The sequence below is a fragment of the Akebia trifoliata genome, chromosome 4 (assembly GCF_017979445.1).
Source record: "Akebia trifoliata isolate Shusen 1 chromosome 4, ASM1797944v1, whole genome shotgun sequence".
In the NCBI taxonomy this organism is placed as follows: Eukaryota; Viridiplantae; Streptophyta; class Magnoliopsida; order Ranunculales; family Lardizabalaceae; genus Akebia; species Akebia trifoliata.
The window spans coordinates 16,702,730-16,846,908 of NC_141378.1; the positions used below are offsets into that span (position 1 = coordinate 16,702,730).

Genomic DNA, 144,179 nt, shown 5'->3' on the forward strand with positions numbered 1-144,179 from the left:
TCCCAAGTGTAATTGGGGATTTCCTGCCAGTAATATGGGTGTTTTTATCACTAAAGTGGAAACTATATATCAAATTCAAGAGATAGAACTAGTAGCTGGCAAATCAAAATAAAAACACTCAATTAAATACTAGGAACCCTTCGCACACAATTTTTTTTTTATTTGAATCACCAACCCAAGTTTTGATGAATAATTGAGAAACCCTTTGTGTTTATTACACGCTGATGACATTTCCAAGACCTCGGTCTTCTCGGGGAGACTAATAGAAAATTAAACACATAAGTGCCTTCTTCTTTAACCAAAAAAAATCCAAAGATTTATCGCAATTGGGTGGAGAGGAGGGTATTTTAGGGTTTTTTCTATTTGTCTCCCAAAGCAGACTGTGTTCAAGGGGTATGCCACTGGTTTCAAAACAAAGACTATCTGAAATAGTCACCCAAACAAAGAGGATATTTCTAAAGAGTAGGGACCGGTAGACTCATGAAAAGTGAACTCATATGTTCACACATAATCCCAACCATTTACATGTGAGATCTAACGATTGGAATAAAAGATGTATCTCGAGAATACATTATGAATCTTTAAGATATATCCCAACCGCTTGATCTCACAAATACATGTTCAAGATTATGTGTGAACATATGAATTCACTTTCATGAGTTTACGGATCCCAGCCCATTTGAAAATCACTTTTTATATTATATATATCATAATTCTTATCATAGTTACAACCGTTCGGTAACTAACTCACCCAATAAGTTTCTCATTCTTCAACAGATTTGGGTTTGTACAATTATACCATTGTATTTACATCAACTTGATGCATCTCCCTCCATGTAGAATGAGGAAAGGAAAGCCTTTTTTTCATTTAGACTATTATATAGTAAGTCAAAAACCACGAACTTTAAGGGATCAGGATCTTCGGATTTTGGAAAATTGATTCAATCAAATCTTTGTTGAATCTTTCTATTACCTTGATTTTCATTAGGTTTGATTTATTTATCTTCCTTGGCATACTCTAATAACAGTGATTCGAATACCAATTGATAGGTTATGAAACTATCATAATAATATTAAGAATGGTAAGATAATATGACGTCCCCCTTTGACGCATTCTCCTTACGTTACCATCACAAAACCATAGATCATTTGCCTTGGGATACACAGAAAAAAGATTTATAATTATGTGTATTCTCAAGCAAATGGTCTACAATTCTGTGATGAGGGCGTCAGAAAATCATTACACTTACGTTTAACTAGGGAAAAGGAGTCCTCCGTGATGCTTATTTATTCTCATATAAATAAATAAGCATCCAATAAAATATGAAACTAATTTGTAGGGATAAAGCCTTATTGGGACTACTAAGTATAAAATTAAATTAAATTTTAAAAAAAAAAAAGTTATGAGCTCGCAGCTTTGCGAAAGTTGTGGAATCCAACTAAAATATTAATTAAAGCATAATCACAAAATTCCCCTAATTTTCCCAAAAACTAATAATTCGTCAAATTAGGGGATGGCCACGAATTAATCGTCAAACATGATAATATTTTTACTCCTCACCTCTAAAATTTTAGTTTTTTCAATATTCAAACATCAAGAAGAATATAACATTTCAAGAGAGGTTGAGGATAATAGGTTTTTGGTAAGAAACCCAAAAAATATTTTATATAATATCTTAATTTTTTTTTACTTTTTTTTCCCAAAACATTCCCAAATTAACCAAAGCGAGCACTCACCCAATTATTACCAAATTCAAACTTTGCTAATATGAATTAAAGTGTACTTTTTTTTATCCAAGTGACTGCTGCAAGCTCACTTTAAACAGTTGAGTGAGGGTTTTTTTTTTTTTAAATTAACATCTTAACTTCTTGTGATCATGATTTAGAGCTAATTTAAAAAAAATTCAAAAAACAAGTTTTTTTTATACATATTCCTGTCTTTAAAAATGAACGGCTACTGAACTCCCCAAATTTTAAGTGTGAGATTTAATTTTGATCTTTGATGTGGTGCTCTCTCAACCCTTTAAAGTGTGCTATATATAGGAACCATGTGCTCAGAGGATCCGCTTCCCTGTTGCAGAGGAGAGAGCATGCCGTATATGATCATAGCAAAATAATAGTCTATTGGATCAAACATCATGTCTAAATCTTCAACTTTTTTAGTATATAATTTTCTGTTCATCTAAAGTTAAATCTAAATCTTCTTCATTCATCATTCTACATCGTAAATTAACTGAATAAGTCATAATCATCCCAAATTTGGAGGTATCTAGAAAGAAAACCTTTATTAGGGTCATTAAGTATTTCCCCTTAAGGAATCAGGGTTAACCCTAAACCTTACAATGGGTTTTACAATCCAATCTTGGCTGCTTTTACCACACCAACTTTTATTAGTAGAAACTAATCAAGATGTGGTTTAATTCTAAAGTGATTCATGTGCTAAACATAGCGAAATTCTGAGTTTGGTGCATTGTTCATTTTAAGTCTCAAAACATGCATTCATCATTTTAATAACCTACAAACTCGATAGTTCGTCACTTTTAATATCTAGAAATTCGTAGATATATCAGCGAGTTCATTTATTATAAAAATGATGAATTCACTCGAAATACATGTTTTGGGAATTAGAATGAATATTGTACCGTAATCGAAATTTGGACATAAGTTGCACACATTTTTTGAGGAAATTTCCTTAATTATAAGGTGATTTGGGGTGTTGTTAGAAATAGTTTGTGTGCCGATATAATCTCTCCAATAATATAATAGTAATAGCAAACCTTTCCGGTAAGAATTCAAATTTCTGAAGTGGAGAAGAATAAAGAGAATAATGGACATGTGTCCCCATTTCAAAGTAAAAGAATTAATACTGCTCATGAATAGGAAATGCGTGATATACCTAAGGCCCCGTTTGATACAGTTGCCAAAATTTGTTGTAAGAAGTCGTTGTCAGAAACAGCTATAAAAATCTGAAACATTGAAAAACTTGTTTAATAGAGTTTTGTAAAAGTGTTGTGCTTTTACCAAAATCTGGTAATTATTGTTTGATACAGTTGTTGGATTCTGCTATTAGGATAAATGACTAGAATACCCTTATAAATATATAATTATACTAAATATATATAAATATAATAAAAATTATTTTTATTTAAAAAAAATTATAATTCTATAAAAAATAAAAAATAAAAAATAAAAGTTATAATTTTATAGAAATTTCGACAACATCTCATCTTAAAAATGGACATATGAAATTTTCCTACTAAACAAAATACTTGCATAATTAATATTGATAAGGCACCTAGATTTCACAAAAAATAATCAGAATACCCTTATAAATATATAATTACACTAAATATATATAAATATAATAAATTTGTATTAAAAAAAAATTTTAAATAATTATTTTAAAAACTCGAGGGCACCAAGACAATTTGTGTCTCTCTTGTACATGAGATCCATCTAGGGAGTTTTGTGTTTCAAGTTTTAGTGCTATGTGAGCTAAGAACAAATGAAGTATCCATCTCAATAAGGCTTTTGAAGACGAAAAATAATTTGCCTCATCACAGTATTACGAAGGTTGCCAAATCACAATATCACGACCACACACACACATGGCGAAGGATTCCAACCCTAGGGCCAAAATCAACATGATCACATATCTCGACATCAACGTTTCTCAATTCTTATGGCTAGAAGCTACATATCCAAAAGAAATATACTAATCAATTGGGTTTATAGCTGATAATCAATCTTATTTAAAAATTACTAGAACCATTCATTATCCTTAAAGAGACGAGGGGCATCAACATTATAACCAATAAAACCAGCATCAATTTATCGAAAAGCACTACTCAGTCATAAAACTTGCAGATCTGAACAAGGAACAATAACCAGAAGAAAGAAAAATAAAATAAGTAACTTTGAATTTGTAGTTTGGATTAGGAATGAAGAAGAAAATAACTTGAGAATTTAAATGATTAAAGGAAAGAAATGTTAAAAGCTTTAAAATAATGTGAAACTGGAAATCTGAGCACATAAAAAGAACTCGAGGGCATCAACACATTCCATAGCAGCAGATCTGCCCACAATGTCACGCCAACTGAGAAAGATTTCAATTCCCTCCATCAAAATCTATATTCTTACATTAAACCAACACAATTACCACAATTCCAAGAAAAGATCAACATTCACCAAAATATAAAATCATTAAAAATCCAAACATCAACATTTCTAACAATAAAATCAATAGAAATTAAACCAAGAAATTAGAAAGAAAGAAAATTTCCATCTTTCTGTTAATCCAACCTTCAAATTACACATTACGTTTGAAGTTGCAATAAATTCAAGAATCTCATTAAGAGAAATGGAGATCGATGAGAGAGAGAGAAAGAGCTCACAGAGATGCTGTAAGAAGCGGTTGTGGGAAGATACAGAGAGATCTAAAGGCGTCAATCGGAAAAGGGGTCAAGTGGATGGATTTAGTTCGATCGGACTTCGCGTCGTCGTCGTCAATGGCATCGATTGCAAACAGGGTCGTTAATGGAGTCGATCGTGGTCGCCGTCTTGATCAGGTTTAGGTTGAACGAAAACAGCGTCGTCGTCGTCGTCAATGGGTTCGATCGGAAAAACGCTTGTCTTCGTCGTCAATGGGGTTGCCGTTGCTGTCGAAACAGAATGAGAACGATGGAGAACGAGATAGGTTTTTACTTGCTGACTGTCATTGGAAATAATAAAAATAAATAAGGGCATTTAGGTCATTTTACTTCAATGCTTTTTAAACACAGTTGTGAGAAGCTCCTTTCATCTGCTTTTAAAAACTGCGGTAAAAAAAAAAAACCGCTTTAAAAACCCACATTTTGAAGCGCTATCAAACACCCACTAGAAAATTCTTACCCTTTATGCTTCTCCCCAGCACCGAAAGCAAAAGTTTTGATCTCTCTAGAAGTGGACACGGGTCTTCAAACGATTTTTAAAAATTTTAAAATTCCTACGATTGTTTTTTTATTATTTTTAAGCACAAATCACTACCTTTCATAAACAGAGGCCTGAGAGAGAGAGAGAGAGAGAGAGAATGGGTTGCATTGAAAGCATGTCACAGAGGAGTAACAAAACACAGGCAGAAGCGGCACGTGTTGGAGCACTGAACCCTCTTCCACTAAAGAAGATTGTTAAGTTTTTCCTTGATGCCCCCACCACCTAAGAGGGCTAGTGTGAAAAAGATGAAATTTTCTACTATATGTAGAAGATGATATATATGTATATATAGGATCAGGATATGTGTACACATATATCTATTCATATATCTACAAATGTGTGTTTTGTCCTCACTAAAAATCAGCTTAATTCAAAACTTTTAACCTCATTAAAAGTGGATTTATAATAAATTGATGGTTAAGAATTCTTCAACTCGTAAACATGGGATTAGAAGTTTTAGAATTAACTAATTTTTTGGTGAGGATGATCTCCTCGGTATAGAGATCATCCTCACAAAAAATTAGCTTAATCCGAAACTTTTAGCTCACATAGGACAAAACACATTATAGACATATGAGTAAATATATGTGTACATGGATCCAGACCCATATATATACATATGAGAAATGTTCGGCACCCAACCATTTACCCAACAATTTGCCCAACATGTTTTGTCCTACATGGGTTAAAATATTTGGAATGGACTGATTTTTGGTGAAGATGATCTCTACGGTTAGAAGATCATTCTCACCCAAAATCTACCCATTCCAAAACTTCTAACCCCATGTTTATAAGTTGAAAAATCGTGGACCGTCCAATTTTTGTAAACCATTTGTAATGGGGTTAGAAGTTTTGGAATGGGCTGATTTTTGGTGAGGATGATCTCCTCAAAAGTGATTTACAAATTAGTGATAAAAATTGGTAAAAAATCGACGGTCCACATTCTAAATCACTTTTAATGAGGTTAGAAGTTTCAGATTGGGCTGATTTTTTTTTTTTTTGGATGATCTTCCCATCATAGAGATCATCCTCACAAAAAATCAGCTCAATCCAAAATTTCTAACCCATATTTTAAAATTTTATTAAAAACGAAAGTTTTTACATATGTTTTCTCATATGGCCCTTGAACTTGACCCTATATATATATATAGGGAGCGGTTCGACAATCCTAAAGTTTGCCAAGTTTGGTGCCAAACACTTTTTGTAAATCACTTTTGATGGGGTTAGAAGTTTTGGAATAGGCTGATATTTTGTGAGGATGATCTCTACAGTGAAGAGATCATCCTCACAAAGAATCAGCTCATTTTGAAAGTTCTAATCCTAGTTTACAAGTTGAAAAATCGTGGACTGTCCAATTTTTGTAAATCACTTTTGATGGGGTTAGAAGTTTTGTAATATACTGATTTTTAGTGAGGATGATCTCCTCATCATAGAGATCATCCTCACAAACAATCAACTCATTCCAAAGCTTCTAACCCATATTTTGAAAAATGTTTGGCACTAAACTTGGCAAACTTTATATATATGGGGATAGTTCAGCAGCCCTAAAGTTTGCCAAGTTTAGTGCCAAACATTTTTCAAAATATGGGTTAGAAGCTTTGGAATGAGCTGATTTTTTGTGAGGATGATCTCTATGATGAGGAGATACATATGAGGATGATTCAATAACCCTAAAGTTTGCCAAGTTTGGTGCCAAACATTTTTCAAAATATGGGTTAGAAGCTTTGGAATGAGCTGATTTTTTGTGAGGATGATCTCTATGATGAGGAGATCATTCTCACCAAAAATCAGCCTATTACAAAACTTCTAACCCCATCAAAAGTGATTTACAAAAATTGGACGGTCCACGATTCTTCAACTTGTAAACTAGGGTTAGAAGTTTCAAAATGAGCTGATTCTTTGTGAGGATGATCTCGTCACCGTAGAAATCATCCTCACAAAATATCAACCTATTCCAAAACTTCTAACCCCATCAAAAGTGATTTACAAAAAAGTTTGGCACCAAACTTGGCAAACTTTAGGGTTGGCGAACTGCTCCCTATATATATATATATATATATATATATATATATATATATATATATATATATATATATATATATATATATATATGTGTGTGTGTGTGTGTGTGTGTGTGTGTGTGTGTGTGTGTGTGTGTGTGTGTGTGTGTGTGTGGAAAATGGGTCGCGTACCATGTACACATAAGGCAACTCATAAAGCAACAAATCAACATAGTCATCGGATTAAAAGATGATCCAACGGCTCATATTATAAAGTAGAAAAACTAAAGCACGTGGTTCTAATAAAAACACTTACAATTTTAGCTACTTATAATTACCTCCCCACACCCATTTCATCATTTTCATTGTGAGTGTTTCATTGAAGAGAGAGAAGAAAGAGAAAACAATGGATCATCGTTTATCCTTTCTCTCTAAAATATATTTTTTCTTCTTCTTCCTATATTTCCTTCTCTCATTAACCTGACGGCAACTTGATTTTAGCGCTAAAGAATCCATATTGGTAAAGATTGGAAGAGATGCAACCAGACCTTGAAATGGTTAACGGTAACGATATCGATGAAGTAACTAGATCCTTTAACGTACAAAATAAACGGTCTTCACTGGCATTTTCAAATCGTTGCCATATGTTAACGAAGCATTAGTATTTTTCTATTACTAGTGGTTATAAACCATCATCAATGTCTAATATAAATGGCATTTATTGGAAACCGCCACTGAAATCTGTATTAACGGCGTTTACATGAACCACGAGTAATGTATCCTTTTAACGTCATTTATTATAAACTGTCGTTAAATAACGAATTAGAGGCACTTATTTTACCTGCTGGTAATAGTATATATATATATATATATATAATTAATATTATTACCAGTGGTTTCGAAAGCGCCTCTAATACATTATTTTACGGTGGTTTCCAGTAAATGTCGTTAATATGATATATTACCGGCAGGTGAAATAAGTGTCATTATTAGTATTAATTATATACTATTAATATAGTATTAGAGGCCCACAATATCCCACATAAATAGAAAATCCCCTAAAATCCCTATTTTGCTTACACCAATGTAGACCTCCTACTAGAAAAGAGTTCAATCAAAGACCTTAAAGTGGACCAAGACAAATGAAAAATAGAAAGAAAATGGAACCACATTGAATTTACATAAGCACAATGAATGAACAATTGGTCCACCAACTCCCTGTTAGTCTTACATAAGGAGCAATAATTAATAACAAACAAACATGTCTCTAATTTTAAGAATATCCAAGATAGGTGAGAAACAATGCATCTTTAAAAAGTCCATAAAATGCTAAACCATGTAGCGCAAAGCAATTCTGATTAATTGAAGGAAAAAAATTGATAAACACTTAAAGAAGAAATAGTCTCATTAGCTCAACTGTGAACAGTCACAGCTGAAACTATATCACATGGGATGGGCGTCCCTGCTACACCAAGACCTTATGAGAAACCTTACATTTTTCCAACTTATTAGAGTAGTACCCCACTTAATCATGCAGCTCATAGTAAACCGTGCCACTAAATGTGTGTTCTCTAAATTGTTAATGTAGCTCAATGTTTCTAAATGTCGACATACATATCATACTTGGATTAATCTAAGCATTTTAGAATGTCATGCATACGATCGTCCATGTTCTAATTTCTTAGATATATTAATACAATATCTATAAATACTTAGAAGAAGAAAAAAAAAAAAATTAATGTTGTAATTAATAGTTGGTTATTTAACCAACTGTTATAATGTAAATGCCTGAGTAGTTAATGCAATCACATAAATTAATTAAGAACTCATTCATACTTGTAGGAAAAAAGGGATGGATATCCGATAATGGAGGAAAAAAGTAAACCTGGTACAGATACGCTTGAGACACAAGATTGTTGCAAACTATAGTCATAGTCGAGACAAGTTCCTGTAAAACTGACACAATAACCTTGTCAATAATTGAGTATAAAATAATATACTAGATTCATATCTAACAATTTTGAGTTGTCTCATGTTAGCACATCATGAAAAAATAACTTTTGAACCTTTGACAAACACAGGCAGGATTATCAATAACCAGTCTCTAATTATAGATTTCACCAACACATTCCTCTGCTTCAGAAAAACAGAGCAGCGGAGATCTTCGATTTGTTCCTTTATTTCTTTTTGGGGGGTTACCTTGCATGCAAGCTTGCATGTGTGTGTGTGTGTGTGTGTGTGTTTTGCCTTTTTTGGACCCTTATAATGGCGGTCAAACACAGCCACTAATTGGTTTTATTACCGTAGCTAAAGATACAAGTAAGGCTTATAGTGGTAGTAGTGGCCGCCACTAATTAGAGAGTGAGAAATCATTCACTTACAAGTTACAATTGTGGTTTAATTTCTAGATAAAAGAATAGAGGGAGCCAAGCACAAGGCAAAAAATAGAAACTAGAGGCTTTTTGGAGTGCATAGAGTCCGAAAACGTGATTGTGTCAACTTTTTTTAGATTATTAATCAAAGATATAAAAGTGTCAACAAAGAGGATGTGCTCTAACCATCCAATAGGACCTACTCATGGGCAAAGTGTAAATCCTAAAACACTTCTAATCAAGACATCACCTCGATAATGCTTGCAAATTTACAATGAGAAGGTACCAAAGAAAGGGGCTTGCTACCATTTCGAACGGATTGTTAATATTTGAAGAAAATTCAAGCAAATGCAATTGGTGAGAAATTGATTTGGATCCTATCCAAAGCAAACGTGATATGAGATGACAAGTATTGTAGGTAGATATAGTTGATAGCAGATGTGTGCGGTAATTGTGCCATGTTCTTTTCCTATAAAAAGATTGATCATGATTTAAGTTTTTATATGGAAAAAACTTAACAATGACTACAGTAATCAAAAGTGAGTTTTGAGAGGATTGTTAGCGTAGATAAATGCATAAATTCAAACATATATTCACACATAAAGCTTGATCTGATGGGACTGCACAAACAGATGGGTGAGATTTATGACGACCAAATGCATTATAACATAAATGTAAGGAAACCAATTGGTACCACATAAGGCCACCCAAATCACTATCTTCTTTTACGATCCACACAAATGGTTTTATGAGATTCTTGGCAAATGGAAGGGAATTAGGTAGCAAAGCAAATGAGACAATTTGACTGATTAGTAATTTCTATGACATGGTTAACCACAAGAATGATTCCACCATCAAGCTAGGCTTTTATTGAGTTTGGGAAACCATTGAAATGTTCAAACATTGACTTGATTTAGACAATCGATGCCAATCTCCCCCCCTCTATCCCAAGTATAAGGTATTTCAAAAATTCCTAAGAGCCTTGTACAAGCAACATAATTCAACCATTCAATCCTAGGACCCTCTATCCTCATAGCTTACCTCATGCGCATGGATCACATTCTTCATACTTTTGCATCTAACCTTGTGAACTAATTGTCAACTAGTAGATGTCATAAAAATCATTAGTTGGTGATTGCTACAATACACTACTGTAGAACAGTGGTGCAAGTTCTACAAGTTCAGATAATTGATAACTTCAATCAAGTTCTACAAATTAAACAAAGAAAATTGCATATGCTTTGATCCTAATGACCAAAATCTTACCAAATTACCCTGCTTTAAATCAGGTAAGTATATTCTTCACTTTTCTTTTCTTTGGGAAGAGGTAGTGATAAATTGCCCGTGCTTAGATTTCATGTCTTAGCACTTTTTCTTTAATTAGAAAAACACTTTGCTTATTGACTTAAAATCTTACTAAGCACTGTTGAGCTCAAAAGGATTACCACATTCGCAATCCAACACCACAGCCCATTAGAATTCAACATTTTTTTTCAAGCCAAGCCAAACTCAAGTCAAGTATGGCTGGTCTATGACTTAGTTAGCTTAAGGCCGATGGGAGTATAGGGTTGGTTTAAGGTAGAACTCACCTCTTTATGGCCCAGTTAGGGCTCAACCAAAGTAGACCTGAACCCGTCCATTGGACAGTCCTATCTATAAGAGATAGCAAATTACTTCATGAATCTGACGGAAGGCTTTCTTTCTAGATGCCCTATAATTTTTGGGTGGTATGTTGATAATCCAACTAGTGAACCTTTTCTTTCTTAAGATCCTCAACGCCCTTTCCAATCATTGAGATTGATCATTTAAATGGTTGAGACCTATAATTTAAATCATTGAGATCAACCCTTGGTTCCAATAATTGAGATTGACATTTTGCAACCATCAAGATTAATTACTTTAAACAGTTAATCTTGATGTTTGACAATTTGAAAGGTTGTTCCTGAAAATTTAGATATTGATCAAGTCCAACTAGCCTTACTAAGGCAGTAAGGATTTCACCCTCACTAAGGGTTCTTGGGTTCCACTTGTGGCATCCAAAAACATGATCCAATGCTTTACAGTTATAGAGGATAAAATTTTATAAATTCTGGAAAACAAATCCCAAAAAAAATTCATTTTCATTATAGAATTTTAATTTTAAATTTGGGAGTAAAGTGGAAGTTTGGTAATCCATTGGAGAAACCTAGAGAGTTGTGGTGTTGGCTTGTTGAGGTGGTAATCCATTTGAGCAAAACGATCTCAGTAAGGCTCAAATCTTTACTAAGTTAATTAGGAAAATGTTTCTCTAATGATCTTTAGATGATTTGAGTGCGATGTTCTATCATGACATTAAGAAAGAAAGTTTTTTTTTACTAATCGTGTTATATATGATAGAGTATAATGATTTTCTGACTCCCCACGTGGCATATTCAAAGCACTCTCCTGATGTGGCATGTGCTAGAACCATAGATCTATACTCTTTAGACTACACAATTGTACATATTTATGGGGATATGCAGATGTGTAACCTAAGGTATAAACTATATGGTTCTAGTACATGCCATATTAGGAAAGTATTTTGAGTATGCCCTGTGGGGGAGTCAGATTATCATGACTCTATATAATATGGAGACCGTAGAGGAGTAGAGTCATGCGGGAGTGACATTGGGATTTATTGCGATTTTCACATTTCTGATGTGGGGTGCGCACATAATTGTAGATTGTTTCCTCGATATACGATTAAAAAGCATACATGGTTACGTGTGCACCTCCACGTTAGAAGTGTGAGGATCGTAATAAATCCAATGTCACCCCAGCATTGAAGGAGTAAGAGCACCAAGCTGTCTATTGTCATCCCATTAGGGGTGCACATTGCACCAAGGGATGTATGTTCCACTTCTACGTATGGCTACGTTAATGGGGTATTTGGAAGCGGGAGTTAATCGGAGTTGGAATCGGTAGAGTTAGTTATAACTCTTCAAATAAACTAATGTTTGGTTTATCTAGGAATTCAGCCTACGAATTGTAAAAAAACTTCAACCCTTGTGTTTTGTTAAGATCAACTATGACTCAATTGAATCAATTTGGTTTTATGTATTTTTTTTTTTAATTCAAATTATTAATTTAAATATTTATTATATTAAATAAATGTGATTTTACGATTAAATAATTTCTTATCACTTTATTTCATTATAAATTATAATTATTTAAATATAAAATTCATTTAATAAGTAATGAAAGTGAGTTAAATGATAAATATATATAATGAATGAGCGAGGAAATTTGATTTTCTGGATAAAATGGTATGTTAAGATTTAGAGTAAGTCTAGCCTTGTTTAGATCACTTTATAGCATCCAAAACATGATCTGATGTGACATAGATGTAGAGGACGAAATTCTATAAATTTTGAAGAAAACAAAACTTATACAAAGTTATTTCCTACCATTAAATGTTAATTTTAAATTTAAAAATTCAGTAGCTGTCGTGTTTCAAAATAATATATCATTCGGATCTAGGCAGATATAAGGATGGATCTGTATCTGATACTTATCTAACTCGGGTTAAGCGATATCAACCCATATTCGATCCATATTTTTCTTTGGATCTACTCCAAAGGTCCAAACTCGTTAAATCTGGATCATTCGAATTTTGAATAACATCCAACCCATTTCTTTACCTATTCTAATCACCTTATTTTATTAAGAAATAATAATTATTTAAATAGTAATCTAAATTATAACTAATGCAAAGTGAGTTAAATGATTTATATTAGAACTATCAATGGGCCAGATTTTGACCCTCGATACAGTGGATCGGATTTAAATTTAGTTGTTACGTTTAGCTATCAAGTAAGGCTAGTCTAAGTATAAGCGTTGGTAGTTGAGAGAATCGGATGAATTCAGGCATCGGACGGCTTGTACCCAAACCCAATAAATAGCAAATTGAGTCGTGAGGTGGGGGGGGGAGTAGATTATCTGTTGGAACTACTGCTCTCTGTATCTATGCTCTACAGTGCATAAATCATCAGATTTAATAAAAATAAAAATTCAGTCCTCTTCTACTCTTGTTTTAGATCAGATTTGATAAAGGAAATCGAAAAAACTCGTCTTTTTTTGCTCTAATCAAGTGTTTGAAAATGGACGGTCAATAAACTCCTAAATTTAAGCGGGTTAGATTTAATGTCTAGATGATGTCGGACACTTCAACCTTCGACAATTCCTACAGAGGATTTCCTCGCCAGTGAGTCCTTGACCAACGTAGAGTTAGTTGTTACGAATATTTGCTCATAAGAGGAGAAGGAAGCATAGATGGAGATGGAGATGGAGAAAAACGCGTCTGAATCAATTATAAGCGAAGGGATGAAGAGAAAGAAACAGAGCTCTGTTCTGAATCCTCCTGTTAGAGGAGGAATCAAACGTAAGATCTTCTCTCTTCTTGGGAAAAGGTTGAAGAACGTTATCCATAATAGCCTCGGCGGCCTTTGCAATTCTGAAGAGGATCCATAACCATACTTATCTTCTTCTTCTTCTTCTTCTTCTTCTGTTGTTGTAGGACGTTGTTGTTGTTGTTGTTTTTTCATCATCTTTGTAGTATGTGTGAGAGTCTGAGAGATGCTTCTTTAATAAAATATTATATACTTTGATTATTCAAATTTTTGTTTGAGATTGAAGTTCTAATGCATATTTTCTTCTTTCTTTCTTTCTGTTTGCGACAACGAGACGAATCGGACGAGTCGTCTAAGTCTTGGAAGAGACCAAATGAGAGTTATAGAAAGCCCAAACTCTTACGAGAATGAGATGAACGAGACGACTCTAACGATGGCCGATTCGAATGGTCTTGATGTTTCTCCGTTAACAAAGAATTGTTTAAATGTCAATAATCTGTGTATTGGAGTGTCATGGTTTCAAAACTCAGTTCGACGTCTCGTCTCGTACAAGATCTGGGAAGAATCGCCCCTATTTTTCAAAAATCTTGGCCTATTCCAATGGTTTTAATCAATCATAAAACCTATATGGGGTTTGTGAAAAGGGTTTTTTTTGGCTCAATAGGACATTGTTATTTAAATTTGCTATGTAAGTCTTCTAAAGTGGTTGTTGTGCGAGGTGGTGCAAGGGCTATCAATGGGCCGGGCTGGCTTTTAAATGTGTCGGGCTTTTAAAGGTTGAAAAATCAAGTTAGAACCTCATTCATCTAATGATTGGGCCAGGCCGAATTGGCATATATATAAGTCATAAAATTGCTAGGTCCAATGCCGGCCCATAAAAAAATTAAGTTGGAAAATATTTGAACTTGATGCCTTTTACATCCAGTACTCTGCTTGAACCATACAAGGATTCATTCTTATAGTACTTAAATTTATAAATAGGGTTTCTAGTGCCCTCATGAAGAATGGTCATATGAGAGAACACGTGATCCTGACCGTGTAAACACAAGATCCAAAATGGTCGAGATTTGTATGTATCTCAATGACACACTTCTCAGATATATGAGTTTGAGATTGAAGACAAGGACAAAGGTTGAGGTCTGTTTTTTCACTAAAAAAAGAATGAAACGTTTTTTGCAATTGGCTGGGGAGGAGGGCATTTAAGTTATTTTCTGAGTCTCCCAAAGCAGACTGTGGTCAAGGGGCATGTCATTGATTTCAAAATACAGACCATGTCAAACATTCACTAAATTTATGAGGGTCATTCTAAATCAATCTTTATATCCGAGAGCTAACCTTGATACCCCAACTTTTACTTATTACACCCCAATTTCATAAATTATTTATCACACCCCAATTAAAGATTAAAACACATCATTCACACAATACAAAATTTTAGTTCAATTTATTATTTCAAGATTACAAAGGGCTATGATTTATAAAACATTAAAACAACTCCAACAGCTTTTTTTTTTTTTTTTTGGAAGATAAGCTGGGGGTTAGGTAGACCCCCAACTAGCTATATTAAATTAACAAAATAACATTACATTCTCAAGAAAAGTTGCCCAGAGGCGTCCCTCTCAATGATTTTACTCAAATCCCTAGACAGAAGGAGGGACCATTGAATTAGATCAGAAGACAACATAAATGAAGCTAGGTGATCAGCAGCTTGGTTGGTCTCTCTGTAGGTGTGTTCGTAATTATGCCATTGGAACTTGATCACTATGGTTTTCATAGTATGCACTATGTCTTTGACCCTCCAATAGTTGTTTTCAATTAGGATTAGACCCATAGTAAATCATAAATCTAAAAGATAGAAGTCTAAAAAAATATACAGAGAGACAATTTCTAATGGCACCCCAAATTTTATATTTTTCGAAGGGTTTTTGAAACTAGAGAGTAATGAGGATATTTTCTAATTTTGAAAATTGAGTAGAATGTGATATTGTCAAGTCAGCACAGTGTTGAACGCAGTCAATTCAATATTTTTTAAGTTTAAATATATGGAAAAAAAAAAATTACTGAGGTGAATACTGTGAGACACTAATTGTACGTGGAAGTGTGTTTGGAATCGAAGTGTTGTTTTATTGTTATTTCTTTCTGCTTAACTTTTAATCCTAAACTTTGGAATCCAATAAAAGTGTCAATGGATCAATTTATGATCTTATATTGAATGACCTGGAAAATTATATATATCATGATGGTATTTTCATAAAGAGTCATGATAATATGACTCGTTAGGTGGCATACTCAATCGACTCCTTGACATAGACAAATTTGAGAATCGTAGATCTGTACGTCTCGGGATACATGATTGCACTTTCCCATATAAAAAAAAAATGTATCATGAGGGAATCGTGTATCTTGAGGTGTACAGATCTACGATTCCTGAACTTTTTTCACGTTAGGGAGTCGATTGAATATGCCACCTGACGATTCATATTATCACAACTTTTTCATAAATTATAGATTCACATATATGTTAATGTAGCAAGCAATTAGTATGTTTATAATTTGAATATTTCATTCATTTGATCAGGTTGAATAAGTAATAAATAAAAAAAATTCCATTATAAAATCAACGAAGAAATGAAATGATTTTGGGAAGTGGAGGATGCCAGGTAAATTATTTTTTGTGCAAAACATTTGCATTACAAACTATATGTACCAGGTAAGGCCTAAATGATTCTCTTATTAAAGGAAATGTAGAACTTAAAGACTTCATTGAACACTGTTATGACATCGCAGTATGTACTGAACCATAAATACTTTTTCTCAAGATTCGAGTGAAAAAAAAAATCAATGGTCTGATGCACACTGTCACATCAGAGCAGTGTTAAACACAGTGTCCAAATAAGTCATTGTAGAAAGTACTCACGGCTACAACTTGTCCCGATCCACCTGGCCAATTTACAACCTAATCTTTTAATTTTTGAATAATGAATTTTATTTTTATTTTTATTTTTTCAAAAGGAGTGAGTTTCTAATGATCCGTGTCATAATCTAGTTAATAACAGCTCATAAACAGCACATCCATGATGCCACTAAAGCATTATATAATTATTTACGACATCGTGGTGGACATTGCTGTCCACAGAACCATAGATGCTTTCATCGAGATCTCATTCATATTTTGATGAAAAGCATCTATGGTTCTAATATACATCCACGTCGGTGATGACCCCACTCCAGCACGACTTTTTATTTACTTAAGGACTAAGAAAATCTTGAACTTCACGCTTGTCTCTAGCATCCATCACACCATAATCCTCCCATAATCTGACACGTATACATAAAAAAGTATTATTTTGACCAGTAAATATTCCACCCTGGCCTTTTTAAGCTTTGGACCCCATGAGAACAACCACCATTGTAGCCTTTCACAGAGAGAGAGAGAGAGAATGAACGGCGGAGATCAAAAGAAAGAGCAGATGGATCCGCCACGTGGAGAGGAATCAGAGGATCGATGTCGGCCTCCCTCTTTGACGAAGGTTGTGAGCTTTCCGACGATGTTGCCGCCACCACCAAAGAGGGGCAAAGTGATGAAGAAAATATTGTCTGATATATTTCGAATTGTGTCTTCTACATCTTAACCCCTATTGCATCGATCTTCTCTTGTATATATTTAAGCTTTTCTATGTAAATATTATGATTGTAAATTTTGACTAAACATTTCATTTACTCCGCTGGTTGATATGGTGCAATTTAACTCCGTATATGATTGTGGTTTCAAATCTTCCTTCGAGGTCAGTGTTCTATAGATATTTGATTTTTTTTTTTTTTAATTTCCTGTGCAACTTTCAACTCTATATCAACCGTTCGATTGTAATCTATGGATATTGAATATTTAGGGAAAATTAAGTGGCCAATGAACGGCTGAGATGGGAATTTATCTCTTAGGGATTTCGTAGCTTTCATCTCCATCTCAACCGTTCGTTGATTATTTAGGGGAAAATTTTAAGTAACCAATGAACGGCTGAGATGTGAAGGTATTTCTTAGGGATTTCGTAGTTCGAATCTCAGCCGTTCGTTGAAACCTACGGTCTGTAAATTCATGTCTTACAAAAGAATCTTGATCATGTACTGCACGAAGTTCAGTTTCTACATAACATAAGCTTTCTATTCGCTCAACATGTTGCGTATTCTTCAGGCCTGATTATACCGACTAACTGATGGACCCACGCATCGAAAATCAGCATAATTGCTACTGTTAGATATTCCAACATTTCCTGCTTCTTGCGATTTGGGAAGTTAGGGGAACTCATTAATTTGCTGCTTTCTGTATACAACCAATTTAATGTCCTTGTGACTTTAGTTTTTTTTTGGAGATTATATTGCCACACCAACTTTTGTTAATGACACCAAGTCACCAACGAATTAGCACACATGTTGGGGTGGCGTTAATAAAAACGGTGTGTCAATAGAAGCTATCTTTGCATCCTTCCTTTCTTTCTATGTGCATAGTTCGCGTGAAACTCGTGCGTATTCTACTAATAAGGGATGGGCCATGTGTGGGTGAGTAGGTCCACGAAATACAGTTGGACTCAACTTGGAGAATTACAGAATCAATATTCAAATCATAAAAGAAATAAGTGCCGGTGCTTGATATTTTTTTATAATCGTAGCCCACCACCATCAGTCTTTAACTCTACAAGTAAAAGGTTGGGCCCACTAATTTTATTCTTCCTTATCCCCTTAAGATGTGAATATCTATCTACTATATCTAAAAGTTCATCCTATGCACATGGTTCACTAATTGGATGATTACATTGATAGGTTAATTACATTATGTAATTTATTAAAAATAAAATTATGGTTATATTAACTTTTCTATTAAATTATAAAAATTTATTGGATAAATTTGTGAAAGATATTTTGACTTATTATTGTTATTTTATCATTTTATAAGTTCCATCAATATCGAAATTCAATCTATTTGAATTGTATAATGAAATAGTTGGTTTAAGTTTTTGACGGAACTTATATATATATATATATATATTCAAATTGACCCGAGCGAATTATGTTGATGAATTGCCAACTTAACTTGACTAGTCAATTCTTTTGAGTTTTTGGGCTAAATCTCCTTGAATTCTAATCAAGTAGATATTATCAGTCTAAATTTAGAGTCACAAGTTGTTAAATTTGATATTTTATTCACACCAACACACCACTCCTTTTGATAATAACATGTTGTTTAGTTACGGATTGGCGTGTCATAAGTCAAAGTTGGTGTGTTATAAGTAACTCTCTAAAATTATTACTTAATTAGATCATCCCCCATTAACTTGATAATTTATTATTTAATTGTGATTTTAACATACACTTAGATTTTACCTTGGGATATACAATTATACATTGTCATAATTATGTACAATTATGTATCCCAAAAAAAAAATTCATAATTGTAACACAAATCACATCAGTGGTGGGTGTATGTCAAAAGGGGAGGAGTGTCAGACAGTCATTATTCTTCATTATTTATATATATCAACCATTGGGAATGATTCTAACATGAACCTAAATGTTTTCATTTTTAAAATAGAATCTAAATTAAAATTTTAAAGACTAGGCATGGTAGGCTTTTATTTAGAAAAATTAAAAAGTCCAAAAAAAGAAAAAATTTAGGTGAAAATAGTAAATAAATATCACGAACATTGTAACTGCTTCAGTCAAGATCTAGTCCGTTAGATTGTTATCAAGCATTCTCTGATTGATATTTTAACATTCTTGAAGGTTCAAGAAGATGGGTAGGTGACAATCTGGAAATTCGATATTTCAGTATCTGTTTACTGTTTCGGTGCCGACAAGAAAAATTAGAGGAATGAATTGTGGTTAATTGACTCGATAACTTTCACTCGGTCTGTTTACTTGCTACGTCGTCCCAATGAGAAAATTATTAGTGAAAAGAATCCGTCAAGCTCGTGGAAACGAGGATCACCACTTTAAGAACTTTTATTTTCTTATTTAAGAGATTTACTGGGCAAACCTATATGTTACAATTTTATTACAAAAACTCTCCCATTTTATTAAATTTGTTATCTGCATAAACCTTACTGTATGAATCATACTACCGTGACTAATTTAGTAAGATTCCAAATCTTATTAAGGATCATTGGGCCCACATAGACAATCAAATTAGCAATCCAACAATACAGATTTCTAGATTTCATGTAAAAACTCAGATTCCACAGAAAAAAATATATTTTTGATCTTGATAGTAGATGTTGAAAAGAGATGGATATCAAACTCTCAAATTTAAAATTAAAATTCAACGGTAAAAATTTTAAAAAAATATTCAATTTTTTTTAAAGTTCTTAAAATTTTATCATTTATAATCTTGTACGTCATATAATGTTTTTGAATGCCACACATTTATGTGGTTGGAATTCACTTCAATGTATCTTAAATAACAAATTAACTGCAAAAAATTAAAATTTTATAACATGGATCCCACTCTAGGGTTTGCTGGGTAACAAACTTGACAAAGTGAGGTTTGGTGGGTAATGAACTTCATAAAATAAGATTTTCTTGGAGTTGTCAGAATTTCAAGTTGTAATAAAAGTGCAACAGTTAGATCCGTCGGATAAATCTCTCTTCTTATTTTACCAACATTTGACTAAGAAGATTTTTTTATTTAGTTGGGGAAAAAAATTCCACTAAAACTACATTTTCATTTTTATGATTTGTTCGGGTGGGGGGGGGGGGGGGGAATATATCATAACCTTAAATCCTTAGCCATGCTTCATAACACATCTTATTGTTAATGATATTGAGCCACATATATATATATATATATATATATATATATATATATATATATATATATATATATATATGGATAGGGGTGGATCATGGGACATATGTAAAAACAATGGTTCTTCAAAATAGGGATTAAAGGTTTTGGATTGAGCTAATTTTTTGTGGGGATGGTCTCTATGATGAAAAGATCATCCTCACAAAATATCAGTTCAATTTGTAATTTCTAAGTCCATCAAAAGTGACTCACAAATTATTAGTAAAAACTTGACGATCCACATTCTAAATCACTTTTGATGGGGTTAAAAGTTTCAGATTTTACTGATTGTTTTAAGATGATCTTCTCTTCATAGAGATCATCCTCATAAAAAATCAACTCAATCCAAAACCACTAACCCATATTTTGAAATTTTACGTTATTTTTACATATGTCCCATGATCATGCCTCATATATATAGATATATTGTAGAGTTATATTTTGTAACTACCTCAAGATCTCACTTTTCGTGATACGATGCACTGCACTTCCAAAAATTGTCGATGTTCCATATTCCATAGAACCTTCGATGCTTAAGTTAGATTTTATAAGATTCTTAGGAAAGATTTAATGTATATAATTTGTGTACCTTTGCTATGGGAATTCATCCCTATTTATAGAATAATGATTCTTTTATGGGATTAGAGTTGTTTAGGATCTTCTCTCCAAGAGTCCCTTTTTTAATCTGTGGTTCGAATCCCGAAATCTCAGGGATTAGATCATTTTTATTCACAGAGTTCTGTTCTCCCGAATCATATATGCTTATATTCTTATAGAAATATTGATCGAATGCTTAGGTAAAGTTGGAGTAAAAAGAATAGTGAATTTCACTATTTCTGAATGACACGTGATGTTACTTCATAAGTCGAAGAATTTATCCCTCCACGTATATATATATTAATGATGAGATATTGGATCGACTTCTTCTTTTCTATTTTTTTTGCTTTAGCTGGTCGTATATACCACCACTCTATATTGTACAACATTTAGATATAACCACATAATGTAAGGGCATATAAAAACTCGAAGTTGAGATTTGGAGAGCATATCCAATCCGTCCTTACCATCTCATTATTAAGAAAATGAAGTTGAACATTACTTTTTATTCATTATATTCTTCATTAATTATTTAAAAAAAATAAATTAAGAATTCTAGTCAAACTAAAATACCAAATAAATAATCTTATTTTCATACCTTTCTCTCTCTCGTAATTTTCAAACCTAATAAAAGACAAACTAAAATAACTAAATTTCCCTAAAATATTATAATATGATCATGGGTCAATAAACACATGAAAATAAATCTTAAAAATATAAAATTAAAGTCTAAAATAGAAAAATAAATAAATAACTAATCTCAAATGATAAATTTATGCCTAAATAAGTGAAAATCTAAATAATTATAAATTTTTTATTGAAATTCTTAATCGTTGACTTGATTGTTATATAACATACTTTGAACGAGCAAATATTAAATGTTCGGGTCCCTCTACAAATTATTTCGTGATTAGGCATGAGTGGATGTGATAGTTTGAATCCAATTGCACATATGGATGACTTGACGTGACTTGATTTCTAATTGAATTGATATTGTGTATGAAGAGTTGTGTCCATCAAGCCAACTAAATCAAATCTTTAATTAGCGACGAATTGAAACCTATAAAGATAGGTCTCATATGGTGAAAAAAAAAAAAAGATATAATTAGACAATCAAATTAAAGAGAAAAGATGTGTCAAGGGATTTTATAAGAAAGAGGATGAAATCCATTATGTAGTCTCTCAAACTTTTTCTTCTATTTAATTATCTATGTATTCTTCCTACTTATTAGTATGTTACGACACTAAAGAGATATTCTTTCTATTTTATCCAAATACAATTATTCCCATCTTCATCTCAATGATGGCTTAGTTGACGAGCCAATCAATCGATGAAGCTATGTGAGAGGTGGTCGTTAGACCTTTTGAATGATGACTAGCTAAAGAGAACTTTGACCTTTCTTCCCGGTTTCAGTTTTGGAGGCGGATCAAATTATCCCACTAAGGTCCAATTAGAGCAATATATTATAATCATTTACGTGATACATAAAAATACCTTAACTTGGTAATCATCACCATCGAAACGAACAAAATAAAATAAAATTAAGGGAACTAATTTTTCTTTACTATATAACAAGAGACGATGGAGTAGAAGTGGTTTGACGCCAAATTTTGGATCCCACAAATGCCCCCATTGGAGTGAAACTTGATTCGATTTGGTTCAAGGTCAAATCAAAATGGAAACAAACTAGGTCGATTCCATTAAACAAAAGCCAAAACAAATTTAAGGTTGGTTTGGTTCAAGTTGGTTCTATGATTACCAATTCTATAAACCTATTTGAAAGCAATATATATTTAATGGAAAAAAGAAAACCTATAAATAATAATTATGAAACATTTCATCATATAATTAGTGATTAATCTAAGTCCTAACTCCAAAGAAATAAGCACAATAAAAAATAAAAAAATAAAAAAATCAATAATTCTCCACCTCCCTTCATAATTCAATCCATGATGAATTAATATTTGTAATATTAAGATTATAATTTGAGTCAAATCTTGTAATGCTCGAAGAATGTGTTTTAATCTTTACTTGGATTGTGATAAATAATTTAAGAAATTGGATGTAATAAGTAAAAGTTGGAGTGTCAATTGTAGCTCTCTAAATTTAATATAATCATAGTTATTTGAGTCAAAAAAAACCAAAAAAATTGGAGTGCGTTATTCTAGAATAATTTTCACAAAAATCACAAAAATATTTAAATCTATATTTTAAATTTTAGATAAGCTCTTTTTATAAAATGTGCATTTGCAAGTCACATTATAGTCATATTAACGAGAGAGGGATATCCAAGAAAATATTTGATGAAAAAGATGACTTTATGACTGCGCTTGTGGCCCCCAAGATGGTCCGTTAGATTGTCTTGGCGATTGCGTCGTGATTGCCTTGGATCATCACACTTAGATGGCATGACATAAGCCCTAAAACGTCACAGCTGTGACATCCATTTACGCCATCACCAAAAAAAAAACCCTAACATACATTGAATCAAGTCATAAAGGGTGGGTGGTTTTTTATATCAGTTCCTCCTCAATACAACGTCGTTGAACGCTTTGTATCCATGTTACTGGCTAACAGCGACATGTGGAACAGAAAACTTTCCTTTTAAAGTTGAAGTAGACTGGATCATGTCCATATCAAACACTTATTTTTAATAAAAAAATAATTTTCGAAATATAAATATTAAAATAATTCAGTGAGCTACGTGGACATTCCTGAGCTCAACCGTTTTGCTTCGTTTCCAGAACTTTCTAGAAGCTTTCACTTGAGAGAAAAGTTGTTGTATTTTAAAGAAAAATGTTAAAGTGACTTACTACGACATTGAGTCTAACACTGAGCTAACATATATTCTGTGTTCAGAATCGCTGATGCGTTTCACTCGTATCTCGAACGCATTGTCCTGCTCAGTCACTCTGCTTTGTTTTGAAAAATCGTCGAGTCGGCACGGGAGTGTTAGAGTCGACTCAACTCGACTGAGATTAGTTTTGAGTTTCAAATCATGGTTATAGTGGACGAAGAAAAAGAGGTGAATTTTCAAAAAAGTATAGTTGTCCGATCAAAAAAGACCAAAATAGATAGCTTAAATTTTAGGCGCTTTTTAAGTTAAGTGGGTGGAAATTGGGATCAGACTCAGATCTTGATTTGTTAAAATATGGTTCGAATCAGTTCTAAATTAAATTAACCATTATACCCTTATCCCGGTAATATGTGAGAAATTATATTATATATCTCGTTTTAAAACTTCATGTGTTTAGTATGCAATATGTGGATTTGTATCATTAAAAAATAGAGTTGAACTATTTTAAAAATCCATAATTGTAATACTATTTAATTAATTAAACTATAAAGAAATACATAGATATGATACAAGAACAATTTAGAATAGATAAGAACATTAATTAATATGAATTTGCATCAATAGTACTCATCTTTTTCTTTATTTTATTAGAATTTTGAAATTTTATAATCAATAAACTCTTAAATTGAAAGTCCAAAATTACTATTGTAGGAAATTCTTGAAATTTTGTGTTCTAAATCTATATGATACCCAGTTATGTTTTTTTGGATACAACATTGATGTAAGATTCATATGGATAGTTGATCCTTGTATTTACTCCCACTTATGGGAGTTTATGAATGTACATTAAGTTAGAGTGGATGTCTTATCTACAAGGAGTTTTGAGTTATTGTGAGGGTCGATAAAATAAATCCACTACCATTTATCCTTAGAAAAAAAAAATTCAATGGCTTGATCCTTGCATTGAGTCAATACATTTCATTCGAAAATCACTATACAAATGTGTTAAATTTAGAGAGCTGCTATTGCTACACAAATCGTGTGCAATTCTTTGGTGATTTATAATGAAATTAGTGTGGCATTAGTAAAAGTTGGAGTGGCAATAGTGACTCTAAAATTTAATAGTGTGTAAGAAATTATTTATTTATTTATTTAATTTTTTTTTTTTTTTTTAAAAGGACAGTCCTCAAGACAGCGGAATGATGGAATTATTGTGGAATGAGTCATCAACATGGGCCCATAGGTTGGTGTACAAATGGGGGAGTATGGTATCAGATAGGGATCCATTCCAACCTGATTCTCATTGGGTTGGTTCACACCCGGACCCAATCCAAGTGTACAACCAAGGCATGGATAAAGATAAGAATATAAGTAATAAATAAATAGATTGTTTTTAATTACTCAAGACCTTTATTATTATTTAAATGAGTGGGGTGTGGGGATACAAATCCAGAATCCAGAATCAAATCTCCTGCCTTTGAGAAGAGCAGGAGCATTTAGGGTTAGAATGGACGATGGTGGAGGGAATGAACAGAGGGGACAAGGAGTGGGCGGTGGGGCTACAAATCAATCTCCACCCAATAATAATAGTGGAGGGGGATCTTACAGTAATCTCCCACGCAAGAGAGATGGGTCTATGACGAAGAAGATTGTTTCTGAGATGGCTACAAATGTGCGTGGTGCGTTAGCATCATGGTGTTCTAGTCGTCCATAACTGACTCGTCTTGGGTTTCACCCAATTAGGCTTCGAATCTATATATGTATTACTGTAGAGAGAGAGAGAGAGAGAGGGTTTGTCTGATTGTATGTGTAGAGAGAGAGAGGCAGAGGATAGGTTTGTGTGTGTATAGAGAGAGAGAGAGAGAGAGAGAGAGAGAGAATTTACATGATGGGGTTCCTCTGTTAGTACTGGTTTATGTTCTCAATTGAAATCTATGTCTATTAAATCCTCTCTGTTTGTCTTTGTTTTGGGTGAAATCTTGCATTGATCTTATACGTGAATAATTGAAATTCACAGTATGGAAATTGATTTAATTATCAATTATATGATGATCAGAGAAGACTGATTTAACAGTTTTTTTTATTTTTAAAGCATAATTCTTGTGAACTAGTCTTGCCATACTAACTTTTAATTGTGAATTTGTGATAAATAAATAAATGATATTAATATAGAACACGCCATATAAGAATCAATGTACCCCCTAAATATCTCATCTCTTAATCTTCTTCTGTTGTTGTTAGGGTTTCTTTGATCAAAGGAGAGGAAGAAAGAAAATGGTGTAAAGTTGTTTTTTCCATACCCAAAAGAAGATTTTGAGAGAGAGAGAGAGAGAGAGAGAGGTGGAGGTGGGTTTCATCAGTGTGGGTCCTTGGGAATTAGGCTTTGTAGAAAGGGGCAGTTTCGTCAAATGGACTCTCTCTCTCTCTCTCTCTTTATTCTCTCTCGTTCTTTCCCCCCAATGCCTCTCTCCCCTGTTCTGATTTGTTGAGGGTTTGAAACAGAACAAGTAGGGGTCTATACATCTAGGAATTAGATGATGGGTGTGCGCTTAAGAAGAAATTGGGGTGACAATATAATTCTTTAATTTTTTGTAACTGACCAATTGTATGAAAAAGGGGGATAAAATCTATAACATCTTGTGATTGGTTATGAAATCCAAAATTTATTCTTCTTTGTGCGACAAAATTTCGAGGCTGAAGTGGTCTCTCAGATTTTTCTTTTATTATTATTTCCAAATTCAAGTTAAGAAATAAATATAAATAAATAAAAATTATTTTGAGCAACTAGCCCACTTCTAAATTTCAGAGAACCCTTCCACTTCCTCTCAATGAATATTTGAGATATCCAATGTTCACAAATTAATTGATTACATGCCCCTTGACCTCCCTCAGTATTCGAATTCTCATTCAGAATAATAAAAAATCATTTAGAATAATAAAAAATGATTCGAATACCATTGATTTTTCTTTCTAAAATCAATCATCTACAACCTCTTTTGGATAAGATTATTTTGGGTGTCATTGGGACATGTCTTTAATTTAATAACATAAAAGGCCTTGTCTTATGTTCTTCCAAAAAATTTCCTTACAAACTTGTTTCCTCAAAGTGATGGTAGGATCTGGGATCAACCAATCCCACTAGTAAATGTGTATTGAAGTATCTTCAAATTTACAAAATTACCCTTACCCTTGTTATGCTGTTTGTGTCATGAAGTATCTACCCAAACCCTTTTGATAACACCGCTTCAGGAACAAAAATTATTGTTTTTTCTTATTGGACGCCTAAAACATCTATTATTATTATAATAAAAGTATCAGAACCAGCTTACGCCCACCAGACTACTCCTACGCCGGCCACCTAATCCTTACCCCACTGAGAGAGAAAAAAAAAAAAAGTAGACTCCCTCACGTTAAGTCAGTATCATCCAGCCACCCCCTTGATGTTTACAACATCTATTATCGAAAATCGTGAACTAATACAACCTAACCAAAAAAAAAAAGCATGAAATAATAATGGGGGGACCCACACATGTTATTTTCACAACTGTCTGACATCCAAGAAAATATCTGATGAAAAGGATAAGCATGCGAATGTAAAGTAGTGCAACAGAGATTCCCCTCTCTCCACCACCCCACACAAAATGCACCATTAAATTGTCTCCGAGATTGCATGGGATAGTCTCGAGGATCATTGTAATTCGGCAAAAATTCTTCAAAGAAGACGTAAAATGTTATTAGTTATGTCATGTATCCTACTCCAGCAGCTTTTGAGTTTGACATATTTCAAAATATCCAAGATATATATATATATTATGGTCGTAAAATTTATAACAATCAAATATTGTGATTAAATCTACAAATGTATGAGTATATCGTTTGACATTCATCGTTCATTGTCACAAATCATTCTTCATAAATCACCATCACAAATTGTCAAAATGGATCGCAATTAACATTGAAAACTTACATAGTTAAAAGTGGTGAGAAAATGATATTTTGATACTTTAAATTTATTTGGAAATTTAGAAAGAATGATTTTTATAGATTAATTTAGTTACCACCAAAAGTTTAGGGGTATTTAGAAAAGAAAGTCATTGTCTAAGGTCCATTGAATAGTTTTCTGTTATTTTAAATATATATAATAAAAAAAAAAATTGCTTTGAACATACCTCTCCGTGTTTTGATCAATGTTTACAAATTGATGACATGCTCCCTTGACCAAGGTTTTGCGGGAGAGACTAACATAAATGAACTGAAGCGGTTAATTTCTAAGATAAACTATTTTCAATATATTCAATCTCATTTCAATCCATCATAGGTTAATGTCTTGTAGAAATCTTTGATTTTTTTATCCAAAATTCCATCATTAAAATTATATCAAAATTATAGCGAAGAGATCAGTCTCTCTAAAAATGAGTTCATTCTGAAACTTATAACCCTAATTTACAAGTTGAACAAACGTGAATCATCTAATTTTTGTAAATCTTTTTTTATGGGATTAAAAATTAGAATATAGAGATCATCCTCACAAAAAATCAGTCCAATCCGAAACTCCTAACCTTTTTACATTGAAAAAATATTTGACACAATATTTGACTCTTTTTAAGGCCTTCGAAAGGCACTCCTCTTAAATTTGTATAATTCTATATACATGTAGCACCAGATCATGTTTTAGGGTGCCAAATTGGCGTGTCGGTCCATAAATATACATACATAGGTGGTCCTTTGGTCCCCTCCCTGCCTCATTATCATGTTTAAAATGCTATCCACGTGTACCACAATTGATGGGTTACAAATGGTTTTGTGACAAAGATTAACACGAAATAACCTAAATGCCCTTGTCTTCAAACTCTAGTAGGAAGTCATCTTCAACATTTGGTTAAAGGTGTATTTTCTTCCTAAAAAAATTAACACCTTGAATGAGTTTTTCTATAATATATTGAAGAAAAATATATTTGTGCACAGGGATGGATTTGAGTTGGGGCTGTGGGGAAATTTGCCCCCACAAGAATTTTCAAAGTCCATGAATTAGTGGGCTATTGCGATAGATTTTAGTGATCGATAAAAAAAAATGGGCCACTATTGCCCCCACGATTATTATTTTTTTCCAGTCTTAATTACTCTCGTAACTTCTTTTTTTTTTTTTTTTTCACTCTTAGTTATCCCCACAAAAAAATTTCTACTCTTGGTTACCCCCACATGGGCAAAATCCTAGCTCCGCTCCTTTTTGTACAGAGAAGTTAATTTGGTGGTTTCCTTGAAGTTCAGATTAATCAATAGCAGTATGTTATGTGTATTGAGGGTTTTCTAATGTGAGTATTTTTGTAAATTGGGAATGCCCTCGACACGCCATGTTTCGTGATTGGTCAATATGAATTTTATGAAATCCGGATAGACTTTTTTGTGAGTAAAAAAACAACTTCATGTTGAAGACAAAGACCGAATGAATTCTTTAAGATAGATTGTCCTTCAACCTCAAGAAGATGATAGGATTTTTAGAGAAGAATGAATTTTCTACAACATTGCAGATGAGATTTACCGTATTAAAAAATACTTTAACCTAGAGATTAATAGTCGACAAAGAATGATTTGGAGGAGAAAATCAAAGAGGTTTTACTAGAGGATAAACACAAGGGCATTTAAGTCATTTTTTAAAGATTCTATTACAAAACTTAGGTCAGGGGAGGCATATCATTAATTTGAAAATACAAGGGGTGTATCTTTAATATCGATAAAAATGTGGAGGGGTATGTCTAAACCTCCTTTTGTCGAACTTAACCGCTGTAACATCACCCAAATGGTTCAGGCAACAAAATCCTGCCTCAACTTATAGAAGAGAAGAACAGAAAGCGAAAGAGAGAGAGACATTTGTGGCGAAAGAGAGAGAGACATTTGATATATATATATATATATATATATATATATATATATATATATATATATATGGGAAATGTTCAGCAACAAACATTTTGGCAAAAACATTTTTCAAAATATGGGTTAGAGGTTTTGGAATGGGCTGATTTTTGGTGAGGATGATCTCCACGGTGAGGAGATCATCATAACCAAAAATCAGCCCATTTCAAAATTTCTAACGCCATCAAAAATGATTTACAAGAAATGGACGGTCCACGATTTTTCAACTTGTAAACTGGGACTAGAAGTTTTGGAATGGGCTGATTTTTGGTGATGATGATCTCCTCACCGTAGAGATCATTCTCACCAAAAATCAGTCCATTCCAAAATCTCTAACCCATGTTTTGAAAAATGTTTTGCCAAAATGTTTGTTGCTGAACGGGACCATATATATATATATATATATATATATATATATATATATATATATATATATATATATATATATATGGGTCCGTTCAACACCCTAAGCTTTACCACACACTTTAACAAACGTGTTTTGTCTTACATGGGTTAGAAGTTTTGGAATGGACTGATTTTTGGTGAGGATGATCTCTATGGTGAGGAGATCATCCTGACCAAAAATCAGCTCATTCCGAAACTTCTAACCCCATCAAAAATGATTTACAAAAAATGGACGGTCCACGATTTTTCAACGTGTAAACATGGGGCTAAACATTTCAGAATGGGCTGATTTTTGATGAGGATGATCTCTATGAATGGGCTGATTTTTGGGGAGGATGATCTTCTAATCATAGAGATCATCCTCACCAAAAATCAGCCCATTCCAAAACTTCTTACCCATGTAGGACAAAAAACGTTTGGTAAAGTGTGTGGTAAAACTTAGGGTGCTAAACATTTCCCATACATATGGGAAATGTTTAGCACCCTAAGTTTTACCACACACTTTACCAAACGTTTTTTGTCCTACATGGGTAAGAAGTTTTGGAATGGGCTGATTTTTGGTGAGGATGATCTCTATGATTAGAAGATCATCCTCCCCAAAAATCAGCCCATTCTGAAATGTTTAGCCCCATGTTTACACGTTGAAAAATCGTGGACCGTCCATTTTTTGTAAATCATTTTTGATGGGGTTAGAAGTTTCGGAATGAGCTGATTTTTGGTGAGAATGATCTCCTCACCATAGAGATCATCCTCACCAAAAATCAGTCCATTCCAAAACTTCTAACCCATGTAAGACAAAACACGTTTGTTAAAGTGTGTGGTAAAGCTTAGGGTGCTGAACGGGACCCTATATAAGACAAAACACGTTTGTTAAAGTGTGTGGTAAAACTTAGGGTGCCGAACGGGACCCATATATATATATATATATATAGGGTCCCGTTCAGCACCCTAAGCTTTACCACACACTTTAACAAACGTGTTTTGTCTTAACAAATGGACGGTCCACGATTTTTCAACTTGTAAACATGGGGCTAAACATTTCGGAATGGGCTGATTTTTGGGGAGGATGATCTTCTAATCATAGAGATCATCCTCACCAAAAATCAGCTCATTCCAAAACTTCTAACCCATGTAGGACAAAAACGTTTGTTAAAGTGTGTGGTAAAACTTAGGGTGCTGAACATTTCCCTATATATATATATAGGGTCAGGTTCAAGGGCCATATGAGAAAACTTTCGACGGTAAGTAAAATTTTAAAATATGGGTTAGAAATTTTGGATTGAGCTGATTTTTTGTGAGGATGATCTCTATGATGGGAAGATCATCCAAAAAAAAAAGAAAATCAGCCCAATCTGAAACTTCTAACCCCATTAAAAGTGATTTAGAATGTGGACCGTCGATTTTTTACCAATTTTTATCACTAATTTGTAAATCACTTTTTATGGATTTAGAAGTTTCTGATTGAGCTGATTTTTTGTGAGGATGATCTTCTCATCATAGTGACCATCCTTGCAAAAAATCAGCTCAATCCAAAACCTCTAACCCTTATTTTGAAAAACGAAAGTTTTCTCATATGTTTTCTCATATGGCCCTTGAACCTGACCCTTATATATATATATAGGTCGGGTTCCTAAGACACACATTGCGACACACATATAGATAACGTGTTTGTCTTATATGGGCAAAAATGTTTGGAATGGGCTGATTTTTTGTAAGGATGATCTCTGTGATGAGGGGATCATCCTGGCAAAAAATCATCCTATTCCAAAACTTGCAACCCCATCAAAATTGATTTACAAAAATTGGACGGTCTAGAAGTTTCATAATGAGCTGATTTTTGGCAAGGATGATCTCCTCACCACAGAGATCATCCTCACAAAAAATCAGCCCATTCCAAACATTTTTTCCCATATAAGACAAAACACGTTGTCTATATGTGTGTTGAAATGGTTGTCGTTTGAACCTGACCCTATATATATATATATATATGGAAATGTTCAACAACAAACATTTTGACAAAACATTTTTCAAAACATGGGTTAGAGGTTTTGGAATGGGCTGATTTTTGGTGAGGATGATCTCTACGATGAGGAGATCATCATCACCAAAAATCAGCCTATTCCAAAACTTCTAACCCCATCAAAATTGATTTACAAAAAATGGACGATCCATGATTTTTCAACTTGTAAACTGGGGCTAGAAGTTTTGGAATTAGCTGATTTTTGGTGAGGATGATCTCCTCACCGTAAAGATCATCCTCACCAAAAATCAGCCCATTCCAAAAACTCTAACCCATGTTTTGCCAAAATGTTTGTTGCTGAACGGGACCCATATACATATATATATATAGGTCCCGTTCGGCACCCTAAGTTTTACCACACATTTTAACAAACGCGTTTTGTCTTACATGGGTTAGAAGTTTCGGAATGAGCTGATTTTTGGTGAGGATGATCTCTATGGTGAGGAGATCATCCTCACCAAAAATCAGCTCATTCCAAAACTTCTAACCCCATCAAAATTGATTTACAAAAAATGGACGGTCCACAATTTTTCAACGTGTAAACATGGGGCTAAACATTTCGGAATGGGCTGATTTTGGGTCATCCTCACCAAATATCAGCTCATTCCAAAACTTCTAACCCATGTAGGACAAAAAACGTTTGTTAAAGTGTGTGGTAAAACTTAGGGTGCTGAACATTTCCCATATATATATATATGGGAAATGTTCAGCACCCTAAGTTTTACCACACTTTAACAAACGTTTTTTGTCCTACATGGGTTAGAAGTTTTGGAATGAGCTGATTTTTGGTGAGGATGATCTCTATGATTAGAAGATCATCCTCCCCCAAAATCAGCCCATTCCGAAATGTTTAGCCCCATGTTTACACGTTGAAAAATCGTGGACCGTCCATTTTTTGTAAATCAATTTTGATGGGGTTAGAAGTTTTGGAATGAGCTGATTTTTGGTGAGGATGATCTCCTCACCATAGAGATCATCCTCACCAAAAATCAGCTCATTCCGAAACTTCTAACCCATGTAAGACAAAACGCGTTTGTTAAAGTGTGTGGTAAAACTAAGGGTGGCGAACGGGACCCTATATATATATATGGGAAATGTTCAGCACCCTAAGTTTTACCACACACTTTAACAAACGTTTTTTGTCCTACATGGGTTAGAAGTTTTGGAATGGGCTGATATTTGGTGAGGATGATCTCTATGATTAGAAGATCATCCTCCCCAAAAATCAGCCCATTCCGAAATGTTTAGCCCCATGTTTACACGTTGAAAAATCGTGGACCGTCCATTTTTTGTAAATCAATTTTGATGGGGTTAGAAGTTTTGGAATGAGCTGATTTTTGGTGAGGATGATCTCCTCACCATAGAGATCATCCTCACCAAAAATCAGCTCATTCCGAAACTTCTAACCCATGTAAGACAAAACGCATTTGTTAAAGTGTGTGGTAAAACTTAGGGTGCCGAACGGGACCCTATATATATATATATATGGATCAAGATCCGTATACACATAAAGCTATAACATGTTTTGTCTTATATGGGTAAAAAGGTTCGGAATAGGCTGATTTTTTGTGAGGATGATCTCTATGGTGAAGAGATCATCCTTGCCAAAAATCAGCCCATTTTGAAAATTTTAACCCCATGTTTACAAGTTGAAATTTTAACCTTTCATTTTTTGTAAATCACTTTTAATGGAGTTAGAAGTTTTGGAATGGGCTGATTTTTACAAAGATGATTCCCTCACCATAGAGATCATCCTCATAAAACATTAGCCCATTCCAAACCTTTTTGCCCAATATAAGACAAAAACGTTGTAATTTTATGAGTAACTTTATACAGGGAGTGAGAGAGAGAGACTGTGTGAGTGTTTGTGGGTAGGTAGGTGGTGAGGGGAAAGAGATCAGAGTGGTAGTTAAAAAAAATTAACCATAATATTGATCAAAAAGCAACTCTGGCAATTAACGAATGTATATAATATTGCTCAATTAAATAATTAATTCGGGAAATTCAAACAAATTAAAATTGATAGATTTAAATTCAAGATCCATAGTCCACTTTACATGTAAAATTAGTGTTGGGTCAGATCCTATCCTATGAACAAAAGAACAGATTCTAGCCTTCCTATGCCTTCACCTAGTCAGATTTACTCATATTCAACCTCTAAACACAATTCCTTGTTAGTATAAGTAAGATCATTCATTATCGATCACAATTGAATCGTTGTTGGCTTGTATTCTTCTCCGTTTGTAGATGTACTCGTATGCATCTTTACTTCCATTGCAACTCTTTATCATGTTCATTTCCCCGATACTCTTTTTACCTCTGTTGCGCTTGTAAATCAAGCCACAAAACCTACGTTCGGAATTAGCCACCTGCATGTCCTGGAGCGGAGAAAAGTAAAATCAAATCAACATGTACATTATGCTAATCTGGGGTTTCAATCTACATGGAGCATCATTTCAATACATATAAAGAAAAATACCTGAGAAATTTCAGAAACCATCTCTTCTGGTTTATCGGTTATTCCTGACCAAAGTAAAATAGAGCAAGAGGGTGTTATGACCACAAAAGATGAGATCTTAACTTTCGACACCATTATCACTGATGTGCTTTGGGTTATTGGTTAGGTTCATGTCAAATGCTATCAATAGAGAAACACGTCTCGGGTATGTGTCTCGGAAGTCGCAACATTGGGGATAAAAAAGATGGGTTACCACAACAAAACAAAAAAACAATAAAGTGGACCACGTTGGACGTCAACAGAAGGGGTGGCCCAGGGAAAGGGTCATATTGGCCTCAAGTAAAAATACAAGGGTGCCAAGAGTGAAAGTCAGAATAGAGTGAGCCACCGCAGATGTCAGCAATAGATTCTGGTGGGGTGTTATGATCCCAAGAGATACAGGCTTAACTTTCCACATCATCATCATCAAGGTGATATTGGTGTCTTTGTTGGATGGGAAATGCTTTCCTCAACCCGTGGATTGACACTCTCCATCAACATGACTGTTGGGATGTAGGGATTCCCAAGAAAAATGTATCCCTAGGAAAAATATATTAATTCCTAAAAAATTGGAACTAATTCTTTGAGGAAATTTGTGTTTTTCCTCAAATCCTAACGGTCATGTTGGTAGAGATCCTCAACCGTGGGTTGTGGCTAGAAAAGTCCTTGTTGGATTTATATTGAGTGGGAGAGAGATCGATATCAGCCCCATCAATAGCATTAAAGATTGCTAGTAGTTAAGTTCACACATACCCCTTGATTTCGCTCTTGTTGATTTTGCAAGAAATTTATGGAACATAATAGTGCCTTGAAAGCCCAAAAAGGGATACCCCAGGAGTTGTAATCTTTCCTGAAGTGGCATCTCTGAGAACTCAAAAGACATCTTCCATGTTTCCTTTAGCATAGGAATGGCCGGCAACACAAATCTTTCTATACCCATTTGAGATAGCATCTGAATTTGAGTAAGAAATATAATTAGATTAGATTGGCCTCAAATAGTGTAATATTGAACACATTACATGACTGAAGAATGAATGAATAAAGAAAACTTACCTTCTCTAACTCATTCACAAGAAGTCGGCACATACCCTGTCGGCGGTATTTGAAACAGGTAGCAACTAGAGGCATCTCCACGACCCTTTGTCCAAGAATCCTGAGAATTGAATATAAAATCGTACGAAGGATGATCACAAATATAAAAGAAAATTCATATAGAAATTAGTAATGAGGAAGTGATAGAGTGAATCTGACATAGTTACCTCACTGCCGCCACAGATATATATTCATCTCCCTTTCGTAAAACCACGGTATAGAATCCATGGAAATCCAACCGTTTCAATTTGGACCTGCAGAAGATGGAAGAAAGAGTTCAGCGAAAGCTGAGGAAACTTTTATACATATTATTTACATGTAGTACTATGGATCCAAAGTATAGTTCTTTCAATTATAATCAAGATCTGCAAACTAAGAACATGAAGGGTATACTTGTGAACGACTAGTGATAAGCACAACTCTGGAAATTTTACATTTGGCATTTCTGGCAACATATATTTAATGACATTCACTTTGAAAAAAAGAAAATCAATTCCATGTTTCAATTTGGCTAGATATTGAATAAATAAACATTTCCTGTTTCCAGCAGAAGTAGAAAGTAATCTTTTCTTTCAAGTGATTCTAAATCATTTGCTTCATTTGATTTATAAGTTACAACATGGTGATGTTTGGGGAACACATCACCTACAGTATCTCATGTGTTCATGTTTGATTGTTTTATTATTGATGGTTTCTCACCAACATAAGATATTGAGTTTCGATTTCAATCAACCTGGAAATTGAAATATTTCAAGCACCGTGGAAATTAATACAATTTCATGAAAATGGGGAAATTTTAAGGAAATTTTCATTGAAATTTAAGGAAATGATACAAACATGAAAACACACACATAAAGTCAAAAAACTACCATAAACAGCCATAAGCGTGGAAATAAATTTCAGTGGTGTTATGCTACATGTAGGCATAGGTATCTAAGAACCTGGAAGCCAAAAATAAATAAATAACTATTCTCTAAATGGACATGAGAATAATAATGTCATATTAACTATATGCACCATAATATAAAAATACTTGATTAAATGAACAAAGGATTAAGTACTACATTCACAATTATAGTTTATTTAATTTTTTAATGAATAAAATTTTAATCTATCCAACAAATTAGACAAAGAACAATTCTATGTCTGCTTATATGAACATTCTAACACAATTTGAGTACATCACAATAATGTAATATATAGATAATTAACCAATCATAACTCATTCTACTAATGATGAATTTTAAGGTAATTGACAGATCCTTCCTGCAAGCGATATAAGAACTTTTGAAACTTGCAGTATTGCTGATTGTTTATCCCAACGTAAAAAAGGTAACTGAGGATCCTTCCTAAATTAAATCACCATATCCATTTTCAAGCCCAAATGAGAAGGAACCATCATCCAAGCTTTTGCCACATAACAAAACAACTCATGGCTTCTGAAACTCTTTTTTTTTCTTTTACACAAATCAAGATTATACCATCCTAGAAACTCAATACATAGTGCACTAATATATTCGATTATGTCAAAGGACCACTAAAATAGGCACCTGAATTATGATATTGTTCTTAGTATCAAATAAAAAGTCACGACTATGTTCAACATATAAAAAAATGCAACTAACAAATCAATATGATGATTATAAAAAGAAATGAGATATTAAACCAATTAAAAAAAATATTTCTGTTAATAAATACCAGACGCAGATATGGACCAAAAAAATCATGTTTTTTCTAAATAAAAACTGCTACATATCACCATGTTAAGAAAGACAGATAGGGACATGCTTACATAATGCAAAAAAAGTCAATTTCATTACAAGATAAAATCGACAATAAAAATATTATTTTTATTTATTTATTTATTTATTTTTGGTTTCTTGGTGTAAGATTTTAGAGAAGTTTGAGGGTGTCTACTTTGAAGATTTTCCTTTCAGATGGAATGTAATTTGTAATTCAGAAGTTAACTTTGGAACATCAATTGTCACCACGGCCATCTTTATTTATAATACATTTATATCTTTCAAAGAAAAAACAACAGAAAATGAATATATAAATAATGCCAAAAACGAAGAGTCTTACATTCTATTGAAAAGAACATCTAAAACAAGATCTCTTTTCGTATGAGGCTCAATGACAGGTTCGAAACACTCGTGCATGATTTTGAGGGCATGAGATAACTCATTATATCTGTCAGGCTTTGTCATATCGTGAAGTTGACAATAATTCCTCCGCGATCTCATGATAGTCCAAGATAAGCCCTCAACACATGTTGGATTTGATTTCCCAAGAAGTTGGTGAAGCCGTTGAAATATCTGGAGAGCATTATCTATTTTGTCAACAACACTATTGAAACGAAACCTAGGCTTAAAACAAGTACATAGTATTGCTCCCATAAGACCAAAAAAAACATCGAGTTGAATCCAAAGAGAGAATTGGAAGTTAGCTATAGAAAATGTCTCTAACAACGCACAAATACAGTGTTTTAAATGATTAATTAAAGTATTCAGCACAGATACAACACCCATTTTGAATTAAATTAGTAATATAAAATGCTAGAATTATATCCAACAAATTTATGGTATGAGCAATCAAACATGGTGTACATAGCTCTTAGAATGTTAGGAAGAACAAGATAGTGGTAACAATAGTTAGTTTAGTTTGGTATAATTATTTTATTTTAGTCTATGTCTATTTTAGTCTTTTCATGTTTATTTTCTTTTTCTCTCTTTTCCTATTTATTTATGTAAGTATATAAACAATACACAAGGAGAAATAATCAATCTGATTTTTTCAAGAATTTCTTCTCTTCTCCTTCTCTCTATCTTTTCTAAAACCCTAGATCAATTTCTACATAGTATCAGAGCATTGGTGACGACCAAGAAAATCGAAGAGAGCCCCAAATACTCCCTAGGTGCAGCCGAGCCACAACAGTCATCACAGGTGCTGCCACAAGTCCCCACAGCCACCTAGGGGCTGCCGCAAGTTCTTAGAGTTACCTTTGGTGTTGTCTCCAGTTTCCTAAGGTTGCCTCCAGCCATCTAGGCCCCTTCTTTCATCTGGAATGCGACAATAGGTCCTCTATTAGGTTCTAAGTACTTTGGTAGTGTTTCCGAGTAATTTTTACTATGATCTGGACTCTCCGAAGTCATGTCAGAAGTAACTTCATGACAGTCTACCAATAACAGGTTTAGATCCTCGCAAGTTAGAGATGCAAATCCAAACCTCCAGATCACCACAGTCAAACTCGATGGCACGAATTACCTGGAGTAGGCTCTGTTTGTGAAACTAGCCATCCATGGAAGACGGAAGGCATGCTATTTGAATGGGAAGGAGAAACAACCTAATATCTCAGATCCTAAGCACGACCAATGAGAAGCTAAGAATGCCTTGGTTATGTCATGGTTGTTGTACTCAACGCAATCCCATATTAGTTGAGGATATCTCTTCTTGAAGACCGCACACAAATTTGGGATTCGATGACTCAAACTTACTCTCAAGCTCAAAATAGTGCGAGAATCTTTCAATTTGAACAAAATATATCACGCCTCAAACAAAGGGAGAAGACATTGTCAAGCTACTTTTCTGGATTGCACAACATGTGGGAAGAGCTTAATTACTACTTACCCTTCAATTGGGAAAGCTCTAAAAATTGTGCTTAGTTCAACAACGTGTTGAGACCCGTCGTACCTTCCAGTTCCTCGCCGATCTGAATCTCAAGTTTGAGATGGTTAAAGTTTAGATTTTGAACAGGGATCTCCTACCTCCTTTGAACATCTTGTACTCTAATGTTTAAAGTGAGGAGAGTCAATGTGTGGCTATGGGACATCTGGATATTTCTATGAGTGATAGATCAGTCATGGCAACTAGTAGACGGGGAGACGAACAAGCTTCAAGAGTGAAGAAGTTTGATAAACTCACTCGGACACCCAATAGCAGAAAGAGGCCGAAGTGTGATCACTATGGCAAATTTGAACATATTTGAGCGAAGTGTTGGGACTTGATAGGTTGTCCTGAGTCATTTCAGCCTAAGGGCTGATCTTCTTCTGCTCATCATGCTTCTAATGCTGGCATGCAAGATGATACTCCAAGTTCTAAGACACCCTCTCCAACAGTACATGCATCATTCTCTACGGAGGATATTACTCGCTTGAGGGCTTTTTTGATGGTTCCACTACCACCTCTTCCTTTACTCACACAAATACTCTTACTATTGCTCATCATGTTTCCTCATCTCACCCCAACTCCTAGATTCTTGATTCAAGAGCTTCAAATAACATGACAAGTATGTTGTCTTTCTTTCAATCATATAACCCATATTCAGGCAAGAATAAGGTCCACATAGCAGATGGTTCCTTATCATCCATAGCCGGTAAAGGAATCATCACAGTCTCTCACAGCTTTCCTTTGTCTAATATTTTATATGTTCCTAATCTCGTAACTAATCTTGTATCTATTAATAGTATTACAAAAAATCTGAATTGCAGTGTTATCTTTTTTCTTCTCATTGTGTCTTTCAGGATTTGGCAATGAAGAGGGTGGTTGGCAGTGGTCGTGAAGCAAATGACTTGTACCTTCTCAATGTCTCAACACATTCCATATGCTCCTACTTCTCAGAGTAGTAGTAATAGGGTAGTCAATAAAGCTCGAATAATGCGGTGGCATATTCGTTTGAGTCATGCTTCTTTTCAGTATTTACAGCATCTATTTCCTTCTTTGTTTCAGTTTATGTCGTCAAAATTACAGTGTAAAGTTTGTCAATTGTCCAAACATTGTCGTTCTTCTTATGCAACAAGTTTAAATAAAATGAGTTCTTCATTTTCTCTTGTGCATTCTAATATTTGGAGTCCATCCCCCGTTCCTTCTTTATTGGGTTTCGTTATTTTGTTACATTTGTCGATGACTATAGTAGATGTATGTGGGTGTACTTAATGAAAAAAAAAAAGATGATGTCTATTCCATATTCCAAGATTTTTATGCTATGGTTCTAATGCAATTAGCAGTAAATATCAAAATCCTTCATTCAAATAAGGGAGGACAGTATACCTATGGAGGGTTAAAAAAAATTGTGCTACTCAAGGTATAGAACAACAAACTTCTTATGCTTCTACACCCCAACAAAATGGTATTGCCGAAAGGAAAAATCGTCATTTGTTGGAGTTAAGAAGAGCTTTGTTGATTGGGATGAGTGTTGATACATATTTCTGGTCTCAAGCAGTTCTTACTGCATGTTACATTATCAATTGTACTCCCTCCAACATCTTGAACTTCCAACCTCCTCTATTATCCCATCTTGATATTGCCCTACGCATCCTTTGATACTTGAAAGGGTGTCCGGGGAAAGACTTACTATTTCACTCCCATGGTCACATGCGTGTTGAAGCATGGATCGATGCTGATTGGGCAGGCTCTATTACTAATCATCGTTTGACTTATAGGTATTGTACGATGGTGAGTAGAAATTTAGCAACTTGGCACAGTAAGAAATAGTCAGTAGTCACCCGCCCCAGTGTTGAAACTGAGTTCAGAGCCATGGCTCTTAGCATATGTGAGTTACTTTGTTTGCGGCTATTATTACATAAACTTGGTTGTTAACCTTCTATTCCCTTTCAGTTGTACTGCGATAACAAGGCAACCATTAACATCGCTTCTAATCCAGTTCAACATGATCGCACCAAGCACATTGAGGTCGACCATCATTACATCCAGGAGAAAGTCACTTCTGGTGACATCTACACCATCTTCGTTCCTACCACACAACAGTTAGCGGACGTCCTAACTAAAGCCTTGAGTCACGAAAATTTTGATAGTCTTATGGGCAAGCTCGGCATGTGTGATATCTTTGCCCCAACTTGAGGGGGAGTGTTAACAGTAGTTAATTTAGTTTAGTTTAATTATTTATTTCAGTCTATGTCTATTTTAGTCTTTTCATGTTTATGTATTTTTCTGTCTTTTACTATTTATTTGTGTAAGTATATAAACAATACACAAGGAGTAATAATCAATTTGATTTTTTCCAGAATTTCTTCTCTACTCTTGCTCTCTATCTTCTCTAAAACCCTAGATCAGTTGCTACAGATAGCACATATAAAAGCAATGGTATTTCGATATTAATAAGACAAACTACACATTTCAGATGAATTATATATATAACCATTATCTTAAAAGAGAAACAATGCAAGAGGGTTGGAAATCTCCACAGCAACATTTTTGCTAAAAGTCACCGCAACACTTCTTTATTCATCAAACAGCCACATCCAATGGAAAGAAAAATTATGTTGCTTAAATAAGTGGTTGTTTGATCTGAGCTTTGAGTTAGTGATGCTTTAAAGCTTTCATCATTAGATTGTGCAGCCCTTACTAGTCAAACATGGGATATGGGTGCAACTAATGAAACTTCCCAAACTTAATTTGAAACTGTTAAAATCTTCGATTAGTTCATACTTAATTTGTTCAATCTCAACAGTAGTTCAACCTTGTAGTCTCTGTCCACACTAAGGGAGTGTAACTACATACTCGACAACATGATATTTAGGAGTTTCATTAAAACCATCAAACGTTTGAGAAAAGAAAATTTCTACCAACCACTTATTATTTGAAGATTTGAAAACCCCAATAAGATTTTCTTGGATCTATCCATAAAGTTGGGCCAACTCTAATCAATGAACAAACTAGCAAGATTTAAGTCTGCTTGGTATGGTCGTACTGAAATGGATTGTGCACAATGTCGATTGTTGCCACCTTGTTATCAGCAACCAAACTCATAGGTCCTGTGATCTCAAATCCCAAATGAGATAACAAGGATTTAAGCTACAGTAACTCACAATGAGTAGGGTAAAAAGTGACTACTATTCAAAAAATTTAGTAACACAACTACTGGATAATAAATTTGTAGTGAGATTTGGGACATGGAAAACAGAGGAAAGAGATAATAGGGGGCGACAAGGGAGATCTCATTTTCGAACAATGGAAGAGAGAGAGAGTTGCAAGTGCAACTTTAATATTTTATCAACCTGAATAAATTGGTATAGTTTGAAAAAGAGGACGTACCCGTCATGTGGTTGGTAGCAGCAGAATTGATAATCCATGACGAAGAAGTAGGAGAGTGAAAGGCAAATGTATTGTAATGACCCTGATAGATCATCACAAATCCTGATGAATTAATATGGTATTATTCACACTGTAAATACTTAAATTTTTATAAAAATGATTTTGAGGAAATCCGCCATCGCCAGTAGTCCCAGAATAACCAGAAAAAATTATAGCTTAGACTATAAGCACACTTGAATTGGAGCTAAAATGGAAATGTTAAAAATCCTCGAAATACATGTTATAGTGTTGGAAAAGATATTTTCTCAAAAAATTATTTCCGAAAAACTCTATCTATCAAGCCGAGTACATAGATCTTGAAAAATTATCAATGGTCGACTATCTAAACACCAAAATCAGAAGTCTGAAGATCAAAAACTGAAAGTTTGCAAGTAATGTGGGTTATGTTTGATTCGAAAACTGAGTCAACTCAGCCAAAACAGCTGAGTTAAATAACTCATAACTTAGTTAAATGAGCCAACTTGTCGAAAAAGTTGAGTTAAATGACTCATAACTTAGTATGTCTACTTTATGTGAATGAATAATCCATTAAATTCAAGTTAGCTATAATCTACTAACATCAATAGTTGATGTTCATATGCATAACCTAAAAGAAAAATTATGAGTTTATAACAATTTTTTCTTTTAAGAAAATTTCAGCAACTTTTCTCTTGATTTAACAGCCAGCAAGAAATTTGAAAATACGGTTGTGTTCTACATTTTTTTGGGGGATACCACATCTATCATACATACAGGCTCATATGGATCATGAAATCCAAGTCCTCCCATATAAGTCTTAAGAGAAGCAACGAAACTCGAGAGGAGCTTCTCTCCCTGGCAATGGTGAGCATGTTGGAAATTATTGTCCGAAATTCCAATTTCAGCAATAAGCAAGAATGAAAAAAGAAAAACAAATATATAAGTTTTGATTTACCTTGTCTTTCTTCTACAGCAGAATCTAATTCTCCTTGAATAGATGATACCTGGAAAAAAACGAAGAGAGAGACAGAGAGAATAGTTCAAAGGCTGCAACTATTTGTTGATCGAGGCTCGAGCTATGCTCGTTTTCCCGAAGATGTTTATCGCTTCACCTATCATAGAGATAACAGTGAATGGTTCTCCGCAATCAACCCCCAAGATCCAACGATCAGACCTTCTATTTCAATATTCTAATAGAAGACCCTTTCGAACTCGTTATAATTCACACTCCAAAAGGAAAAATTGCAAAACCAAAGAGAGGAGGGGGGAAAGATTGTTCAGCGAAAATATGATGTTCTCTCTACCTAGGGTTTAGATAACTTATAAAGAAGAGAATTAATTATTTCTTTAAAGAGAGATTAGAAATGTGAGAGACACGTTGATAAAACGCCTCCACCAATGGATTAAAAATGACCCTAAAACAAGGAGCTAATTGACAATATTATTATGGGATTGATTAGTTGCACATCACTTAGCATTGATTGCACTCCAGTATTAAAAAATACTTAATTTTTAAATTTCCATCGTATCCCTACTTGTTACACCCCAAAAAGAATTTAGCACCAATATTGAAGATAAAGAACTCATCATTGGCACAAGTTCTTGCAAAATTTATACCAGACTTATCATTAACTGGAGCTCCTGCATATTTTTACTTTACTTGTAAATCATGAAGATTTGAAAGTTGAATCTAGAGTTTATGAAGCTTTGTTGCTAGGCTTCCTCCCTAATTTTCAAAAGAATACAAAGAGCCTTACAGCTTTTTGTTTTTAAAGTGCAATCATAACAATGGAGTGTGGGCAATTTTTCTATGGAGTGCAACAGGTACTAGGTGATGTGCAAACCGCATCGCTACACCCTTCATTATTAAGCATCATCATCTTGAACTACCCATGAACCCTAACCCATCGTATAAAGTCTCAAGCTCAAGGCACACCTTCGTCAATTGAAAAACCAAAAGTTTTAGACCAAGATGATAAGAAACAAACCTAGACAATATTATCAAGGGAAATTGAAAAATGTTGAGGCAAACTGATACAAATCCCCAATGTCTTGTTTTAGACATCCTTGAAACCAAGAAGACTTGGCCAAGAGATTCCAAGACAAAACAAAACTTTGAATCATGCCCTTGTTAGAACCCAATAATCATGTGGCCCAATTGACCTACATGTTTTTAGTATTTAATTTGCACAAGAATTCTATATATTAAAGATGTCAATAATAAATGATAAATCCCAATGTAATTAGAATTAGAAATATACTCTTTAAGTTTTAGTAGGAAACCTTAATGGATAGGAATCTTACCAAAAGACGATATTTAGGCCCTCTATTTCCATCTATTTAAGTGGACCAACACCCCCATAATAGAAAGACCCACACGCATACCTTATAGAGTTCTGAATCGTAGTGATCTCCATCAATCACTAAAACTCTAACCGATCCAACATAGAGAGGAGAGAGAAGGTGAGTCTGGAAATTGAAGAACACAACTGGGAATTATAGACTAATGGTTATATGAATAAGATTTTGTATGTTTATAAATCTAACATGGGCATCAGAGCTCAGGTTCTTGAATCTTTATATCTTGGATTAAAGTCTCCATGCATATGATTGTTGCCATATTCGCTAGATTCCTCTTGAAATCCTGTAGAAACCTTATGGTTATTAAATTTATAGTTATAGATTTCAGATTTTCAGTTTTTGATATCATACTCAGATTTCAATTTTTCATTTTGATATTATAGTCATAGATTTCAGATTTTTGGTGGTTTCTGAAATCATACTCAAATATTTCGATTTCGTTTTGATATTATAGTCATAGATTTCAGATTTTCGATTTTTGATATCATACTCATAGATTACAGACTTTTGATTTTTTGATATCACACTCATAGATTTCAGATTTTTTATTTTTGATACCATACTCATAGATTTCAAATTTTCGTTGTGATACCATACTCATAGATTTCAAATTTTCGTTGTGATATCATACCCACAAAGTACAATTTTCGATTTGGTATTGTACTTATAGATTTCAGAATATCGTTTTGGGTATTATACTCATGGATTTCAAATTTTGGTTTTGAGTTTTATACTCATAGATTTCGATATCATTTTGGATCTATGTACTTTTAGATTTTCGATTTTGCTTGGGTTTTTCCAAACCCATGTACTTCCAGATTTTTCCATTTTTGCTTGGGTTTTCCAAACCAATGAACTTTTAGATTTTTCGGTTTTGCTTAGGTTTTCCAAACCCATTAAAGTTCCAAATTTCAGTTTTAATTTGGATATTAGAAATTCATATTTGGAATTATCAATAACTTTATTTGAATCATTACATAGCAAGATTATCAATTATTGTTAATTTCTTTATTGTCATTATTGTAATGTTTCTTGCTCATTAAGTTTCCATAATTGAAACTTCACACTATAAAAAAAATTTGTGTAATATTATTGTTAAAACATTTTGGAAAGTAACCTAAAGGTTGAGTAAATATTATTGGTCAATTTAGATATACATAAATTCTATTAATTTTATAGCCGCCTAAGTAGTCTAAATTAGTAAAATTTATAAAATATATAATTGCATTAATTTTGGTCATCGGGGTGACATTAAGGAACAATAATATTTACAATTGCAAACTCAAGTAAATAAATGGGATTAGCCCAAAGGGGAATTTCATTTAACTAATTGAAATCTAGGTAAGGTAATATAATCTATATGGATTTAACAGAATTAAGATTGGATACCCAAAGATAACAAAATTGATTGAATAGATTATGTAAATCCAATTCACTTTGGGTGTTTAGGAACATAACCTAACCCTTATTTCTGCGAAACTTGCGGACCTCACTGAGGACAGTATGGTAGAGCAAGAGAATTTCCTTCACTAGGGAAAGGTCGAATAGGTTTAGTTTGATGTTTATGAGGATGACGATCAGTAACAACATCAAGACATCCCTACCTCCGATTGACAGTGCACAGGAGTATCTGAAAAGTGTGGAAGAAAAGTTCAAATCCATTGATAAATCGCTTGCGGGCACTTTAATGGCTGAGTTGACGACTATGAAATACAATGGAGCGTGAAGAATTCAAAATCATATTCTTAATATGACTGACAAGACTGTGAAACTTAGACATTAGGAATGAGCATAGATGATTCCTTCCTAGTACAATTTATTCTCAACTCTCTCTCAGCTCGGTTCGATTCCTACAAGATTCACTACAACACCAATAAAGATAAGTGGAATGTGAACGAACTGACTAGTATGTGTATTTAGAAGGAGACGAGATTGAGATAGGAGGGGAAACAGTTTGTTTTTATGATGACTCAATGAGTGAAAAAGAAGTGAGGAAAGTCAAAGAAATGGAAGAAGAACTCCTCAGAGAAAAGTAAAGGGCCTGAGAATGCGAACCAGGCTGAAGGGAAAAACAGCAATAGTATCAAGCACTACTTTTGTAACAAAGCCGGACACAAAGGACTACACAAAACGCAGAAATTGGTTCGAAAAGAAAATATGTTTCTTTCTTTTGTATGTTATGAATCAAATCTACTTGAAATTCCTTCTACCTAGTAGATTGATTCAAAAGCCACAACTCATATAACAAATTCGATACAAGGATTCCTTTCAAGCAGAAAGCCGATGCAAAGTGAAAAATCCATCTTCATGGGAAACCGTCTTAGAGTACAAGTGCTAGTTGTAGGAACTTATCCTTGGTATTGGAGACCGGTCATTAGATGGATCTGAAGGGCACTTTTTATGTTCCTATTATACTTAGGAATTTGACTTTTTTTCTAGATTAAAATAATTTAGGTTATTCCATTTCTTTCAAATGTGAACAATTAAAAAAAAATTACATTCAGTTTTAGTTGGATCTAGGATATTATTTTATGGTTTATATCAAATTAATTTGAATTATGATTATACCCAATCTTTAATTACCTTGCATTTGAATAACGATTTGAAATGTAACTTGATAAATGAAAATTTCTCCATCTTGTGGCAAAAACGGATGGGACACATCTCTAAAACTAGGATAGAGAGATTGAAGAAGAACAAAGTTCTGAATAATATGGACTTCACAAATTTCTCAGTATGCGTGAATTGCATTAAAAGAAAGCAAACCAAACATACCAAAAAATGAGCCACAAAAAGTAAAGAACATCTTGAGATCATACCACTGACATTTGTGGACCGTTTCTCACTGTATGTCTAAGTGAAAAAAGATATTTCATCACCTTTATAAATGACCTCTCTAGGTACGATTATGTCTATTTGATACATGAGAAATCTCAGCTGTGGATATCCTCTAGATATTTATAACTACGGTAGAAAGACAGATGGGAAAGTTAAAATAGTTAAGTCAAATAGAGGAGATGAATATTATAGTAGATTTAATGAATCAAATCAGAATCTTGATCCATTTGCTAAACTCTTAGAAAAGATAGGTATTAATGCACAGTACATAATGTCTGGCATGCCTCAGCAAAATGGTGTGACTGAAAGGCGTAATCATACACTTATAGATATGGTTAGAAGTATGTTAAGTTACTCAACAATTCCAGAATTCTTGTGGGGAGAAGCATTAAAGACCGTTATATATATTTTAAACAGAACTCCTAGTAAGACAATTCTCAAAACTCTTTTCGAGTTATGGACTGGTAGGAAACCTAGTTTAAGACATTTACATGTTTAGGGTTGTCCAGCAAAAGAAAGGATCTACAATCCATAGGAAAGAAAATTGGATACCCAAACCATTTCTGGATATTTCATTAGTTATCCAAAAAAGTTTAAAGGGTACAAATTTTATTACCCTAACCATAGTACGAGAATAGTTGAAATCGGAAATGTTAGATTCTTAGAAAATGGTGAGATCAGTGGGAGTGTAAAACCACGTAAAACAGCTCTTGAGGAAATAAGAGTGGATATCCTACCACCTCTTAATCTTCAAGAAACTGTTGATTCTCAGGATGATTAACAAACTTGGGAGAATAGACAACAATTGAAACAAGTTGGTTTACCATTCCATCAGGAGTCAACCATTATGATTAAAAATTCACCACCAGTAGTTTTGATAAAATCTCTTTGAAAAATAAGATCTGTCATTTCAGATATTACGTGGTGTATCTACAAAAATCTGATTATGATATTGGGATAAATAATATCCGGTTATGTTTTCACAAGCAATGGAAAGTAATATGATTCTTCTAAATAGATGGATATCATAAAAGAAGAGTTCAAATCTATGGACCAGAATTGTGTTTAGGATCTCGTTCACTTGCTTTCTAAAAGTAAGAAAATCGATTGCAAATAGGTCTTCAAGACCAAAGGCAATGTCGAACGATTTAAAGTCAGACTTGTGACCAAAGGTTTTACTTAAAAGGAAAGTGTCAATTACACTGAGACTCTCTCCAATTTCAAATAAAGACTCATTCAAAATCATTATGACATTGGTGGCTCATTATGATTTGGAATTACACCAAATGGGGGTGAAAACGACTTTCTTAAATTAGAGTTTGGATGAAGAAATCTACATGGAACAACCTGAAGGATTCATAAAAAAGGAAAAAAAAAAATTAACCTGCAGACTTAAGAAATCCATTTATGGACTTAAACAAACTTCAAAGCAATGGTATGTAAAGTTCAATGATACCATTACATCCTTTCGATTTAAGGAAAACATTGTTGACCAGTGCATATATCTTAAAGTCAGTGGGAGCAAGTTTATTATGTTGGTCCTGTACATGGATGATATTCTGTTAGCTAGTAATGATCTTAGTTTGCTGCATAAAATCACAAATTATCTTACTAAGAATTTTAAAATGGTTGATATGGGTGAGGCAACATATGTCAGGCATAAAAATCCTCAAGAATCGATTTCAAGGATTATTAATGTTGTCTCAAAAAAGATATATCAATCGAGTTTTAAAAGGATATAACATGCAGTCTTATTCTATTGGTGACACGCCTATCAAGAAAAGAGATAAGTTCAACTTGATACAATATCCACAGAATGATTTGGAAAGAGAGTAAATGAAAGATAGTTCATACGCCTCAGGTGTTAAGAGTTTGATATACACTTAAACCTATACCAGACCGGATATTAATTTTGCAATTGGGATGTTAGATAGATATCAGAGTAACCTAGGAAATGACCATTGGAAAGCTGCAAAGAAGGTTATAGATGTCTACAAGGGATGAAAGACTATATGTTTACTTATAGGAGATCTAATCATTTAAAGTGATCGGGTATTCAGATTCAGATTTTGTTAGATGCTCTGATAGTAGAAAGTCTACATTAGGTTTTGTATTTCTACTAGCAGGTAGAGTCATCTCGTAGAGGAGATTGAAGTAGAGTATTACTTCTTCATCCATTATGGAAGCTAAATTCGTGTCATGCTTTGAGGCCACGAGTCACACTTTGTGGTTGCGGAATTTTATCTCAGGACTTGTGATTGTCGACTCTATCATTAAAGATATATTGCGATAATACCACAACCATAATCACCAAAGTCGTCAACTTTTTCAAAAAATCATGTTTAAATCGCAATTTTAAAAGCTGGTGTTTAAATCGCGACTTTTTCAAAAAATCGCGTTTTAATCCCGACTTTTTCAAAAAGTCATGATTTAAATACAAAAAAAAATGTGATTTTTTCTTTTTGTTGAGCAAGCTATTTTAAAAGGATTTTTTCAAAGACCATTTATTCTTAAGTTTAAAATAGGATTTGATGATATAAATGATAACATCACTTAGTACAAATAAATAAATATATATATATTATTTTAACACTTTCAATTTTTTCCCCATCTTTTACCCCTTTTTTTCGACTTTTTTCCTTGTCAACTTATTCCCAAACTCCGACTTGATGACTATGATCGCAGTTGTATTCTTCTCTAAGAATGGAAAGTAGTCGAACGGTGCAAAACACATGCAGGTCAAGTACTTGGTGGTTAGAAAGAGTCCAGAAACAGTTAATGTCAATTGAGAATATCAGTAGCACTCAAATGATAACTGATCCATTGACAAAGGGGTTAGCACCAAAAGCTTACAAATAACATGTTATTAAAATGGGTTTTTTAGTCAAATCTCTTATGTATTTGGAATAGGTTGTTTTGAAGTGGTTATGAAATTGGCATTAACATTAGTACTAGATTAAATTTTGTTTCTGTTTATTTCTTGTTTCCATTTATGTTATGATCATATTCTGTTTTGGATTTAGTAATACATGAAATGTCTTGACAAGACAAATAACAGGAGCACCATTAAAGACCATATTAGAAAGGGTATTAATGTTGTGGTACATGGAAGAAAGTATGGCATAGATGACATACAACCTCCATGACTCACATTAGTAGTATCTAATCAAAATATGGTAGTATAGTATCTAATTAAATATTGGAATTATTGACAAGATTTCAAAATTCGTAATCACATATTAAAATGTTTTATTTATAGAATCCTAAATTGAGTCTTTTTCAAAAGAAAATTCACTTTAACACAATCTATTTCATGGGCCAAGTGGGAGAATGTTATAACCCAATAATCGTGTGACCCAATTGATCTACATGTTTTTAGTATTTAATTTGCATAAGGATTTTATATATTAAAGATGTCAATAATAAATGATAAATCCCAAAGTAATTAGAATTAGAAATATATTCTTTAGGTTTTAGTAGGAAACTTTGATGGATAGGAATCTTACTAAAAGAGGATATCTATTCCATCCATTTAAGTGGATCGGCACCCCATAATAGAAGAGTGACGCACACGCATACCTTATAGGGTTCTAAATCGTAGTGATCTCCATCAATCCCTAGAACTCTAGCCAATCCAACATAGAGAAGAGAGAGAAGGTGAGTCAGGAAATTGAAGAACACGATTAGGAATTATAAACTAATGGTTACATGATTAAGATTTTGTATGTTACAAATCCCACAACCGTAACCCACCCACCAATACTCATACAAAGATAACCCACTCCAAGTCATATTGGGCATCCAAATTTAATCACTTCATGAAAGATCGAGTGTTGCAAGATGCACAACTAATATATCACTCATGTAGACCATTTTGCCAACATTTTCAGATCACCTTTTTTGGTGCCCCTATATAGTTATTTTAGCTATTCTACTAATAGATTAAAGTGTTATTTTTGTCACCTAGGGAAGCTCTGTAGCTGCAGTTAGTTTTTTCGGAGTATTGTACTTGTTATCCAAATGAAGAAAGCCAACAATATTTTGAGGCACTAGTAATAAAAAGTTTCCAGCTCAGCAAGGATTGTCAAGCATACTGCATACTCATTGGTAATTTAACACAAGTCAAGTAACTTGGCTATGGTTGATAACAAAACTAAAAACATTATCTACCAATAAAATGTGTTTAAGGTGTTTCTCTAACCAAAAATGCAACTGATAAAAATTTCAAAATGCAGATTGGGAGATTGGTGATGATCATTTATAGTACAGAAGCATATCAATTAAAATGTCCAAACTCCAGACATACCAACAGATAAGGCATCACCCTTAGACTAGGAAAGTCAAAAGAGCTTAAGAACATAATGGAAATCATTCCTACGTGAAAAAACTCATCATACCAAAGTTGAAAAAACTAAATGTCATGGCAAGATAAAAAAATATTGAGACAAATTTTTTTCGTACTTTAATGTTGAAAAAGGTTAAAAGTGCAAGTCATTCAAGGCGGTTTGAATTTAGGACGTGGGAACAACACTCCACACATCTTACCACTTAGCTAAGTTGGAACTTCAAAAGTCAAATCTTATGTTATTGCAAGTGAGTTCATATCTACTTTCATTATCTCAATTCACATACTTTTGGGCCTTTCTTTTTCTCTTTTAGAGCCTTGAACTTGTATATTCCTTCTAACTAGCATCGTAACCAACCTTCCTAGAACATGCCCAATCCATCTTAATAGATTTGCATTAGGTTATGGCCCAATCCATCAAATGCGTTCATTTATTATAATATTGTCTTTCCTAGTCTTTCCACTCATCCATCTCAACATCCTCATCTCTGCTACGCTTAATCATTAAACCATCAATTTTAACAAGATTTTCCTCTTCATGGATGTCAATTCTAAATTTACACTCCACATATTCGATCTTGATTCTACTTATTCTAAAGCCCTTACGCTCCACTACCTCTTTCCATAATTCTAATTGTGTATGCTTTCTTTAGTCTTATCATCTAATACTACATCATTAGCAAACAACATACACTAAGGTACATGCTCTTGAATATGAGCAGTTAATTTCTCCATAACTAGAACAAACAAGGACTCAAGCCAATATCCAATATAAACAACGCGTAATTGGGAACACATTTGTCTCATCTCCATTTTCTCTCACATTGGTCACCTCCCTCTCATAAATGTCTAATTATGTTAATATATCCATTTGGAACTTCTTTTCCAATACGTAGCAAATAAACTCTCTACGTACTTTTTCATGTGCTTTCTCAAGCACAATAAAAATCATATAGATATTCTTCCATTGTTCTCTATACTTCTCTATCATTTGTCTTTGTAGATAGATTGCCTCGATGGTTGATCTACCTTGCATAAAACCAAATTGGATCTCTAATACATTCATTTCTCGTCTTCACCTTTGGTCAATCACTCTTTCTTATGGTTTCATAGTGCACCTCAAAAGTTTAATACATCAATAATTGATAATAGTTTTGTACGTCTCACTTATATTTACTTATAAGCATTCAACATCGTTTTAGTCTTTAAAATACCATTAAATAGCTTAGTTAGGTTGGACAATCCTAAACTTCCCATGTACTTCCAAACTTCTATTGAAAAAATATTTGGTCATAATCTATACTTGTTTTTATCTTTGTTAGTGTTGATTTCATTTCTAAAACCCTAATTTTACATTAGTATGTGCGCTCTTGGATCTCTCATGTATCTCTTGCTAGCCCTAAGACTCATTGGTGGTCCTCACTTAATAATTTAGAAAATGATCTCTTATCCATTCCCCAATATCTTCATCTCTTACCAAGAATCTTTCATCTTTGCTTTTTAATGCAACTAACATTATCTAAGTATTTTGATTAGGATTTTCTATTTTACACCAACTTGCAAACATCTTTCTCACCTTCTCTAGTACCAAATTTGTTGTATAGATCATTAATGCGGAACACAATCAAGTCAACAGTCAAAGGTTCCGACGAAAATTTTGTAATTATTTAGGTTTTCACTTAATTATCATCAAGATTATTTTAGAGTAGTTGTTTTTTTAGTTTTGAGTTGTTTTAGGACTTTAGTTTTATGTTTTGGGGGCTTATTTTCATGTTTTATTGGCCCATAGTTTTAGTATAATATTTAGGAATAGTTTACTAATTTTAGTTTATCTTTTATTTAAGTTTATTAGAGTTTTAAAATTATAAGAGAAAGTTATGAAAATTAGATATTTTAGTCTTATTAGGACTCTTGGTTGATTTTCCTTATTTATAGATTGTATTAGGACTTATTTATGGAGAATGGATGGAATAAACAAGTAGTTTTTGTTTTCTTTTGAATGTTGGTGCATTCGAGATGGTTGATGCCATGGAAATCATTGTAATGTTCCAAGGTAAATATCATTTTTTTTCTTTTCTTTAATCTTATTCTTATCATTTTTTTTATTTGTAAGAAATCAAGAAACCATTAAGAACCCTTTAATCCTTTCAAAAACCCAACTCATAAAGTTTGTTTTCTTGATTTTTTTCAAAAAATCTTGAATTCTTAAATTTTGGTTCTTGAAACCCCTTTCTTGATTCTTAAATTCCCTTCCTTGATTCTTGAAACCTACAAACCTCAAGCCTCAATCATTTCTCCATTCTCTTAACCTTTAATCATTACCTTATAAACCTTAACCTTTAATCATTTCCTTACCTTACAAACCTTTAACCATTTTTATTGGAATTGTGGTCATACTTTAGCCCAAAATCCAAAATTAATTATCTTATCCTAACCCAAATCGTAAACCCTAGCCCAAATCCTTAACTCAATCCCCAACCAGATTCCCTAAACCCCCTACTTTTTCTAAATCATATTCCATTTTCTTATCTCCCCTCGTCGTCCTGCATCAATCATCATATTCCTTGGGCTTGGCTTCATTATCGCTTTCTTTACTTTTTTTGCATTTTTATATTTTTATAATTTTTCTTTATTTCAATTATATACTGAGACCTATAATGAATCATTTTTTCTTTATTGACCTTCTGAACATCATCACTCTACCACCAAGTTTCCTCATATGTGTGACTATTTCCAACAAACTCCTGAAGGAACTCTTTCGCTATTCTCTTAATGCCTTTAGCTACTTCATCCCATTCATTGTAATATCTAAGTTTTTATTTGCAAACAAACATAATTACTCAAAATACATTAATTAAGTCCAATACGAAAGCTCAATATAAAATAGTAAAAGATACCTCAACACACTTTTCACTGCAAAACTTATTTGGTGAACAACTTTCTGGCAAAAGCATTCCCCGTTTAGCCAAACAGTCCACGTGATCTACAAAATGAAAATAAAACATGAATCTTCTAAATCAAAATGACAGCATGAAAATAGAATTTTTAGGGACAAACCATACATTGGCGCGAGCACTGATAACAAATAGAAGTGAATGGTCTGAAATCACTGTTGGAATCCCTTAAGCCGCATATGCCACAACGACAAGAGGGACAAAACCATTTCCCTTCAGGAATATCCTAAAATTGTTCAAACAATAAGCAGAGGTTACAAGAAAATAAACTCTCTCATTTTGAGAACATTTATAGGCATTCTTCATCTTATTTAAACTAGAGAACTAATAAGCAACCACATATACTTCCATAAACTACAAATTCGAGATTCATGTCTGAACGACGTCAACTTCAACTTAAATAAAGGAAAGAAAGAAAGAAAATCCCTTCCAAGATGATACCAAAAGAAAAAAAGTTTCATCATTCCATTTAAAGGAAATTTCTAGGTGCACTTCACATGATTTGACCTAGAAAAGGAGTTAGCAACCACATATATTTTCATAACCAACAGATCTAGAACCGCATCAGCACTAAAGAAAAAACTTTTAACGATAGATGATAAAATAAAAATAAATAAAAGAAGGTACATCTAAGACATGTTCTTAACAGTGTAAATTTCTAAAATATTGCTATGTTGAACATGATTGACTGGTTTACTTAGCAATTTTTTTACCTAATTATAAAGAGAAGATTATTATTGCATTAGCAACATCCCTCCTTCATATATGATTAAGAAAATAAGCAAAGGCAACAACAATATATTATTATATTATGGTATTGAAGTAGAAAGTGGAATAGAGTTGTCAGAACAACTCCAAGGAACCAAGATATATTTAACCACTATTTTCATTCCTTAGGTCAACTCCCTTCAATTACTTCTGACAACGCCAAACCATAAAATAAATAAAATAAAAAAGTACTAATTCCTTACAATATTTATTGGAAATTAATTATCACATTCATCGTCATCATCTACACCGTATCCCAAATATTGGGGTTAGCAACAATATTCTATTTCTCCATTAACCCTACGTATCGTAATATCTACTAGGATAACTCCATTACCATATTTGCAGAAAATATAAATGATGCCATTATGTACTGATTTTCAAACAATGGGTGGAAAAGGAAATTGCTCTGAAGACTTCACCCATTTGTTAACAATTGAAACAATAATCGGAAAATTTGGCAAGTCAGACTTGCCACTACCAAAGTCAGAAATGTAAGATAATTCGACTAGGCATAAGAATGACCTAATTCGACTAAGTAGCCAAGCACTTGCTTAATGGGATAACGAGTCAGAGTTTTGAAGTAGTCTTGGCATTTTTTCTTGAAAGGAACAGAAGGACCACATTTATTTATTTGTTTTTAAATTCCATATCCATGTTCCTTACTATTTTAATGAGAGAAGGCGGAGTAGAAGTGGTTCCACACCAAAATTTGAGTGGCCCTTCTTTTTTATATTTACCTTTAATATAATCAAGGGTCAATATTTTAAATTACAAATAAGCCCTTTTGATACATGTTTGTTTGCACATGTTACCTTCTAGTTTGCATTAATTAAACTGGTGCTTGCACATGATATGTAAGCTTACAATTGTCTTTATTACTAATCTATGAGATTGTTCTAGAAATTGCAAATAGATAGTCCAGCTTTATAATGTGTTGTGTCATTTAATGTAATGAAAGGACATTTTTCTAATTTAAAAATAATAATAATAATAATTAACGTGGACTTGCACCAACAATACTCATCCTTCTCTCACTATAATAGTAAAGATATTCAAATAAAATCCATTGCTTGCCTAAGTCTAGATTTTATGTTATAACAGGTATATACTTTGACACAGGAACAAGAAAAATGCACCTTAAGATCAATGCAACCCAAATGATATGACAATGGGCAGTAATCACAAAGAATGAGCTGTCCTCCAAATTGGCAAACAATGCATATGGTGTCACTTTGTCGGCAACCGTTGTATTTCCTCCGCCGCTTACAAGGACGGGACACCATATCTTTTAGGTTGAAGTTTTTGTTAAAATTGGCAAAGGGTATCGACCGACGATGGTGGGTAAGAAATTTATCATCTTGTTTTAACCGAACATTAGATGCATTTTCCTCTCCTTTGGACTGTGACTTCACACCTGCAATGCCCAGCTTCAATTTCCTCAAAGACCTTTTTACCAAAATTAAATGATTGTTGTGTCCGGTAAGAGAATGTGAAGCATTTCTATTCCGCAGCCCAGTTTGATTTGGTGCCACCAAAGACTGTTTTTCAGTAACTGATTGGTTATTTTTCTCCCGTAGAATGCCAGACGTCATTTCTTTTTTCCCTCTTGAGCTATCAACCAGAAACCCATTGTCCTTAGCTTGGTTACTTGCAATGGGCTTTGATTTCTTCATCTGCATTTTTCTCTTAACTGAATGTTTCTTTTCTTTGGGTGGAACACCAGATTCTTTTTCTTTACCTTGTCCTGAGCAATCAATAGAGCCAACCAACTCACCTTTCATTTCAATGTCTTCAGATGACTTATAAACCAAAAACTCATTATCCTTGCCTTTGTGATTTCTTTGGGGTTTGGACTTCTCTAATTTTATTTTTCCCTTGACTGATTGATCGATTTTCCTGAGTTGAGGGAGAGATAACTTTCCATTACTCCGAACCAAGCAACCAAGTGGGGAGTCGTCACAGTTGCCTTCCCCAGCAAACAAGGCTTGTGAACAAGTACTAACTTCAGTTTTCTGTGACTCCTTCGAATTCCTTCTGCTCTTAACAGAATCACTGCTTTCCTTATGAGCAACAACAAAAGATGTCCCCTTTTTCCCTCTTAAACTGTAAAAATGACACCCATCAACTTCAGGTTTACACAATGCCACAGATTTTAACTGCTTCTTTTGCTTTGGAAGAACACGAGATGCTTTCTTTTTGCTCTGAAGAGATCTACCAAGATGGAAGCCATTAGATTTGACTGTTTGAATGATCTGACCATGCAAACCAACATCAATCGGCCGAGAATTATTTGATTTCTTCCCTTTAATTCTCGAGACACCAGAGGGAAGACAAAGAACTTGCTTACTTGATTCAACTGCAATCTCAAAAATAACCTCTGTAAGGTACCTACTCCACAAATTCCGAACACCACATGTCCACTCTGAAATCATTTTCACAAAGCCAACATTAACCCGTAAATTAAACCACAATTTCTTGACAAGTATAGACAAAGGCCCATTTTGTTCAAGTTCTTGGGTCAGCTCCATCAAAATCCAGGTGCCCCGATCTCTCCAACCACCCAAATACTCATCCCACTCCCGGCTAACACGCAAATCTCTCACATTGAACTCTCGTTCATCACCCTCGTCGGGGAAAAACACCAAGCGCTTATCAGAGTATCCATTGTGGTCAAACAACACACCTTCCCACCATGCATCCTCATAAAAAGCATCAACACATAGGCCATAAGTCAACAGAGGTTTGCAATGATAGGCCAGGGGAGTGAGGGGAGGAGGTCGAATACGTTCACGGTGGATTGCAGGGACACGACGACGTCGTCGACACAGGCCTTCGACCGCCTTTGATACCACTATGGACTCAACAAGCTTTGACTCACCCGTTTCATTTAGAAGTTCGTTGTACTCAATCGACCGACATAAGTCTGAGGTGGCAACAACTACTCCAGGGTGCCACGAACCTCGGAGACCTTCTTCAAATTGCCTCACCTACACACACAAAAAAAAAAAAACCACCACAAGCACTAGTTCAACTCAATATCAGCTTTGCATAGTTGTTTCATCAGATTTATACAAAAAAGTGGACTTTTGAGAAATACCCATAAGAAAAGATCATTCAAAATAGGGGGAAATGAATTTTTGAGAAATACCCACCAAAAAAAATACAAATTTTCAAAAAGCACGAGAATCAAAAAATTTATAAAACTTATAGAAAAATAAACAGAAAAGTTTTAAATAAACTGAATCATGAAGAAAGGCTTTTTTTTTCCTGGAGAGAGAAGGGGGAGAGATTGATTTCTAATAAATTCATGAAAAATGTTAAAAACGGTGACAGACACAGAGACATTCAAGGAGAGAGAGAGAAAAAAATTAAACAGGCGAGTAAAATTTTCCACTGTCAAGAACCCACCAGCAACACAAAAACCTCTCTTTACCTCTCTACTCACCGACTTCAATAGATTTATGGAAATAAACAAAAATACATAAAAATCAAAACTTGTTCCAATAAATATATTTAAACAAAACTGAACAAAATAAATGGTAAAATGCACATAAATATAAGAAATTAGGGTTTATTTTATATGTTTTACATACCTCCACCTTCTCACCAAGTAGAAGCTTCCTTTGGTTCATTTTTGAAAAAAGGGAGAGAAGGAAGGGTTTGATTTCCTGCGCGAAGCTTACAAAAAAAAATATACTTATAGAGTAGGGTATAATTATAATACAACCATCAACATCATTGTTATGATAGGAGCAATCTATGACACGAAAGATCAACATTATCCTCAATTTAAGATTATTAATTGGATAGAACATTAGAAATTCTTGCTGTCTAAATGTTTCCGCCTGTCGATCAATTTTATTTAGGGTTCGTGGGTATTCTTGATTGACGGCCAAGATTCGAAATACGGGCTACCTGGGGAAACGGTTTTCTTATCTGGAAAATAGAGAAGAAAATGAATGAGGATGAATTGGTTGTTTAGGTTATCAGGTTTCTTTGGTGCATGTGGCATGTTATTATTGGTTGTTGAATATGGGAATAATTTTTTTTTTTTCTTTTGAGGGAGAGATGTATTGCGATCAGTATGGTTTAGAATCTGGAGTGAGGAGGAATTATTAATATAAAAGAGGGGTGTTTAAGTGTTTTGACATATCCATCCCTCTGTTTTGGAGAATATTTGAGATACCCCACATGTTTTCAAACTGATGATGATATGCCCCTTGAACTCAGTCTGCTGTGATAGACTAATAGTGGACAATGATCAGAATAGAATCATCTTCAACCTTTAGCCAAAAACCATTATTTTTTATTTTTTTTCTCAAAATCAGCCATTTTCAAGCCTTGATTTTCATAGTCAAAACAAGACATATCTTACATTAAGATTTTATCTACTTCAACCTTTGAACCTCAAGGGAAGATAAGATTTGAGGGGAAGTAGAAATGACGGAATTTTAATTAGAAAAAATTAAGATTTTCTACAAAGATGAAGTTGAAAACAAAGGATTGGAGACATGAAATAATAGATTGATGAACGGAATTTACCGTAGAGGTTAAAAAGCCTATAGATGAAAATAAGAGCATAAGAGAGGACTGAAATCAAGAGGGGTATGTCATTAATTTGAAAACATGGGACCATCTCAAATATTAACCAAAATGAGGAGGATTAGGTCTAAACGACCCCAAAACAACTTGGCTTGGGGGAAAGGGGGTATGGGGCTTGATTAATGCACTTTGTGGTTCAAATAGTATGTAATTTTCAAATCGTTTCAAATTCCTGTAAGTTGAATTGATCAAATTCCATTTTTCCTATTCTTAGAGCATCCATTATCTTGAACACAGGGGACCAAGTTTAAAGAATAAAACAATGAATTACTTGGCATCTATGTGTTTGTGAATTGATGACATCCCCTTGACCTTAGTCTTATTTGAGAAGTTGATAAAAATGACATAAATGCTGTGGTTGTAGCAACGTGATTTTCGACTATGGAAAATCTTGTTACCACTTATGTTTGGAGTCGTCACCATTTTTTTTTTTTTAAGAAAATTGTATGAATGACCACCTGAAAAATGTTTTTAGCAAATTATTTTGTATGACTCACCTAATGGATAAGTACATGGTTTACCTTGAATATAAGTAAAGATGTTTCAATTAGATAGTAGGAAAAATGTTAAGCACCCCACTCTTTCTACCCTAGGGTGATTACTTTAACTTAAGAATTTAAAAATAAAAAAATAAAAGTTAAAAAAATAATAATAATAATAATAAAATTGATGTAGATGCTTGTAGATGAAATGTATGATCATGATGAGATTTGGATTAAGTGCATGTGGGTGTAAGTGTATGCATCTAATGTTCTTTTTAGATATAAGAGGGGTTCGATGTTGGAAGGAGGGTCCAAGGACTATCCCATAGGTGAGGATATCCTTTTGCCATATTTCCTTGATGATGGATGCAAGAATGCTTGAGAATGTTGGCCTAAGCATATGGGAAATTCTATGTATGGTATTTCATCAATATCATGGTCTTTTGTTTGCGAAAATGCATGGGGGATCATGTCATAAAGTGAGAGTCATGCATGTCTTGTCCAGAATGTGGTGGTTCAAACCCTAAAGAGGATGACATCTTTTTTCATCATTAGCATGCATAGTGCATGTGTGTGTAGTGTGTATATTATGATGAATGATTAAATGGGTTTAAAAGGGATTCAACCCACCCTTTTCAGTCAAATCACTTTACGTGTTTCATGCAAAAGGTTGAACTTCAACCTATTGGGTACGAAGAGGATTCGCCATTACATCCTAAAATGAAAATAAAGAGGTGGAGGAGTAGAAGAGATAGAGGGGATGCAATGCTTGAAATTAAATATAACATAATCCACCTTGGAAGTTTGGTTATTTTGTTCTTATTTTCTTCTTTGGGGGCTTCAATGGATGTTAGAAAGTAAGAAGTGGAGGTTGGAGAGTTGAGATGAGAAGGTTTAAAGAGTGAGGAGGGATTTTGACAAAGCTTTGAGGTTAAAAAATGGTGTTCCTCAACTAAAGGGAACACTCCCATTTTATAGAGTTTTGGGATTAAAATAGTCCAATTCTAAAAATTATTGAAAGAAAAAAAAAAACATAGAAATCCTAAGTTTTTCTTCGGATTTTTAAAAATTTAAAGGATAAAAGAAGAAATTTGGCATTTAACATCTGGGATAAAGTCATTTGGTTGAACTCATGTGAGCAAGGGGCATATGTCATGATCTTAGTAGTGGATGAGAAAACAAAAGGTGATTTTTTGGGGAGTGAATGCAAGTGAAAATGTGAATATTTGGTTCTCTTACAAATATCCCAAAAAGCATGAATGAGAATATATCATGTGAAAATGTGAACTTTGGTAAATATCATGGCCAAAGGATAATTTTCAAAATATACCTTAAAGTGTGACATATGGCAACAAATGATCATGTACATACTTTCAACTTTTGGAGGCAAAATTTGATCTTTTTCATGATTTTTGACAAATTTACACAAAACTCAAACACTTTTTATTATTATTATTATTATTATTAATTATTTTTTTTCCAATTGAACATCTTGTTAGAATTTTTAAGAGGAGTTGACCCCAATGGGATTTGAGTATTGGCCCACCAATGAAGAGTTTTCTTAAAGATTGGGGCTTATGAAAAGTTGTCAAGTAGCATGGATTTTGGGAGGGCTAATGATATGACGTCAAGTGTCCTCTTCTTGAAAGAGTGATTGAGTTATTGGCCACATTCATGAGATTTAGATTTCTCGAGTCAATTGAGATAAAATGGGTCAAAGGTTCATTTTTGGGCTTTGCAAGCTTTTTGAAGTAAGATGGGCCTTTCTTGAAGCCTTTTCTTTGACCAAGCTCGTGCAATTTGGGGGTGTTTACAATGGTCTTCAACCCCTTGGAATAAACCCATGAATTCTCTACCAAAAATTCGACTTAAACCCGATGATTCAATCTCTAACCTTCAAGCCCATAACAAGATGGCACTTTTTCAAGAAAGTAGAAAACAGAATTTTAGGAATAAAAGTCAATAATTTTTTGTAAGAGGTTGAAGAAAATGGATTAATAATTGAAGACGACTGAATTAAACAAATTCTATCTAGTGGTTGATTGATTTGAAGACAAATGACTATGGAAAAAATATCAAGGATTCTTTGGCCAAAGGTTGAATATAAGGGCATTTAGGTCATTTTTATTAGCCTCTCAGAAATGACCTATAATCAAGAGGCATATTTACCAAAATTAGGAACATGTCTTAATTAACTATTAAGTTAAGTGCAAAGGTTATGGTTTACCTTATTATTTTTTGTAAACAAGCTTTCCTAGCTGGAGAAAAAAACCTAAACAATAAGATAAAAGAGTTGTGCCCAAGTGACATTGAAATTGACATCGTTTCACACACTGATGTCCACATAATCATAAATGCTTATCACTCGTATCTCGATGAAAAACATTTATGGTTCTACACACGTCCACATCAGCAATGTGTGAAACAATGTCAAGTTCAATGTCACTTCAGCATTTTCCAAAATCTAATTTACCATTCTTATCGACGTAAAAGGATTGATGTTATCCTTTTGAAAGTGTTGTAGCACATTCGATCCAGCCTAGTGACTTGGTGATTTTTAGACCATCTCTTGTAATAATATACACGCGATATCCCCCAAATAAATTGTATTCAATTGATACTTATCCCAAGGATAAATTGTGACTATTGGATTTCGTACTTAGACAATTGGGATCATTCATTTTTTTAACGAATCATCAGAACCCTACCCATTAATTGTAATAAGAGATGTTATAAATATGTCGGGCAAAATGTAAATTGGATTTTGAAAGTGGAACTTATATATATATATATATATATATAGTTCACATTGAATGACTTCACTTTGACCTCTCAATTTCAACAATTATTTTCCTAGCATGGGTAGGAATACCGACAAGACTAATGACCCGCCCGAGTTATCTTGGTATCATCCATGGACAAGACAGATGGACATGGCATTTCACATTTGCAAAATCTCGTGAGACAAATGAGATGACTAAGATGATATTTTGAAAATCTCATCCGAGTCAACTGGGATTTTGTATATTTTAATTAAAATATTTAATATTTTAAATTTTAAATATTTATTATCTAAATAAAATATGATTTTATGACCAAACATCTCCAGTCTACCTTATTTTATATTTTAAAAAAATTATAATTATTTTTATGAATAAATAATAGTAAACCAAATTAAATGATTTATCTCATTTGAGATAAATTGACTCCTCCAAGACAACTCAGTCTCGTCCATGAAAGAGATGAGACATCAAACCAAGATTTGAAATGATGCCACTAGCATGGTTGGAGTAATCCATAAATCATAAATAGTCACTCCCTCCATTCAATCCTTCGGGATGGCACTAATCCTTATGGTCGAATATCCCACCCCACAAAAATTGTAGAATATGCAACAGAGTAAGTTATGAAGCCAACCAATATGAAAACACAACCTGAGGGAGTGGATCCCTAACACTAGTTTTACCCTTTGTTAGCAATCTCCCGTTATTATTCTTGAAAAATTCACAATTTTTTCTATTTTTTTTCAAATGAAAGTAGTATTCTCCAGATAATTGAACTATTTTGATTAATTCACAAATTTTAAGTGTAAACTTGTAAGATGTGACACGTAACACAAATCACCTTTGAAGTGGTCAAATTTTTGGAGGAATCCACCTTTTCAGGTTATAAATGTCTCTTTTATCTTAAAAAAAAAAAAAAAAACAATGACAAGGCTCTCTATTTTTGTTTGAGATTAACCTTGATTTTCCAAATTGATGATTTGTCCCTTGACTTTTGTCTTCTTTTATAAACCAATGGAACAATAACCTCAAAGCCCTCATTGTCACCACCATCACCACTATATCATCACCTTCACCATCACCATCACTATCATGTTACCAAATTTTTGGTTTTCAAATTTTTGAAATGAGATGGATAATATACATATAAAGCATATGCTGCTTATTTTCCATTTATTGAAATTTTTACCGAATTTTAGACCGGAGTTTTACGATCCAAAATAAAATAAAACTCGAATTTTTCACGTATCGAGTTTTTGCCGCATTCCGATTTTGCTAACAAGGGTTTTACCCCTAAGCCAACAGACTGGAAGTAGAGATTATTTTCTTAGAAGATCAATTCTCAAGAGATAATATTTAGACAATCGATTTCCTAAAAAAAAAATGTTTGCTAGTGTTTGATCCCACCTAAAAAAATAATATCAAAAGGGGATTTTTCTTTTGCATTGAGGGTATTATAGTAATATATGTGATGCATGTATCGATTATTCAAATTGGGGTAGCTGTGAGAGAATGACACTACATAGAAAATTTGCATTTTTTAAAAGAATTCATTTTTCAAGGCACATGGTAGGAATTTTCCTTTCTAAGTTTTAAACATGTTTCTTCTAAAAACAATTGACTTTGGAAGGCAAAGAACTAAGAGATTGGGCTCAAGAGCAAATTATTGTTGGTGAGATTTGTGCTCTGTTTGAAACTACAAAGAGAATTGGAAATGGCAAAGGAAGCTATGGTAATCTCTCTTATCACCGAATTAACAGTCTTGGCAGTCCAAGGGATTATCATAGAATGTCGCGTTCAACGAGGAATTGGTGATGACATTAGGTTCATCTGTGGTGAAATTTCTATCATGAAAGCCTTCTTAAGGGATGTAGAGAGGAGAATCAGTGGGTGGCACAAGTGAGAGATGAAGCTTATAAAGTTGAAGATGTTCTCGACCAGTTCCTACATACAATGAAAAGCCCTCTCATGTCTAGAACACCAACTAGTTGTTTAGACATCAAGATGAATATTTTCTTCATACGTCGCTTCTTCAAGCAGATGAGAGTTCGTCATTCTAAGATTGAAATGATAAGGAAGGAGGTTGATGATATCTCTAGGAGAAGGCTGCAATACAACCTTCAAGAAGAAGGGACTAATCCAAGCCTCGAAAAAAAAGAAACAAGGGGAGATTGCGGCATGACTAATCCTTTTATTGAAGAAGACGGTATCATAGGGATCGATAAAAGCGGTTGTTGAAAAAAGAAAAAGCAAATCTACAAATAATTGTTTCGGTGGTTGGTATGGGGGATCCAGAAAGAACACCATAGTCAAGAAAGTTTACAAGAACATATTGGGAGGTGAATTTGAATGTAATGCTTGGGTATATGTGTCCCAAGCCTTCCAAGTAAAGCAGATGTTGAAACTCATGCTCCAAGGATTTAATGAAAGCAGGAAAGAGGAAATTCCCAGTGATTTGAAGACGATGCCACCAGATGCATTGCGCCAAATGATGTACAATTATTTGCAGGGTAAAAGGTATGTCCTAGTCCTTGATGATATTTGGGATGTTAATGCTTGGGAAGGAGTTAAATTTGCATTACCACGTGAAAGTGGGGGTAAGATCATCTTCACAACCCGCATATTGGGTGTAGCCTCTCCTACAGGAGATACTTGCTATGTTCACCGAGTTGAGGCGTTATCTCTTGAATTGGCTTGGAGTCTCTTTTGTAAAAAAAAACATTCAAGAATGATTGTCTTTCGGGTTGTTGTCTGGAACACTAGACACAAATTGGAGAGGAAATGTTGAAAAGGTGCGATGGATTGCCACTCACAATTGTTGTCATTGGTGGCCTCATGTCAAAAAAAGGAACCAATGAATTAGAATGGAATGACGTGCTTGATAATCTTGATTGGGAATTGGATGATAATCAAGATCTAGAAAGATTAAGTCGAGTCATGTTAACAAGCTACAACTATTTACCTCCTCATCTAAAATACTGTTTCTTATATTGTGGTATGTTTCCAGAAGATTATCGAATCAAATCATCAAGGTTGATCCATTTGTGGGTAGCTGAAGGTTTTATAGAGGACCACCCTCAAAAAACACTTGAGGAGGTTGCACATGGTTATCTCATTCAGCTCATTGATAGGAACATGTTGCAAGTTGATAACAAGTTTTACGATGTTGGGTTAGTAGCTTGTAGAGTCCACGACCTTATGCGAGACATTGCCATTCACATGACTAAGAATGAAGAGTTTAGCAAGGTTTTCACAAAGCAAAGCAATTATACAATGATCGAGCGACAACGTCATGTGACAATTCATAACACTCTAGTTAGCATTCCATCTAATGCAATTGGCATAAAAACTCGCTCTATTATGACATTTTTTGTAGATGCGTTTATGCCATTGACTTTGCAAATGCTATTCAATATAAAATTGTTGCGGGTGATAGATTTGTCGAGAACGAACATGGAAAATTTTCCAAGCAATGTGGACTACTTGATTCACTTGCGCTATTTATGTTTGACGTGGACACGGGTGAGTGAACTTCCAACTTCATTGCATAAGTTACACAATTTACAAACTTTAGACGTTCGCAATACAAACCTGCAAAGTCTGCCAATGTTTTGGCAATTGAGGCATCTTCTCTTGAGTTGGAAACCAAAGGCAGTTCATTTGGGACTGTCTACAACAACAAGAACCAACAACTCAGGTAACCTTCAAACACTTGGGAGAGTGACAGCTAATGAAAGCTTAGTAAGTCAGCTTTGTTACTTAACCCAACTTTGGAAATTATTTCTTGACGACATGAAAGGAGAATATTTCATAAAGCTATGTACTGCCATTAAGAAGATGCAACACCTTCGTTCTTTGACAATATTTTCAGACAATGATGATGCCATCTTGGATTTGGAAACCGTGTCGCCACCTCCTATCCAACTTCAGAAATTGTGAATGATTGGGATTTTGAAAGATGGGCACTTACCACAATGGATAGGCTCTCTCAAATGCCTCCAAACATGTCTTCTAGGTTTTAACCGTTTAAGGGAAGACCCGGTTAGAATCTTGGCACAATTACCTAATCTCGAGAAGCTTCAGCTACACAAGGACACTTACATGGGAAGGCAGATTGTTTGGAATGGATTGGTAGTGAGGGACCGTCAAGTTTTCCTAAACTTTAATTTTTTACATATAGATTACATGCCTCATCTAGAGGAGTTGAGTGAGATCAAGACGGAGTAATGCCATGCCCACAATATCTCTTAATAGTTGAATGTCCAAAATTGAAGAAACATCCATTTGTCTTCCAACATCTCAAATCTTTTTGTTGCTTGAGAATTGCAGACGTGCCAGAAGATTTCATCTCCCGTCGTGAACGTGACATAGTAGGAGGAGAGGACCATTAGACAATCCAACACATTCCCATTGTTTTGAATGAACGTTGGTCTGATGGGGAGTTGGTCACTCAGGAAACCATCAACAAAATTAATTGAATCCCAAGTAAGTTTCTCAATTCTATGTCGATAGCACTAACAAACTACATTAATTCTTTGATAAGTATGATTATGTTGCAAACTGAAGTCCTATAAATATATTAGCACAGTGTGCAACTAGCTAGTGACTTATTTTGCTAATTGAAATTGATTGAAGATTTTAGTTAATGCAAGCATGAGACATCAATGTATTTGAAGGAATTGGGTTTGTAACCTCTCCTTAGGAGTAGAGGATTTGGATTCTTTCCAATCCCCCTTTTTTACTTCGTCCACCCTCTCATTTTCTAATTTGATATTGAGGTGACCTCATTTCCCCTATTTTTTTTTATCCCTTTTTATACAAAAAATAAAAAATAAATAAAATGGATGCAGGTACTAAATTACAAATGGCGAGGTAATTAATCCTAAATTCTCCAAAGCTATGTTTTAAAAGTGAAGAAATAAATTCAACTTTGCTTGATGTGACTGCAAATCGACAAAAAAAAAAAAAAGACATTTGGTGGCATTGGATGCTTGTTTGCCCCTCCCCACACACGTGTTTTTGGTCCCAAAAATCATTCATAATGTTGTAAGTTCTTGAATTTGCACCCTTTTGCAATAGTACCAAGCAGGTTTGCAATCATTATTTCAATTATTTGCAACGCCTCTACATTATTTGCCCTCTCTTTTCCTTCACATATGAAACTTAAGGGCATAAACATACCCTTCTTCCCCCTAACATGGAATTTAAAATATAAAAAAAAATCTACCAAAGCTTTTTGTATTTGATTTAATTTCTTCTACATTTCAAGTTTTTTTCTTTTTTGCTAAAGATTAAAAAATTCATCTTGAGAGTTTATGCTGGATTCAGAGAATTTGTTCAGAACCTTAAGTTTTTTCCTTCACTGAAGGATACTACAAAGATTTCATTTTGGCACCAATGTGAACATAGTTTAGTACTATTTGTGACAGAATGCTTGTTTGATCCATGGAACAATTCAGTTGTTTTGATGTGCCACTACTACAAATTGGTGTTTGATTAGATTTTCTGTTTTGGAGATTCCAACTTTATGGTGTCTACAAAACACATTTACATATGCGTTGCTCCCACCATTTGGTAGACTGATTTTCTGGATCAATAATTCGCCTAGTAAAATGTTGAACTTTTCTGATCTCAATCCACGGTTGAGGCTCTCAATCTAATAGACCGTTGAGATGAGAGGAAAGCAAAATTTTCTTAGGCTATGTTTGTTGACACTCTTAAAAGCCTGAAGTCTAGAAACTAGAAATCAGACTTCAGAAGCTTCATCTAGTGTCCCCCATTGCTGGTTCAAAATTTCCGAAGTTTTGAAGTTTGAAATCTGAAACGAAACACACAGAAATAAAACTTTGAAGTCTGAATTTTAAAGGTGGACCACCTCCATTCAGACTTCAGAAGTGTAACAAACATGCGCTTAAAGGTCAAAACTTATATTCTAGGGATTAATATAATATTGAGTAATTTACGTTTTGAACCCCCTCTCGGTTGGAGTAATATATGTTGAATCCGACTAACCTTACTAAGGATGGCATCAAAATCATGATCCAATGCTTCAGGGTTGTAGAGGAAAAAAATCTATGAACTTGAAAACAACAATTAAAAAAAAAAAAAGTTGATTTTTCACCCTTGAATTTTAATCTTAAGTTTGGGGGTTAGATGGAAGTTTAATAGCTATCCCTTTTCAAAACCTTGGATCAAATTCAACAAAATTGTCTGTTGATCCCTTAATTTTTATTTTTTATTTTTATGTTTACAATTACACTTACCTCTCTATCTGTCAGAAATGGCACTAAATGTTATTTTATAGAACCGTTCTACACTGACATCCTACAACACTGTTTGTGCAAAGAACCATAGACTTTCCTTAAGTATACATCACTCGTATCTCGAGGAAGTATCTGTGGTTGCACACCCATGTCACCACAATGCTGGGAGCAGTGTTGTAGAAAGTCAATTTAGCATTTTTCTATTTTCTATTTTATTTTTTTATTTTTAATATATGTTTAATGATAGACATCAATTATATTTTGAAAAGGACAGAAATATCCCCATTTGTGCATTCACACTAGGGGTGAAACTTCATTCACTTTGGGGCCAAATCGAAACAAAACGACCTAGATCAGTTCCAGTAAACATGAACCACAACCAAATTGAATTGATCCTATAACCAAACTAAACCAATAAATCGTTAATCTGTGTCCTAACTCCTAAGCAGTAAGCACAAAATCAAATAATTGATCGTCAGCCATCTTCCCTAATAATATTTTGTACAATTATTTATTTATTTTTATAAGAGTGTTGGTTTGGTTCGAAATCAGCTCTAAATCAAGAACCGAGACGAATTGGTCAGTGATGTATTTTCCTAGTGTTGCCCATAAAATAGACCTTCAAAATGGATGTGTCACCAGTGTTTTAAATCATTGATGGATTTTCCTATACAATACTTGGTGGATGTAAAAATAATGAATAAGAATTGATTTTCGTAGATGATTTATCATGATGGGCTTTATGAGAAGGCATGTGGGAAGGCTCCAAGCCCATAATGAATTATATTTGAATTCAAGAACCATAGGTCCACCAAAAGCTAGGCCAAATATTTATTATCCAAAAGGTATTGCACATGGCAAAAGAGGAGATGTGTAGCCATGTAACCTTACCCAACTCCCGAAGTAGAAGATCTCCTCTCTTTCTCTAAAGTAAGATAGGCATAAATAAAGCAATCACTGTGACTACTATCATCTTCCCCACTATATATCCGTTGTCGCAACGGATTCTTACCCGCTTATATATTTCAAATATATCTGAAAAGCAAAATAAAGCAAAAGCCATCTCTCTCTCTGACATATAAAGACTACAAAAGCATGCCATCTTCTAGTATTTTTTTGCTGTTTGTCTTCTCAAATTGAATGATTCAATGGGTTCTTGCATTAGTAAATGCAAACCCAATTCACACTCCCTCAAACAATCTAATTTGATCCAAGACAAGCTTGTGATCTCACAAGCTCTCACAACTCCTACTGTTTATCTCTCCAAGAAAATACCCAATTCTCCTTCTTCTTCTCCTCTATTTTCTTCTACCACTACAATTACCACTACTAGTTCTTGTTCATCATCAAAGTCACCATCTTCGTCGTGTTCTTCATCTTCAATTTCAAAAGATAGATCATTTTCAAATGAGTTCTTATGGTCTTGTGTTAAGGATAACCCACATGTAATTCCAGCCGATAGGGTCAAGCCAAGCCCTTTGAAGGTCCCTCTACCATCAAAATCAGTTGTAGCACCATTAAAATCGAAGCAATTAAGTCAACCAACACATGGAGGATCAATACCACAAAAAAGGGCTCGTGCTAGTTCGCCTAATCTGGCTCGACAAAAGAGCTTCCGGAGGGAGCCCGAGAGACCCGTCACCCCAAGTTCAATTCCGAGGCGAAATTTGGGCTCTCCATCCCCTAGTCGAAGATTTAATGGTGATTCAGGTAGGGGGATTTTGAAGAATCAACCCAAGGAGAGTTGGAATCGAGACGTTGGGTTCAAGAGCAATGTCGAGTCCATCTCATCATTTTCCTCGAGGAACAAAGAAAATTTTCGGGGTACAAGTCCATCGAAGAACCTTAATCGAGATGGATATAGTTCGAAGAAGAAGGAAACTTGCACGCACCATATCAGTCCTGGGGTTGATCAAAATGCAGTTGGATTGGTGGCCTCTAATAATAGCTCGGATTCTCTTCCAATAGATGATATTGACAACCCACTTATTTCCTTAGACTGCTTCATTTTTCTTTAAATCATAGGGTTTGCAAATTGCATAGTGATGTGGTTATAAAGGTTTTTGTGTGTATGTATTTATAAACAGGTTTGATATTGTTTGATACTTTGATTGCCTAGATCAAAATAACATGTGTGTTTATTTGTTTGCTGATCTGCTTCAATGTTACTATTTTATGGATCTTTGAAATGCCATGTAAACTATTATTAGGTTCAACATACATAACTCGGCCAAGTTTCCAATCTGACTCGGGTGAGTTTGATAACTTCTCTCTTTCCGAGTTTGTATACATACGGCCTAGCTAGACACCTCAAACTTCAATCAAATTGTCCAAGTTTGTACACCTAAATTCTAAGAGTTGTTTGAAACCAATATAAATATACATGACATGAATGGATTACAAGTGAATTTCTCTATAAGTGCATATGCTGGTTTAAGATCACCTCACAACTCATTCCTCCCTTTGAAACTAGTTATTAGAAGAGTCATGATGAACGCACGCAGTCTTGGTACGCAGCTGACGTTGCAAGGGCGCATAACCATAGATCATTTTCATCGGGATACACAGGAAAAAATGTGCAGTTCTGCCCTTGCCATGTCAGCCGTGTGCATTCATTATTATTCTTATTAGAAACATCTTCTTTAAGACCATTCCTATCTGTATTTCAGTAATTTAGACACGGACATCCGTGTTTTGATGAATGCTTGAGATATATCCATGTTGTCAAGCACATGTATATCTAGTCATCAACTTCTAACCAAAAAAAAAAATGTTAAACTAGTTATTAAATCTTAAGAACACTATATGATTTTTGGGTAAGTAGAATACGATCAGAAATTTTGGGTAAAAAGATCAAGGCTTTTCTAGTAGATGTTAATGTGAGGTTAAAAACGATGCATTAAAGACGAACTCGACTAGGTTAAAAATAATTTTTCATATAGATTGAAATTGATGAGAGACTGATCAAGGGCTCTAGCTAAAAAGGTTAAAGATAATGTCATTTAAATTATTTTTCATTAGTCTATAGAGAGGACTGAGTTTAAAAACACGGGGGTATATATACCTCAAAGTAATATTCACCAAAAGGTGGATGGGCATTCCTAGGGAGTAGATCCTCTATAGCGCAGAATTCCAGTCGCTCTCTTGAGCTCTTGTTCTACAATCCATACAACATCGTATTTAAGAAAACTACCAACATAGTCCTATTGCACTCATGGTTTAGATTGGATTGTTGTGTATATTTTCCTTCACTCTCGAGCGTGTCATACCCTAGTTAAGCCCCGTGACCCTCTTATATTCATAGTTCTCCCCTTCTCCATCAAATTGGTCTTTGGGAGTAGTTGGTTGGTTAATACATGCACACGCACATAATAATAATAATAACAATAACATCAACACGTCATTTTTCTGCTCTAATCAAGAGTTTGAAAATGTATAGTCACCAAACGGTTGGATATAACCATGTTGATGATGTGGCACACTCTCCCCTATTGATAGGAACTACAGAGAGTGATAGGAATTCCATGCTACAGAGGATCTACTCTTGTATTCCTAAATTACCCTTTGTTCCTTTTTTTAATAGAACAATAGCAAACAAGTTAATTGAGTGTTCTTTATGATATGGGTAGAGAGTAGTGCTGAGGAAGTTGGAAATTTTGAATGTCACTAGTCTCTTCATCAATCAATCATTGATACCAATATGGAAGGATATTTCATAGGGACCTTTCAAATATAGTGGATCCCAAATAAACATACATTGATATCTATAATAAACCTTTGCTTTTCCTCTCATCTCAATCATACAGTTTGATATTCGCATCAAATCTCATTTGTAGTTAGAAAAGCCCATAATTCTTTCGCACAAAATGTGCATGTATGGGAAAACAATCGCATGTAAGGGTGCAACATGGGAACGTCGGTTAGAGACAAATTGGAGCTTAGCTCGAGTCTCAAATGTGTGAATAATCCAACATAACCTAAATGGGAAAATAGTCCCATGTAAGGGTGTAGTGCAACATGGGGAGGAAGGTAGGTTAGAAATAAACTGAAGACCAGCCCGAGCCTCAACTTATTGATCATGAACCTAACCCAATCTTAGCTCGAGTATGAGCTATTAAACCCAAATCTAGCAAACACGAGCTTAAAACATGTTCTTCATCAAAACTAACGACCAAGGTAGAAGGATATTCATTAGGCATTTTCAAATGAAATGGATACCCAAGAAACATACATTGTTTTTTCATGCATCTCAATCATAGGTTTGATATTATGGCCCTGCTTGGTATCATCTAAATCATTTGTAAATGCAAAAAATTTTCACCGTAAATGATTTGCAGTACTTTTTAGATTGCAAATTATTTGCTGTAATTTACGAAAAGAGCTTCATGCAAATAATTTGCAATGCAAAAAAAAAAAAAAAATTCAGATTGTAACCAAGCATCTGTAAATTAGATTTCAATAAATCATTTGTATTTGTAAATGATTTACTTTGTACCAAACTGGCCTGCGTGTCAAATCACTTGCATGGCTAGAAAAATCCATAATTTTTCACACAATACATGCATGAGAACTTTGTCCCATCCCATCTAATGGTGGGACATTGGAAAGGTGGACTTGGAAGTCCAAACCGAACCTCCAATGACTCAACACAAACCCAACCCGACCGACAAAAGTACAAGCCTAACTTGAGCCCACACAGGTTCAGTCACCAACCCAATCCAGTCCAATCGGGTTTTATTAAGAACATGAGCATGTAAAATCTAAAAATTGATCCGTCAGGTAATCAAAATCAGATTCAGATCCTTTTTAAAACCCGAATCCTTGATCCAGACTCTAAGTTATCCGATTGGAATTCGGATCAAATCCGATCCGTTCCAAGAAATGGATCCCAACAAGACAAAGCAAGAGCATTGCACGTGAGATGCACGCGACCACCCTAATTTTCTACTATTCCTAGAATAACCCCTCTCATCTCTCTAAAAACTGGCGGGAATCCCTCTCTTATATTCTCCACAGTCTCTCCTTCACTTAACTCTTTCACTGAAAGAACTCCACAGTCCACCCCCTCTGTGTTCCCGCCAAAAACAAAACCATGAACAACGGCAGCAACAAGAAGCGAAACCCTCCTCCATCAACAACAACCCAACAACCACCAAAGCGATTCCAACAACCACCACAACCAACAACAACAATGGACGAAGAAGAGATGGACGAAGACGTGTTCTTGGAAGAAACCCTACTTCAAGAAGAAGAAGAAGCTATGATCCTCCAAGACGAGGAACAACGTCGTCAAACCCTAACTTCTCGTCTCTCCAAATGGAAACGACCCTCTCTCTCTCCTTCCCATCTCTCCCAATCTCACAACATCAGTAACCCTCTCAAATTTCCCCATTTTTACTAGGGTTTTTTATTTTTATTTTTAATTTGGGTTTTTTGTTTGTTCTGATTTTATCTTTTTTTTTTCTTCCAGTTTTCCAACAATTGGAGATTGATTATGTGATTGGCGACAGCCGTAAAGAATTACTGCCGAATTCTTCTGGTCCTGCAGCCATTCTTAGAATATTTGGTGTCACGAGGGAAGGTTTGGCCTTTTCTCAATTTGAACATTAGTTTCCGTTTCTGTGCGACAAAACACGATATGGGTTTAAGAAAATTGTTGTTTTTGGTATTGGTTAGGGCATAGTGTTTGCTGCAATGTTCATGGATTCTTGCCCTATTTCTACATAAATTGCCCTCCTGGAATGGGCCCCGATGATATTTCCCGTTTTCATCAAGTTCTAGAGGTAATTTTGTGTGTGTGTGTGTTCGTTTGGGTTGTGTGAAAGCTGAGGTGGCGGACCTGAAAAGCTCCACACACTTGGAGCGACAAGTTTCAGTCAGTGTGTGTGTGTGTGTGTGTGTGTGAGTGTGTGCGTTTTCATCAAGTTCTAGAGGTAATTTTGTGTGTATGAAGGCTGAGGTTCTGGACTGAAAAGCTCCATACACTTGGAGCGACAAGTTTCAGTCGGGGTGAGAGAGAGAGAGAGAGAGTTTGTGTGGGTTGTGTGAAAGCTGAGGTGGCGGACCGAAAAGCTCCACCCTTGGAGTGACAAGTTTCAGTGTGCATGTTGGTTGTGTGAAAACTGAGGTGCCAGACCCGAAAAGCTCCATACACTTGGAGTGAGTAGTGACAGGTTTCAGTGTGTGTGTGTGAGTGGGTGTGGGTGCGTGTGACAGCTGAGGTGGCAGACCCAAAAAGCTCCACACACTTTGAGTGACGAGTTTCAGTTCAATAGGGCGTCAATCCTTGAGGACCCTTTTGGGCCCTCCATTCCATTTGAATATATCTGGAGTGACACTCCAGAAAACCTGTTCCCTTAGATTTGAATAATTTGCGTTGTACTCATCGTATGCTTGGTGGTGGGTAATTGAAGGCAAGGATGAAGGAAGTGAACAGAAACAGTAGGGTTCCAAAAATCATCTTGGGGATTGAGATGGTACAGAAGAGAAGCATTATGTATTACCAGCAGCAGCAGTCCCACCCTTTCCTTAAGGTTGTCGTTGCATTGCCAACAATGGTCGCTGGCTGTCGAGGTAAAAAAAATTCAGGTTACCACAACTTAAGGGGTTATTTATTTTCTAATGGTCAGACATAGTTGACATCTGTAATACTTACTTGTAATGCAACAATTTGTTCTTGGATATCAACCTTGTCAAGCTTTTTGACATAAATATTGTATATTTTGCTTGATATATACTGCATTTTCAAATGGCATACTTAATGAGTTTTTGAAGTCAGGTTCCATAGATGTTATCACCAGTTTATTCTTAGTTTCTTGATCTTTTTAATTATTCGTGCTTTGTCAGGCATCCTTGAAAGAGGTATACAAATGGATGGTCTTGGTACAAAGAGCTTCATGACTTACGAAAGCAACGTTCTTTTTGCTCTTCGTTTCATGATTGATTGCAATATAGTTGGGGGCAATTGGATTGAAGTTCCTGCTGGGAAATACATGAAGGCAACAAAGATTATGTCTCATTGTCAACTAGAATTTGATTGCCTGTATCCTTGTGCATTGAATGGTTTTCTGTTTTTGTGTATAGCTAGATCCTTTAAAGTATTGTTCTTTTGGGCATATTTTTTCTTAACAAATATTCTTAGATATTCTGAATTAATCAGTCATGTTCCAGAGGGGGAATACTCGAAAATGGCTCCATTCCGCATATTGAGTTTTGACATAGAGTGTGCTGGTCGCAAAGGCCTTTTTCCTGAGCCAACACATGATCCTGTTATTCAGGTTGAAATCTTATTTTCTTCCAAGGAACTAGAAGTTTTTAGTTAACTATTATGCTCCAATGAGCTTCTCACATAGTGGTTTCATAGCGGTATTTTTTTTAGAGGGATTAGTCTTCAGACATGGGTTCACAACGAAGAGTATCCCTTGATTTTGCTTGACACTTCCTATTTTTCCAATCTTTTGTTTTGTTTTGCTTTTTGGCTATTATATCAGGTGGGGCTTCTCATCCTCCTACTTTCTCTCCATTGCTTTTTGCACCCATTAAAAACCAGTTTAGCTGTTAACTTAAAAAAAAAAATGTTTTGTTCTTTATGATAAACTTACATTTTTTTTCCTAGGTGGCCAATCTAGTCACTCTACAAGGAGAGGCTCAGCCATTTGTTCGCAACATCATGACCCTTAAGTCATGCTCTCCTATTGTTGGTGTTGATGTGATGTCATTTGACACAGAAAGAAAAGTTTTGCTTGCTTGGAGGGTATAATTTTTCTTTTAAATGATCATATTTTGCATTTTGCAATTGTGCTTGTGTATGTTCCAGTGGATGGCTACTACAATTTTCTGTAGACTTGGAATGTTTGGTTGGGTATGATTCATTGTCATTGAAAAGGAGTTTTTCACTTAATGGTCCATGTTACCCTATGCACTGTGAATCGTGTGAAGTTCCCAAAATAATGATAATATTGCTTAGAGAGGAGACACATGGGATAAGGAACAATAAAATTTAACTACCATATGGGATCTTTCTCCAAAGAAGGGATCAAAGCATGGATTTTTCACTCTGGAGGGGTAATTCCTCAAGCTTAATTGGGTTATGTTCAGCATTTAATTGGAGTCCTTGGGATGGTTGACTGTTTTTGTGTAAAATGACGTCATTTATTTCATCACTAGGCAAGAGATTGGATTTTTTTTTTTTTTTCATCTGATAAATAAAGTATATAAATTAGAAAACAAAGATATAAGAGAAAGACATGGTTGGGGCGTAAGGCTCTTGCATCAGCCTGAAAAAATATGAATAAAAAAAAGTGGCATCTTTCCATCTTAGGAAAAGACCATCATCTTTTTTTTTTTTCTAACTGGTAAAATGATGCAAATAAATTACAAATCTGTAGGTGAACACCAATGCTAATCTCATGTGTCAGGAAAACCCATTTCTTTTTTTCCTTCTATACATATTTTTAGTTTCACCTAGCACTGCTTAATGCAAGTATATTGCAGGATTTTATCCTAGAAGTGGACCCAGATATTATAATTGGATATAACATCTGCAAATTTGACTTGCCTTATCTCATTGAGGTATTTTTTTACTTGTTTTTTCTTTCTCATTTCTTTTTTATGTTTCATGCAGAAGCTAGGAATGCCCTGTTTGCAACTATGTTTTCCATTGATCTAATAAGAGGCTTTTTTGTAGAGAGCCGAGGTCTTGAAAATAGCAGAGTTTCCAATCCTGGGCCGCATCAGGAATAGCAGGGTACGTGTCAAGGATACAACCTTCTCCTCAAGGTAATTTTCTTCTTCATCATCCGATCTTTGGGCCTCCATTCTTTCTTCAGTTGGAATGTTCATTGACTTGCAGTTGATGATTCTCTAAGGAAGATTCATGGAATAATATTTGCTTAATTGATCTTGATTTTCTCATTAATTCCGTCACTTTCACCACCAAGTAGTTTAATCATGGTTAAAAGTTTGTCTGGGTTGATGCAATTTCAAATTGCCTTGATATTTGGGGAAAAAATGGTCTATCGAAATAGCAAAGGGGCTTTCTTGAGCTTATTTTCTCTTACATATTTTACTCAACTCGACGGAGTTCAAAATATAATATATTCCTTCCATGTAGTACACATGTCAATGTGATGCTTATGCAGATGCTACCTCCTTGGGAATCACTTTACGTATCTTCTGATTTCATTTATTATTGTGAGTTCATATTGATGATTGTGGCATTTGCAGACAGTATGGGATACGGGAGAGTAAAGAAGTCACAGTTGAAGGGAGAGTTCAATTTGATTTGCTACAGGTTCTGTGTGCTGATTTCTTTTGCTTAGGTTGTTCCATGGCTGGGCCAAGACATGTAATGCCATCTAGGTTTGAGCATGACCAACTTAATTGTTGTGTCTTGTTGGTGGCAGGTTATGCAAAGGGATTACAAGTTAAGTTCATATTCACTGAATTCTGTTTCAGCGCACTTTCTTGGGGAGCAGGTGAGGGTTTAGCTTCCCTTTCGACCTTCTGATATTATATTTAGAATTTCATTCATAAGTTCTTCTCTGTTAGTTATCAACATTTATATCTGTAATCAGCGAAGGGAAGAAAGAGACACTTAACCACAACATGTAATAAAAGATCATATTTTATTTGTACATAATTTGTAGTACCTACTGATTCATCTATCAAAATAAAAATAAAAATGAATTGTACTACTGCATGGACTTCTTGTCCTATGGTAAATCTTATATCTCGTGTTTCTTGGGTGTTAGCCCATGAAAGTGTTATTGCATGTTTTAAACTTTTATTGTCAATAACATTTATTTTGATGGCAGAAAGAAGATGTCCACCACTCGATAATATCTGATCTTCAGAATGGGAACTCGGAAACTAGGAGACGCCTTGCTGTTTATTGCTTGAAGGTGCATTACTGCTCTCAATTCCAATCTATTTTGAAATTACCCTTATTCAAATTTTGGTTAGCTTTAGTGATAAAATTGAAATCCTTTACTAGAAAATATTTGGTTACTTTTAACCTATGGATTTCTTTTGGCACCTTTAACCTTTGATGCTTATAGCAAGGAGTCTATGAATTGATATTTCCGCAATCTGTGACATGGATATAGATATGGGTATTGTAATCATTTCCTGAAATCTATGAAATGCATTCTTTCATGTATAATGTTATAAAGGATTCTAATGTAATGCGAAGTTGCGAACATTATGATTCTTGTTGTCTTGAAATGTTTGGGCCGAAACATCCGGGTACAAACTGGAACATAACAAAACCAAATTAGAAATCAGAAAGAAAGGAGAAGTTAGAAAGAATGATTATTTGTAGGCAAAATGACCTAAATGTCCTTGTCTTCAACCTCTTGCTAAAAATCTCTGATGATTTTTCTCCTTAAAACCCATCATATGCAACCTCTAGGACAAAAGTTTTACCCTCATCTTTAACCTCGAGATTCTATCTCTTTATATCTTCAAACCTTAAGAACATGATAGCATTTTAGGAGAAAATGATGGATTTATAGATCCACATCAGCATGAGAAATTGTGATCTATTTGACAAAAGTAGTTGTAAACATGTTTTTTTGTGAATATTTTAGAAATGTTTTGTTCCATTTTGGCGAATGTTTCAGTATTTCCCTTGACCAAAACATTTCTCCTAAACGAAATTTTAATGGAATGCTGAAATGGGATTCTTTACATCTAATTGCTTTCTGTACTCATTGAAAGGAGATAGTGTTTTTTGTTTGAGTGCGTCAGTTGCAGATTTCTTAACACACCAAATGTTTTTACTTATGTGAGTTTCAGGATGCTTATCTTCCACAAAGGCTTTTGGAAAAATTGATGTTCATTTACAATTATGTGGAGATGGCTCGGGTCACAGGTGTCCCAATCTCTTTTCTTCTTTCAAGGGGACAGAGCATTAAGGTAACTTTGTTGAGATTCTTAAAATTCCTTTTTTTTTGCTAGGCAAGCATGACTAGGGTCAGTAATTAGTGGGTGAAGGTGGGTTTTGAACTCGGGTCATGGTATCAACACTAGCAGACTTTAACCAACTTAAGACTTGTTGAACTTCTGGAAAGTAATTGTTGTTTTCAGGTTCTTTCTCAACTCCTTAGGAAGGCAAAGCAGAAGAACCTTGTTATTCCAACTGTCAGAAAGCAGGGATCTGGAGATGCAACCTTTGAGGGCGCAACTGTAAGTTTATGTTTTCTGTATAATTTTTTTTTCCTAATTCTGTAGTTGTTTTACAGTGGAGCACTGTGGACGTTAATTTACCCATAATACATTTGACTCTCTCCCCAAATATAATCAAAGATTAAATTCCGCTCAAGTATTAGTCAGTGGTTTTCCTTTTATGAATCCCCTACCAATAAAAGGGAAAAAATAATTTGGTAAGCTACTTGTAAAAATGTGATAAAACTAACTAACAATGAGCACTAGCATGTGTGCCCCAGGCTTAAGTCAATTAATAAATTATTTTGTCATATGGTTTGAATAAAACAATTGTAGCAAAATGCAACATTTCACCGAGGCATATAGAGATTGACATAATTAAGGACTTGCGTGGAAAAGCTGTAGCCATTATGAGAAAGTTGGTCGTGAGATAACAGAATTCTATTACAGTTGGTTTGCATAAATGCTTGGCCTTAATCCTGTAACCTTGGTACTAGTTATGGACAAAAATTGCCCATACTCAAGGGTAAGTCCTTTGCTTATTGTATTTGCAAATGACTTTAAAATAGACCATTGGAGAGTATATGCAATGCAGCTTTAGTTGGGACTCACAAAGATATAGGGGATCAGTTAAGATCAATGAATGAGTAATGTCATCTTCATATTTAGGTTTGATTATCCCTAAAGAGGAGATATTGATGATGATACAGCCCATCCAAATTTGGTTTTACTCGTGTTTCTCGCAGAATTAGTGATGGTTGGCTAAAATGGAGATGTGTTTCCAAAGTGTTTGTGACTGACACGTACTACAAATAGGATATTTTCTCTTCTTTCAGTTTACCCAACAAATGGCAAAAGGAGTAAGACTCCATAAAATCATCTTAGAAGCAAAGCAAGAAAACCCAAGAAAAAACCAACTCTCGAATAGGTAACGTAGTGACTTTGGAAAGCAGCCTGAGATGTCAAAAGGGAGAAGGAATTGAGACCACAACTCATGATCCATCTTATATTGAATAAGAAGATGGTGAACATTCTCTCCATCCCCATTACACATACAAAAGAAATTTTGGGAAGAAAAGGAATTAGTTATGATTTGGGTAACCAAAAGGGCGTGTTGGTTTCAAATTGGGAAACCTATGGTTATATTAGTAAGGATGGTAATCATTCTCAGACGTAGTGAAAAGTTTCTCAACTCTCATCCCTGGACTTATGCATAGCTGAACGATGTAAATCTTGTGTTTTCTTGGTTCTTGATGTTTCTTGTTTATTTCCTCATATACATCGATAGCTCTAAGGATCCACACTCACAATAGGTAAAGATTTCTTCAGAGATTTTGCATAAATGATTGGGAATTACTTCATAAGGCATGATTAGTTACACCAATGATCTTCCTAGAATTGAATGGAAGAACCCACCTGCACATCTTCAAGACAATTCGCCTCAGAGCTTCCACAACAATAGTAAAGATGAAGGAGGACAATGAGTCGCCTTGCCTGAGCCCTCTTGAACTTCTGAAGAAACCAGTCAGGGTCTGTTTCACAAGTATGGAAAAAGACGAAGAAAACACTTCATAACCCAATTCATCCATTTTGGAGTATAGCCCATACGACCTAGTATATTTTCTTAAAAAATTCCAATTGACATGGTCATATGCTTTTCAAGATCAATCTTGCAAGCCCACAAACATCTTGGAGTCAGCCCATTCAATAGAAATCAACGCATCATCCAAATCTATGTACCCTTGACAAATGCACTTTAGGAAAGCATGTATATACAACAGTTTTTTATGTTAAAAGTGTTGTAGTGAAATTGTGAGGAAGGATTTAATGGTGGTTATCTATGATTTCTTCAATGAAGGGGGCTATCTATTCTTTTTGAGGTCTTGACCATAGTAACGAAAAATGTTTTTTTTAAAAAAAAAAAAAATCCGTTTTAAAACGTGAATTGTATCTCTGAAGATTAAAAAAAATGGGACTTTTTCAAAAAGTCATGTTTAAAAAAAAAATTTTAACTACTTTTTTCAAAAAAAAACTTAGCACTTTTTATTTTTATTTTAATATATTTATGTGGGATTTGATACCTAATAAAATTTGTTGATTCATAAATGTAGAAATATGGGACTTGATAATAATATCTTGATGTTACGATTTTTCATTTATTTTCAATCGTTTATTATTTTGAATAAAAACATGTTGATCAGTAAACTTTTTTTGGTATCATAACATGTATAATTGTGTTTGAGAACATGTTATATTGGAAATATAGTATAAATTAAAATAGTTATCTTATGTATTATTATATATATACATTTTTCATAAATTTTAAAATATTTTATGTTTCATCGTATTTTTCCCGTTTTTTACGTTTTTTCTGAAGTTTTCCCTTGCTGTTTTAAACCCGTACTCCGACTTTGTCATGACCTTGACCAGGAGAAGTTGGGGAACTCCTTGTCATCGCTCACGCTTGATATAGTCTAGAACGCCTCATCGTCTTCAAAAGGTCATTCGAGCCAACTACACGGAATTAGGGATGTTTAATCAGAACTCCAAATGATCAAGTGTAGGACAGCGTTGGAAAGTCTCTGATTACAACTTCCTATAAAAAACCTCTGCTCCCCTCCTGGTGCTCTCTTTATCCTCCAACCACTCTGCATTAGCCTTTGGATTGGAAAAAAAGTTCATACACTCTGTTCACTAGTTCAGTTACATGAAAAATAAAAATAAAAGAAGAAACATTAAGGTTATTTCTTATATTTGTCTTGGATGTGTTCTCTCTTCTTCACCCATACTTGAAATTGAAACAGCCATAAATTTGTCAGAAATCCTTCTAGTAAAACATCGAAGATGGCAAAAGCCCGACACATATATATTCATTTGACATGCATTTTACATATTGCAGGTTTTGGAGGCCAGGACAGGGTTCTATGAAAAGCCCATTGCGACATTGGATTTTGCTTCTTTGTATCCATCCATCATGATGGCATATAATCTATGTTACTGTACTCTGGTGAAACATTCTTCTTTCAATCATCAATAATGCTCACTTTCAAAATTCCACATTCTGAAGACCTAGAAATAAATTTTATCATACGAGCTTGACAGTCGAGCTCGAAGTTTCTGAAGCTCTTTGATAAATGTTGTTTGTTACTTGTTTTGAAGGTAACTCCTGATGATATTCGCAAACTCAACCTTCCACCAGAATGTGTCAACAAAACTCCATCTGGTGAAACATTTGTCAAATCAAATCTTCAGAAGGTTAAATTCTGTTAGTGATGTACTTTCCAATATTAACAAGGGTCAACTACTAGATGAAGTTCAATATTTTGCTTTGCAATGGGTGTTGCCAGGGCATACTTCCAGAAATTCTTGAAGAATTATTGGCTGCTCGTAAAAGAGCAAAAGCAGATCTGAAGGTGATTTTTCTATTTTTGTTCTCTTCAGTGTTTTTTCTAGGGAATGCTATTAGTTTGGAAAATAGCTCTACTGCTTTATGATTTATTTAGCTCCAATCTTTGGGATGAGGCCTTGTTGTTGTATGGTTCATTTAGAGAGCTGCTATTGGCACCCCAACTTTTACTTATTACACCCCAATTAAAATGACAAAAAAAATCAATGGTTTAGAATAAGTAAAAGTTGGGGTGCCCATAGAAACTCTCTCTGTTTTAATTTTTTAAGATTTCTATTTGTTAGATTTAGGATTTTTTATGGGCCTAATCCTAATAGTATACAAATGTTGAAGTTGTTTCAGTGTGTTATACTGCTTTGTAATGTTGAAATAATAACTTGAACCAAATTTTTGTAACGTTTGAATGGTGTGATTTAATCTTTAGTCAGGGTGTGATAAATAATTTAAGGAATTGGGGTGTAATAAGTAAAATTTGGGGTGCCAGTAGCAGCTCCCTTCATTTATTATCACCTTGCTTTTGTTTTTCTGTTTTCTGTTATTTTTTTTTTTTTGGAAAAGTATAATATATTGAACAAAAGGAGAGCAACAAAGAGAGAGGCCGAGAGAGCCTCAAGAACAAACAAGAAACAAAAAGCAACAAATCAAAGAAAAAAACATCACTGATCACATAAAGAGTCCCATCTAAAAACAAAATCATCGAATGTGGTCCCCGCGAACTCTATATTCTGCTTTGACCAAACGTATAATAGACCCAAAATATCCAAGAATCTTGCAAGAGAGGTACTGCTCTTATTATCGAACACTCTGTTGTTCCTTTCGTTCCAGACTCCCCAAGCAAATTCTGTTTTCTGTTGTAATCATTAGTTAAGAGATTAATTTGTTCATGTAATTTGTAGTTTGGCTAATGATAAGATTATTTGGTTTTAGGAAGCGAAGGATCCCTTGGAGAAGGCTGTGCTGGATGGTCGCCAGCTGGCACTAAAGGTGGTGTAGCTTACCACCAAGTTCTAATATTTTCCTCTTTTCATGCTAGTGAAATATGGGACAAGACTGAGTTCTTCTCCATGTTATCTTCCAATATATTAAGTTTCATCCAATTGTGTCAACTTTCAGATAAGCGCAAACTCCGTATATGGGTTTACTGGAGCTACTGTTGGCCAATTACCTTGTTTAGAAATATCTTCTAGTGTGACAAGCTATGGTAAATAAATGTTTACTGATTTGCACTTCATCTAACCATTGATTATTGTATATGTTTTCATTGGCTGAGCTAAAACATTTGAAAAATGTTCCTTGAGTTTCTGCATGGTCTTAAAGTTGGGTGCTTTACATGTCAAGGTCGGCAGATGATTGAACACACAAAGAAGCTTGTGGAAGGGAAATTCACTACACTTGGTGGCTATGAATATAATGCCGAGGTACATTATCCTAATTTGAATTGAAAAGCAGCTACATTTTTTCTGGCCATTTCCAGGTGTTTGTCCCTCAAAATTCTGCAAAAAATACCATAAAAATATTTTCATTTTCACGAGGACTAAAATGAAACATTTCTAGAATATGTTCATTTATGTGAAATGGTTTTATAATTTTTGAATCTACACGTTGGACTTCATTTATGTTAATTGCTGAAAACTATATGTAATGGGTTCCCTGCTACATGTCTTATTTATTACTAATTTACTTACATTTATACATCATCCTCAATTATTTGTTAGTTTTATGTAGCTTGATTTTTAATTAACTATAAATAATTTAAAATGAGAAAAAATAGGATTTGCATTGATCATAGATCCCTTTGGTATGACCCACTCAGGTTATAAGCTAGCTGTTTTTTCGTACTAAAATCACTTGGGTTTGAATGTTTAAATGTGTTTAAGTCTTAGTTTCAAATGCTTGCATCAGATGTAGGCGAAACTGTTGTTGACCGTAATCTATAGTATGATGGTTACTAGTGTTGTTTTATGCTTACTTTATCATTTAATAAGAATTTCAATGCATATCCCATTGTTTTCCCGTGACTTTCAAAAATTATACAGTATCTCCCAACCCATCATTATATCTCCACAAAATATTTCCATTTCCGAGTTAACTTAAATCAACTTTAAAACCCTGTTTTGTATGTTGCCCAAGAATCCAAGTAGCTTGATGGTTTCGGTAGCAGTCAAGTCAGTTGTCTGAATTATTCATTCTTCATTTACAACTAATTACGTTTTGGTTTTTCAGGTTGTCTATGGGGACACTGATTCAGTAATGGTGCAATTTGGCGTGCCTACTGTAGACGCTGCTATGCAATTGGGGAGAGAAGCAGCTGAGTACATTAGTGGCACTTTCATTAAGGTACGCCAAAGACTTTGAGGTTCAGCTCTAATATTTTTTTTTTGTGGAACTTGTTTTTAAATTATGAGTTGTGATTTTCTGACACCCCCTCTGACATAAGGACCCAGACATGGCATGGGTTAGAACCATAGATTTTCCCCTCGGGATACACAACTGTACATCCCCATAAATATGTGTAGTTGCGTATCCTGGGGAAAAGAATCTATGGTTCTAGCACATGCCATGTCAGGGGTGTATGGCATGTGTCAGAGGGGGGCGTCAGAAAATCATTATTCTTAAATTCTTTATCTTTATGTTTTATTTTGTTCACTTGACAATAGAAGAATTCTTGCTTGTCTTGTGTAGCCCATCAAACTAGAGTTTGAGAAGGTTTATTATCCATATCTATTGATTAACAAGAAGAGATATGCTGGACTATTTTGGACCAATCCTGATAAATATGACAAAATGGACACCAAAGGTGAAGTTCACTTCTTCTCTACCCTTTGGACTTCTCCATTTTATGCCAACTATGTTTTTAATTTCAGCTTTTATGTGCTTGGCAGGCATTGAAACAGTTCGTAGGGACAACTGTCTACTTGTGAAAAACCTGGTTACTGAATGCCTTCACAAAATTCTAATTGACCGAGATATTCCTGGTGCTGTTCAATATGTCAAGAACACCATTTCAGATCTTCTTATGAACCGTATGGATTTGTCACTTTTGGTTATAACAAAGGTGAGAAAATAATAATTTGCTAGGTCAAATGGGGTGCTCTTCCTTTCCTCGTGGTGCTCTACAAGTTACTAATATGCTGGTTACAATTCCCTGCCATTAGAGTAACTCCAACTGCTCTCTAAATCTCTAAATTTAGAGATAGAGACATTCGAACCTAACTCCGAACGGTCTCTAATATAGAGACAGCCCCTCTAAATCACTGTTCACGGCTCCAAATTTAGCGACACTGGGAAATTTAGAGGTCATCTCTAAATCACTATTCATCTGTTAAATACCCATTTTGTCCCCACTTTTTTTTTATATTACAAAAATGCCATTTTTGGCTTCCATCTTTTCATAAATATGTTATATATATAATTTTTGGCCCCTAATTATTTTCAATTCTTTTCATTAAATATTCTAAAAAAAATATGTTTTAAAAATCAGATCAAATAAACTGTTTGACCAAGTTCAACGGTTGACTTTTTTTTAATATTTTAATTGGGCCATCCGTAACAAGTAAAGTTGGGGTGCCAATAGCCTCTCTCTCTCTAAGTATATAAACAGTGATTTAGAGAATGAATAGTGTTTTAGAGGAGGGACTGGTTGGAGTTCAAATTGGTTCGGAGGAGAGCGTCGTCTCTACATTTTAGAGAAGATACCAATTTGGAGCAAAATTTTAGAGATGTGGGTTGGAGTTGCTCTTATGGAACTTGTACTAATTTCTTTCATTCGACAGGGCCTGACAAAAACTGGAGATGATTATGCTGTAAAGGTGGCTCATGTTGAGCTTGCTGAACGCATGCGCAGGGTGGGTTCAACTTTTGCTTAATAACATTTTACTATTGAAAGCTTGTATTCACCTGAGAAATTTTCTATTGATACAAGATTTGACATGAATATGAGGCATCATCTGGTTTGGTTTATTTTCCACATTTGATGGTTGCATATTGGTATGACATGATCCAAAATATGTACCAAAGATACTTATATATAAATGTACGGATGGTGGGATACAATATTTTTTCTTCTTCTTTTTGATCAATAAGGTGGCATATGAATTATGCCATGGTGATGCCAAATCTTAGTGACCCGGGAGTTTTGTGGTGCTTGGTCGATTCATTCCAAAAAATGAATTATTTCAGGATCTGAAAGAGATTGAGGGGCAAGATGTTTTTCCGTTCTTATTGTGGTCCAAATGTTATTTCTTTTCATATGGTCAATCATGCCATTCTTGTCTTTGTTCTTGATCTAGATGCATTATTTGATGGCCTAGCTTTATACTTGTGTGATGGTTTTGATGAATAGCGAGATGCTGCTACTGCACCCAATGTTGGGGATCGTGTACCATATGTAATTGTGAAAGCTGCAAAAGGTGCAAAGGTAATGGGCTATAGGTCATTATGCTTAGCGTCTTTTACTGTTGGTTGGTGGGTCAAATTGACTGGTTGATGACAAACAGGCTTATGAAAGGTCAGAGGATCCCATCTATGTGCTAGAGAATAACATACCAATAGATTCTCAATACTACCTTGAAAATCAAATTAGCAAGGTTAGTTCATTACATTTTCTTTTTCTTTCTCTTTCTTCTTTTTTAAAGATTTGTTTTATGTTTAATGTCAGCACTTTGGGTTTTAGAAGTATTGATGCAGTAGCAGTAACATTGTTTATTTTGAAGTTGTTTTAAGAGAAAAATGATTCCTACAAGAGGCCTGGTGTATTTTATCTTTACACACAATACTTAAGTAATGGCATAGCTTATTTATTATTATTTATCTATTACTAATTGAATCTTAGAATGATAAGAAACTTCTTTCCGTAAGAGTAATATAAAATTTATTTAAAAGCTAAAGAGGTAGAAAAATAGCTATATCACTTTTCCAAACATCATGTTAGTCACAAAAGATTAAGTTTTTGAGGGTATTATACCTAAATATCAACAATAATTTTATATCTAAATAAAAATTGTTTTTGAATGGATATCGTAAAGAAGATCTCGGTGACAGCCTTCTAGCTGTACCATTTTTATCGCAAGCCAACTTAAGTTGTTTAAAGAGTTCATGGCTATTTTTGACGATTTCATCTTCAGATGGGATAACATTATTCATGTTTAAAAAAAAAAAAAACTTTATTATAACATTTGGCAGATGCGTCTACTTTTGATTTTCAGGCTCTTCCAAGGATTGATGTTAAACACCTTGTATCTGTGTCATTATTACTTATTATCGTCTTAAAATTTTATTCTTTCTTTTACTTGACTGTTCAATTGGAATCCGTTTGCAGCCACTTTTGAGAATATTTGAACCCATTCTAAAGAATGCAAGCAAGGAACTTCTCCATGGAAGTCACACCAGAGCTGTTTCCATTTCAACACCTTCAAATAGCGGCATAATGAAGTTTGCTAAAAAGCAGCTCAGTTGCATCGGCTGCAAGGCTCTAATAAGGTATTTTATTTTTCTGTGCAAGAAACAAAATTTTGAATTTATCTGGTAAATCAAATACTCACCGATTGGGGTTTTGTTCTCATGGGTAAGGGTCTAGGGTTACGGCATCATTCTATACACAAACAAAAGCCCATGTCTCTCTGAGACCTATACTTGGCCTATTGATTTTGTAAGGCCCACAAGTGGAACTGTGCCCGCATTGCAATCACACCCCAATTAATGATTAAAACACTCTTTAAACATTGCAAAGTTTTGGCTCAAATTATAATCTCAACATTTCAAAACATTAGAACACTGGTTCAAACAATTTCAGTAGTTGTGTCAAATTATGATAGGCTCATAAAATCTTAAACCCAAAAAAATGAGAGAGCTTCTATTGGCACCCCAACTTTTACTTATTCTCAACCATTCATTTATTTTTAATTGGGGTGTAATAACTAAAAGTTGGGGTGCCGATAGCAGCTCTCCAATTTTGTTCCTAGTTCAGTTTTTTCACAAGGCAAAGATCTCTGGCATTCCATGGTCATACATGTTTTTGTGCATTCGTGCATGTGAGATGGTTAGATTGCTCATATTTTTCTTATAAGGATATTGATGATCAATGTTGGGTTCGGAACAGTAATGCAGAACAAACTCTCTGCACACACTGCAAGGGAAGAGAAGCTGAGCTCTACTGCAAAACAGTAGCTAATGGTATGCACTCACAATTTTTATTTTTTATTTTGCCTTTTATAATTATGAAAAACATTCTGTGGGTAAAAAACATCCCAGTATGATGAAGTTGAAAATCTGCTTTTAGCGCTTAAAGAAAACATTTCTGGGATTTTGCATGGTACACCAGTGGCTGAGTTAGAGATACTTTTTGGGAAGCTATGGACACAATGCCAGGAATGTCAAGGATCACTTCACCAAGACGTTCTCTGTACAAGGTTTTCTTCATCATTCTAGCTCTCCATAACATGTTTCCTGCTCTGTAGTCAAGGCGAGCGCCTTAGTGCGCCTCAAGGTGGGGTGCACCGAAGATGCCTTAATACATGGGAGGCGAGGCTGTGTAGAATTGAGGCGCACCAAGGCGTATGCCTTAGTCAACACGCAAGGCACACCAGACACACGCCTTATTAAGACATAAATAAAAACACGAAATAAAATAAATGTATTTTTTGTTATATAAGACAACAATTAAGATTCGATTCACATCTTTACATACAAAAATAAAAAGATTTATTTGGAAAGTATAAATTTTTACCATTAAAAGTATTGCATTTTATATTTTGTCATTTTATTAGCCTAAAAACTCTAAACCCTTGTCATGGTTCAAAATATCGGAATGTATCGACTGATACCTATCGGTGTCGGCCAAGAATGATAAGAAACAATAATCCGAAACATGAATGTTTCAAGAAGGTATCAGTCAATACAGTATCGCTTTTTTTCACTGAGAGAAACATTCCTCCAATATGACATTTTAAACCTTGACCCTAGTTGTTGGCCTACTTATAATTTTTATTATTTTATTATTTTATTCTTGTTCTTCCTCTCTGATTTTCTTTTTTGTTGCTTTTGCTGATTGTTATTTTTCTTCTTGATAGAGTTGATATTTTAACTTGTTTATAAAACTCATATTTATACATAATATAATTATAATATATCACTACCTGGCGCCTCAGGCACCAAGAGGCCTTTGCGCCTTTTGCCCTTAACTACACTAGTTTCATGTGTCTGGAGCCATATAACGATACTATATGTCTTTGTTTCATAGTCGGGATTGTCCAATATTTTATCGAAGAAAGAAGGCACAAAAGGACATGGCTGAAGCTAAGCAGCAGTTGGATCGATGGCAATTTTGAGATAATTCTGAGGTCGTATATTTTTTGCTTCTATTTCAATGATTCTCTTTAGTTCCATCCCTTTCTGTTCCAACCTTGATTCTTTCAGGTATACATAATGTAGCCGGCGATATTATGGGACATTGTTCCATGTTTGAGTTAATTCCACTTGTGTGATTGCATCACGGCTATCTTCAGTGTTGGGTTCATTTAGTGTGATGCGAAAGGAGAATGAAGTAATGCTTTTATGGGGCCCGTCACAACTCAGGAGAATCCTTGTTTATTTCCGAGGTATACTCAAGCTTGGCAAGTTTGGGATGGTCCCCGTTACGAGTTTAATGTTGAAATCAAAGAAGCCATCACAGTTGAAATTGGCCAGATTTTGTATGATTATTTATGTACCAAAGATCCCCAAGCCTTTCGGGTAAGGCTTCAATGATGATGCCAGCTTATGTATCAAAAATATGTATTGAACAAGTAATATTTAAGAAGAGGTTGGCAGCAATTTATGTATCAATTGCACAAAACTTCATACTGGTTTTGTCAAACTCTGTTTCTCCAAACATGATTCTTACGATCCTAAATTGGCATTGCTTTAGATAGTTTGAGCTGGCTTTGGAATACATTATTGAGGTTTGTCCAATGAGGCTTGCAAATTATAGCCATGCCATTTATGTGTCTGGTTGAATAAAGTGGACATACCAAAGCCCCTAGTGTGTCATCCATGTGTTTGGATAGAGCATGGTTTTAAACCTTGTTTTCGTGTCTCATCCATGCCAGATACCAAGTTGTCTCAAGTGAGTTTTACGATACGTTTGAGCCATCTCGTTCAAAAATTTGAAAAATGAACATGGGGTTTTAAATCTCATCCGAATATCTGACTTGTCTGTCTTGTCCATGTTATCGGGACGACTCAAGCGATACGTCTCAATCTCAGATGAGTTCTGAAACCATGGGATAGATGGGATTGGTTTGTAACATTTTGATCAATTAGATACTTGTAACTGGGTTTCTTGTTCTCGTTTCCTGAACAATAGTTATCAATGAAATTTTTTATCTTGTCAAAAAAAAAAAAGTTTACATCTGCATTGAGCATTACCTTTAGTTTGGTCTTACCATCCAAATTGTTTTGAGGCATTGTTTCAATCAACGAGAAAAGCTGAAAAGAAAACAAACTATTCATATTTTGTTATTGCTGTCAAAACATTCTTGAAGGACACAAAATTTTCAACCATGCTTACACTGAGTATTTTTAATGCAAATTATATACCTATTTAATTCCAAATAACACAGTTTCTTGTACTTTTCACTCTTGATTCAGAAATTTCTTGGTTGAAACATAAAAATCAAATACTGCGTAAAAATTACTGATCTAACATGCATTGCCAATAATGCTTAAATTTGATGTGTTGGTCACCAACTTCTGTGAAGCCTCAACTATGAGATAACTAGAAGGCAGATCAGGTAAAAAACAATACAAATGTTTTTATTTTTTAAAATTTAAAAACCCTAGTGTTTACAGTACTTCTATAATGCTGTCATTTATTTCTGTTACAAATGCAAACTTCCAAAACCTCTGGTAGGTTTCTGCCATCTTTCTTCTATTCTCAGTAAAAAATTCTCAGGCGTCTTGTTATAGGTGAGCGGCATATGGGGCATGTCGATATGTTATCACTGCATCCCTTGCAAGTCTTAAACAGAAAAAGAAAAAAAAAAGAAGCGAAAGATATTTAGGTGCCGTTCCCAAATATAAGGTTCAAAATTTACGAAGTCAAGATATTTCATTTTCTGAAAATTTCAAGGTACGATATGAACATAATATGCACACTTAATATTTCTAGGGAAAATAAACATGGGTAGGAAATTGGTTCATGGGAACCAAGAATTTTGAGGAAATTACACAATTTGTAGATTATAATTTTAAAACTTTTGTGGAAATGCAATATTAATATTTAAAAAAAAAAAAAAACCCATGAAACAAATTAAGATTTTGATTTTGTAGAAAATAAATGAAGGTACCTCTCTATGTCGGTACTTGGAGAAAGTGAAACTAGCTATTTGGGAAAGTTTTGGAAATTATTGAAATTTAATGCCTTGTATATGCAATTATCACACATTATATTTTTAAATAAACATAATGTACGATCATTACGGAAATGCTCACCAGATGGCCACATTCAAATGCCGTGTCCTTGGGATTTGTCAAGCAAATGGGACAGTCCTTCAACAAATAAACAAGCAAATTTCTCAATGTCATATGTGATATGTACCGATTTTGACACTAAGAAAATTGTAGCACAAGAAATAAAAATGTACCAAGTGTACCTGTTCCGTGGAGGTTGAATGCTCAATTGGTTCGAAGCTCAGCAAGTGCAGATTTGTTCTAGCTGCATTATCGTGCTCAATCACTTCTTGAGGAGGAGGAAGCACCTTTGTACGTGGCCTTTTAACTTCACCACTTCTGCATGAGTAGATTAGTTCACGGCTGAATGTCATCAAGAAACGTATTTGTAATAATTAATTAGATTAGCGGGATTATGGTCCTCACTCCGTAATCCTGAGGTTTTGGGTGGCTCTGTACTGAAATGGAATTTCCATGAGTGCAGCAAGAGCGAAGGCTGCTTCTTTTTTAGGCAAATCCTTGTTCTCAGACATAATCTTCGTGAAGTTGACAAACTGCAAAAGTGCTATTTTATCAGAAGAAAAGTAGCTGAACCCACGGGTCATTGTTCAAAGTTTCATGCTGTTTCGGTGGAAAATTCTGGTTTTGATCAAAGACTAGAATGAAAAAATTGACCCCACAAAACCCAAATGTTATGTGAATGTCAAGAAATGTTTTGGTCAAGATTGATTCGGTTTTTCTCATGATTGAAACAAGATATTAAAACTTGGCATAGGAAAAAACTCCAAATTTCATCTTCTAAAAAAATATAAAAAAAACTCCAAAATTCCTTATTAAGCTTAGACCAAAAAAGGGTAAGTGCTTTGATTTTCAGTGCAACGTTGTGCGATAAGCTTTTCTTTCCTTGAAATATCCTCCTGCTTCATTCATATAAAAGACCTGAACATGTCGCAAATGGAAGCAAAGTCAAAAGAATCCTCCTCTAGAACAGAATAGAGGAAGATGACCTGTATTGGTGTGAAAGATTATGTTTGTTAAAGATGCATGGTTTTAAAAGTCGGTTTAGCATCTCGTCTCATCGATGCCAAATACCGAGTCGTCTTGGACGAGTTTTCCGATATGTTAGAGACGTCTCGTTTAAAAATAAAAAAAATGAATGTGGGGTTTTAAATCTCGTACAAAAAATTGACTTGTCTATCCGTCTCGTCCATGCCAGATACCGAGATAACTCGGGTGATACATCTCGGTCTCGGATGAGTTTTGAAACCATGCAAAGAAGTGGTTAACTCTAATGACACTAAAGAACTTCGATCCATTCCAAAGAACAGGTCATCTTTACCTGTATTCTCCACTAGAAAATCTATCTGATTTTAATGGGATTAGGTTTTCATTTGAAAAGGTAGGGATTGTCGGATCTCAAAAAGTACGAGCGATTTTGGCGAATATGTGAAACAAAACTTGCCTTTGGACATACCTCAGAAGGTGGTCAGTTCACTTGGAAAAACAATTAAGATCAACCATAACAAAACATTAGAAGACATTGTGATACATTTATGGAACATTGTGATGCATTCAAAAGTTTGAGACGTATAGCAATATTTTATTCTGGGATGGAATACAAAACGTTCCAAAACTGACCATTTCTTTGAACCATTACCATATTATGATCACCCTACAGTACATTGTGCTTCATAAATGATGCAAATTTGTTGTTGTATTCAATCGAATGGATGAAAATAATATTTTAACGACATGGATCAATGGCCACATGGATCAAGATCATATATTTTTGGGTACGAAGAAAGACATTTGGTGTTGCCACAGGGGTGAAGTTAAAATGCTCGAGGTCACATTCATATATGCATGACTAAAGAATTAGAAACCCGAGCTGTTTTAAGTACCCAAGAAATTATTGTGCACCTGGAAGTTATCAAATACCCGGTGTGGAATATTATCGTCAAAGCGATGCATTGCATCCCAAGGCCCGTCCCCCACTCCAACAAAAATAATTGATAGAGGAAACTGGCTGAAATATAAAAAATATTAATGATAAGACGTGTGGAAAATATAATATAATGCAATTTGACAAATTACCAATATTTTGTTGACAACCATTTACCCCAAAAGACCGATCTGATGGGGAAGGCATAACTATGAATATAAGAGGGTCACAGGTCAAAGTGGCGCACGATACGTGAGCACGTGACACCCGAGAGTAGAGGCGGATAACACAACACTCAACATATCTTACCTAGCATTGACTATAGAATTTATAGTTGCTTGTTCTTGAGGACTAAACTTTCCGGGTGGTGTACCATCTCTTGTAACCTATGAATAATCGAAGTAAAAGAGAAAATAGAAGAGTATTAGCTATTTTTGCACGTAAAAAGAAAGAAAAAAAGAACCATAATAATTATTAAAAAAAAAAAATCTTCAACCTGCCCATCAGCAATAATAACAAGGACATGATATTGTCCATCACTTTTCTCTACGATGTCAATTGAAGCATCAATGAGAGGTGCAAAAGAGGTTGGACCTGGATATTAAGCCAGTGAAAATCAAACAAGGATAGGGATAAGAAAAGAGAGCTGCTATTGGCACCCCAACTTTTAGTACTTACACCCCTACTTCTTAAATTATTTATCGCAATGCATCCTAATTAAAGACTAAAACACACTCTTCAAATATTACAAGGGTTTGGCTCAAATTATAATCCCAACAGTACAAAACATAATAAGTCTCCTTCAGACAATTTTAGTAGTTGTTTTCAATTATGATTAAGCTCATATAAAATCCTAAATCCAAAAGATAGAAATCAAGTAAAAAAAAAAAAAAAAGCAATAGAGCTTCTATTGGCACCCCAATTTTTACTTATTCTCAATCATTCACTTTTTTTTTTAATTGGGGTGTAATAAGTAAAAGTTGGGGTGCCAATAGCAGCTCCAAAAGAAAATCATAGTGATTGTCAACTCACAAAAAATCTAGTTTCTTCTTAGCCAAGTCAAGGCAAAACCAACAATATACAACTGCAGAAAAAATATAAAAAAGGGAGAAAAAAATTGCAGACCTGACAACTTTAGATGTGGGACGATCTCTTTATATCGTTCAAGAACCGCTTTAAAACCATGACAGTATCTATGATTAGAGTAAAAGCTGAACACAGATTTATCATTTGTTGATGCTACATAAGAAAAAATAATTATGAATTTAGGATAACCAAATCAAGAAAAAAGTCATGCCATAGTTTTTCTTACAAGAAAATTTATGAAAGAAGACTAACCATCGCCGAATCCAAAACAAGGTATCAAATTGTCTTCATCAAATGGAGACAACGTATGCCCAATTATAGAAATTGCTTGTTCATACGGGTTGGGTGTGCTACCGATTTCATGAAGACTTCTCCTGTTAAATGATTGCTTACCTACAAATGTTGAAGGTAACGATTTAAGGCTCAAGTAGCAAACATAGAGATATAATTTTTAAGACATATAACAAACTAGTTATATCACCTGTCCATTCATTGCTCTTTGTGAAGTCGATACCGAGGATTAAATTTGATGATTCAAGGCCAGCGTCTCTCAACGCAGAAATAACCTGTACACATTCAGCATAAATACTAACAACATTCATTGAAAAGAAGGTAAAGGAAGCTGAATATCAACAATCGTACAAACAAACTTACTAGAATTTCACATTTTAAGGGAACACATACAAACACACACAAGGATAAATACATAAACACTAGCTCTAATAAATGTTGATTTTATGGCCAAAGAAGGCATTTTGATGAAATCGTATTATTTCCACAATGACTGAAGATATTGAAATACAACTAATGCACCGGGTCCTATAAGAAATCTATAGTTACTAGGATGGGTGACCTGCTGGGAAGTCATTGTGTTGCACCCCCCTCTAAACCGCTGAAAAAGAAAAAGACACTGAAACCGATACCTTAATATTCACGTATAAAGGCAAAAAAGTAGCATCGGGAGTCTTAAAACGGGTTGAGCATTTGAAGTTGGAAATATTTAATAGTTCCCATATGATAGTTAACTTGACACAAAAAATTATGAAAAAAGAAAATGTATATTTTGATAAGTAAAGAAAGAAAATTAGTTTGACAAATTAACAAATTTCCTCGCTTTGTGAATGATGCACCATAAATTGCATAATCGACAAACAAAGGAAATGAAATGGGCCGCATTAATACAACATTAGCGATAATTAAAATGGCCAAATAATTGCTTCTACCAAATTGAATTGATGAGGATAATCCAAAAGAAAATTAAGTTATGATCAATACCTCTTCAAGAGAGCTAAAATGATCAGCTATGAAGTGTGGTGGTTGCTTGTTTCGATAGCTAGGATCCATTGAACTCCCAGTATATAAATGAGGCTGCTGAAAGTTTTCATCATGAGAAGAATCATCCATCGATTCCCTATTCCCCATATCTAGAAGTTCTTTATCCTATGTATAAAGGTAAAACTTAAAGGTCCGGAAAAGAGTTGATCAAATTAGTTAAGTACAAAATAGCTGTAAAGATGATATATATATATAAAACCGTAAAGAACACTCACCTTCAATGTATGTTAATAACTGCTAATTTAGAGAATGTATGCATAAAGTATAGCTAAAAGAGATTTTTGGAGAATCCTTTGAAACATCATAGATTGGAACAATGAATTTTTCCGACTGAATCTTTTATGTGATTGTCCATCTCAAAAAATCACCATAGATGCTAAGCACAAAGCGCGGTTTAAGATATCAGTATTGTTCAATGTATCAATAAGGTTAAAAACAGGAGGGTATAACAGCCCTACAACCGTTGGAAAGATGTGATACATTAAACTAGACTAAGTTTTGATGCATAAGAAAGCAATCAAACTACCCATACAACCATTCAAAGACAACTATGAGAATAGAATTGCTAAAATATGTTTAATGATTCGATAAATTAAGATGAGAAACAATTAAAAAGGTGTTGGATACAATTGGCACACGTATGCCATCTCTTCTCAAGGGCACATATTATGAAGTTTTATTCTCTTTGCGGCACTTTGGGGAATATGGAAGGAAAGGAATAAAAGGGCGTTTTGCAGGGAGAAATTGGACCTCCAAGACATGGTTCTCTTTTCAGCCAAGACCTTATATTTCAGTAGAACTCATTGCATAGCGACTTCAGAGGAATGTCTTTTGAAGACTTTGTTTTTAGATGAGTGAGATTGATTCTTAGGGATGTATGGCTTGTTGAAATCTAGTTCTCCATATTTTGGTTAGGTTCTTATTATCGGGTAGTATCGATAGGTATAAATTTATTTTGGAGTCCATATCTATCAGATTGTAATTAACAGATCAAAATGAAAGAATGGAAATTTGATTGTGGTTTTACAGGTTGATCACTCTCAAAGTGGTCCAGGAGACCGATCCCATTATAGAGATCAAACTATCTACAATTTCCCCCAACATACACACACACACACACACACACACACACACAAACAATAATAAAAATTAAAAAATTAAAAAATTAAAAATCTCCAGCACTTCAAAGTTGAGCCTCCACAACCAAAATAAACAAACGGGTCATCTCCAATCAAACTATTCCTCCAAAAATATATATACTAAATCAGATTAAATTTGTAGGACTTATATAAAAAATTTAGAAAAAAAAGGGTATCTTTAATTTTCACTTCTACATATATATTTTTTGGTCAGGTCGAAATTAATCTCATTTTAAGTCCACTTTCAACATTTAAACCGTAATTCAAATCTCCAAATCAACCCAAACACATAAATAATCTTAACAAGAGGAAGATAATTCTTGGTGGAATAGAAATTAAAGACTTAACAACAATCAGAAAAAAGTTTAAGGGTCAGTTTGGATCATTCTTTTTTTGCACCATAATAAGAAGAGCTTTAAAAGTAACTTTTCTTTAGAACTATCCAAACAATCCCTTAAGCAAGCTTAAATGCCATATTAAAGAAGAAGAACAGAAGCAGAGAGTCTTACCAACTGAAAATTTTCGGATTTGCAGAGATGTGATTGTGTTCTCTAGCCAGACAGAGTCTTGTAGACTTCTTTGAAAAGTCCTCGTGATGAGCCATGCGCACCCTCTGTACACCACCGTTGACGTTTTTGTCTTGACCTGACTTTTCTTTTTTGAGTTTGCTTTCTGACTGGAATACTTTAACATGAACACCACGTTGTTATTGTTCTTTTTCTATGATGTTAATGGGCCGGGGTTGTCAATGGATCGGGTCGATATTGGATCAATGTCAAAGAGGATCAGATTGGATCTGAATCCGATCTGATAAGAACTAGTAGAATCCTTGCCAGATTGGGTTTTGGATCTCACTATTAAGATCTAAAACCAACAATACTCGAATTGGATCCAGATCGTATAAAATATATTTGATATACAAAATAAATTAAACTTTATATAATACAATATACATACTATGTCACTATTAATTCAATCCTGTAATGGATCATGACATGGTTGATCTAGAACCGATTCAATAGATAATCAAATTGGATGTTATCTAAAACCCAATACCTTGGTTAAGCTATGAAATTAATTGGATTTTGGGTAAATGAACCAATCCATTGACAGCAACAAAATAAAACCAACGCTAGTCGATCCAATTACACAAATCGGATCCAATACTACTCAGTGGGCCTATTTTCAATCCAAGCCTGAGCCACGTGTGCATGAGTTAGGTCTAAATTCTTATTCCTGCTAGGATGGGCCGAGTTTAACTCGATCCTGTTAGGTCTCTCAATGGATTGGATTGAAGTTGATCTAGGATCAATTGCATAAGGATCAAATTGGATCTTACTATTAGGATCTAAATCCTATAACAATCAGATTGGGTCCAAGCCAAATTAAATTGGATTTGATATAAAAAATATAAATAAATCCCATAACTAAAATAAAAGACACAATATGGTTTACATACCATATATCACACAATCCAATAGGTTATCAAATCAGCTCTTTATCGGAACCCAAATTTTCAATACAGAAAATAAGTGATTGGATTGGAGCGGATCGGATTTTTTATATGATCTGATCCATTGATGGATCTAGATATACGTAAAAAAAAACCCATGTTATAGGGTCCAAAATTTGGTCCCAAAAATTCTAATATAAATAAAAAAAATTCCATTTAAAAAATGATAGATTTTTTATTTGAAAAAAATGGAAGTAATTTAGCAATATTTTGTTAAACGAACTGATGATCATCAGACTAAAAATTTGTAGAATTAGTTAAACCATTGTTGAAGCCAAGTTCAATTTGGTTGATATTTATTGTGTAATTTAAAAAAATGTGTATGATATTTTTCTTATCATGAAAAAAGAAAGAATTTCAAAATAGTTTGCAAAAATAGGTGGTTCTTATGAAAACCCGGTTCGTTATGGCAAAAACCTGTTGGATCCGATTTAATCTCTGGTTCAGTCTGGTTTCTAAAACATTAAAAATATATATATATATATATATATATATCATTTATGAGATTTCCTCGGGATTCAAACCAACAAATCTAAAGGACTATCCAACGATCTTGAGCTAGGGATACTCAGCATTATTTTCCATTTTTAAATCAGATGACCTCACAAACAACCATTCGATTAGACCCAAATGTAAGATAGATTAGGTCAAATATGTGATTAATCGTAGCAACCTAAAAATTCTTATACACTTGTGATTGACATAGATAAGTTCAAAACCCAGGATTAAAAAATTCCTACAAAACACCACTCAGTCTGTTTTTAATTTAAGCCAAGATGGATCTAAATGAATGTGACAAGTGGAACGAAAAGGGATAGGGAGTAGAGTTGTTATATAACTCGTGAATGTAAAGAATTTGAACTCTTTCGCATTTGAATTTTGACTGAGTCAAAAAGTCAAAGGTTCAAGAACGCAATTCACAATTTTGTGTCAAAATGGAGGTTTTCTGTGAGTGGATCCCAAACCACACACGAAACTTATTTATTGAAACAAATCCCTTCTAACACCAAAGCAATCAATCTTAACAATCAAATTTCAAGAATATATTGCAAAACAAATACAAGTAATAATAAAGAGAATAGAATAACTATAACACAAGATATACGTGGTTCCCCCACACTGGAACTACATCCACGGGTAAGCCGATAAGTATAAATCTAGTACTCAAGAAAGAAATTATAAGAATTGAGGCTTATACTTAATTTCAAGTCTCTCCGATGGAATTTACCAAATCTTTACATCCAACTTTAGTAAGAACCCAAACAAGAAATCAACTCCACTCTCATGTCACAAACCTGCAACAACAATATATAGATCACACTTAAGAACCTTGAACTTTTATATCTTACAAGAGAAGAATAAATTTACATAGATACTCAATGTTTTCTCACACTCTCTAATAAAAGAGAAAAATCCCTTTTATGGACCATAACTATCATCTAGAGATCCCTTTTTTCTCATAAACTAATGAAATGACCATACCCAAAATACCCCAACATAAGGAAAAAAACCCATCACCTCAACAAATAAAAAAATGTGGTGATTTTATACCACCAAACCCAATAATTTCCAATTTGATAGAGAATCACCTACATGCCATTGACAAACCATCAAGCCTATATTGTCTTGAAACCTCGAGGAGCCGAGTTCCACTCCAACTTCTCTACTTGAACTGTATTCATTAGCATATATACTTAATTCTCTTGGTTCCAATATTTATTAATCGCACCATGCCTTCTTCTCTTATTTGGCCCAACCTTTGATGCCATAATCGAATTGGAAAGTCATCATTTCTCCCATCATATTTGTATCTCCAACCATCGTTTCTCTAACTAACTTGTTTAAGTTGCCAAACTATACACCATTGATGAAAACCAATGCTCATTTGGTGATCTTGAGAACTCCACCCCTACCTAATGAATTTGTAGCCATCCAAATCTAATTTGAAAAGAGAACTCAAACTCTTCTTTTAACTCCGACACATGTCTAACACCTTCTAGTGTTCTCATAATTCCATCAAACATTCTCAACCTTATCGTGTCAATTCCAACCGTTTTGCTAGTTAAGTTATTTCCCTTCAAAACTAAACCACCTTCACATAGTTCATATGAATTAAACCAAGACTGATGGGGGCACATGTATTGAATAACATCACTATCAATAATCCAATATTTAACTATGTGATTACCTCTAACCATGAACACTTCATCTTCCATAAATCTAAATGTAGACTTCTCAACTTGATTGACTTCTTTCTTTCCTTTAACACTTTGCTTATCGCTATCCATTTCTTTGTTAAAATTTGAATATTTACCTGATTCTTTTCTTTTCCAACAATCACTTTTTATGTGTCTCATTTTGCCACAATACCAACAACTTTCCATGTCAAAATGACCTTTAAATATTGATTGATGCTTGGATTTGCTTCTTGACATGTGAGCCTTTATATCTAGGTTTCCTGAACTTTCCAAGGATGCCTTCTTTCGATGCTCATCAACAAGTAATGCACTACACATCGCATCCAAGTTAAGAGCATCTTTTTTGTTACAATTCAAAATAGTGACCAAATTGTCATAAGACTTCGGCAACATGCATAACAAAGTCACCTCCTTGTCTTATATTTTCATTCTTACACTAATGCTTTCAAGTTGACAAATAATGTTGTTAAACTCATTTAGGTGTTCTAAGATATTTGTGTCTTCCTTCATTCTCATGGAATATAATTTTCTCTTCAAGAAAATTCGATTTGTTAGAGACTTGTTTTGATACAAACTTTTTAACTTCACCCATAAGTCTTTTGATTTTTTCCCTGACAATATTAAATAACACATCATTCACTGAATACAAACGAATGGTTGCCCGTGCCTCAAATCAAATTCTTCCCATCAAATTTCTCCACCTCAAATTGAATATTTGTTATTTTTCTTGCAAAAATCACTTACAAGCAATTTGTCAAACATCTTGCATCCACAACCCGGACACTATGATACCACATATTGTGGCTAGGTTCCAAATCACATACAGAAACTCGATTATTAAAATTAATCCCTTCTAACACCAAAACAATCAATCTCAACAATCAAACCTTAAGAATGTGTTGCAAAGCAAATGCAAGTAATAATAAAAGAGTAGAGAAATGAACACAACCACAACACAAGATATACCACGAGCAAGTCGGCAAGTAGAAATTCATTATTAAGGAAGAAATTACAAAAATTGAGGTTTATACTTAACTCTAACTCTCTCCGGTGGAACCCACAAAATCTCTACACCCAAATCTAATAAGAACCCAAACAAGAAATCAAACTCGCTCTCGCGTCACAAGCCCGCAACAACAATGTGTAGATTACCCTCGAGAATCTTGAACTTTTAAGTTTTACAAGAGAAGAACAAATTCACAATATCACATAGAGACTCAATGTTTTCTCACACCTTCTAACAAAATAGAAAAATCCCTTTTAAAGGAACCCCCTTTTATGGACCATAATTATCATCTAGGGAACCCTTTTGTTTCTCATAAGCTAATGAAAATACCATACCTAAAATTCTCCCACTTAAGTGGAAAAACCCATCACCTCAAAAAACAAAAGAGTGGTGATTTTATACTACAAAACCCAACATTTTCCTTACCACACTAAGGATTTGATGAAAAGGCCTTAATACAATGAATTGAGATAACATTGTGAACAGAGAACCATCGAATTTCCTCGACTATGTAATAGTTGTAGATCAAGAAAAAATCCTATATGGTTTTCTTTAAAAAGGATCAAGAATTTTGAAAGAATTTGTTGGGTTTAGTGATATAAAATCACTATTCTTTTTTATTTTTAATGGGTGATGAGCTTTTCCTCTTATGTAGGATATTTTTCTTGTCATTAACTTATGAGAAACAAAAGAGGGTCCCTAGATAATTGTTATTGTCCATAAAATGGGATTTCTTTAAAATGAGATTTTCTCTTTGTTGAGAGTTTCAGAAAGAATTAAATCTTTACGTGGATATTCTTTTTTTTTTTTGTGTAAAACATAGATGCTCAAGGTTCTTGAAGGTGATGTTCACATTGTAGTCACAGGCTTGTAACGACGGGAATGTGATTGATTTTTTATTTGGGTTCTTACTAGAATTGAGTGTAGAGATTTTGTGGATCTCATTGGAGAGTTGGAGGTAAGTGTAAACCTCCATACTTGTAATTTCTTCTTTGAGTAGTGAATTTCTACTTATCGACTTGCCAATGGATATAACACCATTGTGGGTGAACCACGTATATTTTGTGTTGTGGGTGTGTTCATTTCTCTACTCTATATATTATTACTTGTATTTACTTTGCAACATATTCTTAGGGTTTAATTGTTGAGATTAATTGTTTTGGTGTTAGAATGGATTAATTTCAATAATTGGATTTCCGTGTGTAACTTGGGATCTAACCACAACAAAATTAATGAATAATTTTTCTATATATTTAGCAAAAATTGTTGAATCAATCCTTCTAGTTTTATTTACGAAAAGGATCATATATTAGATTCATAATTATCTTTTCACGAAGATAAGTACCTGACAAGTGTTGTGGGAGGAAAAATTTCACCCTATGAAATAGCGACACATGGTACATAGAATTAAGGTTGGATGTTCGAAAGTTGGCCAATTGAAGGCCAACCATTTGAAGGTTAGATAATGAAAGTCGACCGATCAAACTAGAGATAAAAATTAAAACTAGGATTCCCTAAAAATCTTGAAGCATAATTGAAAGGAAAATACGTTATCAACCTTATGAAACGCAGCAAGAATAAAATAATGGAACTAGTGCTAAAATCAAGATATAATAGTCCATGCTTAAATTAAGATTAGAATCAGGGAGTGAAGATTATAACAACTCTACAAAAAGGTTTTGGATACTTAAAAAGATGTACAACTTCAACACGGGAATTCCTTCTATACACTTCTTTCTTGAGCTTTTGTTTGACTTGATTGTCGGACGTTTTGCAGGGATGCACGGGTCCACATTCAACCTCGATAGTAGTGGAGGTCGGATAAATCAAAATTTACCTACACAAATACTACATAAATCAAATAATCGTTTTAGTTAAAAGAAAATTTTATGAAATTAGATATATGACCACTTTTTTAAATATTTAAAAAAATGCTAAATCAATGGTTTTGACTAAATAAATAACTGTTTTAGTAATTTTGCAATATCTTTCTTCAACAACTGTAGACTTGTAGGAAGGAAAAAAGAAGAAGCAATGTTAAGGTGTGTATTTAGGTATATATTGGGGGTATTCAAACTGATGAGATACTTCTTTGACCGTGGTCTTCTTTGAGAGACTAGCAAAAAATTAAATGCATGTCTTCAATCACTAACAGAAAAATCTTGATTTTTCTTCTTCCCACAAAACTCAATTGACTTCAATTTTTAGAGTGATTTTTTGAAAAGGAAAATTTACCAAAATGATACAATTTTTGAACTTATTTATCAAAACGGTACATTGTACATCTTATTTTCAAAAATAATAATTTACCTTTTTTGAAAATATTTTACTTTATCAAAATGATAAATTACCGTTTTCGAAAACATTTTATCTTATCAAAATGGTAAAAACAGTATTTAATGCAAAAATGCCCTTTTTATAAAATAATATACACATCCCCCACTTTAAGTAAACAGATAGAAATATAACTATCATAGTATAGTGATGTTTCCCTTCAAGATTTAATTTATTTCTTCATTCTGTACTAAAACAATTATATTTCTATCTGTTTACTTAAACAGGGATACACATATTGTTTTATAAAATGGGTATTTTTGGCATTAAACACTGTTTTGGTAAAATAAAATATTTTCAAAAACGGTAATTTACCATTTTGATAATTTTTCAATATTCGGTGCATGTTTTGGTAAATTTGCCCCTTTTTTTTAACCTCTTCGACCGTATATTCCACAATGCTCATCACATCATATCACAAAGATTCGTTCAAAGATTGACCTCATTTTGCACTTTTCTGACTTGGAGGTGTGTATGAATTATGAATGTTTTTCATCGAGCTAGGAGTGAAAAGCATCTATGGTTCTGTGCACACCTCCACGTCAGGAAAGTGCGAAATGAGGTCACTCCAGCACGACTCTTTGAAGAAATTATGGATTTCAAAATTTCCTTTTCTATTAGATGTATATTTAGGGGGTACGCCTTGAATCTGGCACACAATCAATTCATCAGTACTGCTGATAAAAAGAAATGTCATTAGTACATTTCATTGCTTGATCAGCCAAAAAAATAATCCCCGGACATTTCAGACTTTGCGCAGAATATATATAAAATCAAGGTCTCCTTGATCCTGATAAAGTAAATTAATAATAAAAAAAAATAGTGAATGTGTTGAGAATTTCTAAGGTATATAAGGGCTTTTCCTCTTCAAGAATGCATAGATTTCCATTTGATTCTGAATGGGATTTTACAGTCAAAACTCTGGGTTACCCCATTTGAAAGAAACTAAACAAAGGAATTTGAACTAGTGGTGATTTGTAAGAGAATATGATGCATGAGATACAATGTATCTCATCACAAAAGGAAGGCAGTGATGGAAAATAATTAATGTAGTAATATCAATTAGGATATTCTACATTAGGAATATTAATAAAGTGGAATATTTATATATTATGTTAATTTCCATATCTTGGTTGATGTAATGTAATCTCTATAAATACCCTAGTAGGGTTTATGTAATATTCATCCAAGAATTGTCAAAAAATTTCAGAATTCCACACTTGAAAAAAAAGAAAAAAAAAATTTGAATAATACATGGAATAAGAGGAAATTACAATGATCAGAAATTGATATTAGGAAACAAAACAAAGTGACAAAAGAATACCTAATCTTCATGATTTGGGAGTAGTAAGCTTAAGCAATGGCCGATATGATTGTCTCTACCTCTTTGGGTCGCCACATACTCTTCTGCACACATAGCAAACTCTCATTGTTCTTCGAGAAAGTCAATCGGATCTCCCACTGCAATGACCTCGCCATGTTCTCCACCTCACCGATGGTCTCAACATTGTCACGGACAATTAACTTTCCTTCTGGCCTAAGTATCCGGTCAACTTCTGCAAACACCGCCACTAAGTTGCATCTGCAGCCAAAAACCAATCCCCCGGAATAAGACCATAATATAAAGAAAAATGAACAAACAGTACTACCATAAAGTAAACAAATGAAGTGCGAGCATTTCTTTTATTGAGAATATAAGTTATCAAACCTCTTCTTGAGCTTAGAGAAGATATGATCAGCATGAAGAAGGTCGTAGGATCTTGGGTAGGTGCTAAAAGATTCACACCAATCATGATAGATACCAAACATACCCCGTTCATAAATTATGGGAAGCGTGTCTGGCGAATCAATTGTGACCACATTCATGACCCACACGTTCAAATCTTTCAGAGCTGCTGCGAAACTGTATACACAGCCGTGAGAAAGCACAATTAGAGTAGCAATAAGTGAGAATAAAGATAATTTACTTGATTTTCAACTGTAAAGGATTTATATGGCAAAAGATAAAGAAGAGCAAAATTCATGACATTTGAGAGAGAAAGATGTGAATTTGGAGGTCCCTGTTTTATACAATTACAAAGAAAATAAAAAAACAAACCAAAGAACATGAAGATTTATGTGGTTCAGCAACGATGCATATGTCCACGGATATATCCTATCTTCTTCACTAAGAAATCAAAGGAAAATAATACAAAAAAAAAAAAAAAAAAACCCAGGGTTTTAGTCCCAAACCCAAGCCCTGAAACCCTTGTACAACCATCTCCCTTTCTCTCAAAAGAAAACCCTAATCCTCATAAAAAATATCCAATAACATTATATTTAGAGGGTTCCAAAAGAGGAACTTATCCTAACCATTGGATTAAAGCTTAATCTAACGGCCGAGATAAAAGACACAAAATGTCTAACGACTATAAATACCCACAAATTTATAGCTCCAAGTCTATATATTTGCTTGTATGGTATGAAATGTCTTGAAAAACAATGATTCAGATTCATGGTAAGGGTTTGATAATATTTCCTTTATCCTGGCTTAGGACCACAATGCAAACCTAATGCTCACACATTCTAATCTTAACTAACGAATACCTAACATCACTAAATTATGCAAAATCAGTGACTATCAATAATACTCTGAGCATTTAGATTGAGAGCCACAAATTAATTTTGCTTACCCTCCATAGACAGATCTCATGTCCATAACATTCCTCACTGTAGACCAGTTGATTCCCATCCCAGTCAGGTATGACTTGGTCACAACACGTTTCCAATGCTCGTAATCCACAGTGAAATCCTCTGGAGCTGGTTTGCCATAAACTCCAACCTGAGAACTCTTCAACCAATAAGGTGATTTCTCCACCCTTTCGGGCCATTGCTCTGGCAATTGGGACCCACGCTCAGATGCATCTACTGGCAATTTGTGCATGCATGCCTGCAATGGCACATTCCTACAACCAAATAAAGAAGTGCCAGGAAGCTTTAAGGATTAACACTTAAAAATGAATTTAACAGAGAATCAAGATCAGGTAAGGTGTCCTGTTCCTATTGTTAACCAACCAACTACTCCAAAAGAATGATCTGTCGGAGAGGGAGAGAACTATGAACATAAGAGGGTCACGGGGCTTAACTGTGGTATGACACATTCCAGAGTGGAGGAACATATACACTCAACACCTATAGAATAGGAACAATGTCTATGTGACACGTTTTGGTTGGAATGAAAACGCAACAGGCTCTTAACCAAACCATTTTCTACATGGCATGCAGCCCGATGTGTTTAATCTCCAATTGAAACATGCCACTTGGATACCATACATTGCTATAGGTGTTGTTTATGGCCCTAATCTCAGGTTACTTTTCGTGGAGGTATGCAGGTTTCGGATTTGTGGGCCGTGGATCTAGGCAATTTTTCCAAACCACGTAATATCTCGTCTCTTGTGTGTTTGGTGTTCTTTCTTCTCTTTTGAATAGATTTCTTTGTGTTCATCGTCTGATTCGTAAGGTATTTGGGTGCTTCTGCACAACAATAGGAATGGGACATCGGTCTGGATCACTACTCTTTAACATAATCCTCTAACAAAAAAGATACCAGGCTGCATTTGGATCATCAGATTCTTGGCACAGTGGAGGCTCATTTTCTGGTCTTTTATCGTAGCATTCGTTAGATAAAGGTTTCCTGTATATTGCTGCACCCACTTTGTCGACTGTATCATTTTTAATCACCAATAGTTCCCAGCACATCTTCTTTGTGAGTTCAGACATGGCTGCAGTTAATTTCCATAACAAGCATATTTATTAGAACCGATACACCAATTCTCTCTTAAACACATAGTGACTTCATAAGGAAGTAATCTACCTTTCCAGATCTCAACATCTTCTTCAAGTCTCTGATAAACTGGAGTTGCGGACCACACAAAGTAACCACCGGGTCGCAACACACGATTCAGCTCTAAGAGAAGTTTACCACCTGAATATTTTAAATTACATGAGTTCCCAGAACAAAATAAAATGGAAAATTATAATAATATTTGTAATATTGAAAATACCTTCAACATGCCAGGGCACCCTACATCTTGCACAGTGAACAAGATCAAAAACCCTACCAGGGAAGGGTAATCTCTTGGTACCCATCACAGCTGATATAGCTGGTATACCCCTTTCAAGTGCAAATTGCACCTGAGCTTCATGTTCATCCTTGGGAGCAAATGACATGGTAAGGACATCTTTATCAAAGAGATATCCCCCAAAACTGGCCACACCACATCCGACATCCAGTATTACACGGGTCCGTTTCCCCCATGCTATATCAGACACAGCCTGCAGAGAAGACCATGTACATCCATGTTGCGCATAAATTTTAGTAAGACAGTGTTGAGCAGAGTTCTTGTTTGGAGGATAAAATCACAAACTAGTCAGAAAGCAGATTGTAGGAACAAGAGAAGAAACTCTCATGATGGCAGACATGTATTTATCTGAGTGAGGAACTAAATGCATAGACTACGGATTGAAGAGAAAGAAGCAAATCTTAAATAAATAAAATAGAGTAAATGGTCTGACAAATAATGCCACGAGTACATATCCTTCTTTTATAATAAGTGATTAAATTGCCATTTAGATTTGTCCTATCAGCAGAGTGAGTTCAACTAAATTTTATTTGTGCTAGGAAACCCTCTCCCATTTAACGGGGAAAAAAAAACAATTTAGCATTTTGAACTCTTAAATTGAAAATATTTCAGAATGGTCAAAGTTCGTTCTCATAATTTTAAGACTAGCACCAGATTACAATTTTTTTTATAAGAATATCAACATATTCTAAATGCATTTTTTTCTTTACTTTAGAATACTCTATGAAAAAAGGAAAATTCAATATGATCTTTGTATCGTACCAACATGATAAGACACTGATGCCGTAACTGGATGATACATGGATACTTGTTCACTATTCTTACACTAAAAAAAATCATTTTCCACTTATTTATTATTATTATTATTCTTTTTCTTTTTTTTTTTAGGGTAGGGGGGGGGGGGGACGGATTTAAATCCACGACCTCAGATTTTCATAGCAAAAGATTATTATCACTTCTTATTGTACTATTAGTTATTTTCTTGACTCTTTATCATTTTTTTTTGTTTGCCACGTCGACAAGAATATGTTACTCTATTACAAGTATCATTACAAAAACTTTATAATATTAAAAAAGGTAGAAAGAGAAGGGGATGGGAAAGTAAGAAGCACTTACGTCCTGAATGAACTCGATGTAATGAAGGGCGCCATACTTGAACTGTGTTCCACCACCAGGAAATGTAAGGTATTCACCACTAACTTTAACCCAATTTTGATGGCCTTTTACCTCTGCAAGCTTGGTGTGAGGAACATTATAATACCATATCTGCAAGAGATACAAGCAATAAAAATCCCTCTCAATGAAATGAAACTACAAAGAAAAATGATTTATCAATTGAACGCAAAAGGGTACATAAGTGGTCTACCTTTTCCCTGCTTTTGGGCCACTCAATGGACCGTTTGTATCCTTCAGGAAGAGAAACAAGGCAGGTGGGGGCTTCTTCAGGACAATGCCTTTCTCGATGTTCATAGTGCTTAGTACTCCGGAGGCTCTTAATGGCTTGCAAATTGTCAAGGCAAGGGATGTAATCTTGTCCGGCGGTGACATTACAAACCTTCCAGCTGTACACATAAGAACCATCCTCTTTGCTCCCAACAGACTGTTGAGCTTCCTTTTCATTCTTTGACTCTGTGGCCTGAGTCGACCACGCCCCATTTTGAGTGGTAGTCTCATTTAGAATCTCTGACTGGGCAGCATCAGGAAAGACCTCATTGGAAGCCTGGTCTTTCGCATGGCCATCTGTATTGTTATCACCGTAGCTTCCAGATGGTTTCTCTTGGCTTTCTTCAATCTGACCCTCATCTTTACCGTCCTGTTTTGTTTCACCCGAGCTCTCCTCCGATTCTGATTTCTTCTGAGTCTCTGATTCAGATTTCTTTTCATCTGAACTCTCCTCTGATTCTGATTTCTTCTGAGTCTCCCACGATTCAGATTTCTTGTCGTCTGAACTCTCCTCTGATTCTGGTTTCTTCTGAGTCTCCCACGATTCAGATTTCTTGTCGTCCGAACTCTCCTCTGATTCTGATTTCTTCTGAGTCTCCTCCAATTCATTCTTTTTGTCATCTGAGCTCTCCTCTGATTCTGTTTTCTTCTCAGTCTCCCCCGATTCAGATTTATTGTCACCCGAACTCTCATCAGATTCCACTTGTCCATTAGCATTCATTTCACCACCGATTGTTTTACTTTCTCCATCTTCTGAATTAGACTCCCCATTCTCTCCCTTGAATTCCCCACCTTCTCCCTTCCCATTCCTGTCATTTTCACTCTCCGTTTTTGATGTACCATCTGAGTTGATCTTTTCATCCCTGGGCTTCCCCCCTTCCTGGTTTTCTTCAGAGTTATTTTCTGTTGTTTGCAGAGATACTTGTTGATCCTCTTGGACATCAGTGTTAGTATTGCTGTTAGTGTTGGTGTCTCCTCTCGTTGCATCTTCAGGTAAATTCCCAGGACCATCATCAAACTGTTGCGTTTCAGTATCAATTGCTTCTTGTTTCATCTCTGTTTTGCTCTCCTCCTGAGAAGGCAAGTCTACATTTTGCACAGGAACTACAGACGAAGATGTCATCATCCAAACACCAACCAAGCAAAGAGCAACAAATACAACCATAGTGACTGTTGAACAGTAGGATGAGGCTGACCTCCTACTATCCGTTCGGGCATGTTTACTAAATGCCATTTTTGTTTCTTTACATGAAAATTATCCCTCAAAAGTTCATTCCTGAAGTAAGGGAAAAAAGAAAGAAAAGAGAAGAAAATTAGATACATTCAACAGAAATATCTTCTGTCTTCATTGCATTCCCAATTCAACACATCTAATACAGTTGTAACAGAATCACAACTAGAAATTAACAGCTCTCTATCATAACAAGAAAGAAAGAAAAAAAAAATTATATTTATCATGAACATTTGAGGCCGGTTGGGGTGCCATTTTTAGCATTCTCAATTCAACATATTACATATCTAACAAACTTGTAATAAGATCACAAGTAGAATTAACAGCTCTCTATGATAACAAGAAATATATATATATATAAAGAACAGTTAAGGCTTGTTGGGATGCCATTTTTGCAACAAGAAAGAACTCCATAAAAAATGGGGATTAAATCTGATATGTAGGAAAGCTAAACCCGAAAACAGTGACAAAAAATCACTAATCTAGAGAGGAAAGTGTAAAAAAAAAGAAAAAAGAAAAGAAGCTATTCCACTAAAAAAACAGAATAAATAAGCAGCTGTCACAGCAATATGAAAATGGTCTTTTGTTCCTCCATACTCAATCAAATCCTCTTTTTTGACGATTGAATCCAACTTTATAGTTGAAATTATAACAGAGAAGAGCTTAGAATAGAGATCTAACAAGTACAGCTATATAGTCGGTTTTTATGAGCCAAATGAAACAAATTCATCAACCAAATCACACAAAGAAGGCGCATTTAATATTCAAATCTTTGTTTGAAGCAATAGAACAGAAAGAAGTTTTAAATTAGAAATAAAAGATATACAACAAAATGAACCCCAAATAGAATTCTGAAGTCAGAATTAACGCCGGGTATGTTTGGTAACACTTCTGAAGTCTGAAGTCTGAAGTCTGAAGTCTGAAATCTGAAGTCTGAAATCTGAAATCTGGAATCTTATTCTGGAAAAGTTGTTTGTTTATAATTTTAAGAGCTTCTGGTTACAAATAGAATTTTAAAACATAATGGTCATTTTGACAACATTACCCTTTTATAATTTTAATAAATTATTAATAAAAAAACATAACATATTGTTATCCTTTTATAGACCCATTTACAACAATACTTCTCAAAACTAACATCTTCGGTGGATAAAATTTATATCACTTTTGAGAGGTTTTCTAATTCAAAATTTAACCGTACGAGTGTATACACAATTTTCTCTAAAACAACAACCAAGCCTTACCTTAAAGATTTTCAGGTTGGATAAACGAATTTTATTCCTCGATTTTTCTGAAACCTCCCCCACTTTGAGGGGATACAACTAAGAAGATTACAATATCCTCAAAAAATCAAACGATTTCAAAATGCTATCAAACAGGGCATTCGACTTTAAAAAGCGCCTTCTAGACGCAAACACAGTAGAAGTCGCATTTAAAAAGGGTATCAAACAGCCACTTTGATATTGTACTATTCATTGTTCAAATCCGATAAAATAATAACATGATCAACAAAGGGATATTTTCAAAATTTCACAAGTCATTATAAAAGTCAGAAGTCAAATTGAAAAAGTATGATATATGATAAAGCCAATAAACAGCTTTAAAAAAAAAAAAACATAAAACTCGTGCCATCTGTGTATATAAACTGATCTATCTCTAATATACCCTCTCTCTATTCTTCTCTTCATCTCTCTCTCTCTCTCTCTTTCTCTCTCTCTCTCCCCACTCTTCTCGTCTTTCTCTCATGCGATTTAGGGGTGAAATCTTTCTGATCTTAGCCGGGAAAGCTTGATTTACCTGTGTTTGTGAAGAAATCAGTTGTTCTGATAGTCTTTCTTCTTTAGTTCTCACTTTGATTCCAAAGAACTGAAATTTTAGGTTATCTAACTATAAGAGAGAATCCTAGATTTTAAACCTAGAAATCTGACCTGGGTTTCTCTTTCTACAGTGGTTTTATCTAGAATCCGATCGGAGTGATATGACCCACAAACCTTAATCCCGAAATTTCAATAAAACCAGTCAAGTATTGTTATCTTGACAGCCGAGTTGGAGAGGAAGGAGATGAAGAAGAGAGAGGAGGTAAGGGTTTTTTAGGTAAAAATAAATTTTTTAGAATTCAGAACTACCCTCCAGCGACTTTCTATCGCTGAATTTTTTTCGCTGAAATCAACTTCTTATTCTGAAATCTGAAATTTAACAAGCATGTTTCACAGATCTGAAGTCTGAATTTGAATGGTGGACCACCTCCATTCAGACTTCAGAAGTGTTGCCAAACACACACTTAGAAAAACAGTTGTTTTATAAAGCTGAGAACGCCACAACCTTCTAAGCCATACAATCAAAGAATTCAAACCAGAAATCAGCTCAAGAAATTCGAATCAATTCAGATCTAAATCAGCTTCCCACAAAAAAACACTAGAATTAAAATTACAAAACCAGAACCGAATGAACACATCAAAGCACATTAGATCTTCGTCAAATTCACCTAAATGGAGAGATTTCAACATTTTTCATCCAATAATTAAGAAAACAGAAGCATTTTCAGCTTAAAAACAAGAAACAAGCATGAAATCCACAAAAAAAATTAAAATCAAAATTACAAAACCAGAACCAAACGAACGCATCAATGCACATTAGATCTACGTCAAGTTCACCAAAATATAGAGAGATTTCCACATTTTTCATCTAAATATTAAGAAAACACAAGCACATTCAGCTCAAAAACAAGAAACAAACAAGAAAACCTCATTACATATCTGTAGAGACTTATACAAGATAAATGTAGAACAAATAGATCGAAAATGAGGTGATCGAATTGGTGAGAATCGACGCACCTCTATTGGCAGAGAATCGTTTTAGATCTGAAAAGGCTTTCTTCTTCGACCCACTTTCCTTCTGTTTCTATGAAAAGAGGAGGTTGCGAGAGAACATGAGAGAGAGAGAGAGAGAGAATGTAGCAGAGGAGGAAGTGACTTAGTTATATTGGTTTATTATAATTTTATGAATTAATCATCATTTAAGAGAGAGAGAGAGAGAGGGAAGACCACAAGGACGCCGTAATACCAGTGAGATGTAGTGAAGGTGAAGAGAAGGAGACACGACGCGGATTTTACAGCTTGGACAGGGGATAGTTTCGTAATAAATTGAGAATGAATGGTTAGCCTTTTAATAATATTTGAAATTTTACTCAAGGATCGTTGAACCACATACATCATGTCATCGTCAACACCACAACCCTACAAATTTCACCAAACAAAACTCAGATTCTAACAAATAAATAAAAATCATTTTTAGGGTTTGATTGTAAAAAAAAGCATCTAGCGTTATCTGTGCACCTCCACGTCAGAAATGTAAGAAGTGCAGCAAATCGTATGTCACCCTAGCATTAGTGAAATGACAAATGAACTATTTAAAATTAAATTCAACGGTGAAAAATTATTTTATTTTAGGAAAATGCTGGAATGACACAGCATATTTATGCGATTCTCACAAGTGTGACGTGGGATGTGCATATAATCATAGATGTATTTTCTCGCGATACGAGTAAAAACCATCTACAGTTATGTATGCATGTCCATGTCAAAATTGTGAGAATCACAGTAAATCCTATGTCACCCCAGCACGACTTTATTTTAATATTGTTTACTTATTAATCCTTTACATTGCTGTGATATCAAATCATGCTTGTGGATACCATAAGGTGATCTTGTTCGGAAACTTTCCTTACGGAGGAAAGTAATTTTCATCACAATACAAGGTACTTGTTAAGATAAAGATAAGTGCATTTTTGGTAGCATTTTTTTTAGGGAACTTTAGGTAGGTAAAATAGATTTTGAAGGTGTATATAATGAATCTTAACATAGTTATACGTCTTGCATAGACCTAAGGACTATGTAGAGCCTCGACGACTGAGTCTCTCATTTGAGCCATGTGGACTACTACATAGATCCAAATGACACCTCTGTCTTCTCCAATTAAGGATTTAGGTTAGGTCCATTTGTAGAAAAAAATAGTTATAAATAAAAATAATTTTTTTATTCAATCTAAGACTTTGAAAATGGATGATCATTGAGTTCAGAAAAAGCTTTGAAGCGGAAACCCGCTTTAAAATTTTAAAGAAATCCTCTCCATTGGATTCCATGTGGCATTTCAAAGGAGATATTTAAAAATTTGGCGGAAATGTAAGGTCAAGAAATAAATAGAAAATGCCATGTGTTTTATAAGGAAGAGGGTTCCTTCGAAATTTGAAGCGGGTTGGCTGCTTCAAAGTTAGACTCGTTGAGTTCACAAATTTAAAATAAAAATTCAATGGTGAAAACGATTTGTTTTTTAATTTTTTTTTTTCAGGACTCTTAGAAGAATTTTATGCTCTATAAACATGTGGCACCCGATTAGGTTTTTAAGTGCATGTGGACATGTGACCAGTCCATATAGATAGGTGATCTTGGAGTTCATGTAACCCCATCTCTTATAAATATATCTACATTTACATAGTTAAAATTCTAATATTTTTTTTTGTTATAAATTGGACTAATACATTTTTAGTTGTAATATCTTATTTTATATATATTATAGATATTTAATTATTAAAAAATAATTATTTTATATTGAAAAAATATCAAAATTAGTCAACTTAATTGAGTTTTAAAGATCTCAAACAAGTTATTGAGGAAAATGATTCACAATGGATATCTCACTCTCATACCTCCAGTATCCATATATTGCTGGCTCGAGTTCTCTTGATTTTGGATGGATTTTAAAATCAAGTTGTATTGATTGTTAACCAATGACCGTTGGGTGCAGTGGCCAAGGCATTCCTCCAAAAAAGGAGAGGTCTTGAGTCCAAGTCTCCTCGTTGGCTTACCCACAAGCATTTTTCCCTACTTACTCAACATGTGTGATTGTGTGGGGTATTGCATGTATCATTGCCTCACCCCTCGTAGCCGGGCTTGTGGGTCAAATTTGTAATTAAAAGTTTATTTTATTTCTATGCAAGTAACTTGAAGATGATTAAATTAAAAAGAAAAATTGACCATTTAATTTATCCGAATGGCTTCAAAATTTTCTTGATTTGATGTGGTGTTTTTCTTTCCAAGAAAATATAGTACGGACAATAATTAACTTGCCCCCACTCCTTATCCCATTTTCTTTATCTCCTTTGAAGAGAGATTAGGATTTAATCTCACTATGAATCTCTATAAAAATATTTTACTTTATTGTGTTTTCTCTTCTTTAATCTTTCAAGAATATCTTAAATATCGAAGATTTTATGAAAGTCCATGATTTTTTTTACTTAGAAGGTGAGGACATTCTAATCATTTTACATTAGTCTCTCATAAAAGACTGAAGTCAAAAGTTAGATACGGACATCCCAACTAACTGTCAAAAGTTCGGTAAAAGGTCCTCTCTCCGGTTGGATCGGTACACCAGACTAGATGGCCCTACGTGCGGATCATAAGTAAGTAGCATGCAAGTGCACGTGCAATTGCCCAGATCTAACACGTGCTGGGTTTCACCAAGAAGAGATTTGTGACAATGAAACATACTTAAATGATGTTAATTAATGATCATAAGATAAGAACCATGGCATTCATTAAAAAATATGCTGAAGTGACCTCAGGCTGGAATCTAATATTGTACTTTTTGACATGAAAGTATATGGGACCATAAATGCTATTTATTGAAATACGAGTGAAAAAGCATTTATGTTTCTTATTCACCTCTAGCTCAAGAAGTACGAAATGGGAGCTCCAACATAACTCTTTTATAAATTTTGAAAAATGCTGAAGTAATATTATGGGGACATCATGAAAGACATTTCTGATGTGGAAGTGTGTAGGAATTATAAATACTTTACATCAAGACCTCCAACATGATTCATAATTATTTTTGTGAAAAATACTAAAGCGATATTAAAAATGACATCAATTCACACATTGCCAATGTGGATGTATGGAGAGAGTCACAAATGATTTTCGTCGAGATATAAGTAAAAAGTATTTGTGATTCTGTGCACACCTCCACGTTAACAATGTCTGAATCAATGTCATTTTTAACGTCACTCTAGCAGAACTCATTTTTTTCTTCTACATTATTTTTGCTATTTACTTACTGTTGGCAAGAACATAATAGATCAAATGGTGGTCCTACTATAGATTATTATTAAAATATATTTGAAAAAATTGTTTCAAGATGAGATTTAAACTTTTTTTTATCGGTAAATTTAAACTTTAAATTCATATATATATATATATATATATATAAGTGAAAATAATTGTGAATGAGAAGGACAGTAATTTTGGCATTTTTCATTAAAAAAGAGGGATACAGAGGAAAGTTCAAAGTGCGAACAAAAGCATTTACAACAAACGTAAAATGACTTTTGTTTGTTTATGATTTCTCACCCTACAAGAAACAAGAATCAAGAAGATTACTAAACAATAATTTAGTGTCAAGCATGCTTTTGAACTTTTAATTAGGAAGCTAGAGCTCTAAAAGGTCAAAAGTTGGCGACGGGCACCTATCATGATTTATGATCCTCTCAAAGTGAAGGTCCAATGTATACTTCAATCAATCATCATGGCTTAAAACTCATGCAACAAAATACTAACAGGCCCACACTCAATTTTTCTTAGGTGTGCTCTGCAAACCAAGCACCATCACCTCTCATCACTCACATGATTAGGGGCGGAGCTAGTAAAGAGACATTGGGGGCAATTGCCCCCACTCAACTTTTTTGGGCATTTTAGATACCCTTGAATTTACGCTTAAATTTGAGATACCCTGCATTTTGAACTACTGATATGTCACGTTTGACCTTGTTGCCCCCACTCCACCATCTCCCTTAAATTTTTGCCCTCTCCCCCTCCAATTAACTATAAGTTTGCCCCCACTAAGAGAAAATCATGGCTCCTCCCCTGTACATGATGGGCAATTTTGTTAAAATTTGTACCGAATTTCGTAGGCACTTGAAGCACTGAATCATTCTTAGTGCTTAAATGATTCTTGCAATTCAAATTAATAGCTTATTATCCATCCAATACGTTCTGGGTCAGTTAAAATCAAATCAGACTGTCATTATTCTAGTGTAAATTTTGCGTGTGCTGCAAATCCAGATAAGAGTTATCCATGGGCTTGTTCTTCAAATAGGACGTTCCTAATTGGGCCTCAAAATTCGAATCCTGCCAAGACCGCACGTACACAGTCCTATATAGGACTGGGCCCACTAATTTAATATAAATCTATATTTATATTATAAAATATATGTAATATATAGGATTTTCAATGGATTGGATTAGGCCTGTCAATAACTAATCATTTATACGTAACTGAAAACCATGGCTCGGATCCCTTTTTATTGGAACCAATTAGAGCAGAACAATTAGGTTCTATCCAATGAGTAACCATGGGTACCTAGAACTGATTTATTTTGTCATTTCTTTCCATACTATAGATGATTTAAGGTATTTTTTATTTCAAAATAAATGCATGTTATATAAAATTCTTCAAATTTTCATATAATTTATCGATCGAAGCTTAAAATGAGTAACTTTTCTAAAAATTTCTTACTTTTTATAAAGATAAAATTTTATTTTTGAAAAAAATTGTCAATTTGTATCTTTTGTATAACAAATTATAATTAAGTTAATAATTTTGTTGATAATATATTAATTTTTTTAAAGGAATTTTTTTTATTTTATATAATACTTTGAAACATTTTTTTTTCTCATTCAATTCTTGAGAATTGGAACCAATGGGGTACCTGTGACTTTTCGTAGGTGCGGTTCCATTTATTTTGGAATTGGACTTGGAAACGAACTAAATATAATGGTTATGGTTCTAAATTCGGTAGGAATCGAATCGGAATTGAACCATTGACACTCCTAGATTGGATTGGTACTAAATTGGTATTGATCCGATAAAGAACTTATGAGACCCGAATCCACTTGGATTTGTCATTTTAAGCTTTGAATCCAATCCAATAAGATAAATGCGTGATGCTTTGAACTCAATATGAAAAATAAATATTTTTGTATCAATCCTAATTTCAATCAAATTCGATTAGATTGAAGTAAAATCTAATATTCATCCTCAATAATCAATTCCTTTGACTTCTTGAGCTCAATTACATTGACCCTCTCCATTTAATCAAGCAAGCCTGACGGCTTCCCTTCACTTTATCTTAAAGATCTTTCATTTTCTCTCCTTTTAGTACCTTTCAAATCCTCTCCCTTTATTCTCTTTCAGATCCTTGCCTTGAAACCAGCACCTTAAATCCCATCTATTATCGGATCTCGAATAATACGATTTTGGATTGGATCCCTATCTGATCGGGAAATGATTGATCCAAAATAGATTCAATAAGTCATCAAATTAGATCTTACTGGATCTAGTCCTTATCGAGACCCAAATACTTGATCCGGACCCCAAGTTGTTGGATTAAAACGGATCTGATTTCGAATCTGACGGATCCATTAATAACCATAATGGATCCTTATCTAGAAACCACCACCTCAAACCCCAAGTTATCAGGTCCGGCTGCCCATTGGCCCTACCTCCCAAGCCTGACTTAAACATGAATCAAGTGTAGCCCGACGCAACACGTAAATAGGCCTAATTAAACCCAAACTTGATCCATGCCAATCCAAATTGAGACAAACTAAGCCCGTTAACAACCCTACTCCGAAATTCTACCAATTGAAGATGAGGGCAAACATAAAATTAGCTAAAACGAAGAAAAAACTTTGAAGCGGCAGCTATTTCTAACTTTTGGAGGAATCCTCCTCTTTTCATAATGACAAAAATTTATGATATTTTGAAAAAATTGCGATTAAATAAAAAACAATTCAAAAAATACAAAGTTTTTTAAAAAATCACGATGAATTGTAATTTAATTGATGATTTTAAGTTTTTTTTTTCATTTAATACATAAAATACACAATTTATAATACTTAAAACAAGTACTTTTATTTTTTAGTTTATCCCTTCTTTTATTGGCTTTTTTCGAAGCATTCTCTTGATGAATTTAGGGCTGCAATTTGGTCTGGTTAAAATTGAGCATCGTACACCATTGATAGCTTTGGACTGGTTTGATTCAGTTTGGAACAAGTTGTGGTTCGGTTATGGGTTAAGAAAATGGAGAACCAATCAATTTGGTTAGGTTCTTGATTCAAGGCTTGTGTAGAACCGAACAAAACCAAGAACCCAACCTACATGTAACAAATAAATATGTATATCAATGTATTATGAATGATTTTAAGAGTTAGGACATAGATTAATAACTTTTTATGGATAAGTAAATGATTTATTATATGAATTTTTTTGTCAATTATATATTAGTTTTTTTTTTCATGAAAAATACGTTACTTTCAAGTAGGTTTATAAAATATTGACAATCCATAAAACCAACCTAACTTTTCTTCAATTTGGGTTGGTTTGGCTCTATTGACATTTTGGTTCGGTTTTATTTCTTACTAGTACCGATTTATGTCAGTTCGTTTCCAATTTGGCCCCACACTGAACCAAATAGAATCAAGCTGCACCCCTTAACCAAATATTCTTCTTGAACCCTGACTTTGTCACTATGGCACCTCCACGATCTTTGAATAATTGAGATATTCTTATGTTTCCAAATAGCTGATATGCCTCTTGACCTTAGTTTTTTTTTTTTTTTCCTGAAAGGTCAACCATGTTAAGGCAGACCCAAAACAGCTACAATCGAAGAAAAGGAACACCACAGGCATCGTGAAATAAAATAGAGACAAGGTTGCTAGAGAGCAACTCACAATCTAACTCACTACAACCTAGACTGACTTGGTAGGAAGCAAACAAGTCGACAGCTTTGTTGGCCTCTCTGAAGACGTGGAAGAAGGAAACTTCGTTGAACTTGTCAAGCAAACTCTTTATGAAAAAGACCACGTGAAGGACACCCCAAGAGGGACTCTAAATATCCTTCATGGCTTGCATTACTAGCAAAGAATGTTGAGAAAAAAATCTAGAGTACTTGACTATAAATGCACAAATATTGGATATAAACAAGTAAACAATTTACTTGTACTATACCCTCAATAAAGATATCACTCACAAGTTGAAGAAGAAAATAACACTCTATTAAGAAAAACACACTTTTACAAACACTCACACTTTTTACAACCTCTCAAGACCTCTTACTCACAACTTATTTCTCACAACTTGTTTCTAACTACTTGATTACAAAATGAGAGGACTCACCCCTATTTATACTAGTAGCACCTCCTTAACTAATGGTTAGGATTGTGCCAACACATTCTTAATCTAGTGGTTACAATTTTGTCATCTAGAACTTTCTAAAAATATCTATTAGTCTAGAGTTTTCTACCAAAATATCTATAATTCTAGAATCTTCTATTTTTCTCTTATCTAAAGACATCTAGAGTTTTCTCTAGGAATATTCTAGAAATTGGGCTATAAATAACTATTGGGCTTGGACAGTAAATGTGGGCTTTTCCAATTTGGGCTGGTGTTGAATTTTAACACTCCCCTTCAACACCAGCTCTTACTCTTTGCACCATGTTGAGTTGACGACGAAAGTTTTCAAACTTGCCAGTACTCAATCCTTTTGTGAGCAAGTCTGCAACTTGATCATCTGTTTTGATTTGTCTCATTTCTATATCTTCTTGAAGAACCTTTTCTCTAACAAAATGATAATGCACTTCCACATGTTTAGTTCTTGCATGAAAAATTGGATTCTCTGTCAAATGGATTGCTGACTGGTTATCACAGTATAATGGAACCGCATAATTTATTGATTGATGTAGATCGTTCATCAGCTGTATCAGCCACATACTCTCTTGAGCTGCTGTTGCTGCTGCTCGATATTCTGCTTCTGTTGTTGATAAAGACACAGTTGGTTGTCTCTTGCTACACCAAGAAATCACTCCCGATCCAAGAGTAAACATATACCCAGTAGTTGATTGGCGAGTGTCGTGATCTCCTGCATAGTCAGCATCACAGTAGCCAACTAGCTTGCAATCTTTGCCTTTCTTGTACAAAAGACCATAGTCAATTGTACCCTTCACGTATCTTAGTATTCGTCGGACTGCTTCCAAATGTGACTTCTTTGGATTTTGCATGTACCGACTCATCACACCAACTGCATAAGAAGTGTCAGGTCGAGTCAAAGTTAAGTAGATAAGACTACCTACCAGTTGTCGATACATCGTTGCATCTTTCAAGTCTTTTCCTTCATGTGCACACAGCTTAGCATTTGGTTCCATTGGTGTTGAGATTGGTTTGCTTTCGAGCATTCCGAACTTCTTCAATAAATCTCTAGAATATTTTTGTTGGCAGAGAAATATTCCTTCTTGTGTACGATCAACTTCTAAATCGAGGAAGTGCTTGAGTTGTCCAAGTTCTTTCATTTGGAAATGAACAGATAGATTCTCCTTTGTTCGAAGGATTTCTGCTTCATCATCATCCGTTATGATTAAATCATCCACGTACACAAGCACGATAGCTAACTTTCCTCCATTAGCTTTAACAAACAAACTGGAATCTGTAGGTGTTGCTGAATAGCCACCTTGAGTAAGAAATTCAGAAATCTTATCGTACCATGCCCTTGGTGCTTGTTTTAATCCGTAGAGTGCCTTTCGCAGTTTACACACATACTCAGGATGATCTTGGTTCTGAAAACCTGTTGGCTGGATCATATAGATCTCTCAATCTAACTCCCCGTGTAGAAAGGCATTCTTTACATCCATCTGCCACAGGTTCCAATCTTTGGTGGCTACAAGTGCTAGTAGGACTCGTACAGTTATAAGTTTCGCCACCGGACTAAATGTTTCATCATAGTCTAGCCCATATTGTTGAAAAAACCCTCGAGCCACCAGTCTAGCCTTATACCTCTCAATTGATCCATTTGGACGACGCTTTATCTTGTAAACCCATTTGCAGGATATGTGTTTCACATCTTTTGGCTTTGGCACCAGATCCCAGGTCTGATTTTGCTTTAACGCTGTGACTTCTTCTTCCATAGCTTTGATCCACTCAGAGTTTTGTGATGCTTCTTCAAATGTCTCGGGTTCTTTAGCAGTTGCTTCTTCAGCTATGGCTGCATTGGCATATTTGAGATTTGGTTTGCGAATTCTGTTTGACCTTCTCAGTTGTGATTGTGGAGTTGATACTTCCGTTTCTCCATGATGATCTTCTTGTTGATACACACCAGTTTCCCAAGGATTCTGGGAAATCTCTTGATCACCATCACTGTCATGCAGATCTCCAGCCTCATATGAACTTGGTTGAATGTTGACAGTGTGCTCCTCCATCTTTTGTTGTAGTTTGTCTTCGAATTCTCTTGAGTCTGGCAACACCTCTTTTCCTGAGGACCACCAAGAAAATGCTTCGTCGAATACCACATCTCGCGATATATAACATCTTCCAGTTGTAGGATCACAGCATCTCCACCCCTTTCTCTGATTATCGAATCCAACAAAGATACACCTGACTGCTTTCTTATCGAACTTGCTACGTAAATGATAAGGAACAAATACATAGCATACACATCCGAATACTCGAAAGTAGCTAACTGTAGGTTTTATGACCCACAGTTTTTCAAAGGGTGAAACAAACTCTAACCTTGGTTGAGGAAGTTTGTTGATCACATGGGCTGCTGTTCTCATAGCTTCGGCCCAAAATCTTCCAGGTACATTCTTTGCATGTAGCATACTCCGACAAGTTTTTGCAAGATGTCGATTTTTTCTTTCTGCTATACCATTCTGTTGTGGTGTATTGGCACATGTATACTGACGACGTATTTTGCATTCTCGTAGGTATAAAGAGAACTCGTCTGAGCTATATTCTCCTCCGTTGTCTGTGCGCAAGCAACAGATCTTCTTTCCTACTTCTCCTTCAACTATCTCTTTGAACTCTTTAAACTTTGAAAAGGTTTCAGATTTTTCTTTCATAAAGAAAACCCACACATACCTAGAGAAGTCATCAATGAAGATTACCATGTACCTCATTCCGCTGATTGATGGTTGCTTGACTGGCCCGAACACATCAGAGTGAACTAACTCTAATGGTTCCTTTGCTTTAAACTTCGATTTCTCGTATGGCAATTGATGTGCTTTGCCATACTGGCATCCTGCACAGACCGTGTATATTCTCATGTCAAGCTGAGGAAGTCCCTTAAGCATCGACTTCTTTACCATCACACTTAACTTGGAATAGCTAACATGACTCAACCGCATGTGCCACAAATCTGATGTCTCGTTCCTTCTTGTCTTGTTTACATATGCAGACTCTGCTGACATTACGTAAACTGACTCCAATCGTCGTCCCTCCATCGTTGGCTTTTCTGAGATTTTGATGTCACGATATACCTTCACATCTTGGGGACCGAACAAGACATAGTAGCCTGATGATAGTTGAGCCACGAATAACAAATTTTTTTTCATTCCTGAAACATGGTAGACATCTTGAAGTGGCACTTAGTTAGAATTATAACGAGGTGTGACTATCGTCTTATCGATGTGAGCTATCGGTAACCTTGAGTTATCAGCTGTCACCACCACATGACTTCCCTTATACTTGGACAGATTTTGCAGCTTCTGTCTATCACCTGCCATGTGATTTGAGCACCCCGAGTCTACGATCCAGTCATTCTCGTAATCAATCCGTTCAGATGTAGCTGTAAGAGTTACTTCTTCTTCTTCCTTTACAAACAATGCTTCAGCATCCCATTCATCTTCGATTTTCTCTTTAGAATTGGAAGTAGCAGCATTACTTTCAGCATGCTTTTTCTTAGACCAGCAGTCTTTCGCCATGTGGCCCTTCTTCCCGCAATTGTAGCAATCACTTTCGAACCTTCTACTATTATCGTGATTCTTTGAAGCTCCCCCTGAACGAGAGCCTTCCTCTCTTTGATGACCTCTTATCTTGTCATCATTCGTTTTAGATCCACCTCTGACGTGCTGTTTGAATTTACCTTTGTTTTTGCTTGTGTAGAGTGCTTCCTCCTCACCTTTCAACGAGACTCCTCCCATTTGCTTAGTCAAAACTTCTTGACCAACAAGCAAATTTTCGAACTCAACAAGTGATGGTTGTGTCGGTCATCCTTGTACTGCAGCAATAAAGCCTCGGTATTCGGGTCGTAAACCATGGATAATTATTCTTTTTATCCTGGTTTCTCCAATAGCAGCATTCGGATCTAACTCTGAAATTTCACGGCATATCGACTTCACCTTATGAAAGTATTGGGCGATCGTCATATCACGTTGCGCCATTGATAGCAGTTCGTTCTCGAGAAGTTGTAATTTTATATCGTTCTTCTTTGAAAAGAGTGTAGCGAAGGTATCCCATGCTTCTTTCGGTGTTTTGGCATCTCGAATGTGCTTTAACATTTCTTCTTCAATTGTAGTCTTTAAAACAAACATCGCCTTGCCTGCTTTAATCTTTCATTTTCTCAAGATGCCATTGGCATCTTCTGTTGTCGGTTGTGTAACTTCACTACCACCGACAATCTCCCAAAGGTCTTGACCTTGTAGGTAAGACTCCATGCATGTTGCCCACGTGTTGTAGTTTTGGTTGTTGAGCTTCTTGATTCCTCCAACTACTTGAAGGTTACCCATCGTGCTGACAGAGCTTCGACTGAACGGAACAAACTTGACTAACGATCTTGTAGAGTAGTAAACTCCTCATGACTCAAGATAACTCCACCAAAATCGATCCTTGGCAATCTGGCTCTGATACCAATTGTTGAGAAAAAAATCTAGAGTACTTGACTATAAATGCACAAATATTGGATATAAACAAGTAAACAATTTACTTGTACTATACCCTCAATAAAGATATCACTCACAAGTTGAAGAAGAAAATAACATTCTATTAAGAAAAACACACTTTTACAAATACTCACACTTTTTACAACCTCTCAAGACCTCTTACTCACAACTTATTTCTCACAACTTGTTTCTAACTACTTGACTACAAAATGAGAGGACTCACCCCTATTTATACTAGTAGCACCTCCTTAACTAATGGTTAGGATTGTGCCAACACATTCTTAATCTAGTGGTTACAATTTTGTCATCTAGAACTTTCTAAAAATATCTATTAGTCTAGAGTTTTCTACCAAAATATCTATAATTCTAGAATCTTCTATTTTTCTCTTATCTAAAGACATCTAGAGTTTTCTCTAGGAAGATTCTAGAAATTGGGCTATAAATAACTATTGGACTTGGACAATAAATGTGGGCTTTTCCAATTTGGGCTGGTGTTGAATTTTAACAAAGAATCATATTGGAATTGAATCTTAAAGCATCCTTTAGATAGCCAATTTGATCCCACGAAGAATGCCCTGGAACTTATGCAAAATGACAGAGATTGGAGCCTCACAAGTAGCAACAGTTGCCAACACCTCTCCTTCATGATTTCTAATAATGGCTCTAAAAGCCACCTCTACTCGAAGAGAAAGAACCATCAAAGTTTGTAGCCCAAACTCCATGATCTGGCTTAAGCCAAAAACAAAAAAATTTCGATTTTTGGATAAAGCTAACTTGAAGGCCCCAAGCATGAATGAATGCACGATTAAAATCCGAGTCTTCAATGTCGTCCATCATTCCCTCCAACTTGATCCAAATATCCTCAACAATCTTGTGAAGAATCAACTTTGGATAAAGGATGAGTCTTGACCTTAGTCTTCTCTAATAGATTAGTACAAAATGATGAAAAACTCTTGAATTTTTTCTCAAAATTAGTCATCTATATGATGATAATGATGACATCATGACGATGACAACAATAATAAGGGTAGTTTTTGTTGCATGTTGAGAGAATCCGTGGAGTGAGGCATGCAACAGTGAGCACTAAACCCATCCTAAAAGGGTGTGAGGAAACAATGCAAGATCAAAAAAATGATGATAAGGGCATTGAGGTCATTTATGTAAGTCTATAATTGAATACCAAGGTCAAGAAGGGTATGCCATGAGTTTAAAAGCATAAGGAGATATATCAAATATTCACAAAGTAGAGGGAATTTTATTAGCCACGTGTCTTTTAATGATAGAGTTATTTTTATAATTAATTTTAAAAAAATTTAAATTGATAGTCAAGTTTTAAAACTTGTCTGATTGAGACCCCTTTTGAAGGTAATAGGGTGAGATGGTCAATGTGAATTGGCCATACATTCCAAGATAGCAAGTTAATATTTTGAACGTGTTCATATTGTAATGGCTAAATGGATTCTTATGCATTTTGGGTATTTCAAGAATATTATTTTAGTGTGGATCTCGAAAATTTTGAACCGTTGAGATATATCAATGTTTGTCATGACGAGATCGATGCTTCAAACATCGATCTTGACATTGCAAAAGTTGATCTTGAGGATTCAATTTTTTGACCTCGGTGTTGGATGCATCTTTCAGAACACGAAGATATATATTATAATAGCGAAATGGACCTTCAAATCAAATGTTAGGACTAAAATTTCAAAATTATGAGTATGATGTGGTTCTTTATTGTTAAAAAATAGTCAAAATAGATTGAAAGTTATATCTAGACCTTTTAAATTATGAGTATATCGTTCACTATCATTATTTATCCTTATAAATTATTGGAATGGATCGCAATTGCAAGTGAAAAGCATAGGAAAAAAGAGCTGAGAAAAGAACATTTCGATCCCACAATTGATAAGGGCATTTCCATTGTAATGTTATAGAAAATGAGATATTGACTTAGTAACTTTGAAAGTGGCTTGTGTGGCTAATTATCCTATTTTATGCAGAAAATTTTCCTAAAAACCCACTTTTTCTAATTGATTTCTCCATATTAAACAATTTTTATAACTAAAAATATTTTTGAGAATAACTTTAAATTAGGGGTGTCAATTGAGCTTCTTGGCTCGCTAGCTCGGTGTGCCCGAAATAAGAAGGGTTAGGGCCTTCATATTGAAGGTAGAAAAATGTAGAGCTTCATTCAATAATTTTCAGCTTGTCAAATATGGGTTGAGCTAGGGTTTAATATCGATCATCCTATCTTAGTCTAGCCTGCTACTACATCGATATATTCATAGTATATACAATTAAATATTAAATAACATGTTAATAATTTTCTGTTTCTCAAACCTGGGTAGGGCTAGGATTTAATATTGATCATCCCATCTTAGTCCAGCTAGCTACTATATCTCATATCTTATAGATATACTAGAGTTCGTCAGTGTTTTCGGCACGTGCATCCTCTTTGGGGATTAAGAGTGGTTAAAGAGAAAAAGAATAAAGTTGAAGGGATGTTATTAAAAAAAATTAGGTTAAGAAGGTACAAAATGAAAAATAATAAAGTGAGTTAAAGATAAGATATAATAAAATTAGAGGGAGTGAAGAAAAAAGATGAAAAAGTATGATGTAAATCAATAAGACATTTGTCATACCACAAAATTGTAGGTGATGAGACGTTTATCCCTATCTCAAAAGATACAAAACTATAACAACCGAAATGTGTTTTATTATATTAATTATATTCATTAAAAAAATATAATTATAGATTAAATAAGATATCAATTTCAAATTTGATTGAATAATTTTCACATACACAAAACAAATCATTTGAAAAATATAATTTTACTTTTAAAAATATTGAATTTTGGTCATTTTATTTAACCTGAGCCCAATCCAAACCCATTAGGATTGGACTAGAATTTGGTCTACTCAAGACCAAAAGGTACATAGTACTGGTGTAAGGTAGAAGCAGAGCCTGCTTCTTTAGGATCATGTTAAAGTCAACTAAATCCGACCCAGACCCGAATCCACCCATCCACAACCCTACTTTTGAAGCGACTTTCGTCATTTTTATTCTTGGATTCGTTTAGACGGTTAGAGCAATCCCCTCACAACAAAGAACGACCTTGGAAGCAGCCCTAGTCATTGTCATGGTAGGGCCAAAAAAATTTTAGATATTTTAATTTTTAATTCTATGCCGTTCTCAAAACGAGTTAACAAAAGCGCGTGAAAATTGGGGACCACAACTAAATAATTCTACATCAAAGTTCATTAAAAGCTTTTTTAATCAAACAACGCTAAATTAGGGTAGATTGCTAACGTTCGACATTCATATAATTTAATTTGGATGGGTTGTTGGGATCCTGTTTAATCTGGGACCCATCTACATATCTCCTTTTCACACAATTTTGGCCCCACTGATCCATAGGGCCCTTAGATGGAGATGATTCAGATTGGCCACGTGGTGAAAGGAGAGGGGAGATGTGGAGTTAATGTAAACATTGGCAGTTGACGTGGGGTGGAAAAAAATAGTTTTTTTTTTTTCTTTTCTTTTTTATTAGAAGGGATTATGTAATCAGCACTTACGTCATAATTAATGGATTCTTTTTCAGAAAAGAAATTATTTGGATTTTTTTTTTTTTTGTTCTTTATATTCTCGCTCACACTCCCTATATAAACTTACAAAGCACAGAGTGCTCTCGAACTTATAACATAACCCATTAATCACACATTTATTCTCCATTTCTCTCCTCCTTATATCAGTTAATTTTCTTGAGCTCTAACAATGACAGAGAAGGAGATGATGGAGAAGAAAGACAGGATTAATGGGTCTTTTCCTCTTCGAATTAGAGGAGGAATTAAGCGTAAGATCTTCTCTTTTTTGTGTCAAAAGTTGAAGAACATCCTTCTTTGCAAACATGATGAAGACAATTAATTATTAATGGTGAGGTGGTGTTGCGGTGGTGGTGGTGACGGTGCGTTGATAGTGGTGGGGGAGGTGATCATTTTGATCTTGATTTGTAATACTGAGCTTGTTTTAATTATTAATATGTGATCAGTTATTTGTAAAATGTTTCTTTGTTTTGATTCCATCGATATATGTTGTTTTATCTAAAATTATGGTGAAAAAATGCACACTTTCTTTCTAATCTTTTCTTGTTCACACTATATATTATGGTGGTTTTGTGGTGAGTGGTAGTGGTGGTGGTGGTGGTGGTGGTGTGGCCACGGCGGCAGCCGATAATTAGTTACGTTTTTAAATTATTAATGTGTGATCAATTTTATGTGAAATGTTTCTTTGGTTTGAGTCCATTGATACATGTTTTTTCTAAACTTGCGTTTACTTTTCTTGTCTGATTCACGCTGTATGTTAGGCAGGTGTCAATGGATCGGATTAGACCCACCCGAACTTTGGATCTGGATCAAATATTTGGGTTGGACAAGAATCACCCGACCTGATATGGATCAAATTTGATAACCTATTTGATGGATTTTGGATCAAACATGATGTTGCTATCAAGTACAGCCTGACGGATCAAATGTGATACTAAGTTTATTTATTCCATCTAATGGATTTGATTCGATTCAGACCCGATCTGATTGTTATTTGATCAGATTTGGATCCTAATATTGAATTCCGATTAAAAAAAAAAAACTTAACCTGCAAGGATCTGATCTGATTAATATTAGATCGGTTTTAGGGCCAATCCAATCCGGCCTAATTCAATCCGGATCTGATTAATTGACAGACCTACAATCCATGTTTCCTTTAAGGAAAACACTACCTCAACCCAGGGTCGAGGTTATCCATCAAACAGACGGTCCAGATGTTAGGGATTCCTAAGAAAAATGTATTCATTGCAAACTATACTAATCCCAATGGTCAATAAATAATAAAGAGTTTTTCCTTTTCTCAACCATCTGTTTGATGAAGTTCAAGACAACCTTCCAATTACAGGTCTCACTGGCCCAAACTTAAAAAAGTCTAGTTATAAAGTTCTCACCCATTTCTTAATTCAAGGCGCAAATAAAACAAGACCAGCCCATATCTTTTGAGCCAGCCTTGTTGTCAATAGACCAAGATCTCATTCCGCCCAAAAGCCCACTCACCCTCTTCCAATGTGTTTGAAGTGAAGGAAAAAAAAAAAAGAGATATTTACAAAAACATGACCAACTTTTGATGAATTTACGATTCCTGTTCATCAGCTCACTTTTCATTTTAATTAGCAAAATGTGAATGATAGTGGTATAGGAGGTTTTAAAGTGACTATTTTGCGGGTATCAAGTGACTATCTCACTGGTTAAACCTGTGACCTTGAAAAACTTGCAATTTCACACGTTCACGTTTTGATAATTAAAATGAACAGTTAGCTGGAATTGTAACTTCATCAAATTCGGCTTACAAAATGATAATTTAACCCAAAAAAGGAAAAAAGAAAAAGAGAGAGCTTCTATTGCCACACTAACTTTTACTAATGCCACCTCATATGTGTGCTAATTCTATGGTGATTTACATATGAATTGAAGTGGCGTTAGCAAATGTTGGCATGGTAATAGAATCACTCAAAAAAATGGGGAAAGCTTCCACCACCACATTTTGTGTCTTATAAAAAATTTAAAAAAAAAAGCACTAGGTTTGGATTGAGACAACTGTCTCATTTCGATACCACCAATGAGACAGATTGACTAGTTGTCTCAAATCTAATGTGATACTCAATAGTGAGTCTATTTTGTCATTATTGAACAAGATGACTCAAATAAATTAAACGACTTGTCCGAGACGACAAATTTTCGTTCATGGATGAGATGAGAAGTCAAAATAAGTTTTAAAGTTTAAAAACACGTTTAAAACTTTAAAAACATATCCCTTCTAATTGGATTTTTATATAAAATTATAAATAAATACAATTAAAATTATAATTCACGATCATATAATTACAACAATAGATTTAACCAAACTATACCAAAACTAACTAGGCCAACCACTGGATTACTTATTAGTAACAAAAGTAACATAACTTCAACAATTCGTCCAATTTGGATGGATGAAGTTGAATGTAGGGCTCCCATTACATTACCCAAAAAAAAAAAAAAAAAATGGATATTTACTTTCATCACTGAACTCTGAGATTGGAAGAAAATCCTTAAGTAAATTAATAATATGCTCCCATTTCAGCCATTTGTTGGACGATGTGCGTCCAATGTTGCTGCACAGGCGGAACTACCTAGGGAAAGGGAGGACATGGCCCCACAAAAATTTCAAAAATAATATTTTTATATACTTTAACGCCTTCTTGGAAACTAAGACCGAAGCTGTAGAACTCTAATGGTGTGTGTGGCCCCGCAAAATATTTTTAGATAAAAAAAACACTTTCACAACTGCACAGACTGAGCTATATGTCTACGAGTTAGATCCCTACTCCAAGGTTTGCTTTCTTGGATAACAAACTCGATTACGGAAGAGAAACATTTTTCTTACTAACTTAGTAAGATTTTAAACCTTACTAAGGGCCATTTTGATTAAATGGATGACTACATTAGCAATTCAACAGTATAGCTCTCTAGATTTCATGAAAAAACTCATACAAAAAAATAATAATAATAATTCAAATATTTTTTGGGCTTGATCAAGGTTTTAAAAATTGGATGGCTATTGATCTTCCACCAAACTCCAAAATTTAAAATTAAAATTCAACGGTGAAAAATAATTTCTTTTGGATTTTTTTAAAAGTTCATAGAATTTTTTCCTCTACACCATAGCCCTTTAGATTTCATAGAAAATCTCATTACCAAAATAAAATAATTTTGGGACTATATCCAAGATTTTTAAATGAGTCAATTATTGAACTCCCAAATTTAAAATTAAAATTTAAGGATAAAAAATAACATTTTCTATTGTTTTTTCAAAGCTCATAGAATTTTCTTCTAAATCCTCTTATTTTCTATTGAAAATTGATCTTCTAAATTCTTTTATTATCTATAATTTTGTAATTTCATCATTATACTATTAATTCGCTTCCCACAGTGAAATTGTTTGGATCTAAATTCGAATCCGATTCATATCTAACTAGTTAAGACTTTTTTTACTTTTTGGAGGGAAGCCTTGGCCAATATGCCAACACTTGTTCTAAAAAAAGATATCTTGAAAAATATATAATAAGAATATATATACTTTACAAAGTAACATATTATTCGGATTTAGACGGATATAGGGATAGATCCGTATCCGACTCATGTCAAGGGATATTAACCCATATTCAACCCATTTTTTTAATTCAAATATAATTGAAGTAACCAAACTCACTAAATTTGGATCACTCAGATTTTGAATAAAATCCAACCCATTTTAAGTCCTAAGAGGAACCCTCATTTTTTCAATGACACCTCCACGATCACTGAATATTTGAGATACTCTTATGTTTTCAAATTAGTGATATTCCCCCATTGACCTTAGTCTTCTCTTATATTTTAGTAGAAAATGATAATAATAAAAATCCTATTTTTTCCTCAAAACTAATCATTTTCATGATGGTAATGTTGATGATCAAATCACGACATTGATTAGGGCAACCTTGTTGCATCTTGAGAAACTTTCATGGAATCGGGTATGAAACCTTAAGCACTAGTCCCATCCCAAAAGGGTAAGAAAATAATGTGAGATCCAAAAAAAAAAAAAAAATGATGGTAAGGACATTGAGGTCATCATTACGAAAGTTTTGAAGCGTGTTGGCCACTTCTAAACTATGCCAGATCCAAAAAGTTATGTCTAAATTTTCATAAATTATGATTTTATCATTATCTTTTTATTATTTATTATTGCAACTTATTAGAATGGATAACAATTGCCATTGGAAAAACATTAGTAAAAAGAGGCAAGAAAAGAACATTTTGTTCTCACAATTGATAAGGGTATTTTCACCGTAATATTACAGTTATTATAGCAAATTAGATACTGACGTGATAACTTTTGAAAGTGCTTGTGTTACTAATTATACTATTCTAGTGGAAAATTTTCTTAGAAAACCCCCTTATCAATTTTCTCATACAAATTTAGAAAATTTTAACCAAAAAAATATTTATTAAAATCACTTTAAACTACGGGGTGTTAATTGAGCTTGTTGGCTCGTTAGTCGAATAGGCCAAAACTAAAAAACAAGGGCCTTCACGTTGAAGGTGCATTTGATAATTTTCAACTTGTCGAATCAAAGTTGAGTTAGGGTTAAATAATGTCCCTCTCAAAATGGTTGGACCGACGTGCTACTTTATCGTACAAATATATTTATAATATATGTATAAAATATCAATTTCAAATTCGATTGTATAGTTTTGACATACAATAAATGATTTGAAAATATAAATTTCATCGTTAAAAATATTAAATTATAGTCATTTTATTTAAGTCGAGTCCCAATTAGAACCGATTAAAGTCGGACTAGTGCTGCGTTTGGAAGCGCCGTGTGACGGCCAAATTCATCCGAAACACGCCTCTTTGTCGTAATTTCAGTGTTTGGCATTGTTAACGAGTCTTGTTAGCTGCCGATTCATTCATAAAAATTAGCCGAATCTGTCGACTACCAACACTTCAACGAGGCTCAGTAAAGGTTTCGTAAAAACAGGGTAGAAAGTTGGCGCCATCTCTCTTTTTCTTTCTTTCTCTCTCTCTCTCTCAACTCTTGTTTCCAATTTTGGCAATGCTCTCATCTGTTAATTCAAGAGGAAGTTAAAGAAGAAGAGAGTTTTGGAAGTGCCTCCAAAAATCAGATATGTTATCAATGGCATTGTCGCTGTTTCGCTTGAGAATATAGAAGAACCTCTAAAAGGTTTCATCTGAGAGTTTGATAAGGGGGTTTCACCATTAGGTTGATCTTTTTGTCATTTTGATTCATTTTTTGAGAAGCACATAAAGTCAAGGAAAGATTTACAGGTTGAGAAAACGTTTTGGTAGCCCTCTCTGCCGCAGAAAGAATGATTTTCTGTGTTGTTTGAGAGTCGCTATGGCCACACCAATTTTTACTGGTGTTACATGGGTTTGTGTTTTTGTAAAAAAAAATTTAAAAAAAAAAAAAAAGAGAAAGATGAGTTGAAAGTAGTACGTTTTGTATTGCTGGCAGCAATGTGTATAAAGAAAACTTTTTTGAGTTGTAAGTAGATGACAACAACATATATATTTAAATTTTTTTTTTTTTTTGGAATGTATGTAGTGGCAGCAACATAAAAAAGAAAAAAAATTCTAAGATGTGTATTGCTGGTAGCAATATACATATAAATTTTTTTGTTTTTGAGGATTGTTCCTCTAATTTTTTTTAATGTTCCTTTTTAAATTTCCAGTAGACAATTGCATAGATGGACAAACTTCCACTGGTTTTTCTCAATTGAAAAACTAATAGCTTTGCTTGATTGAAATGGGAGAGATTTCAAAGTTATCTTGCATGCCCATCTCTCCCTTTGTTGGTTTTTTTTTTTTTTTTTCTTATTTGTTAGGCTTTTGAGTTTTGTTAGTTGTAAGAGCGGACTGCTATTTTCAATTGAAATAGCAAAACACTAGTATTACTAATGTAGTAAGATTTTAATCCTTACTAATGGTCATTTTACTCATATGGATAACCACATCACCAGTCCAATATTACCACAGCCCTCTAAGTTTCGTCGAAAGCTCAGATCAAAAGAATAAAATTCAAGAAACAATTTTTTTTTTAGCTTGATTCAAGTTTTAAAAAATGATGGCTACCGAACTTTCAAATAACTCCTAAACTTAAAATTGAAACACCCCAGATAAAAATAAAGAAGACAATTGAATGGTTGAGAATAAGTAAAAGTTGAGGTGCCAGTAAAAACTCTCTTATTTTTTTTTTCTTTTGCTTAGATTCTTTTATTTTTTATATGAACTTTATTTTTAATTGTAAAAAACTATTGAAATTGTTTGAATGAGAACTATAATATTTTATTCTGTTGAGATTGTAATTAGAGGCAAACCTTACTAATAAATAAAGAAAATAGGTGAATAGTTAAAAATAAGTAAAAGTTGGGGTGCCAATAGAAACTCTCATTTTTTTTCCTTAGATTATTTTATTTTAGGTTTAAGATTTTATATGAACCTTATTTTAATTGTAAAAAACTATTGAAATTATTTGAATGAGTGATATAATATTTTACTATGTTGAGATTGTAATTAGATGCAAATTTTAGTAATAAATAAAGAAAATAAGTATTTGAGAATAAGTAAAAGTTGGGGTGCCAATAGAAACTCTCATTTATTGATTCTTAGATTCTTTTGTTTTAAGTTTAAGAATTTATATGAACTTTTTTTATGATTGTAAAAATTATTGAAATTATTTGAATGAATGCTATAATATTTGATAGACATTAAGCGTTAGTACAGAAAAAATGAAATTGAATTTTAATTTTAATTTTTTTAATTTTAAATCCTAAGTTTATACTTATTGTTAATATATTAATACTTATATCAGATAAATAATCTTTTTTTTAATATTATTTTTAATTTCATTCAGTAATTTCTAAACAGCAAGTTACCAAACAGTTCAACATCTTCACAGTACAATTAGATAGCATGTTACCAAACAATATACTCAATTCAGTAAGTTGTTTCAGCAACAGCAACAACAACTTTCTCTCAACTTCAGCAACTTAATTCAACATCAGCAACTTTACATACAGCTTTTTCAAACAGACCATAGGGCCAACAGGATAATGACTGGTCTAAAGTAGGGTCTGTCTTTTTTAGGATCGGATTACAGTCAACTAAATCCGATCCGAACCCACCCATGGACCGCCTTCTTTGAACTCACTGTTCTGTGATTTCTCCATTGTATTTTTGTATACTTGGATTGGACTCGAGTTTGGACGGTCGTACCAACCCTATAACAGACAGCCACGTGAGAAAGGCAACGGAATCAAAATTAGTTATTGTCATTTTAATAATTAGAATTCCACGCCGCTTTAAAAACGAGTTCAAAACCGCGTGAAAATTGGGTCCACATCAAAAGCATTTCAACGTCAAAGTTAACGGTAGTTTTTGGTGTTGGTAGGGCGCACTTAAAGTACATTAAATACACCATCGGAGCAAGCACCTGGGGCTATTTTTGGTCAAATTTTCTTTTCTTTTTTTAGGGCAGTTTTGACACACAAAAAAAAATCAGATCCCCAGACATATTTAATGAACTTTTAACGTGTGTTTTAAGTTAAAAACGCACACTTTAACAAAATTCAAAAGTTTTTATTTAAGCAGGGTTTGTTTGTGTTATTTTTCAGTATTTATTACTGAAAAAAAATTAAATTTAGTAATTTTTGTTGAAATAACATATTTATTTATTCTATATTTTTAACGCTTATTGCTGAAAAAAAGTGAAAAAAATTCAGTACTATTTTAATACTGAAAAAAAGTGCTGAAGCGATAAGTACTTCATTTTTTTCAATATGGACAAGTATGCCCTTCATTTTTTTGAGCATGGACAAGTATGCCCTTATTCTTAAAAGGATATTACATCTTATATCCCATGGATAAGTATATAAGCACCCCACAAATTAATAAACTCACACCATGGCTAAATTATTTTGTCTTATATGGGTTAAAAGTTTTTGAATAAGTTGATTTTTTGTGAGGATGATCTCCTCATTAGTATATAAGCACTCCACAAATTAATAACACACTATGACTAAATTATTTTGTCTTATATGGGTAAAAGTTTTGGAATAAGTTGATTTTTTATGAGGATGATTTCTACAATGAAGATATCATCCTCACCAAAAATCAGCACATCTTGAAACTTCTAATCCTAGCAAAACAAGTTCAAGAACCGTAAATCGTTCTTTTTTTTTTTGAAAATTATTTTTGATGAGTTAGAAGTTTCAAAATGGACTAATTTTTGGTGAGGATGATCTCTAGACCATATAAACCATCCTCACTAAAATTTTGTTCATTCCAAAAATTTTAACCCATGTAAAATAAAAAAAAATATTTATGGTATGGGTTGCCCTTATTAATTCATAGAGTGCTTTTATAATTACACATCCTTCATATCCATCGAAAATTATTCATCCAAAATTAAGTTATTTTAATGTTGATTTCAAATTTTGGTGACTTGTATGACATTATTATTTTTAATTTGAAATTTGTGGATTTTTATAAATAGAAATTATTATTTATAAATTGAAGATTTAAGTATTATTTATTATTTATTATTTAAAAATGAATTGTATTTTAATTTTATAAGAAATAATATATTTTATTGTGTTTGATAAGAAATAGGCATTTGAAACATGCAAACAATGTATAATATGATTGTAAGGATAACAAAGACAATTTATCAGCTTCAGCAATGTGTAACAAATATGATTCAACATCTAAACAAACAACTTTTTCAGCAATTAAATTCAGCGCTTAATGTTATTCATTACTTATTTTTTTTAGTTTAACAAACAACACCTTAATCAACATCCCTAAAATAGGGTATAATTTCATACATATATATCTGCTATTGATCACATTCAACATTCTTATGATATAATTTTGATGGATGGTTAGGATTTGATTTGAGACACTTTTTGGCCTACCAATCGAGATATATATATAACAGTGAGATAATGAAGTAGTGTAAGAACAATGTGTTCGATTCGTTATGCCATTATTATTGACATCATAATTAGTGATTTTTTTTTAAAGAAATTATTTTGACTATCCGTCAAAGTTAGAAGTACTTTGAGAAGTCAATCCAAACACCACCTTAATATTTTGAAAATATCAATTAAGTTAATTAAAACTTCGCCAAGTCAATTAAATTTATCACGGGTAGGTCCAATAAAAAATGAGGCTTAAAATAAAAATTCTAAATAAGGTCTTTTTAGTATTTAATATATTTAATATGAATGATATTAATACTTAAAATGATACATTTTTTTATTTAAAATATATTTTTCTCAATTTATCTATGCAAAATTACTAATTAAAATTTTTGCATTCAAGATTTTAATAATGCATCACTTTCAATAGATGATATGAAGTGTTGTTTCATCGTACATAAAATCAAGAAGAATAAAATTCCAATCATGTAAATAAGAGAATAAGTAGATAGTCATTCCATTAAATCCCTCATCAAAATTTTGATAATTGAAGACATTGTAAATGACATAAGAAGCTAGACAATAAAAAAAAATATTCCGCGACAATTTCTCAAAAACAACATAATGTAGATAGTTGTCACAATCTCTTGACCCCCAAAGAATGACTAATGAGAAACACACATGATCCTAACCTTTTAAATGCAAAATCCAATTGGTTAAGATTATCCTCTGGATGAGTATCTCCGAGATTTATGCTATCAAGATACTCATAAATCTCAACAATTGGATTTTGTGTTTAAAAGATTGGGATCAGGATTTTTTATTTTATTTTATTTTATTTTATTTTATCATGAGTCATTCTTAGGAGTTAACGGATCCCAACCCTTTATCATATAAAAGAGCTACTATTGCCACACCAACTTTTATTAATGCTACACAAATTCCTACGATAAATCATCAAATAATTATGCATTGTCGGTGTGGCTTTAACAAAAGTCAGTGCGGTAATAGTAACTCTCTTTAATTATATATGGCGTGACAAAAAAGCCTTGAATCGAAGCTCCCATTTTAAGGTGACATTGATGATGTAGGACGCCTTCTCTCAACCATAGGCAACAACTTAAGTTGTCCTTTAAGGTGGAGTTTGCACTGGTTTTGGTTTTCTGATATTAACTTAAATAACTATTTTTTAATGATTTAACTATTTGTTTCTATTAGAATAAGATTTTGAGACTAAACATCAACTAATACACCTTATAATGATAAGAAAAACAAAATTAAATATAAATATATTGACATATATTTTAAACTGATTTAAACAGTTCTAATGGTATGAGATGTGATGACTCTGTATTTTGTTGGGGATGAAATGAGAAGAGATACAGGTATGAAACCTTTGTCACATTATCTTTACCATTAGATTGGTTCAATACCAAAATTTGGATTTCAAAAATGCGTCTATCTTAAGTCCTTTACATTTAAATTAAACAAAATAAGGGCCATTTTAGTAAAACACCAAGAAAATCACAATTGCAGAGGTGCGCTCCCCAAAATCATGTATCGTGGTTTTCATTTTACCTCGTAATCTTCAAACCACCATTTAATTACATTTTTTTTTCCATAATTTCCCTGTATTTTGGCCCTTACATGGCATATAGTAGGGGGGGGGGGGTAATTTAATTCCTAGAATGCACATGATCCCAACTCTTAAAGTTAATATAAGATCCGATACTTCAAGATTTTACATCATATCTCACTTTCATGACTTGGGATTGTGTAGGAACCATAGATGCTTTTTCACTCGTTGGATCCTACACATTTCCACATCAAGAAAGTGAGATATGGGATACAATCTGAAGGTCACTTCAGCATTATTCTTAATATAATCAAAGTCGTTTTGGTCAAAAATTAAGAAAGTTGCAACCCACGATTCTAATATGATAGTTAATTTTCTAAATTACAAAGATATCCTTTTTTTTATATTATATAAATATGTAGTCTTCAAAAAGCCTTTAATCAATATTGTAAATTACAATTAAGCCTTTTTGATACATGTGCATTTGCATATACTACCTTTTAATTTAACTTAATGCATGGGTATAATGGCGAAATGGATTATTATATTGAACATTATGCCATTAAAGTATATGTTACAACCAAAATGCATTATTATAAGGGCGTATTGTTTGGTCTAAGTATCCATTTTGTCATTATAAATCTATGCATTTTGGTATTTCGAGAATATATTTTTAAGTGTCGAGCTTAAAATTTTGAATTGTGAGCAATGTTTGTCATGCCAAGAACGATAGTTCAAACATTGAGATTAATGTTTCAAACTTCAGTCTTAACGATTCTTTTTTAGTTTTTGAATTTTTTTTAACCTTGACATTGGATACATCTTCTCAAATACATAAGATGAATATATTATTGAAATGGTGAAACAAACCCTCAAATCAAATATTATGACTAAATCTTCAAAATTATAAGTATGATATCGTTCTTCGTTTATCATTTGTTTTTACAAATAGTGAGATTAGATTGAAAGTTATATCTAAATTTTCAAAACTATGATTATATTGTTATCCAATATTATTTATCGTAGAAGCTCATTGGAATGGATAACAATTACCATCAGAAAAACATTAGTAAATAGAGGCGAGAAAAGAACATTTTGTTCTCACAATTGATAAGGGCATTTTCATTGTAATATTATAGTTATTATAGCAAATTAGATATCGACATGATAACCTTGGAAGTGCTTGTGTTGCTAATTATTATCCAATTCTAGTGGCAAATTTTCCTACAAATCAATTTTCTCATATAAACTAAGAACATTTTTAGCAAAAATATTTATTAGAATCTCTTTCAATTTTCTCATATGACCTTCACATTGAAGGTTCATTTGATAATAATGACCTTCACATTAATAATGGTAGGACTGACGTGCTACTTTATCTTACAAATATATTTATAATATATGTATAAAATATCAATTTCAAATTTGATGGTATAGTTTCTACACGCAATAAATGATTTGAAAATATAAATTTCATTGCTAAAAATATTAAATTATGGTGATTTTATTTAAGTCGAGTCCAATTAGAACCCATTAAAGTCGGATTAGGGCCAACAGGGATAAATGACTGGTCTAAGGTAGAGCCTGTCTTTTTAGG

General features: G+C 34.1%; 5 protein-coding genes and 1 long non-coding RNA gene across 9 annotated transcripts; 3 read left to right on the top strand and 3 right to left on the bottom strand.

Annotated features, from left to right (window-relative positions):
* Positions 1 to 34,281: 34,281 nt before the first annotated feature.
* LOC147404194 (uncharacterized) lies at positions 34,282 to 59,990 on the bottom strand. 2 transcript variants are annotated; one of them, XM_086440051.1, is made up of 10 exons: positions 59,798 to 59,954; positions 57,341 to 59,191; positions 55,542 to 55,659; positions 55,377 to 55,462; positions 37,950 to 38,182; positions 36,035 to 36,121; positions 35,829 to 35,928; positions 35,529 to 35,727; positions 34,758 to 34,801; positions 34,282 to 34,656 (listed from the first exon to the last, which is right to left on the bottom strand). In XM_086440051.1, the coding sequence occupies exons 1-10, from the start codon at positions 59,834 to 59,836 to the stop codon at positions 34,468 to 34,470; spliced, it is 2,946 nt and encodes a 981-aa protein (XP_086296177.1). In that variant the 5' UTR covers positions 59,837 to 59,954; the 3' UTR covers positions 34,282 to 34,467. The 2 variants fall into 2 exon arrangements, with proteins under 2 accessions (XP_086296177.1, XP_086296178.1); XM_086440052.1 differs by lacking the exons at positions 34,282 to 34,656; positions 34,758 to 34,801; positions 35,529 to 35,727; positions 35,829 to 35,928; positions 36,035 to 36,121 and adding exons at positions 42,918 to 42,999; positions 43,710 to 43,939 and having other exon boundaries at positions 38,041 to 38,182; positions 59,798 to 59,990.
* An 11,406-nt stretch (positions 59,991 to 71,396) lies between these two features.
* LOC147404195 (uncharacterized) lies at positions 71,397 to 72,828 on the top strand. The gene has a single exon (XM_086437714.1). It carries the CDS (start codon positions 71,483 to 71,485, stop codon positions 72,350 to 72,352), a length of 870 nt encoding a protein of 289 aa, XP_086293840.1. The 5' UTR covers positions 71,397 to 71,482; the 3' UTR covers positions 72,353 to 72,828.
* Positions 72,829 to 75,329: 2,501 nt separating this feature from the next.
* LOC147404196 (DNA polymerase delta subunit 1) lies at positions 75,330 to 92,758 on the top strand. Of its 2 annotated transcripts, XM_086440053.1 has the most exons (31): positions 75,331 to 75,703; positions 75,805 to 75,915; positions 76,011 to 76,117; positions 76,748 to 76,907; positions 77,181 to 77,376; positions 77,476 to 77,611; positions 77,950 to 78,087; positions 78,828 to 78,905; positions 79,021 to 79,112; positions 79,560 to 79,626; positions 79,739 to 79,810; positions 80,150 to 80,236; positions 81,132 to 81,251; positions 81,423 to 81,521; positions 84,400 to 84,507; positions 84,660 to 84,755; positions 84,848 to 84,913; positions 85,834 to 85,890; positions 86,020 to 86,107; positions 86,245 to 86,324; positions 87,130 to 87,243; positions 87,589 to 87,703; positions 87,789 to 87,961; positions 88,680 to 88,751; positions 89,249 to 89,323; positions 89,403 to 89,492; positions 90,224 to 90,384; positions 91,004 to 91,077; positions 91,226 to 91,313; positions 92,144 to 92,243; positions 92,320 to 92,758. In XM_086440053.1, exons 1-30 carry the CDS (start codon positions 75,427 to 75,429, stop codon positions 92,229 to 92,231), a joined length of 3,285 nt encoding a protein of 1,094 aa, XP_086296179.1. In that variant the 5' UTR covers positions 75,331 to 75,426; the 3' UTR covers positions 92,232 to 92,243; positions 92,320 to 92,758. The 2 variants fall into 2 exon arrangements, with proteins under 2 accessions (XP_086296180.1, XP_086296179.1); XM_086440054.1 differs by lacking the exon at positions 77,950 to 78,087 and having other exon boundaries at positions 75,330 to 75,703.
* Positions 92,759 to 93,673: 915 nt separating this feature from the next.
* On the bottom strand, positions 93,674 to 100,500 carry RGLG3 (Copine (Calcium-dependent phospholipid-binding protein) family). The gene is made up of 12 exons (XM_086440056.1): positions 100,344 to 100,500; positions 98,636 to 98,800; positions 97,842 to 97,926; positions 97,613 to 97,753; positions 97,400 to 97,513; positions 96,771 to 96,868; positions 96,584 to 96,660; positions 96,253 to 96,358; positions 94,759 to 94,886; positions 94,536 to 94,671; positions 94,375 to 94,431; positions 93,674 to 93,901 (listed from the first exon to the last, which is right to left on the bottom strand). Exons 2-12 carry the CDS (start codon positions 98,780 to 98,782, stop codon positions 93,818 to 93,820), a joined length of 1,173 nt encoding a protein of 390 aa, XP_086296182.1. The 5' UTR covers positions 98,783 to 98,800; positions 100,344 to 100,500; the 3' UTR covers positions 93,674 to 93,817.
* A 5,662-nt stretch (positions 100,501 to 106,162) lies between these two features.
* Positions 106,163 to 116,814, bottom strand: LOC147404198 (putative methyltransferase PMT24). 2 transcript variants are annotated; one of them, XM_086440057.1, is made up of 10 exons: positions 116,515 to 116,814; positions 112,373 to 113,725; positions 112,123 to 112,272; positions 110,929 to 111,199; positions 110,739 to 110,849; positions 110,472 to 110,646; positions 109,558 to 109,830; positions 108,594 to 108,788; positions 108,210 to 108,467; positions 106,163 to 106,388 (listed from the first exon to the last, which is right to left on the bottom strand). In XM_086440057.1, exons 2-9 carry the CDS (start codon positions 113,681 to 113,683, stop codon positions 108,239 to 108,241), a joined length of 2,715 nt encoding a protein of 904 aa, XP_086296183.1. In that variant the 5' UTR covers positions 113,684 to 113,725; positions 116,515 to 116,814; the 3' UTR covers positions 106,163 to 106,388; positions 108,210 to 108,238. The 2 variants fall into 2 exon arrangements, with proteins under 2 accessions (XP_086296183.1, XP_086296184.1); XM_086440058.1 differs by having other exon boundaries at positions 106,163 to 106,399.
* Positions 114,989 to 115,962, top strand: LOC147404199 (uncharacterized). Its single transcript, XR_015177715.1, has 2 exons — positions 114,989 to 115,759; positions 115,894 to 115,962. It is a non-coding gene; the product is annotated as an uncharacterized LOC147404199 (long non-coding RNA).
* Positions 116,815 to 144,179: the final 27,365 nt, after the last annotated feature.

Excerpts from the sequence above, each read along its gene's own strand:
- LOC147404194 (XM_086440051.1), bottom strand. The coding sequence starts at position 59,836 with ATGAACCAAAGGAAGCTTCTACTTGGTGAGAAGGTGGAG. Across the intron at positions 38,183-55,376 it reads GCAGTGAAAAGTGTGTTGAG|ATATTTCAACGGCTTCACCA; the intron begins GTATCTTTTACT and ends AATGCTCTCCAG. Across the intron at positions 34,657-34,757 it reads TGGTTTCTGAAATTTCTCAG|GACATGCAGGTGGCTAATTC; the intron begins GTATTTTTCTTT and ends TCTCCGCTCCAG.
- LOC147404196 (XM_086440053.1), top strand. The coding sequence starts at position 75,427 with ATGAACAACGGCAGCAACAAGAAGCGAAACCCTCCTCCATCAACAACA. Across the intron at positions 81,522-84,399 it reads CAACCTTTGAGGGCGCAACT|GTTTTGGAGGCCAGGACAGG; the intron begins GTAAGTTTATGT and ends TACATATTGCAG. Across the intron at positions 89,493-90,223 it reads TTGAAAATCAAATTAGCAAG|CCACTTTTGAGAATATTTGA; the intron begins GTTAGTTCATTA and ends ATCCGTTTGCAG.
- LOC147404198 (XM_086440057.1), bottom strand. The coding sequence starts at position 113,683 with ATGGCATTTAGTAAACATGCCCGAACGGATAGTAGGAGGTCAGCCTCA. Across the intron at positions 112,273-112,372 it reads GGCCCAAAAGCAGGGAAAAG|ATATGGTATTATAATGTTCC; the intron begins GTAGACCACTTA and ends TATCTCTTGCAG. Across the intron at positions 108,468-108,593 it reads TTCTCTAAGCTCAAGAAGAG|ATGCAACTTAGTGGCGGTGT; the intron begins GTTTGATAACTT and ends TTTTGGCTGCAG.
- RGLG3 (XM_086440056.1), bottom strand. The coding sequence starts at position 98,782 with ATGGGGAATAGGGAATCGATGGATGATTCTTCTCATGATGAAAACTTT. Across the intron at positions 97,754-97,841 it reads AAAGAGCAATGAATGGACAG|GTAAGCAATCATTTAACAGG; the intron begins GTGATATAACTA and ends CAACATTTGTAG. Across the intron at positions 93,902-94,374 it reads CATTTGAATGTGGCCATCTG|ACTTGCAAGGGATGCAGTGA; the intron begins GTGAGCATTTCC and ends TTTCTGTTTAAG.
- LOC147404195 (XM_086437714.1), top strand. The coding sequence starts at position 71,483 with ATGGGTTCTTGCATTAGTAAATGCAAACCCAATTCACACTCCCTCAAA.